General features: G+C 38.4%; 1 protein-coding gene across 4 annotated transcripts; it reads right to left on the reverse strand.

Annotated features, from left to right (window-relative positions):
* Positions 1-33874: 33874 nt before the first annotated feature.
* On the reverse strand, positions 33875-120816 carry OPA1 (OPA1 mitochondrial dynamin like GTPase). 4 transcript variants are annotated; one of them, XM_005903389.3, is made up of 31 exons: positions 120617-120816; positions 115972-116290; positions 115220-115316; positions 113491-113598; positions 112802-112855; positions 112073-112140; positions 103189-103299; positions 98336-98389; positions 95380-95484; positions 93258-93344; positions 92526-92639; positions 91739-91819; positions 91538-91612; positions 91140-91211; positions 90958-91057; positions 90275-90405; positions 87325-87397; positions 87165-87237; positions 85920-86035; positions 84697-84761; positions 83863-83939; positions 75187-75352; positions 73094-73246; positions 71708-71816; positions 71162-71241; positions 67244-67384; positions 65344-65460; positions 63040-63133; positions 62450-62560; positions 39506-39577; positions 33875-37331 (listed from the first exon to the last, which is right to left on the reverse strand). In XM_005903389.3, exons 1-30 carry the CDS (start codon positions 120646-120648, stop codon positions 39513-39515), a joined length of 3048 nt encoding a protein of 1015 aa, XP_005903451.2. In that variant the 5' UTR covers positions 120649-120816; the 3' UTR covers positions 33875-37331; positions 39506-39512. The 4 variants fall into 4 exon arrangements, with proteins under 4 accessions (XP_005903451.2, XP_070227706.1, XP_070227713.1 ...); XM_070371605.1 differs by lacking the exon at positions 112802-112855 and having other exon boundaries at positions 120617-120815; XM_070371612.1 differs by lacking the exon at positions 103189-103299 and having other exon boundaries at positions 120617-120815.
* Between the last annotated feature and the right edge of the window lie 1080 nt (positions 120817-121896).

Consider the following 121896-nt stretch of genomic DNA (forward strand, 5'->3'; position numbering starts at 1 on the left):
CTACATACACTCTATTCGTGTTCACTCCATTCTTGTACTCCTTAGCCCATCTCACTCCATTCCACCTCTGGTCCCACAAAGACCAGGACCCTGTGACCTTATGAGATATTGCATCATAGTCAACCCCACGTTTCCTTTTACAGAAAAAGTAAGTACCTACAAGCCTATGTGGTTTAGAACAATGGTGTGACCTGAATGATTGCCTTAAATAAAGCATTAGGAAAAGTGCCTTTCTCTTAAACCTGGTAAGCTATGTAGTTCTAAGGTAGAGATCAGATTAGAAATACTACAGCTGGAAGACAAGTCACACACCAAACCCACAAACTGTGTTAAAAATTGGAAGTGCAGAAATGAACAGCATATAGATTATTTGATTGAGAGAAGCATACATCACCCAATATATCAGAATCAGAGGACTGTGAAAGGCTGCTGCTGCTAAGTCACTTCAGTCATGTCCAACTCTGTGCGACCCCATAGACGGTAGCCCACCAGGATCCCCTGTCCCTGGGATTCTCCAGGCAAGAACACTGCAGTGGGTTGCCATTTCCTTCTCCAATGCATGAAAGTGAAAAGTGAAAAGGAAGTCGCTCAGTCGTGTCCGACTCTTAGCGACCCCATGGACTGCAGCCTACCAGGCTCCTCCATCCATGGGATTTTCCAGGCAAGAGTACTGGAGTGGGGTGCCATTGCCTTCTCCGTGAAAGGCTAGTGATGTGGAATTAAATTAAAACATTGGAATTGCCACTCTGGGGAATTTGTCTTTAACTCAGTGTTTCTTAATCTGAGCACTTTTACATTTTTGGCAAATAAGTATTTGCTGTCAGAGGCTATCTTGTGCATTGTAGGGTATTTAGCAGGATTCCTGGCCTCTACCCACTGGATGCCAGAAGTACCTTCTCCCAACTTTGACAACCAAAAATGTTTTCAGTGTTGGTACTGGTACCTGTGCGCCAGAGGGAAGGTGAGATTAACCACTGGGATGAGGGAATAAAATATGAGTTTGTCTATATATCTTTATTTGATTATAACATACAGCAGTAAATTCTATTAACATTAATGATATCCTCATTGAAAATATGTCACTGAGATAACAGATAACTTGGACAAGTAGACAGAAAAATCCTCATTTGTTTTGACCCTTTAGGCTTATTACCAGCTGTTGCAGTTCATACGTGCACAATTAAGTGTATTTAGCAATTATTTCGGAGAAGGCAGTGGCACCCCACTCCAGTACTCTTGCCTGGAAAATCCCATGGATGGAGGAGCCTGGTAGGCTGTAGTCCATGGGGTCGCTAAGAGTCGGACACGACTGAGCGACTTCCTTTTCACTTTTCACTTTCATGCATTGGAAAAGGAAATGGCAACCCACTCCAGTATTCTTGCTTGGAGAATCCCAGGGGTGGGGGAGCCTGCTGGGCTTCTATCTATGGGGTCACACAGAGTCGGACATGACTGAAGCGACTTAGCAGCAGCAGCAGCAGCAGCAATTATTTTAAATAGCAGATGGTAATCATAAGACTCCACAGGTTATCTCATGGCAAGAGACTTAAAAATGAGGCATTTTTTTTTTCTCTTACAAAAAGACAAATTATTCCAAATTTGCTGCCTTTTTCTGTGACAGACAGTATGCCAACAGTATGCTGCTAACTGCTAAGTCGCTTCAGTCGTGTCTGACTCTTTGCGACCCCATGGACGGCAGCCCACCAGGCTCCTCCATCCCTGGGATTGTCCAGGCAAGAACACCAGAGTGGGTTGCCATTTCCTTCTCCAATGCATGAAAGTGAAAAGTGAAAGTGAAGTTGCTCAGTCATGTTCGACTCTTAGCGACCCCATGGACTGCAGCCCACCAGGCTCTTTTGTCCATGGGATTTTCCAGGCAAGAGTACTGGAGTGGGGTTCCATTGCCTTCTCCAGACTCATATAACCCATCCTTTTAAAGAAAAAGTGATATTTTACAATGAGTGAAAATATGACTTCTTTTAGAAAGAAACTTGTGCTATGACACTTCTGGCAATAACTTAAGAGCTTGAAATTTTCTCCTGAAATAGAACATATTCTGTATAAAATATACACGCTTTTAGATTCAGAAGTGAGCTGACCTGAAAGTAAGGAAAATCACCAGATTTTCACTGTGGGATGCAGAACCCACAGATACTAATAGCTGAGCAGAGAACTTGAACATCTACAGATTTTGGCATCTGCAGTTGGTGCTGAAATCAATCCTCAGGGGATACTGAGAGTTGACTGTACTCTAAAACAGGCCCAGGCATTTGTGGAAGAAGACTAAATAGAATTCTAAACTCAAGAAAATGTAATTATTATCATTAAAAACTAAATGAGATGAGAAAAAAAGTAGATGGACATTAAGCACGAAATTAGGCACACTGAAGAAAGACATTAGTGAACTGGAAGATAGACTTAAAGGAATATGCAGAATACATTTTGAATCAACAGAAAAATAAAGTGCCAAAAGGAAAATATTGTCAACCAAGAATTGTAAATCCAACTAATATTACTTAAGAAAAAGAACAAAACAAAGACATTTCCAAACAAATAAAAACTGAGAACTTATGTTATAAACAGAATAGTTATTAAAGGAACTTCTCAAAAAGAAGTAATTCAGAGGAAGAGGACAGTCTTTCCAGGAAGTGCTGAGCTTCAGGAAGAAATGATTTTCCATTTGGAACAAGAATTCCTTAATTAGTTCCAATTGTGGAAGATTTATATACAGATTTGTGCTACTTTGACAATTTTAAATGTAGTTCAAGGATATGAAAATAAATGTTAGAAGTTAAAGATTTTATTTTGCCACTTATTCATAGTAAATTTTTAGATTTTTTTTAAAAAGAGGGAAAGGAAGAAAAAAGAAAATAAAAAAGCAAGTGATATCATTTATAAGAAAATGTGTGTTTGAAAATACAAATATATAGATTGGGAAGGAAAGAAAAAAATGGGTCTATTTAACAGCAGTGAACAATCTGAAAATTCAATCACTTTTGCCTTAATTCAATCCCTCATCAGCCACATGTGACTAGTGGCCATTCTCTGGAATATTGCAGACATATAACACTCCTGTCATGTAGAAAGTTCTACTAGACAGCGCCACCCTAGCATGAAACAAGGGCTCTGTCTCCTCACCTCAAAAACTGAGATCGTTTCCATCTCACAGGTTGTTGGTGACTATTAAATACAATGATGTCTGGAACAGAACAGATGTTCAGTAAGTGATGGTATTCTATGGTGGATAAAAAGGACTCAGCAGTCTTGGCTATTGGGATGCCCAGATGGCCCTCAGACTATCACTCACTCTCCATGTTACCTTGGCTAGTTACCTTGGACAGCTCACTTCCCCAGCCTTGGGCCTTAGCACCCTTGTCTGGAAAACACAAGAGTTGGGCCAGATGCTGTTGATCAGTTCTGACATTTGAAGAGCCTATTAATCAAAGGATCTTTCAAAGATAAATGATTAAACATTTTTTTTTTCACTTTATCTCCTGCACAATAGGGCCAAGTCATGCAAAATGTAAAGAAAAGGAACCAGGGGATATACGTGTTTTTTTTTCTCATTTTTATGAAAGGTCCTAGATTTCTTGGTGAAATGTAACAATTAAAAATGATTCGCTCTTTCAACATAATGAAGAAGAAAGAAACAAAAGTCAGGAGGTTGGGGGGAAGGGAAAAAGTATGTAAATTCACAGGTTGACTCAACCTGTTCCAGCTGGCAGCTGGCGTGGTGGGGCTGGGGGACATTTGACCTCCATACGTCTTCTGAACAAAGTGGGAGGGAAGGGCTTCCTGCCATCCATTGTCATCAAGCAGGCCAAGCCTGGCTAATGGGAACTGTCACCTGGGCCTTTCCAGGTCAGAAACGAAGAACAGCAATTAACTCCTCTTGGAGGCTGGCGGCCTTGAGCTGGCCCTGCTAGGCCAGGTAGCTAAATCATTAAAGACACAGTTCTTTTCAGTGATAAATGGTGCAGGCGCGTGAAACCCGCTGTTGGCCATTAATCTGGGCTAATCAGGTTGAAAGTTGGGTTGTTTTATTTAGTAATTAACGGGTTATGTGAAAAACATGATCCATGGCCTGGGGAGTGTCTATAGAGCACTGTCCTGGCAGAGAGAATGGAGGACCGCAGGGATTCTCCGGAGAGCCGCGCAGCCTGATGCAATTACAGCCATTGGCAATCGCTGAAAAATGACCCTGGCTTCGTATTGACACCCAGGAAAGAAACATTCCTACCAATAGCACAGGGGAGTCCTGAAGGCCGATAATTGCCCTCTCTCCCCTACCCCTCACTGCCACCGGCTAAGCCGGATGCCAGGTTTCAGAGATGCGTGGTGATCTTTAGGCACGCGCCACTCCCTGTGACTGTGGACAGTCTGGGTTTAAAAGGGGCTGGATAGAAAGTGCGGCCTTTGCAGAAATGCAGCTCCCAGAAGGAAGTGAGGAAGGGGAGGGTGGGAGAGATGAATAGTTCTGGCTTGACATGTTGGCCTCTGGTGCTCAGAGATGACCAAGAAAGAAAGTCCACTTGGCAACTGGATGGATGGACCTGGAGCTTGGGACTTGTGCAAAAGGTCTGGGCTGGGGCCGTGAGCCCAGAGACACTCACGGTCATCCAGAGAGGCTGCATTGAGAGCAAAGCGCAGAGTCCCAGCTCAGGGCCCAGGATGTGGCCCAGCTAGGGATCAGTGCCCACCTACAGTCCAGTCCCCCTTACATTGTTCCGCTGCCACTCTGCCTCTGGGACTCCCTCCTCCATGCATGCTGCACATCAAGTCTCCAGGGACCAAGTTCTACCACTTCTACCTTCTAAATTCCATCCTGTCTCGTTCCACCCCCAGGCCTGCCCTCTGGGGCAGGGCACCAGTGCCTTTGCTTCAGAGTCCAATGCAGTAGTTACTTTCAAGTCCATTTCTGTTCTTACGTCCTTTGACTCAGTCTCTCCCATGCAATCAGGGTGATCTTTCTTAATTGCTGCTGCTGCTAAGTCGCTTCAGTTGTGTCCGACCCTGTGCGACCCCATAGATGGCAGCCCACCCAGCTCCCCCATCCCTGGGATTCTCCAGGCAAGAACACTGGAGTGGGTTGCCATTTCCTTCTCTAATGTATGAAAGTGAAAAGTGAAAGTGAAGTCGCTCGGTCGTGTCTGACTCTTCAAGACCCCATGGACTGCAGCCTACCAGGCTCCTCCGTCCATGGGATTTTCCAGGCAAGAGTACTGGGGTGGGTTGCCATTTCCTTCTCCAGTTTCTTAATTGAAAGTTGGCCTAAAACCTTTGGGAAGCTACTGAAGGATTTAAAGATAAAATCAAAATCCTTAACCAGGTGGCCAAGTCTGGCATGATGTCAGGGCCTTGCTGCCTGTCCAGCCCCTCTGGCCAGCCCCTCTCCCCTCACCCTCTGTGACCCAGCCACCCTACACTTCACTTCTGCCACACACCTACCTCTCGGATACCTTTTCCCCTTCCCACATCATGTTAGCGCCTACTGGACCTTTGAGTGTCAACTGGAACCTCTCTTCCAGGGTAACTCGCCTGGCCTCTCAAGCTGGGTTTGGAGACCTCCTGTGATTTCAGCCTTGTGCTTTCATGGTGCCCACCACTCTGTGGCCCTTGTCTGCTTCCCTCTGTCTCCCTCCAAGGCCTAAGAAAGCAAGGCCCACACCCATTGTGCTGTTCGCTAGTGCACTTCCAGCAACTAAAATTGTTCCTGACATAGGTGCTCAATAAAATCTGTTGCATGAATTAATACAAAAATTCTTTGAATCAGAAGGCTTCTTGGAAGGCTTAGTGTATAAACAAGGAAACTGACCTCAGAGAAGGCCAGTGGCGTACTGGGTCATGTGGCAAATTAGTGGCAGATCTAAAAGGGATTGAGAGTCTCCTGACCACCCCAGGGGTCTCTCAGGCACTACATTTCAATTCACATCTTCCACAGCTTTTCCTTTGGAAGATTTACTATTTAAAATCCTTTCGGAAGGCCCTTGACCTTGTGATCAACTTCAGCAGTTCCTCCAGATAAGCAGCCTGTAAGTGGGAATGGCTGACATTTGATGTAACATCAATGACCAGAAACATTTAAGGAACACTTCTGAAAGTTCATGCTAACCTCCTAGGATCTTCTGGAGGCAGTTCCATCGACAGGTAAGAGGGAGTGTTTTTGAGCCAGAAATTTAAACTTAGGTTTAAGTTCTGGCTCTGCCTTCATGAGCTGTGTAACAGGGGGCAATTTATTGGATCTTTCTGTGCCTTACCTTTTTGGTCTATAAAATTGGGATATGGGAATTCCCAGTGTTAGGCCTCGGTGCTCTCACTGCTATGCCTGGGGTTCAGTCCCTGGTTGAGGAACTAAAATCCTGCAAGTTGCATGGTAGAGCCAACAAACCAAAATAAAACGGGATAATAACATTAACCTAATAAATTATTGCTAATATCAAGTGCAATGCTAAGAATGGAAGATGGTGTTTCTTAAGGGCTAGATGCTATGCTAAGTCTTCTTTGTATCATATCAATCTCCAGTATATTGGTGTCTTGTCTATCTTCTATCTCAACATCTATATAGAACGACATACTACTCTTATCCTCATTTCATAGATGAAAAAAAAACACAGCACAGAAAGGCTCAGAAATTTGCCCAAGATCACAGAGTCAGAAAGTGGAAAAGCCAGGACCAATTCACTTCTAACCACTGCCCCCAATGTCCTGTGAAGCCCAGTGCCTGAGTCACGTGCTCTAACCATGTTTCCTGCTATGAGTAGAGGCAACACCAGAAGGAACAGTTGAAATTGCATTTTGTCAAGGGCTTGGGTCATAGTAGGTGCTCAATAAATAGTAGCTTGTAGGATTGTTATTAGCCTGAAGAGTCTGTGTGTGGGGATGTGTTTCCTACTGTTTCTACCCTTTCTTTAAAAGGGACCTAGGAGCCCTTGTGAGGAAATCCCATTAGTGAAATAGGTCTCTGCAGAGCTATGGAAGGTATTCTGTTCATGAAAGGGCCAGTCCTCAAAGAGTCAGGAGTTCTGGCTTCCACCCAACTGCTGAGTCAAGATGTGCTAGACTCTGGTTTCATCTCCGTACAGATCTGAGGCTAAGTCTCAGGCACACAGACCTGATGGAGTGCCAGCTCAAAATGCCCAAGGTGCAGCCAATGGAGCCCCTACAGGACTGCAAATATCCATGGGTGTCAACTGCAGAACACACCCTGATGGTCCCCCTGCCCCTCCTGGGCCAGCCACACAACGGCAGACACTCCTACACTCCTACTGTCTCCTCCATCCAGAGGTAGCCTCTCCTCTAAAATGTGCATCTCTTGTTGGCCTTACTGCCTGGCTGAGCAAGGGAAGGGACCAGCCTTGTGGTTGGTCACTCAGTCGTGTCCAGCTCTTTGTGATCCCATGAACTGTAGCTCACCAGGCTCCTCTGTCCATGGAATTTTCCAGGCAAGAATACTGGAGTGGGTTGCCATTCCCTTCTCCAGGGGATCTTCCCGACCCAGGCATTGAACCTGGGTTGCCTGTATTGCTGGCAGATTCTTTACTGGCTGAGCCACCAGGGAAGCTAGTTAGGTCCAATTTCACAGGAACATCCCTGGTGCCATTCTTGGCAAAGTGGGGAGTCACTGAACCCCAGAGATAGAAGGATGCTTGCATGGAGATCTTCTGTAAAGGTAGGTGTTATGGTATTAAGGTTGAGACCCTGGCCTCTGGAGGCATCCTGCCTGGGTTTGAGTCTGGGCTCTGCCATGCATCAGCTCTGTGACCTTAGGAATGTTTCTTCATTTCCCTGTGGCTCCCTGTTCTCATCTGTACTAACAGGAATAATAACAATACCTACTTCCTAGAGTTCTGTGAATACTATGTGCAAGAACCCACCAAAAGCACAGTTGATCGTTGCACAACTGCAGGTTTGAACCGTCTGGGTCCACTTATATGTGGATATTTTTCAATTAGTAAATACAATGGTACTCCACGGTCCATGGTTGGGTGAACCCACAGATGCAGAGGAACTGTGTATGCAGAGGGTGACTGTAAATGACACACAGATTAACACCCACGATTGACTGTTCAAGGGTCCATGGCATTTCGAATAGTTCTTGGAACATAGCGATTACTCAGTAAATGTCAAATTCTTTCCCCCGCACCCAGGGCAGGAATCCTCACTATGACTAATGTACTGATTATGTCCACTTAACCACTTCTAATGATGAGAAGCTCAGGGCTTTCCAAGGTACTTCTACTCTTGCTGGACATCTCTGATTATTGGGTGGCCCTTCCTTCTCTATGCAGCAATTAAAAAGTGCACATAAGAAACCTATATAAAGAAAGATACCCAAGATATATAATTTGGCTTCCTTGATAGCTCAGTTGGTAAATAATCCACCTGCAATGCAGGAGACACTGGTTCAATTCCTGGGTCAGGAAGATCCGCTGGAGAAGGGATAGGCTACCCACTCCAGTATTCTTGGGCTTCCCCTGTGGCTCAGCTGGTAAAGAATTCACCTGCAATGCAGGAGACCTGGGCTTGATTCTTGGGTTGGGAAAATCCCCTGAAGAAGGGAAATGCTACCTACTCCAATATTCTGGCCTGGAGAATTCCATGAACTGTATAGTCCATGGGGTCACAAAGAGTTGGACATGACTGAGCAACTAACTGCTAATAATACTGCTATATATATTCAATGAGAAAGATCAAGTTGCAGAGCAATACATGTATTGGAATAAAACTAGGATTTGCCCTGCTCAGCCCTAAGACAGTTCAGTGACTGATGAGAGACATTGGCCCTTCCCTAAGGGTAATTGCACTGCCTCCCCTCATGGTTTTAGGCAGTAGGGCAGGCTGGTAGGTAATGGAGGAATTTCTTTTAGGGAGGTTCTGCTGATTAAATCTCCTAGCTGCCTGCTAATCCTGTCTCAAAGAGGGTCAGTCCCAGAGTTTGAACAAACAAAACTCATAGGCCACAGGGGTGGTTCAGATCATTTTTAAAATGAAGCTTGGGATCCAGACTGGAATTCTTGGATCTGTCATTTGAAAAATTCCCTAAACTCTTAAGAGTTGGCCAAACATCTCTTGTGAAAAACTTAACGCGTGCTGTTGGTTGTTGTTTAGTTTCTAAGTCATGTCCGACTCTTTTGCAATCCCGTGGACTGTAGCCCTCCAGGCACCTCTGTCCATGGGATCTCCCTTTCAAGAATACTGGAATGGGTTGCCATTTCCTTCTCCAGGGGATCTTCCCAATCCAGGGATCAAACTTGTGTCTCTTGCATTGGCAGGCGGATTCTTTACCACTGAGCCACCTAGGAAGCCCCTTAATGCATTTACATCAGGACAACCCCAAATCATCTTCTCTTTCAGGACACTCCAGGGGTCCCACTGAGAGCCTTCTCTTATCCTCGGGTGATGGCCAAGGCCCATCCACTGCACCTGCTCCCTACCTAACCACAGAGGAATCAGATTTCCTCTGTGCAACCACTACACCTGTGAAGGCTTGAAATGGTTTTATAACCAGTCCATTCTGAAGGAAATCAGCCCTGGGATTTCTTTGGAAGGAATGATGCTAAAGCTGAAACTCCAGTACTTTGGCCACCTCATGTGAAGAGTTGACTCATTGGAAAAGACTCTGAAGCTGGGAGGGATTGGGGGCAGGAGGAGAAGGGGACGACAGAGGATGAGATGGCTGGATGGCATCACTGACTCGATGGACGTGAGTCTGAGTGAACTCCGGGAGTTGGTGATGGATAGGGAGGCCTGGTGTGCTGCGATTCATGGGGTCGCAAAGAGTCGGACACGACTGAGCGACTGATCTGATCTGATCTGAACCACTTCACTGGGGCTTCCTTGGTGGCTCGGTGGGTAAAGAATCTGCCTCTGATGCAGGAGATGCAGGTTCGATCTCTGGGTCAGGAAGATCCCCTGGAGGAGGGCATGGCAAACCACTCCAGTATTCTTGCCTGGGGAATCCCATGGACAGAGCTTGGCGGGCTACAGTCCATAGTATCGCAAAGAGTCGGACACGAATGAAGCGACTATCACAACCACTTCATTAGCAAGGAGAGAAGGCTCATCTTGCCTACTAGCTCCACTTTGTAGGTCAGTGGAAGTTTGCAGACCTGGGCCATATGATTATGCAAACCTCCATCATATTCATCATTCTATTTAGTTTTACAGCAAACCCATATAGGAGGTCTACTTGATCCCCATTTTATAGATGAAGACACTGAGGCAGAGACAGGGAAGATTAATATAAGTGCACAGGCAGGCTTGCAACCAGGTCTCCCAGCTCCTCATTGCATGTTCTTTCTGGTCCCACTGGCCCCTTTGCAGCTTCATCCTTTCCTCCTATTCTTGTTCCTAAACCAATTCCTCTGCCCTCTTCCATCTACCATCTTTTGCTATCATGGAGAAGAGAAGTCTTTTAGGAGAAAGGACGTCAAAAGAAAGTAAGACAGAACAGAAAACTATTGGAAGCTCAGGACACAATAGCAACAAATATAAACATGAGGTTTGTTCATCCTGTGACAGCACCAGATTGTCAAGGCCGATGCTCAGGGTCTGATGGAGAGTAGAGACAAGGTCCTCCTGATGCTATGAACTGGGCACTCTGCTCAAGGCTTAACAGAGGCTGGCTTTTCAGGAGGCTGCTGCTGCTGCCAAGTCGCTTCAGTCGTGTCTGACTCTGTGTGACCCCAGAGACCGCAGCCCACCAGGCTCCCCCGTCCCTGGGATTCTCCAGGCAAGAACACTGGAGTGGGTTGCCATTTCACCACAATGCAATTGAAGCAGAGGTTATGGAGATGGCCAGGCCTGCCCTTGGCCCTCAGTGCTCACCCCGAGGCCACACAGGAGATTTAGAGCCCTTAAGCTGTACTTTGAAGGCTGGCAGGATAGTCACCAGATAAAGGAGGCAAAGCCATGGACCACCACAGCAGCATCTCTCAGCAGCATCATTTATAATAGAGAGAGGACACCAGCCCCCAGGCAGTCCCTGTGCTTACACCTTCCTGCCCCCGGCCCCCCTGCCCAACTCAGGTCTTCCACATCTGTAAGAAAGTGCGATGAGGCTGGTCTGAGCATCACCTCATGGCTAGCTGGGACTGTACTCTGCAGTCTCCACCTTGGGATTGCCCTGGAGGGTGCCTGCTGCCCAAGGTAGACCAGATGACTTACAGGAACTGGCCTCAGCCAGCACCAATGGACCTGGGTAGGGAGGTGCCCCAGAGGGTGCCATCTTACACTGTGGCTGATGGAGACTGCAAATGGGACCTGCATTTTCTCTGGAGCATTTATGCAGCTGAAAGCCCTAGACCAGCCTGAGAACGGGAAAAGTACCTGTTCAGCAGGCTAAACTTCCCAACTTAAAATACCAGCACACTGGGCATCCTAAGGGTGTGAGGTGGGGCTGGAAGCTCTCCCAAACTCCTCCTGGTTGAGAAGGTGAAGGAGGAGAGGTTTCCAGCCTGTCTTCCTTTTCAGCAGGTTTGCCCTTGGGCTTTCATTCTCACATCTGTGGAATGAGGGCCTGAAGGAACTTTCCAGTCTCTCCAGCTCTGCTCATCTATGACTCTAAACCCGACACCCGGACTTCCAAAATGTTGTGTCCGTCCCCAGACACAGTAACCCCAGGTGGACACACATGAGATTTTATCCCAGGGAGAGGCCGCTGCTTATCAAGGGTTTCCCAGCATCAAAAATGAGAAAATACCCTGTTTTTCTGTGACAGCCTAGAATGTGTCCTTATGGCCCCCAATTCAGCTGTACTCAGTTACTGTGTGATTTAATATAATAATTCAGGTTAGAGTTTTTACCTCTTTCCTTTAATTCTGCCAAAACTTTGCCTGGAGCACCTTGTAGATTCTTCCAGGTCTGAGAGCACCCGTTTTAGCTTCTGGTGCCAGGTTTCTTCCTGTTTCCCAGATTCCAGCAGCTGTGTCTTTTTTTTTTTTTTTTTTAAAGGATATTCATAAACTTTCCCCCCCTTTTTTAGAAGTTGAAATATAGTTAATTTGCAGTGTTGTGTTAGTTTCAAGTATATGTCAAAATGATTCAGTTATATATGTGTAATTTAAATTACATATATAATTATATATATACTTTTTCAGATTCTTTTCCATTATAGTTTATTACAAAATATTGAGTATAGTTCCTGTGCTATACAGTAGGCTCTTGTTGTTTTTTTTTTAATCTATTTTATATATAGTAGTATGTGTCTGTTAATTCCAAATTCCTAATTTATGAAAATAAATTAGAATCATCATAAACTTTAAAAAATACATGGGAAGATGCATATGTAAGCAGGTACACGCAACCATACACATCCGTCCAACTAATGTGCTCAGTACGCTCAGCACAGGCCCTGTGCTGGGTGCCAAGCCACAGCCTCATGAGGGACGTGGACAAAACCTGCAAACAGAAACCATAAAGCAATGTCAGGACATGCCCGGTGCCTTGATCCTTGGTGCATTTGGAATCACGTTTGAACCCAGAAGACATAATGCTGAAAGTGGAAAACTCATCTGCCAGTTCACAGGGCTGGGGCAGGTCACGGAACCCTCGCTGGCAGCCGGCAGAGTCTCCCCTCCCACTGACCCGCCTGTCCCCTCGCTCACTGCTCTGATCACGTGCGGCTCCCTGGGGACCCCATTGTCTGCACAGATACGCTGGGGTTCATTTGGGAAACCCGGCTCTGGGAATGGAAAGGGAGACTTCAACCGTGGCGCTGGACTTTTGTGCCAATACAACTGTGTTTTGTTTGGGAGTTTTGTCTTTTTTCAAATAACACTACACAGAGAACCCTAAGAAAGTCCCCAGGCCGCGACAGACAGACGCAGCATTTCCTTTTATCCCATCAGTCAGGGGGAAAAAGTGAGAAAGAGGAAAGAAAGGGAAGAAAGGAGAAAGAAGCCCCCGAGAGCCCTTTCCATGTCCTTCCCATCAGCCACGTGGGTTTGCACAATTAAATCTCAATAGCTCCTTCCAGGGCTTTGTCCCCTGACTGCCCATAAGAACGGTCACTCTGGCACTCAGTGACTCCCCGCTCCACATTGCAGGTCTCTCCCCAGCTTCTCCTTCCAGCTGCACCCAGCAGACTGACTCCGCTGGAGGAGTGTGGGGCACTCCCCACCGCAGGGGAGCCCACACCAGGCACGGAGCAGCCCAGGTTCCAGCTGGGAGAAACTGCCAGGCCCTGGAGAATGCAGAAAGCAGGCCACTGGCGTCTCTGGCCTTTTATGTGGCTGCAAAGAGAGTTCATCCTGAGTGGAGGCTGGTTTATAGCAGAAGTAAGGAAATGATTTGTTTGGGGGTTTTTCCTATTAAGGACCCATCAGGAATCACGTGCATTCACAATCATCTAGCATTTTCTGTTTTAAAAACATCCTAAACTTTCAATTTATCTGATAATAAAATTAAAGTCATGAAACTTAATACAAGATGTTTATTTTAAATCTGAAGCTATGGTTTCAAACAGGCCTTGGCCCTAGTTTGGAAAGAAAGAGAATTCAGCAGAAGGAGTGCAGATAGTTAGAAGGAGATCAAGAAGCTTCTCCGGAATGGATTCCCCACTTCCCCCTCCACTTCCATCCATCCTCTTCCTTTCCTTTGCCCCTTCTCCTCCTTCCTTGACTCTGTGGATCTCTCTCTCAGGATCCCGTGAGTTCCACCGCCTGCACAGAGCATTCCGGGGTTCTGTCCCTACCCCTCCTAGAGCATCTTCAGCATCACCACAGCCCTGGGTACAGTATTGCACTCCATACCCACTGATGCTGCATTATCCCTTCTCTTCTAACAGAGTGGATTTGCCTACATGGCTTAGCCATCGAGGACCAGAACTGCTTGCTTCCTGAAGGCAGGGGTGGGGTCTAAGATCCCCCTATAATCAGTGGCCTGCCGTGTAATAGGTGTCCGGTGTGTCTGAGCAGACCTGCAGGTGAAGGAATGTGATGCTGAGTCTCTAATAGCTTGGCTTGGCTGCTTGCCACCCCAGACTCCACAAGGATATTGGCCGAGCTGGCTGGAAGCTGCTTCTGCCAATTTGTTCAACAAACAGGTATTCATTGCTATTCATTACATAAATACCCCCAATGAAAAATAACTCATTTAACCTTAAAATTCACATGGGGAGGCAGGATGGACATGGAATGTGAGTTCACAGACCTTGAATTTGCTTTCAAACTGACCCACGCCCCTGCTGATACTATTTGCTCATCTGTAGAATGGAGCTAGTAATAGCATCACCCACCCTGCCTTCTTCTCTGTTTGTGAAGGGAATGTCTGTGAAGAGCACTTTGCAAAGAACATTTACCATATAAATGACTGCAAAGCAAGGTTCCCTGTGCTGGGAAATGGCATTCTGTAAGCCATTGTTCTCAGTACTTAGAAATAGATTTGAGAATTAACAAAATTAAAGACTTGTTTTTAAAAAAGAATCTATATATGAAATTATGATCTCTCTGGTGCCAGGGGTGGGGTGGGAGGACATTAGGGAAGGGAACTGGGTGGATATGAATGCGAAATGGTAACCAGTTTTTCTGGAGCCAAGATAATGAGCGGGGTAACTTTGGACATGAAAGTCGAGGCCATAGGGGCCTTGTGTGCATCTTAATGGAGCCCTTGAGGATCTCTGAGCACAGAAGTGGGGTGCTATGAGCTCTGACTGGTCAGTGTGGCAGGACATGTTGGATGGGGAACAGAGACACTGGAGAGGGCTGACTCAGCCCCACACAGCAGGAAGGGGATTCTGATGGTCACTGCCTGGGCTGGGGAGCGGGGGCAGCCGCAGGACACCAAGGCTGGGTTATCTGTCATCCCAGGGCATCCCCATCCATACATGGCATTGAAGCTGCCATGGCTTGTCTGTTTCCCACACTGAGCCGTACGTTCCTTGAAACGGGTGTCAAGCAACATATGTGCCCAGCATCTGGCCAATGGAAGGTGCTAATAAATACATGTGTGGAATGAGAGTGACTTATATTTAGTGAGTTAGTGAAGTTGGGGTTTCTGCTTTGTGAGGGAGCTATATTTTCAATAATGTGGTCCCCTGGACCTTGTCCCCCTCCTCACCCCAGGATGGATAAGGCTCTGGGAATTTTCCAACTGCCTCCCTTCAGACATTGCTTTGGCCCTTCCCAGCTGACATAGGTCCCTTGGGAACACTAGACCAGGCTGGACCACAACCTACTCTTCACTGAGAGCCATCAGGGCCAGATTTGTAGAGTGTCAGCTCTGTGCTAGACCCTGGGTGTATGACACACATCATCTCATTTAATTCCACTTCATCTTTATGGAAACCTTTTAAAAGGGTTAGAACCCCATTAATTAAAGGTAGGAAGTGAGACTCAAAAAGTTCAGTAACTTGCCCAAGACCGTACAATAGACCAGCAGACCCAAATTATCATGCTGTGAACTCCTTAAGGTGGGATTGCCTTCTGTTCTCTCTCTATCCCCTGCACCTTAGCCCATGCGATGCAAGTCTGAATGTCTGTTGAATGAATGACTGAAACAAAGTTCTGACTCCGTAGCTCAAATGTGCTCTGAGCCTTCATTGCCTCACTGGGAAATAACATGAAATGGATGGATTTGGTATGAGGTTAAAATGAGTCCTGGCAATATGTTTGGTAAACAGAGGGGGTATGGAAGCCAAGTGCTTTCCAGAATTCCTCGGATCCCAGACTGTAGACAATGCTCACAGATATCCTTTTGAAAAGGTTTGGCCTTTGGAGCTCAACTCACTTCCCGTTAGGGCATATTTGTGGGTCCGATCTGATTCTCAAAACTGGCACCATCACCTGCCACCAGGCAAAACTTCCAGAAGAAGCTGAACAAACTCCCTTTATTTCCACAGCATCTGAGACCTGCTCACCAGTCCAGTCCACCACCCCGCCCTGACCATACCTCAGGGAGCTCTGAGGAAAGGTTAACTGAAAGGGGGCCGTCTTTGTTGTCAGAACAAACTAGCGGTGGCATTGCCATCTCCACCTCCCTGGCTGAAGTTTCAGCGGCTGCGGCCACACAGAGCAAGCCTTGTTCTTTTGTGAAAGTTCTAGTCCCAGTTTTGCTGCAGTGTTGTGGAGTCTTCAGCGGGCCTTTGTGACCAAAGAATCCCCCCCGAACAATAGGGACACTTCCTCCAAAGAGCCTGCTCCACCCTGGAGGGAGAGCCAAGGCTCCCAGGCTGCCTGGCTGCCCAGCAACTGTGGGTGTGGAAAGTTCCCTGAGGCCTGGGAGAAAAGGAGAGCTAGGCCCCCACAGTGTCAGGCCTTCTCTTAGGCCAAGTCACAACCCAGAGGGAAGGCTGCCTCCAGCCCTCACCAACTGGGGCGAAAATCAGCCGCATCCACGTGGGGACAGAACAGGAGACCTACACTCAGCTGAACTGTTTCTTTAAGAAGCTGGATTTTCCTGCCTGGGGTAGCTGGGTCCCCTCTTGATCTAGAATCCCAAACGCATTCATGACCAAACAGAGAGTTCAACAGGGAAGGTAAGGGCAGAGAAAACGTGAAACTTTATTGAGTGTTTAATGAATGCCAGGTGCTATGGGAAGCACTTAAAAAAAAAAACAGAAAAGAAAGACATAGGGACTTCTTGTTTGGGAATTCGCCTTTCTACAAAGAAGAGAAAAAGATGATCAAGAATAGTTCTGCCATACAGTTTTATACACCAAGTCTTTTTTTCACCTTATTAAATTATCGACTCTATGAAAAAAAAGAAAAGAATTCACCTTCCAATGCAGAGTATGCAGGTTCGATCCCTGGTAGGGGAACTAAGACCCTGCATGACATGGTGCAACTAAGACCGAGTGCTGCAACAAAGAACTGTGCACGCTGCAGTGAAGACCCAGCGCGGCCAAAAATAAATAAATAGACACACCATGCCATTTATTGGAAGGTTGGAAGGCATAACGTAGAAATGAAGTCAAATGATCACAAATTGATAGGTATAATGCATTTTCTATCAAGACATAATAATTAATATTTACTAAGTACTTACTACATCCCAGGTATTCTGTTAAGTAATTTATCAGCAGTATTTCATTCCATGTTTATTTTATAAGGAAGGGACTATTATCATTCGTGTTTTGAAGATAGAATTTGAGGTTCAGAGAGGTTAAGCAACCTGCAGCCTATAAGCAGTGAGCTGGGATTTAAATTCATGTCTGTGCAACAGAAACACCTGTATTCTTTGTTTCTTTATTGAGGTATAACTGACATACAATACAGTGCACATATTTAAAGTCTACAAGTGGTAAGTTTCTGCATTTGTGAAACCATGACCAAAATGAATACAGTGAACTTACTCATGAGTCCAAAAGTCCCCTTGTGCCCTTTACTTTCATCCTGTCCCCAACCACCCTCTGATCTTCTTTATATTAGTTTGCAATTCCTAGAAGGTGGGGTTCCTAGCAATATACAGTATGTCCTCATTTAAAAAAATCTGGCTTCTTTCACTTAGCAGCATCATTCTGAGATTCACCCAGGTTGATGCATGCCCATTCTTTTTACTTGCTGAGTAGTATTCCATTGCATGAATAGACCAGAGTGTGCTTATCCATTTCTCGCTTGGTGGGCATTTGGGCGATGTTCAGTTTCTGGCTGTTAGAAATAAAGCTGCAAAGAACATCTGTGTACAGATTTTTATTTAGACACAGGCTTTCATTTATCTTGGGTAGACACCTAGGAATGGAATGGCTAGGGTATATGGTGGGCTATGTATTTAACTTTCTAAGAAACTCCCAACTGTTTTCCAATGTGGGCTCAAGCAACTCTTCTCCCCTTATGGGACCCAGTTTTCCTATTTGTGAAACCAAGCAGTCCTTCAGGGCCTTCCCAGGGACAGATACCCCATGTCCCCTGCCTCCTGTTTGTTAGAAAGCTTTAGCCTCCTAAGTCTAAATTCCAAGGAATAAATTCAATCAGAAATGAAAAAAAAGCCAAGACAAAGAATGGTCAATCAAGACAGAATAAAACTAGTTTAGTCATAAAACAAAATCAAGGACCTTTAGTTTCACCTCAATGGCTATAGAGAATATCCTTAGCCAGATCCTTGGGATTTTTTTGCAGATACTAAAACCCCAAGTATGTGGAAGAAGTGAACACTATGCTGACCACAAACATGCAGACTCTAGACCAGTTGGAACCAGAAGGTTGATGATATTGTTATTTTAATAACTTCCAAAATACCACACTGTTACCTCACCACCAACCAGTCAGAAAAAAGCCCATGAGCTGATCAGGCACCCTACAACCCTTACCCCTAATGTTGCCTTTAAAAACCCTCCCTGAGAGCTATCAGGGAGATCAGGTATTTTGAGCATGAGCTGCATGTTCTCCTTGCTTGGTGTTTCGCAATAAACACTGTACTTGCCTTCACCACAACCCAGTGTCTATAGATTGGCTTTGCTGCACATTGGGCAGGCAGACCCAAGTTTGTTTCTTTACCTGAGAAGCAGCAGAACCCCTAGCTCTGGCACACTCTCTGTAAGCCTTTCCACTGCCTGCCACCCCAGCCCACCACCACCCCTACATACACACACAGAGGAAGGCTTCAGGAATGTAAAAGGAGTGAGATATCTGTCACACAGCAGAGTGTATTTAGAGGCAAGTTTCCAGCCTCCCTTCTCAGTCTCCCCGGTACAGTTTTCAGATAGGAGAGTGGATCAGGTTCAGGACCAGAACACATCAGGTATACTCCAGTGGTGTAGAGAGAATCCTGAACTGACCTATCTCCTGCTGTTTCTGGATGGTGGTATAGAAGGAGGAGATGCGGAGAGGCACTGGGCAGGGCAGCCATCTCTTTCTTAGAACATGTCTCCAACCTATGCATGGACCCGGGGTCACTGTCAGTTCTCCTGTGCACAGCCCATCTGCCTCTTTAGTGGAGCCACAGACCACACACTGGTATTGGAAGGGCCCCAAGAGACTCAGACCAACTCTGTCCTTTAACAAGGCCAACCCAGATGCCAGAATGCTGAGGGCCTTGCCCAAGCTAGGGTGGAGCTGAGATCTTTGCACGCTGCATTGTAACCACACCCTGCTGGACAAACACATAGACCTTGGCTTCAGATACCAAGGGAAAGTTTCAGAAGCATGAGGTTCAAAACAAGTGAAAGTAGTTTGTGTTAGACTGGGATAGGTCTTCCCAGGTGTCTCAGTGGTAAAGAATCCGCCTGCCAGTGCAGGAGCCGCAGGAGAAGCAGGTTCGATCCCTGGGTTGGGAAGATCCCCTAGAGGAGGAAATAGCAACCTCCTCCAGGATTCTTGCCTGGGAAATCCCAAGAACAGAGAAGCCTGGTGGGGTCTTCTCGGGTCACAAGAGTCAGGCATGACTTAGCGACTGAGCAATCGAGGATAGGATAGGTTAGGCTAGTGGTCACCCTTGCAGGAGGCGATCCCGGGAGGGAGCCCAGGTGGGCTGTGGGTGCCAGAAACGTCCAGGCTCTTGACCTGCTGGGTACAGGATGTAGCCATTCCCATCAAGCTGGACAGGTGACATGGTCCACTACATTTCAATAAAAATGTACTTTTAACAAACGAATGAAAAGAGACAGGAAAGGCAGTATGTGGCCTGAACATTGTCGGGCTGCCCCATGGCACGGAGGGTACTGTGTTTGGCACCCCAGCTGTGCCCCTGGAAAGGGGCTGGAGGGCTGGTCGCCCGCACTTGTTGGCAGAGCAAACACCCAGGCCTCTGAGTGCACTGTCTCCTCTGTGTACACAGGGTGTTAGGCCAGGCTCTGCCGAGCTGCACTTCAGGGTGACAAAGACAACAATGCCACCATCTCGTAACTGTCAACAGCATCACTGTGCTCAAGGCTTTGTTCCAATATTTGCGGAGCTAGAAGGGCCAGGTCGCCTGTATGATATTGACTTAGATGTACCACTAACCAGCAAAAGAGTGCCAGGGCCTGTGGGCTCAAGCCTGGGGCCTCTGGGATGTGCGTGGCCTTAGGGATGGTGCAGGGTCCTGGAAACCCCACCAGTTGGCTGTTGTTACTATTGTTACTGTTACTATTATCTTCCCAGTAAAGCAGGGAGTCATGAGTTTCCAGACTGTTGTGAAGACGCCCTCAAATCCTTTGTAATCCAACCTGCCAGATTTGCAGGGAGAGCTGGAAAGATGAAGCATATCTGGAACTGAAGTTTTTGGAAAATGGCAGTGGAAAGTTTTTCCTAAGAAGTTTTCTTTTTTTATAGGAAAGAGAATTTTTCTTTTTCTCCTTAACGGGATCACACTCTATAAATGCCAAGCTTGTTAGTCTCTAGTCGAGTGTTTTACTGCTCCCAGTCATTTCTGAGTGAGACACTCTACCACTGACAAATACCGAGACTGCTTTGCAGAAACTCGTGTTGCCAGGGGAAGCCCCCGCTCCCCTTTGTGAGCCCCAGGCCTCAGGGCCGGCCGTGACCCGTGACCTCTGGCTCCCAGTCTTGCTGTCAGCGGGAGAAAGCGAGGGGCCAGCCTGCGTCAGCTGGACGAGCCAGGGCCCGGACACACCGCCCTGGGGCTCTGCTCTCCACGAGGTGCTGACCCCTCGCTGCAGGTGCCCTGTCCCCCGGGGGGCCTTGCTGTCCCGTCGGGTGACCAGAGGCTCAGACCTCTCTGCTGTCTGAGAGGGTTTCTCTTCTTCCTGTTTTGTCAGAAGAGCTCTCACTCTGTGCCCTGCCCCTCCCTCTGCCTCCAGGCCCACACTCAGTGAGGCCTTCAGTAACCATTAATTTAGCCAATTTCCTGGGCCCCACCGTTCCCCAGGGACCCCACTTTGGTGGGCAGCAGCGGAACAAGACACCCTGCTGTGTCCCCTTCCCTTTTAATTACACGGGGACAAGCTTCCTTGGGGGGGCTTTGGGAGGCAAGCCCTGGGCCGGCCTGGCTGCCCCCTACGAAACAAAGCACACATGTTCCAGAGAATTCCCTCCTCGCCTAATCCAGGCTGGGAAGAAAAGGGCTTTTCTTCTTGTTGTCAAAGGGGGTCTTCGATGCTAAGATACCATTTTGTGTCTCAAGTCATGTCACGGGACTTCTGCCTGGGCCTTGCGTCTGCTCTTTAGAAATGAAAGACACAGTCCGTGCTTCACCTCAGGACAAGTACCACTCCCCCCCAGGCCCACCCCAAAATACAGGGACTCGGGGGCCAATAGAAGCAGGGAAACCTCCCAACTCCCGCTGTTCCTTTCTTATCCCAGCAATCTCGGCTTTCTGGACTATTTGCCCAAAGGATGAGTACGGAGGGCTGGGCCTCACCTGCTGATCTCAAGGGTCATGAATATTCTTATAATCCCCTGGAAAGAAGGACCCTTTCATTAAAGAAGCAGATTCCCCCTGGTGGCTTGGGGACTTGCCATCCCTTCCTACCAGCAGCCTGCCTCCTCTCTGCTCCATGACCTATGGGTCCCAGCTGGCTTCTTCAGCTTTTCCAGAAGCCTGGCTCTGCCACTTTCCATCGTGAATCCATGTCCCTATTTTACAGGTGAATTGAAGAAAGTAACAGCAAAGATATTACAGACATGCAACCTGACGCCTAGAAAGGAGTTGGGTTCAGGCCCAGAGAAAAAGAAACTTCCTGCATTGCTGATAGTCGCACACACTTAAACGTTTACACTTTACCTTGTTTGGCAAGAGGATTAAAGGTGGGTTTTGGAAATATCCGAGAAAATTCAGATGAAGAACTCAAAGATAAGTGCAGGGGAAGTAGCAAAATTAAATCAAGGCAGAGTGAAGTCAGTTAAGACATGTAAATGCAAAGTTCCATTCGTGAGCAAGGCTCAGCTGAGAATTTAGCTTCCAGCTTCCTAGCAGCCAAAGAAAAGGGAGAGAAATGGTTGACAGAAGGTCAGAGCACATCAGGCACTCAGGGGAAGCACAGGTCTTGAAACTGAGGCCTGACACATATACACTATTGATACTATGTATCAAATAGATAACAAGTGAGAACTACTGTGTAGCACACCGAATTCTTCTAGAGCCTCAGTGGTGACCAGAAGGAAACCCACAAGGCAGGGCATATACATACATGTCTGGAAGGAAACCCACAAGGCAGGGCATATACATACATGTCTGGAAGGAAACCCACAAGGCAGGGCATATACATACATGTCTGGAAGGAAACCCACAAGGCAGGGCATATACGTACATGTCTGGCTGATTCATTTTGCTGGACAGTAGAAAATAACACAAAATTGTGAAGCAACTACACTCAAGTAAAAAAGGATTCTAAATAAATAAAAACAATGTAATGTAAAAAAGAAAAAAACAAAAAACAAAAAAAACACGAAAGAAACTAAGGCCTGAAACTCTTTGCTCCCTACCCCATCCTTGGGAATGGTGAGATGATGAGTCTTCAAACAAAAACACTATGCACTGCATTGAAATGTCATCCCTGGTTTAAGTTTCCTTAACCTGTGCTTTAAAATGGTTGAATGTACAACTCACATAGCAATGATTACTTCACTCACTAGACTTCCTTCTACTCTTGCCATTGTATTTAAAATATATCCTGCATTCAGGCTAAGCAACAAACAGTTCTTATGGGGTCGGCATTGCTGCAGATATTTTAAACAAAGGCTCTGATCCTATTGCTAAGCCTTATAGTACAAAGCAATCATTTTCAAAGTTTTAATCTTTTAAAAAGCACTGTGCATGCCAAAGTTTTTGCTGACATGGGTTTATGTCTATTGATATTTAATATTTGATATTGATATATTAGAAACTGAAACATAAAAAATAAATACTCTAATAAATTAAAAAAAATAAAACGATTCCATGTTTTAACATAAATTATATTTCTTATGAAAAACAAAAGAATGTAGTGACAAGAGTAGGCTTCTAAAAGTCCTTTGCAATCCTTTTGAATATCCAGCTTGATAGGAGATAAATGGATTCTTCTATCTGCTTCTAGATTCAGTCTGTCGCAATATGTTGCTTTGGTTGAAGGCGGTGAAGAAAACTTGGCCTCACACAATAATGAGATGAGAAAAAACAAAGAGAATGGGAATCACCTTTCCAGGTAATCGTGCAGCTTCCTTGATGCGACACCAATACTTGCCAAATCAGTGAACGTATCCTCTGTGACATAAAATCCCTTGGTCCACCCCCTGCTTAGAGAGGAGCTTCCCCCCCATGCCTGTTCTAGATCTGTCACACACTAGCTGATCAGAAAATACTGGTTTCCTTGGTTATGCAGATCTTTCGACTGACACATTTCTTTTGACAATAACCAAAAAATCGCATTCCTGGATACCATCTTCCATCTCATCAGAAAAACACTGAGAAGCTATCAGACTCGTAATGTTTTTCCAAATTCTCATTTTGGCTTAAATGTGTCAGTTTTACCGTTGGTAACCAATACAGCAGAGGTTTTCCTTGAAGCGGCATGTTCCCTCTTCTTTTTGAGAAAATATCTGCCTTATGAGTCAGCTTGAACTACCACAGTCTATTAGTCATTCTTTTAAGCAAAATGATATTCCTTGAAGAAAATGACAGTTTCGGTCCTAAGTCAAATAATTGCACAAGTACCTTTTATCAATATGACCATCATATTCTGGATTGCAAACAGTTTTTTATGTCACACTAATTTGTCACAGACTATTTAAAAAAAGTACTTAAGGGTTGAGATTAAATAAAGCTAAAAATCAAGAAAATACACTGATAACATAGCAATACAAATTAATAAAATGATGTTTACTATTTCATCAAATCACTCTTTAACTGAACTAGCTTATTTTTTCTGTTTTAAACCATGAGTGCATCTTAGTAAAGATGACACACACAGCACCCATTAGGACAGGTCGTGCCATTGTCTTGATTCATGCTGAGCGCTGTTACCCACACCGCTTTCACAGAGCCAGTGAATGTCGACATAGTGAAGAGAAGAACCACAATACCAGTGCTGTTATAACATCATGTTGACCATGTGATTACTGAAAGGGTCTTAAGGACCACCGGGGGCCCGTGGACCACTCTCTCAGCTGCTGATGTAGAGACTTGGCATCTAAGATGGCAGTTACTCTAGAAGAGATTCCAGACAGCAAAAAGGAAGAGGATTTCCCTCTGAAAATGGTTTGTATCTTGAGCATAGCTCTGATAGTTAAAGGAATTAGCAATGTATCCTGTGTTGCAGTGATAAATACTGCAGAAATTTAGTGCTAGAATCAAGTCATTTGATTAAGGTTGGACAAATGCTTAAAATAAGCCAATAACTGAAATGTACTCATTTCATCACAATGACTACCTTATATTTTAAAGATCAAGTGAGATAATAACTCTGAAAGCTATATCCCAATTCAGGGCAGTTTTATTTAGAAGAGGCAGTTTTATATCAAAATAATATCAAAGGTTTTTACAAATGTCAGCATCAGAAGGACCTTTAGTGAACAGCCAATCAAATCCTCATATTTTATCAATGAGGAAATTAATCAAGATGCAAAGGACATTCCAAATTATAGCAAATCCTGGTTTATGGGTGCATAAATGTTTTTTTGCCAACTGAAGTGAAAAGTTAATTATTTATACGAGATAGCAAATGAAAAAACAGAACACATACATGTGATCACAACACATAAATGAGTAAACATACAGATAGCAGTAAATGTTACCATACCTTATACATAACTCAATGTCTACATAATACATGTTTTATAGACATGAAAAGTTCACTCATTTAAATAATTTTTTAATATTTGTCATGTGCCAGATGTTGTGCTAAATGCTAGGGATAAGGAGATCCGTAACACTCGGTGTCTGCCCTTAAATATCCTCCAATCCCATGAAAAAACATGTGGATGAAGTAGCAATCCCAGTGCACTATGCTGTATCAAGACAGATACACAAGTGGGTGCCAACAGGAAAGCAGCCAATTCAGGTGGGAGGCAGGGAGGGGGCACAGAAGTCTCCCAGAGGAAGTGGTGCTAGAGCAGGGTCCCCAAGGATGGGATGAGAGTTATCAGAGCAAGGAGGACATTCCATCCTGAGCAGTGTGTGGGCAGGAAGGCGGGCTGATTGCAGGAAGGTCTGTAGTTCTCCATATGGATGTGGGCTGAGAGGGGTGACTGGAATTGCTGGAGAAATGGGCAGATCCCATCCCCTGAGGAGTTCTGTGCTAAAGATTTTGAACTTTATTTGAAAGTTATCTGGAGACAGATTTAATCAAAAATGGTCATGTTTGCATTTTAGATTCTTCTTTCTGGCAAGAGTGTAAAGGATGCTTAAGAGAAGTGAGAATGAAGGCATGTGGCGGGAATAGAGACGAGCTATGGGGCCATCTGAAGTGTGGAGAGCCAGGAGGAAAGATACTGAGGTCAAAACCGCAGACACTGATGACTAGGTCTGTTGTTTGTATCAGGAACAGGGGAGTCCTGGGTGTTTGTCTTGTCAGCCATCACAGTGCCTGTCACCAAAACAGTGAAATCTGGAGAAGGAACAGGTTTAATGAAGAAAGGGGTGCTTGCACTTTGGACAAGTTGAGTGTAAGACGTCTAGGGTACATGCAAGTAGGGAGTTGGAGCTGGTGTTTGGTATGGAGAGAGAGGAACAGGATGGAACTGGAGAGTTTAGAGTCACAAGCAATGTGGCTGGAAGTTGGGCAGGCGGGAGGAATGGAGGCAGAAGAGGAGAGTTCCAAGGGAGCACTCCGAGAAAGGCCCACCCTTGGGGGGCGGGGTGAACAGTCCTGACAACCAGCAGCCATTCTGTTATAAGATGGAGGACGAGGAGAAAGTGGGGTCACAAAAGGACAGAAGTCAAAGAAATAAGTTGACAGGGAGAGAGAGAGAACAGATGTCACAAAGTATTAACTGGCCTTAATGAGTCAAACAAAATAAGTATAGAAGTGTTTGGGGGGATTAGCATGGAGAAGCAGTGGTGGAGGCAGTGATGGCATGGAGGAGGGAGGCCCAGCTGGCAAAGAAAACGCCAGCTTGGAGTGAGTTAAAGGAGGAATATGGTGGTGATTTCTCTTTCAAGGAGCTTGGCTGAGAATGAAAGAAAGATAGTGTATAGTTTACAGATATATAGGGTTCACGGGAGATGATGATTTATTTCTAGATTCTGGGATTCAAGGACATTTAAAAAGTTAACTTGCTTTATTTCCAGATAACTCTACACAAAGTATTCGGAAGACAGTAAGTTAAAGTGGTGGTATAAAATGGAGGATGAAGTGGAGGTATAAAGTGGTGGTATAAAAGTGGACAATGAAGGAAAACGTGTTCAAGTTAGAAAAACATAAAAATAGCTAACTCAAGCAGGCATACTGAATATGATGCCCCAAATCCAAGTTTGCTTATACTCACATGATAAAGCATGGCCTGTTAGCAGGCCCAGTAGGCAATACTGAGCCAGTCCCTCTGTGCCCCCAGGAACATGAGGATTCATACAGCTCACACTGTGCCCTCCCAGACAGCCAATCCACAGTCTTCAAAGACCTACTGGGCCCTACTTCCCTCCCATGTTCCCGTGCAAATTAAGCTCGTGCCCTTCCCTCTGGCAGGGAAGAGATCTGGACGTGAACTGTCTCCTTGGCAGTCAGGGGATCCCAAGACTGGGCGGCCCGGTTCCCAAGGTCTCCGGTGTGGTGAGGTGCAGCAATGAGTCCTAGAAATAGAAAAATGTTCTGTTTGCAAACATTCCCGAGGGAGCTGGAACTTTTCTTATCTACGACTCTCAAATGCCTGCCTTCTGAACTCACAGCCTCTCAAACTTCTCTGACGCCCTTTTCCAACAGCAGCTTCAGCCTCAGGCTTCCTGCTAAGCGAAGTAGGCCATTTCTAGTGGAGAGGCAGTTTCCAGGGCGGTGGTTAAGTGTACAGACACAAGAAGCCAGATATCCCAGGTGGAAATCCCCACTTTGCCACTGACGAGCCAAGCAAACTCTGACAACTTGAACAACTCAGAGACTCCATTTCTTTTTCTTCCCGTCCTATCTATAAAAGGGGGAAATACCAGAATCTAGCTCTCAGAGCTGTGGAAACCAACAGCGTTCATGGAGGCTAAGGGTTTACAGTAGGACCTGACACATAATCAGCACTTAGCAAACGTTTCTATCATTATTTAGGAGGATTTAGGGAACACCTTGTACCCAGTTTGGAGGCAAATATGATGCTTTCCACTGAAAAGAGAATGTAATCTGGAAAATGTCCTGTCCTGATTTAGCTGGACCAGGAGATATTTTTCTCTGGGTTTGGGAAAACATTTTTAGATGCCAAGTGTAATCAATGGCAGAAGCTCATAGACCATCTGGGCTGGAGGCCTTCGGGAGTATCCAGAGGAGGAAGGGGCTCTGCTAAGGCCACCTGTCACGGGGGCACAGAGCATGATTAGAAGCACAGTTCTCTGGCTGCATGGCCTGTTCTCTGCCTTTGCTCTCCTACATATAACACACAGGTTCCAGACCTGAATGTATGTGCTTGTTGGGGCCTTGCCCTTCTTAGCAGCTGCCTTCTTTCTGGTGGAATTTCTCCAAGTAGAATTCTTTTTCTGGAAACAGTGATGAATTCTTGATTACAAATCCAGGACACACACACACACACTCAGTATTCAATAGACTTTCTTTTATGACAAAGCATGCTTTAATGAGTGAGGTGGTTTTATTCAACCTGTGCCACAAATAATCAATACAAAATACTTATTTAATACCAAGATTCTGGATTACCTCCTCCTTGTGCTCAGTAGTGTCCGACTCTTTGTGACCTGCCAGGCTCCTCTGTCCATGGGATTCTACAGGCAAGAATACTGGAGTGGGTTGCCAGTTCCTCCTCTAGGGGATCTTCCCGACCCAGGAATCGAATCCGGGTCTCCTGCATTGGCAGGCAGATTCTTTACCACTGAGCCACTGCGGAAGCCCAGTACCTACCTCCTCCTCAATAAACCTTAAAAATAATGTGCTCTGCATACTCAGAATTCACTGAAAATATGAAAAACTGGCATGACAAGTGCTATGAGGTTCACCAGTGTGACTTTCAGAATTGAACAGTTTGATGTTTAGAATGAAAAGCTTTTATGTAAATCTGTGCATCTTGTTCAGTTGGGGTTTTCCCTGAGCGCTGACTCGCCCAATCATGCTGGAAGTAGGGCATCCAGTTCTCCTTTTATGAATATACCTGCCTCTTTGCCAGGCTGCTCACAACATGAAAACGAACTGCCATTTCAAAAGAGTCGAGGAGGGGAGGGAAGGGCTGTTTAGCACATGGCCAGCCCTTCCAATACCTGCACTTTGTTCAAGGTTCTGTGCTTAAGCCTACCTGGGATCCCAGAAAGACTTGGCCAACAAGCCGGTCTTAGGACTGCAGGTAGCCTCTCTGAGCCAGAGTTGAACTGCTGGTAACATGCTCCCTTTAGTCCAGCCGCATCATCAGAGAAGCTAGAGCTCTGTGTATCTAAATGAAGCTAAAAACCTATGCATCTCTAAGAATGACTAGAAATCATATTATTTTCAGAAGCCCTAGTAATACTGTCACTCAAATCCATTGAGGCCAGAGGTGAGCATAAAGTTACAGTTTAAATCAGAGATTTCAAACGGTGACCCGGCAGTGTGGGTAGTGCGTTATAGATGTTTCAGTCTGACTCACACAGTAAGATTCTTAAAATCAGCTGCTAACATTTCAATGGAAGCTTTCACAGGACTCTCAGGATCCTCAACTTCTACAAAATGATTGGCTTTGGAGGTACTACATCTGTGTCCCCTGACATAAATCTTCATGGAACAGAAACAATACTTCCCTGGGGAGTCAGGAGGCAAGGGTTTCAGCTAGACCACTAATTGAACAAATTGCTTCTTCTCTCTGGGACTCTTTTTTTATTCTACTTTTTAAAAAAAAAAAAACAAAAAACAAGAGCTATTGTTGTTCTAAAACTATAATTCATTTTCTAGATAAGCAAAGTAAATCTGAGGGTAGAAAAAAAAAAAGATACAATTCCTCTGGAAATCACACCATACTCTGTACAGTCAGCCAGGTGGGTAGGAGGTTTTGAAAATGTTTCAGAATATATATAACTGTTAACACAAAAGATTATCCAAACTATAGGCGCCGGTATATAAGTCATGGTAACTCAGAAAGAGGAAGCTATTTTTAAAGGACGAGGTGCTGGGTCTCATACGCTCGGGAAGATGGAAGCTGCCCGCCACCAGATGCTGAGCATGCAGACTTGCTACATATCCATCTGCCATGGAAATTTCCCTGCTTCCTCATTCTCATCTTGTCGTTCTGAGGTTGAGCATGCCACGCCTCGGCCATGGAGGCTTTCTGCTCTGGTGGCTTCAGACAAAGTTACCATTAACTCCCCAACCTGCAAGAAAATTATTTGACACAAAGGATTCCAAAATGTCCTCCTCTCCCCCTACAAGCCTGCAAACAAATGGTACAGGAATGAGGTCAGAAAGGAATCCCCCGCCTACCAGGCCCCTGAATTCATTTACCTACCTCAGAGCCCATTCAGGGGAAGGGGTGGGACTGGGAACAAGAGCCCCTTGGAGGCCAAGTGGAGTTTGGGGGTCGAGCGCTACATTACAAGATCTGACAGGCCTTTGCCAGCCTTCAGCTTCTTTGTGTCTCTCACATAATAGAGAAACACAAACTGAGCAGCACACGATCTGTGGTTACACCCTTGGACTGAGCACATTCTTTGCAAATGCTAATAGTATTGTAGCATCCTGTCACCCAGGAACACAAAAAAAGGATGTTGATTTTCACATGAACCAGAACACGCCCATTGTACACAAGTTGGTGACCAACTTGTAGTATCTGCACATCAAAAGCCCAGCCAATCACAGGGCACACAGCTGGCGAACTGCACCGATAGCCGCCAGGCCCAGAGAACGAGATCCAAATGCCCTGTCCCCTGCTACAGTGACAAAACACAGAACTTTTGAAGTGAATGGGCCCACAGTTTCAGGATTCTGATTCAGTGGTGACCAGAGCAATTAGTATAATTAGCAAGAATGTCAGTGTCTCAGATATTTAAAAAGAGAAATCTGAATGTATGAAAATGGGAGTGGCCTCATGCTTCTGCTGAGAGTCTTAATACAGCAGAGGCTGCAGAGGGCAGGGATGTTTAGGCATTCCCACTAGTGGTTATCAGAGGGATAGAGAAGCTCGCAAGAATGTTGGCAGGGAAGTATTTATTATCTATTTCTATTCTAATAGTCCTGGGAAACTAGAAAGTCTCAGGGCAAGAAAATTAAAGAGTATATAAGATATTCCTGAAAATAAACTTATTAAAGATGGCAAAGGTTTCTGTTAATAGCTTTCTGAAAGTGTTTAAGGGAGTCAAAATTTGGAAAAATAAAATATTCAATCAAGGTTTTGAAAACAGGTAAAAATAATTCTGTATCTTAATAGTTGGGCTAACTCAAAAAGAGAGGATCTGTAGAGGTAAAATGGGAAAATTAACATGATTAAGATGTTGAGGGAAAACTGCGGGGTATTCATTTCCACTCCTACCACTTCAAGGTCTGGGATAACCCTGAGATTAGAATCCCCTCTGAATCTCAATATCACCTTGCCTCCCAGGGCCCTGTAGGGAACCACATATCTCTGCAGGGCTTTCCATTCTCATGATGCAGCAGAAACCTCATATAGTTAGGGAAAGCCACCCTAGGGCATTTCTGTAAAGTTAGCTCAAATTGCACTTTCTAGGTATATCAGTGCCCTAATATATTCAGAATTTATAAATAAGTTCATTTTCCTAAAAGTATTTTTGAGAGCGAGCGAGCATGCTTTGGACAGTGGCTTGTATGTAACTAGATCTGTTTTCCAGTTTAGACTCTATTCACATGAATGGCATTGGTTACTTAAAACTTTTCCGAGCCTATTTTCTCATTTATAAAATGGAAATAACCCTGCCTGTGACAATGGATGCATAACACAAGACGTACTGGTTCCTTTGCTTTAAAGTTTTTTCTTCAAAATTTAAAAGGAAAGTCAAAGAAGTTTCATGGGATTAATCCTTGGAAAAGACAGAAGAGTGGCCTAAAGGGTTTCAGGGGGTTTCTAGATAGATCCCCAAAAGCTCACAGCCAGTGACAGCTCACGGCCCTGCTGTCCTTTCCATGGACACTAAGAGTCCTTCTGGGAGTCCTTCTCAGGGTGTGTGGCCACCCCTGCAACGCTGTAGACTGAGGTGGCTGCACACCTTTCCTCTGAAACACATCAAGCACCACCTCCTCCCATTAGTGTTGCTGCTGGCAGGGGGAGGCACGTTCTCTGAGAGCCGGTGTGTGCCTGTAGTCCCAGCTACTTGGGATGCTGAGGCGGGAGCATGATCTGAGCCCAGGAGTTCTGGGCTGTAGTGCACTATGCTGATTGTGTGTCTGCACGAAGTTCGGCATCGATATGGTGACCTCCCGGGAGTGGGGGACTACCAAGTTGCCTGAGGAGGGCTGCAACGGCGCAGGTCAGAACTCCTGTGCTGATCAGAAGTGTTGGCTGCATACCACCTGGAGCACCACTGACTGCAAGTGTGAGAACTTTTGACTTAAGCCCTCTAGGCAAATACAGTTCTTAATGGAGAAAGAGTTAAGTACGGCATTTTTGTTAACGACCCATGATTACTTCTGTGTTAAGATGTATGGAAAAGAGAGATTAAAAATAAAAATGGAACACAAACTAAGGAAGCAGAGAAATGAATAGGTTCATTCCTTACGAGATATGTTCATTTCAATATTTCCTGGTAGCTGAGGCAAAAAAACAGGTGAAGTCTTGAGTTCTCTTTGACAGAAATGAAGCAGTGTATATGGGCTTCCCTGGTGGCTCAGACAATAGAGTCTGCCTGCAATGCAGGAGACCTGGGTTTGATTCCTGGGTCGAGAAGATGCCCTGGAGAAGGAAATAGCAACCTACTCCAGTATTCTTGCCTGAAAAAGTGCATGGACAGAGGAGCCTGGCAAGTGACACAGTCCATGGATTCACAGAGTTGGACATGACTGAGTGGTTAACACTTTTAAGCACTATACGCTTTGCTCGGGAGTGGGAAACTTGGCTGGTCCTGAACTATCTAGAAATCCTTAAAGAACCTAAGTGTTAATTGAGACATGTCATTTTAACTTTTGCAAAAGGTGCTGTGTATTTTCTTTAAACAGGTGCATCATAAAATATTTGTGAAAGCAAAGGGCATAATATTAGATAAATTAATAAGTGGGTAAAGTAGTTCAGGCAGTATTGCTTTCTGATTTGGCCTAATTTTCAGATAAACTTTAGCAAAACAAACAAGAAGATGGAGTTAACCTATTTCCTACATACTTTCTCACAAATGTTAGAAGTCTCACAAGCTTTTGGCAAGTGTTAGATCATGTATACCATGACCATAATTTTTCACAAGTGGATAAAATTCTAATTCTTGTGTTGTTGCATGATTTAGTTATTCCAAGAGACAGTTTCAAAATGGACATTCTTCTTTGAACTCTTAAGGAGAGAAACCTATATTCTAACTCAACCATAAGACATGCCTCTGTAGAGGCTGCTGGCGGTTTTCATTGGATCTTCATTGGGGTCTCTGGCCTACAATTTTTTAAATGACTTTTTGCAATTTCTCAAATACTTGGGTAGGAACCATGCTACACATAAGTTAATTGGTTAAAAACAAAACAAATGATACGAATTCTTTACCACACAGAATAAGGAACTGGTTTACAAAAACATTTAAAAGCTGTAGTTACCCCGGTCAGTGACTTGACCCCAAATAAACCTTAACACTGATCCGTAGAATGTGAACAAAACCCACATGAAGGCTTCACAGGGTGATCATATACACATTCTCTGTCAAGCTGGTAACTCAACTCTCATTTCAAGATACACACTTAACCCACTGCCTTATGATGTACATCTTTTCTCAGCTTATTTTATAAAAGTGTCTTTAGGCTAAGTATCACTCACACTTAAACTCTGGACACTACTCTGCTTTTTAATCTCTGACAACTTTTATAGTACCTGTCTTAACTCTTAAGTTTTCTACATCTATCAACTTAGTCTAATATGTGTAGAAATTATTTATGACTTGTTATCACAAGTTGAATATTTTATTGTTTAAATTTAAATAGCAATTATTATTTTAAAACACACTTTGTAACGTAATTAAATACATCTCTATTATTTATAGGCACATGGTAGCTACTTCACTTTGACCAAGATGCTAATTCTTCAGCTGAAAGTATTGGCAGAAAACAGATAAATTACCCTATTAAATCTTCAGGAAGCAAACTCTTCAAACTTTGACGTAGGAAGATCTTGAAGTACACAAAGGATGAATACCACTGATAAGTGAAATAACTGTTAATATGATTGAAATATGTCCTTCCCTCTAAATTTTCTAAAGGAATTTAAAACTGTCTTAACATCTATTCACCAGAAAATATACCACACTCCAGCGACTGTGTGCCGCTTATGGAAGCAATCGTGACTTTACAGACTCTTCCTGGTTTTGGCTTTACCTAACCGTGTGAATCAGGGAGAAGATACATCCACACACTGTCTTATTTTATGTATCTAATGGTCACCAAATCTTAAGGTCAGCTGGTAAAGAATCCACCTGCAAGGCAAGAGACCCCTGTTTGATTCCTGAGTCGGAAAGTTTCCCTGGAAAAGGGATAAGCTACCCACTTCAGTATTCTTGGGCTTTCCTCGTGGCTCAGATGGTAAATAATCTGCCTGCAATGCGGGAGACCTGAGTTCGATCCCTGGGTTGGGAAGATCCCCTAGAGAAGGGCATGGCAACTCACTTCAGTATTCTTGCCTGGAGAAACCCCATGGACAGAAGAGCCTGCTGGGCTATAGCCCATATGGTCGCCAAGAGTCGGACACGACTGAGCAACTAAACACACACATGAGCAAAGTTCTGGGAAAAATTCTATTTAAAAAAAAAAAAAAAAAAGGGAGTTCGTTAATTGGGTGGTGGATGGAATGCAGTGATCTTTAAGGTTCCTTCTGGTTCTAAGACTTAATGATGCCTTCTTAGGCAGCCTCATAAATGACTAAACAGGTTAGCATCATCAATGAAAATGATGGCCATGGTAGCAAAATGCAATTAAAAACATTTAAAAAATATATTTCACCAAAGAAAATACCAAAGTGTATTGACAAATATCAAGACATGAAAAAGCATGGTTAGATCATGAATTACAACTATGCAATGTGAGGCATGTGAAAGTCAAGCATTCCAAGAAGAGCCACATGTTAAGAGGCTTATTAGACCATGAATTTGGTTATACTGTGGAGTCAATTATCATCCTGGGTGCATAAGTTTCTCTCTCTCTCCCCCTCATTATAACAGAGACAACTTAAAAGATGATCTCCAATAACATGATTTCAGTGTCTTTAATTACTCATCTACACCAATGATTTTAGATCAAGCACAGGCAAAATATAAATTGCAGTAACATCTACATATAGTGTGAACGTTTTAAAAAATAATACAAAGTTCATTCATAGTGCACAAGTAAAAACAAGGCTAAGTTTTAAATATTTAAACACAAAGCCATGATTATTCAAAAGGTAAGCATATTTATAAGCACATTTCTATATTGCTGAAGTTCCTGAAACTATAGCATATACCAGCTTAGAGAATCAAAACTGTAAAAAAAAAAAAACAACACAAAACTTTGATCCCCTTTATTGGAAAACTAAAATATATTTCTTTTAGCACATAAATACATCTAAAATAAATAAAAATAAAATTATTGACTAAGGGATTTACCTTTTAAACCTACACTCTGAATCTTAATATCATATGCAAAATTCCCAAATTATAAGGTCAGGAAATACCACTCTCTGCAATGATCCCTATTCATTATTACACTATTCATTTGTATCTGGAGGCTAAATAATTTGTGGGAAGGAGTGTGTCAGAGTCAAGCCTGGAAAGGGGATAATACAGAGAAAAGAGGACATAATTAAGCAGCTAAGAAAGGCTGACTGCTCCACTTGTAACCACAGCTCAGCTGAACTATGGTTCAACCGTGAAGCTGCAGGAACCGCTCGTTTCCCATCATTCACTGCCTACATAGCTTCATTTCTTAAATTGATACCTGGATCGAGTACCTTTTAAATCTATTTACAGTTGTTCAGTCTTCAGTACAGAGCTTTGTTCATTCTATTCCTTGCAAATTCTGTGGTGAAAAACAAAATGATTCCTGGTCTCATTAGAATTTAACTTCTGTACATAGAATTTGTTTCTATTTGTTACATTTTTATACTTTTGCATAGTGATTTGTTTACATTTGAATCATTTGTGATTTCTGAACTACTGACACAACAATTTACTGTTTACTGTTGAGAATCTGAGGGTTTTTTTTTCTTTTAAAACATCCGATTTTAAGAAATAGCTTTTGGGTGGGGAGGGAAGCATGCTTAGTGTGAGATCAGCCATAAAGGAAAACAATATACAATCCATGAAAGAAGTCATATTACTGAGTAGGACAGGGAAATGTCTGGACTCTAAAATGGGATTTTTAATAACATTTTATTATTTATATATTTAAATCACAAATACTGATCTCAAAGAAATGGAAACATCTCCTTTAACCACCCCTTCTTAAATTTATAGAAAGATGCGATAAAAGCACTGACTTAACATCAGCCTTTTGCTTGGGGGAAATCTGTAGAAACACAGCTGAGTGCATTTTTCCCTATCCATAGCTCACAGAAATAAACACGGTCCTTTTCCTTTTTTTTTTTTAGCAATACATTTGTAGTTGTAAAGTTGCTGTGTTTTACAACTGCAAAAATATTAATTACTAACTGAATGATGTCTGCTTCAGTGAGGGTATATACCCACTGGCCAGCACTAGTTGGAGGGAGTTAACCAGTACGGTCACTTCTTAACCTCTGTACAGAACATCAGGGCACTCTGTTCCCTCTCCATTCGCCCACCCACTCACTCACTGTCCCTAGGTCTGAAGGACACAGAAATGTTCTCGATGACTCAGCTCCCAAGTAAAATACATTGCTACTCTCTGCTTAAAACTGCATCTACATCCTATCAAACAGTATACAAAAAATAATTCAATTTTCAATTTCTGAAACATTTTGTGGTATCCTTTAACCTTGCATATTGTGTCAGATCTTGATAGAGATCACAATAAAGAATGTACTGATGTTAAATTTAAAAAAATGTGGGAACTGTTACCAAAATGTAATTCCAAGAAACTTAAAGATTAAGTAAAATAAAAATTGTCACAAATGGACACTTTTGTTAGAATACTAAAGGTGTAACTCTGCAGCAAGAAGCAGAGTTAAATGGCAAAAACACTGAAAGTCAAAAATGGCCTATTTCTTTGCTTTAAAGTCTTGTAGCCATTACAAAATATTAAAAAAAAACATGAAAATGATGTGAGGATATTACCGTAATTGAACTGCAATGAATTAAACTTTATATTTTTCTTTAAACATCCAGAGAAGAAGGGAATGGTCAACATAATTCTAATTGTTGAGATAATTTAAATGAAACGTAATTCCATTTAAAACACAGTTTTATGAAAGAAGGCTTTTCCTGAGGCCTCAATGAAATTTTCGACAATAGTCTAAATGAATTAGTCAATTGATGACTCTTAATCTTCCCCATCACAATCCAACAGCTCAGTCAACAGGTAAAAAAAAAAAAAACAAAACCACTGTCAACAAGAAAGCCTAGCTCAAGTATAAAACATCCAAAATGAATGAATTCAGTACAAAATCATCAACTGAAACAAACAGGTAAGCTGCTACTCTTAGCTTCTAAAGCAACTTCTAAGCTGTCAATGAAGGGCCGAAATCTTTCACTGAATGCACACAGAATTGTAATACAAATTAACCTATTTGAAGAGTTTTTCTGTTAACTCACTTTCTTTCAAGTAAATATAAACTGAGCTATCCTGGTCAAATAGCTTCTGTACACAGAACACTGCAGATACAGACAACAACTCAGCAGGTTACCATCATTTTATATACAATTGATAGCCTTTAGAAAATTGCCGTAAGTTTTATTTCAAAACACCTAACATTCTTTCTCTGCAAAAGAAATTACATTGAGTAATGATGGCTAAAGAGTTAGTTGAACTCGTGCCACTAGAAATGAGACAACAAGCAGGAGTGCAAGTTTCTTATCTTCAAGGACAGCCTAATGGCCACACCACTTAAATTATCCCAATTTGTCACTTAAATACAATAAAACAGAATGTTAATGGCATTTCCACTGTTCTTCCATTCAAAAGGCAGCTGACTGTTAAAGTGCCTCTAACACACATAAATTATTTTTATTCCATGACTTTATTTTATGTTTAGAAAGGCAGAATAGCAGAAGGAAAAAAAAGGCAAGACAAAAGACTTTTGAGTTTTCTTTCTTCAGATGTATGCTGAGGTGATTATATGATGAGTAGGATTCTGTAAAAATAAACAGAATTTTCATTGGTAAATTTAGGTCTGGGGAGACAAATGTAAAATTTCTAAGTAAATTTTACTATTGTATGATCATAAAAATATTGAAGCTTAACTGCCTAATTTGCTAGCTTTAATAAATTTGAAATATCCACCAGAACAATAAAAATTTTATCAAATATGATGTATGAATTAAAAAATATTGGAATTCATCTTCGCCAAGTATCAGTTATTCAAAATGATCAGGCTGAGTAACTACACGCATCTCAAAACTCACTGAGAGGAATACAAATTCCTTAAGATGCCTGGCAACTTTTATTAAATGGTCAAAATGAAGCAAGGCTACAGTTTTGCCAGATTTGTTCTTTTACTTTTTTTTCCTAGCCTCACCCGTGGCATCTGAGATCAGTTTCCCAACCATGGAACCTATAGAACTAGGCTCCCTGCACTGGGAGAACAGTCTTAACCACTGGACCACGAGAGAAGTCCCAGATTTATTCTTTTAAGTGGATGTGCAGGATACAAAATAGATCATCTGTCCAACTCACAGATGAATATAACAGTTCACAGAGCCATGAATCCCAAGGGGTGGCAAGTGCCCTAGAGAGCAGAGACAAGTAGGGAACAAAAAAAGGTGGGACTGTTTTCCGGTACACAACCTGCCTCGTAGGACTGTCTCGGCCTTCACCTGGGACAAACACTTTGGTAGGAAAAGGCATGTTCCTGGCAGCAACAACCACTCCAGATGTCACAGTGACCAGCTTAGGTAAGTGACACTGACCTGGTTGGCTCTGGGCTTCCTTATTTCATTAAAGAGATGGAAATGCACCTGATATTTTTAATTGGGTTTCTGTGAATTCCACCCCCCAAAAAAACCTATATTTGTAAACAAAAGTATCAAGCAAACTCTGATGCTTATGAAGAGAATCTCCAAATCCAGAAGATTCTCAAATGTTTCTAACATTAACTACTGATAGTAAGGAACTACGACAATGAGGAAGACATCATAACATTTCATGGTTTTAAAAGAAAATTCTCGTACACTGAAATTGTATAAAACGTTTATGAGCACAGACACTTAAAAATACTGAATTATTTTTGGCCTGTGTGAAAGATGATTAATATTTAGTTTCTAGACACATTTTTGTATACATCCATATACCTGTCTTAGCTTATGAAAGAGAAACAAAGTAACAAAGCATTATTCTAAAGCTTTCTACTCCTTCCTCTCTCATTCATTGCTGGTGTACCCTTTTATGTGATGCTGGCTCTGAGCTGTGCTTCCTTTTTCTAGCTTGCTTTCTCAAATATATTGCCTCGACAGTACAAGAAAGTAGGCAGTCTGATTTAAGGGCCTTTTCTGAACACAGTGCCGCTAGGGAGAAAAACTTTCACATTTCTACTCCGTTAACTTCTGTGTTGCAAGCTGTTTACAGAGCAAGGACTCACAAATAAAGTAATTAAATATTTTAAATAAGTGATAAGGTCTTAATTATAGCACTTTCCCTTTCTCTTCAATAAAATACTTCCTAATTATATTTTTTCAGCAATAATTAGCAATTAACTCTGCTATTAAGGGAAGTCTTCAAATATAATATTTTATTAGGCACTGCTTATAATGCCACACTACAGAATTAGACAAGAGCCCATACATTCAGAAGAGTCCCAAATTCTATAGCTGTCGAGTTATTTTAAATTGAAAAAGTTTATTCAAATGTTTTTAAATACTGAAAATAAGATTAAGAGCAATTATGAAAATTTTTAGTCAACCCAAAATAAAAAGCTTTGCAAGTGAACATATATGTGATTATTCATTGAATACGAACAATGAGAAAATGAGTGCAACAGTTCAATTCTTTATAAACAGAAAATCTATGAGCCACCAGCATATCATGAAATATTTTAGCTTTGTTCACCTTTTTTTATGTTCAAAATGAGTTCTAGGGGATATTTTTAGTTCAGCCACAAGGCGATCAAGTTATTCAAAGGAACATCATACATAAAAACTGTAGAATCTAGTTTTGGAAATTCCTGCTTTTTAAATTATTTAATTACATTAAGATTATTATTAAGGAGTAAGTAGGATATAGTTAAGTAGAATGGTAAACTGTTAAAGTAAGTTTTAAATATAAATTTTGTGTTTAGTCAGTACCAATGCAGTAAGAGATTTTTTTACTCACTTATAATTTATTTCTCCTGATGAAGAGCTTCAATAAATGCATCAAGTTTTTCTTGGATTTCTCTAACTTTTTCTGTAGAAATAAGAAGATAACAAATTAATTAAAAACAAATTTTATTTCTTGACGGCAATGGTTTGGGATACTTGAACTACTTAGGAAAAGGGGAAAAATTACCTTCACATGACATACCATCTGATATCCAAATAAAGTTCAAAGAGATTATAGCAGTAGCCCTTCTAATAATTTTTTGGAAAGGGGAGGAGTGTAGGGGACAGATCCTTTTGAGAATCTAATAAATGTTGCAGATTCTTACACAGAAAAAGGCAAATATAGATATAGATACACATACAATTATGTGTATAATTTTAAGGAGTTGTTAAGATTCTCTGGGGTCTAACCAAGTACTCACAGTTAGCATTATCTGGAACAGAGGAAAATATAAAATAATGAAACCAAACTTTTTAAAATTAGAAGAGAATACAGGTGAGTATATAACTGGCCTTCAACTAGAAAATGACTTTCTAGGTGTGAAGTAATAGGAAGAGTTACAAAGATCAACCAATATGACCACATTAAAATGTACACTTTACATGTCAAAATGTCCTAACACTGAAGACAAAAAAGAAACTATAGGAAGTACCTTCAACAAAAATGAAAAAGGCAATAACACTTAAAAAATAATAAAAATGTACTTTTCTTTCTGTGAATGAGGAAGGAAAATTTAAAAACACCTGAGCCACTGAAGACAGATTTATTTTATTTGATTTCAGGTTTTCACTTTAGGTGTTCAAATAAAATCTACAAATTCTCCCTGAAACATAAAAATTTCCTTCAAAATGTGTTCACATGGCATGCCAATCTCCTAATATTAAAAGCAGAAAGAGTCATGATTTATTCTACTTCACTACTAACTTAATCAGGTAGCTCCTATTTTAAAACACAGGTTAGGCATGCTATTGAACTGTGGTGCTGGAGAAGACTCCTGAGAGTCCCTTAAACAACAAGGAGATCAAACCAGTCAATCCTAAAGGAAATCAACCATGAATATTCTTTAGAAGGACTGATGGCTGAAGCTGAAGCTCCAATACTTTGGCCACCTGATGTGACTCATTAGCAAAGACCCTGATGCTAGGAAAGATTGAGGGCAAAAGGAGAAGGGGGTGATAGAGGATGAGATGGTTGGATGGCATCACTGACTCAATGGATGTGGGTTTGAGCAAACTCCAGGAGATAGTGAAAGACAGGGAAGCTTGGCGTGCTGCAGTCCATGGTGTCGCAAAGAGTTGGACATGACTTAGTGACTGAACAACAACAGTAAGCATGATAACAAGTACTTTTATCCTGTTAACATAATATGTTAGTGAGTCAATTATCAATTAAAGTGAAATGACTGGTTCAAAGTTGGTGACCTAAAGGCAAAACTGCAAAGCCTTCTACCTTCTATTCTTACTCTTACAGTGTTTATTCTTTTTTTCAGCTTTTCTATTTTTTAAAAACCGAAATATAATTGATTTACAACATTTGCATCTTTTACATTTAAAAATAAATAATCTGTAATCGAAGATATAAGTATCCTTTTTTATCAATGAGACAGCATGTGTGATGAGTAGCCAATAAAAAGAACTGTTCTTTTGGTAAATTTTTGTTAGCACTGCAGGAACTCAGCATAGCCCACCAGAGTTGTATATAAAGAATGGAATGTTTTCATTTTCTTCTTCCAGTAATTTAGAACTTCTAATTCTTGGTATTAGACTGAGATGAATACACACCAAAAAAATCCAGGGCAGAGGGATCCCCTATTATTTTAAACAAAGTATTTACTGAGAAAATATGCTACAGTTAAATGTAAGCAAGAATTCCTTGCTTCTATCTAAAAAAAATCAGATTCCTGGAAATTTAGTTCATACTTTTTGTAGTCTGTTTTTTTTTGTTTTTTTGTTTGTTTGCTTTTTTAACTAGCAGTCAAACCAGTAAACATCCTTCCTTTCACAAAAAAAGGCCATATTTTTATTTTAAAAATTATTTCATATAGTTACTTAGAACAGTTCACCTATCTTCTTCACTGAACATTTACAGAGTTTCAGATACTATAGTTCAGTTGACGACCTTCTTTAGAGGAGGCTGGGAAATAGGGCGAAAAAAGTTTTCTACATCATCTCACAGAATTTTGGAAATGGATGAGGTCTTTAAAAAATCATCTAGCTTAAATAGCACAAAACATGGAAATCTCAAACAAGTGTTCAGAGCCTTAGCAGCTCTCTAAACACTGTACTGAGAACTACTTCTACGTGGGAAAACTGTATTGTATGAAGGAAGTAAATCACAATCTATCTGCTCCATCATCTGAGTACAATCAGGCAGCTGAAGGGCCAGCTCTATCCATCCTTTGCCCCGTCAATGACCTCTATGCTCAGCTGGACAGACTATCTGTGAGTGTGTGGGACAGTAGCATCACTCACAAGACACTGTTCACAGAAAGATCTACTTGTATTGACAGAGACCAAGAGCCACTCTGATGCGTGTGCCTAACACTGGAATCTGAATCAAATTCAAATTCTTCTAAAATTCAAGATAAGTGATGTTCCTCATAAAGTTTTTAAAAAACTAATTATATATGAAAACCACAGAATAAAAAACTACCAATTATCCCTTTAAAAAGTTGTTTTTACAAAATATTTTACCACTGGAACATTAAGACACTATACCTCTGTGCCCTGAAACCTCAAGAATAACACAAAGCACACTAGTAAGTAACTAGGAATTAATGGGAGGAGATGAGAGAGAAGAGGATGGAAGTAAAAGTTAAAAGAAAAAAGAATAACTGTGATAAATGTTTTAATACTAAACTGGAAAACTCATTTCTCCATTTGTTCCTTCACTTATATAATGTACTTACTGAAGTGACATGGGGACATATGATACCCTGCCTTTACGAAGAATTCCTTGCTTACCTTCTACCTCTCTCTAAGTCTGTAAGTGTCTACTATGCTTTGTGTGATTTCAGATCCCACATTTCATTTGGTCCTCATATAACCCCACACGTTTCACTGCCAAAGACGAGGCTTTTAAGCCTGGAGAGTTAGCCTTGTCCACCTTCCTCCAATTCAGAGACACATACCAGATCTACTACCATATGCAGATTCTAAATGGTAACAAAACAAATGCTATTATTGCAAGTGTATTTGTTGCAAGTTTTGCCTTCTGTGAAACAAGATATTTTGATAATAAAAATAGAAAATAAGATAGTTAACTGAGAACGTAAGTAATTCTGTGTCTAGGAGTGTCTAAAAAATGTATATTATGCTATCATAATATGAATATTATGGTAAGATGAGTATTATTATTACTTCTTCCTCTTGAGATTAGATCTATACACATTTGGAGAGACCCTTGGAGAACAATATTAGAGCAGGAAACTGGACCAAAAAAGCTCAGCGTCTTCAGTGTCTACAACAATGTCTGACTTACTATACATGCTCAATAAATATTTGATAAATGAAGTTACCACAAGTATGGCATGGAGAATGATGGCTACAGGTTATCAAGAAGGGGGAAAGAAGCACTTAACATGCTTCCAGGATGTTATGTCAGGATCACAAGAGCTAGAGCAAGTCTGTGAACAAGAGGCAGGGTACATGTTGACAATGAAGATCAAGAAAAGCTGGTAGGCTCCCAACAACACGGAACAGAGAATACTCAGGTCTTAGAATACAATAGCAATTGGTGGGGGAGTGGAGGGAGGACTTAATTATTACACCTTACTTAAGAAGGCTAAAATATGATGACTATATAAGCACACACATGCATGATTTCAAGCTTTGCAAGGAAGTTATATTACAAATAATAAGCAACATTATTTTCCATATTTGAATTAATTTTAAATTCTGATGTAAAGTTCCAACAATGTCTTGTATCTGGCTGCACAGAAAACTGAGTTATGCATAAAAATCAAGTTGGAATGTTAGCAACTAACACTTTCCACTTTCTGATCCTTCAAATTAATGTCTCACTATTACAGTGTTTTCAAATCCCCAAATCTTAACGGTATTTAATTTATCAACATTAGAACTTACTTTCCCACGGAAAAATGTGTATATATTAGCAAGGCTAATTATAGAGCAAACTCCTTTTTCTATTAAATATTTGCATTAAATATTTACATAGCTAGAGAATTCTTATAAATTTGTGATTTACTTGATAAACTAAACCAACTCAGGAAGAGATTAACAAACTGCTATTTCTGTACACTGAAACAGCCAATTCCACATGTAGTGAATACGGAGTCTACTTTCCATTTATCCAATGTTTACTTAAAAGATGAACAATTTCAAACATCAATTCATTGTGCTTCTTGATTGAGTCATGAATATTCCCATAATCCCCAACTCATAAACCATCAGTCTCAGTGAATGAAGTTCCTTCTCTTTTTTCTTTTCTTTAGATGACTTGACACCCATTCATGTTTAGGGTCTCTTTATCTCTACGTGAAATGATACCACTACTCTCATTTTCCTTTTGAGTCTTCTGATAGTTGTTCTAAAAGTCTCAAAACCACACTAATCTGTAATTAGGTTTTGAATACACTGTGAATCCAAAAGGCCAAACCCGGGAGAAGGCTCACTTCAGTGGTTAGTAACAGTTTAGAACAGGAACAAAGAATCACGCACAAAACTCTACACATGAACCGAAATAAACCTTTGACAACTTCTGATGTTTTTAGAGAAAGCGTAGAGAAATGAGCTGCAAACTTACAGATGCAGTGTATTTTATACAAGCACACATCCAAAGACCCAAATGCTCCTTAAGAGAACTGTTTCATAACACGCTGCATGCACATGTTCTACCAAGCTTGGGGACACCTTGTAGGTGAAATTTTGCTATAAAAAGCTGTTCACTACGGGACTGAAAATTAAAGGAACACTTCTTATTATGTTACATATGCTGTTCCTGTACAGGCTTGCTTTTTATTAGACAATTACACTGTAAGTGCTCTTTAGAAATTCAGTGTTTAAAGGAATCATTTAGGGAAATAAGGAAAGAACACCAACCAAAAACAAGTGAATCCAGACCAGATTCAAGATTCTCAAAACTACACTCAAAATCTTAGAGTTAGCACCAGGAAACATGTATACCTTTGACAGCTGAAAGGAAGAGCCAAAGAGATACAAAGATGCACATTTAAATCTAGAGTCCTGGCCCTTAGTTTATTTTTTTCTCTTCCCTACAAGTAGGTATGATTATTTTTAAACATATTCATTAATAAAGACAAACAGTAGACGTGTTTGTTACAGAAGAGGGAGGCGTCATGCCCTGTGTCCTGGGGAAAGATGTTTGAGACTGGGACAGTAATTTCAAAGCTGGGAGGGGTCCAGACTTCCAGGGGTCTGTGAGGCAGAAATAGAGTTCTCTGGGTTATTTCTATTGCTTCAAAAGTTCAAATGGAAATCTTTGTTTGGGCTAGAATTACATCTACTCTTGTAACAATTATCTGTTTGGGCTGATTAAGAGATATATAACTGCAATTCTATGTTTCAAATTAAAAATAAAAGCGTATTATAGACAAATTTTATAAAACATAGACTTCACAAAATGAAGTATACAAAAATGAAACGAGTGTCTGACAAAAAACAGTGTTAGGAATCCCTGGTCAAAGGCTCCTAATAATCAATGGGTTATTTCATATGATTTTTATATAAATGAGACCGTACTGTACTAATAGGCGTATGATAGTATGATCAGAAGAACTAAGTTTCTAGTCCTGGCTTTGCCTTTAACCTTAGTATTGTGGACAAATCACAGTCCTAGTTTCTTTATCTATAAAAGGAGGGAATATGTCTTAAAAAATTCAAAGTCTATATATTATTGTACTTTAAAACTCAGGACTGAAATGTACTATTCTGATGTTATTAATAATTGCACCTTTTAAAACTTATTCGTGGTCTTTTGTTCTTTAGTATCTTTTTATCTGATAACCTCAGATATGCAGATGACACCACCCTTATGGCAGAAAGTGAAGAGGAACTAAAAAGCCTCTTGATGAAAGTGAAAGTGAAGAGTGAAAAGGTTGGCTTAAAGCTCAACGTTCAAAAAACAAAGATCATGGCGTCTGGTCCCATCACTTCATGGGAAATAGATGGGGAAACAGTGGAAACAGTGGCAGACTTTATTTTTTTGGGCTCCAAAATCACTGCAGATGGTGACTGCAGCCATGAAATTAAAAGACGCTTACTCCTTGGAAGGAAAGTTATGACCAACCTAGATAGCATATTCAAAAGCAGAGACATTACTTTGCCAACAAAGGTCTGTCTAGTCAAGGCTATGGTTTTTCTGGTGGTCATGTATGGATGTGAGAGTTGGACTGTGAAGAAGGCTGAGCGCTGAAGAATTGATGCCTTTGAACTGTGGTGTTGGAGAAGACTCTTGAGAGTCCCTTGGACTGCAAGGAGATCCAACCAGTCCATTCTGAAGGAGATCAGCCCTGGGATTTCTTTGGAAGGAATGATGCTAAAGCTGAAACTCCAGTACTTTGGCCACCTCATGCGCAGAGTTGACTCATTGGAAAAGACTCTGATGCTGGGAGGGATTGGGGGCAGGAGGAGAAGGGGACGACAGAGGATGAGATGGCTGGATGGCATCACTGACTCGATGGATTGAGTCTGGGTGAACTCTGGGAGTTGGTGATGGACAGGGAGGCCTGGTGTGCTGTGATTCATGGGGTCACAAAGAGTCGGACACGACTGAGTAACTGAACTGAAGCTACTAGCAAAAACTGCAACCACAAATGATATTATTCTCAAAGGACTGCAGAGTTCATTTTAGAAAGATGCATTTTATATTGTCCCCACCCCGCCCTCCACCCAGGAATAGGACTGCTTATATGAATTATCTACTTACAAAGAAGCCTGTCATTTAAAATCACTCAGCAAGTGCTACACTTGCTATGTAATAGATGCCCATGAATATTCATTCATTGTTCACTCATTTATTGACAGGTGAGTGATCTGACTTAAGCAATACTTAATCTAAACATTAAAGATTATTTTAGGGACTTTCCTGGTGGTCCGGTGGCTAAGACTCCATGCTCCCAATGCAGGGGACCCAGGTTCGATCCCTAGTCAGGGAACTAGATCCCACATGCTGCAACCAAGAGTTCACATGCCACAGCTAGGACCCAGTGCAGCCAATAAATAAATATATTTTTTTTTAAAAGATGATTTTAAAAGTTTATGTCAGACCCCAAAACAATATGATTTAGAAAGAAAGCTGCCATAAGGAAAGTCTGTGAAATAAATTATAATTTATGTTCTGTTTCACTGACTACACTGAAGCCTTTGACTGCAGACCACAACAAACTGTGGAAAATTCTTAAACAGATGGGAGTATCAGACCATCTCACCTGTCTCCCGAGAAACCTGTATGCAGGTCAAGAAGCAACGGTTAGAATCAGACATGGAACAATTAACTAAGTGATTCAAAATTGGGAAAGGAGTATGACAAGGCTGCATGTTGTCACCCTGCTTATGCAACTTACATGCAGAGTACATCATGTGAAATGCTGAGCTGGATGAAGCTCAAGCTGGAAGCAATATTGCTGGGAGAAATATCAACAACTCAGATATGTAAATGATACCACTCTAATGGCATAAAGTGAAGAGGAACTAAAGAGTCTCTTGATGAGGGTGAAAGAGAATGGAAAAAGCTGGCTTAAAACTCAACATTCAGAAAACTAAAATCATGGCATCTAGTCCCATCACTTCATGGCAAACAGAAGGGGAAAAAGTGGAAACAGTGGCAGACAGTGGCAGATTTTATTTTCTTGGGCTCCAAAATCACTGTGGATGATGACTGCAGCCATGAAATTAAAAGATGCTTGCTCCTTGAAGAAAAGTTATAACAGACCTAGACAGCGTATTAAAAACCAGAGACATCACTTTGCCAACAGGTCTGTATAGTCAAAGCTATGGTTTTTCCAGTAGTCACGTATAGATGTGAGAGATGATCCATAAAGAAGATCGAGTAATGAAAAATCGATGCTTTTGAATTGTTAGAGAAGACTCTTGAGAGTCTCCTGTACTGCCAGTTCAAACTGCCAATCCTAAATGAAATCAACCCTGAATATTCATTGGAAGGACTGATGCTGAAGCTCCAACACTTTGGCCACTTAATGTGAAAAACCAACTCCCTGGAAAAGATCCTGATGCCAGGAAAGACAGAAGGCAGGAGGAGAAGGCGGTGGCAGAGGATGAGATGGTTAGACAGCATCAATGACTCAATGAACACGAACCTCAGCAAACTCCAGGAAACAGTGGAGGACAGAGGAGCAGGTGAAGACAGAGGAGCCTGACGTGCTACAGTCATGGGGGTTGAAAAGAGTTGGATATGACTTAGTGACAGAACAACAACAACATTTCTTCACCACAACCCAGTGTCAGTTGATTGGCTTTGCTGTACACAGGGCTAGGGGATCAGAGACCAATTCGTAAACACCAGTAGGAAGCTCAAGACTAAATTGACAGCTTGTTTATAGCAAAGTATGCAGAACCCTCAAGAGCACCAATCACATCCTAAGTTTCACATTATCCCATTGCCTGCATTTTCTCTTCCCTTCCACCCTTATCATTTAAGTATACTTACCTTTTGCACAGGGTAGATCTTTATAAGCTGCGTCAAATTATTTGAGGAATAAGGCAGGGAATTAGTAAACTAACAAGCTAGTTTGTAGAAGATACACCACAGGAAGCTGATTCATGCAATATATTATAATACTCTAAAAATGATCTTTTTATACCAGCAGCGCTTTTAAAATCAGTAATTTAAGAACATTTTTGGGAAACAATATCACATACTGTCACCCTGCTTATTTAACTTTTATGCAGAGTACATCATGAGAAATGCTGGGCTGGAAGAAGCACAAGCTGGAATCAAGACTGCTGGGAGAAATATCAATAACCTCAGATATGCAGATGACACCACCCTTATGGCAGAAAGTGAAGAGGAACTAAAAAGCCTCTTGATGAAAGTGAAAGTGAAGAGTGAAAAGGTTGGCTTAAAGCTCAACATTCAGAAAACGAAGATTATGGCATCTGGTCCCATCACTTCATGGGAAATAGATGGGGAAACAGTGTCAGACTATTTTTTTGGGCTCCAAAATCACTGCAGATGGTGACTGCAGCCATGAAATTAAAAGACGCTTACTCCTTGGAAGGAAAGTTATGAACAACCTAGATAGCATATTCAAAAGCAGAGACATTACTTTGCCAACTAAGGTCCGTCTAGTCAAGGCTATAGTTTTTCCAGTGGTCATGTATGGATGTGAGAGTTGGACTGTGAAGAAGGCTGAGCGCCGAAGAATTGATGCTTTTGAGCTGTGGTGTTGGAGAAGACTCTTGAGAGTCCCTTGGACTGCAAGGAGATCCAACCAGTCCATTCTGAAGGAGATCAGCCCTGGGATTTCTTTGGAAGGAATGATGCTAAAGCTGAAACTCCAGTACTTTGGCCACCTCATGCCAAGAGTTGACTCATTGGAAAAGACTCTGATGCTGGGAGGGATTGGGGGCAGGAGGAGAAGGGGACAACAGAGGATGAGATGGCTGGATGGCATCACTGACTCAGTGGATGTGAGTCTGGGTGAACTCCGGGAGTTGGTGATGGACAGGGAGGCCTGGCGTGCTGCGATTCATGGGGTCGCAAAGAGTCGGACATGACTGAGCGACTGAACTGAACTGAAATGAACAATCTCTATGTGAGAGAAAAAATAAAGTATTTTCATTTCTGCTCAATTCTCAGAAAACTCAAAGATATAAATATCTATACTTAAAGTCATTATTTTCAGCAATAGAAAAAAATCATACATTTCTATACGATTCATGATTATTTTTTTAAAAGTTAGATTCTACCATAAGATTATAATCATCTCCTGTGAGTTATTTAATTCTGTATCCAGTAATAAAATATTTCATATTCATACAACTATCAACTCAAAATTATGATGAAAAAATATTTAGAAGTTATTTTATATGCTAACTCATTAACAATATATTGATTTTTTCCCTCAAAAAAGCTTAAATACAGTATTTCAAAGTAAATAATTTCTTTTCTTTGCCCACAGGAAAGCCTAAAAATCAATACAATTTAACAACTATGATATAGGTAATTAATTGGGAAAGCTGAAAAAGCACTAGCCTTAAGACCAGTAAGATATTCAGGCCCAAATAATTAAGAAAGTATAAAAATAATTCATCATTTCTTTCTTTCCTATTTTCTTCTTATTCTTAAAAGCGTATTTTACTCTGAATTTTGTTTCAATGTTGAAACATTTTAAGAAAAGGAAAACCACCCAGGCAGCTCTTAAAGAGACAGAACATCATTTATCACTTGCAAAGACAGATTTATAAGAAGAGGGCCCCTTCTGTTCCTTTAAGACTGCCAAACAGATGGGAAGTGAATGGACAGTCAATGGGACAAGAAAACACATGGGAGGTGCTGCTCTATGTATGTTCCCAGCATAAGAAAGAGGTCAAGATTGTAACTGCATGACTGGATCCTGGAAAGGGTCTTTCTTCAAGCTGTTACAAAGACAAACGCTGTTCCTCATCCTGCTGTCAAACTGTTATAAATATTGGTTTGTCAAAAGACCTTCAGTTCTGAAGGTTTAAAAGGGAGGAGTAACAGATGAATGAATCATGAGAATGATTCTTAAACAGTCAGCTCATTAATGTAATTTTAAAAGTAAAAGAAAAAAATACAAGAAGGGAGAATGCAATTCTGATTTATGAACCAAACTAAAGTTTGCAGAATGTAAAGTATGGAATTAAAAATTGTAGACTTTAACAAAGTTATGAATTAAGTGAGATGAAAAATAAAAATGAAATATAATTTTATCTCTTAAATAAAATATTGCATTAGAACAAAGTATTATTAATTTTATCACAAGGAGAACTAATAGGCATTCATTTTTTTTTAGGCTGATTTCATAAGCTTTCAGTTATTTCTCACTATAACCCTATAAAGAGGTATCATTACTGATATTGGTTTCATAAGTCAGAATAAAGCTCAAAAACAAAAATAACTTGAGAGTTAATTTCATGCATTCACTAACTTAGAAAATCACCTTTAAATTATAATCATAATTTCTTCTACAGAAAAGGAATAATCATGAAAAAGCAATAAGCATGCATAGATTTATATGCCTGAGTTATTTTTTTTTGAAGAATAAAATCATTACATGTCTTTAGGAGACAAACTTATTGTTCTAGAGTTAGTGATTAGTTTAACTAGAAGAGCAGGGTCGGAAACCAACACATTGAAAAATAATATAAAAAAGGAAGCCAAACTATATGAACTTGGTTATATACAGTCACCCACTAGCATAATCCCAGACCAGAGGAACAGAATCCCAAAACAAATCTAAAAACATACTATCTCTAATACACGTTGTTAGTCCCAGCTTTGCCATAAAGATTTTTGTGTTTGGCTAAACCATTTTCCTCAATGAACATAAATTTTCCCATTTGAACAATGGGGATAATAACTTATAAGCCTTATATGCCTTTACAAGGCAAACGTAAGAAACTGTGTAAAGTGTAAAGCTCTGTACACATTTAAGGGATATATAAAAAGTTCCAAGCAGGATTTGACTGGGATTCCAAAGTACCTAATGATGCAGCTACTCGAGAATACTTTCTTTTCCTAAAGCTTGCCTGGCTCATTGCTTTCTTGATTGTCAGCAGTCTCAGTGAGAATAAAAGGTTACAAAGTTAAGAAGAGAGTGGATGGTTTAAAGTGGAGGTAGCAGCCAAACCCACTCCAGTACTCCTGCCTGGAAAATCCCATGGACGGAGGAGCCTGGAAGGCTGCAGTCCATAGGGTCGCTGAGGGTCGGACACGACTGAGCGACTTCACTTTCACTTTTCACTTTCATGCATTGGAGAAGGAAATGGCAACCCACTCCAGTGTTCTTGCCTGGAGAATCCCAGGGACAGGGGAGCCTGGTGGGCTGCCGTCTATGGGGTCGCACAAAGTTGTACACGACTGAATTGACTTAGCAGCAGCAGTAGCCAAACATTCAAATCCTTTCCTGTTTGAAAGAGAATCATGAATTGACCCCACAGTTTTAAGAAGCAAATACTTCAAGCATCTCTGAAGGAAGGGGAGACATAGTGAAGGCAAAAGCATGTACAGGAAGTGCCAGGGTCCTAAATACAGATGGAGATTAACTTTAAAACAGTAATTTTTAGTATATGTTTTGTTATAAGATAGCCTCTGGAATACCTCATCTATTTGAAGTAATGAGCATCATAGTTTTTATTTTTACTAATGCTCCTTATTCGTCTCAATGAATCTTTCTGAAGTAAGTTTATATGAAGAAAAGAAAAAGAAATTTAGCCTACTCTGATAGATGAGAAACCAGAAATAGGAGCAATGACAACAAACTGAAGACTCAGGGTATAGATGGAAGCTAATCCAAGATCTCTTCATGAAAAGTGTGTTCCAGATTTGTGACACAAATTATAGCCCTAAGATCACATTAAAAACTTTATTAGAATAGAGCTACAGTGGTTATTTCTGGGCAGTGGCAATAGCTTAAAAAGTTCTGCCATCTATATTTTCTAATTTTACACAATGCATATGCACTAGTTCTCTGATTTAAAAAAAGATGAAAACAAAAACACCCAAAATTCTGACAGTTGTACTGGGTGAAAACAGGTACGTATGACTCAGAACTGGTACCATGCGGTGGTGCCATTAAAGAGAGAGACTAACTAACTAATTCCTTGACTCAGCAAAAAAGATCTAACTTACAGCACTAAAACTAAAGGAATAGGCTGAAAGAATTCTAAGAGGAATTAAAACAGACCATTTCCATACACCAGCTAACAAGAAGCAGACAAAATCTGTTATCTTTAATAGGCTGCACAAGCTTAAAAACTTCACTAGTTCAACAAGAAAGGTTTCAATTCATTCACAGATGACAGATCCATGAAGGAAATGAGAAGAATTCAATGTGAATTTCCCACCACAAAGGATGATACATTAATGATCACTTACGTGGGCCCGTGAAATGTCTCTTGGTGTCACAATCACCAAGAGGTTATTTGGGAAGGTATCTTTGGCCACCTCATGCGAAGAGTTGACTCACTGGAAAAGACTCTGATGCTGGGAGGGATTGGGGGCAAGAGGAGAAGGGGACGACAGAGGATGAGATGGCTGGATGGCATCACTGACTCGATGGACGTGAGTCTCAGTGCGCTCCGGGAATTGGTGATGGACAGGGAGGCCTGGCGTGCTGCGATTCATGGGGTCGCAAAGTCGGACACGACTGAGCGACTGATCTGATCTGATCAGTCACTCTTAAGATTTATCATATCACAAACCAGCTTTTATCATTTCTATGAACATGACAGTTAAGAATATGAAATTTCTAAGGTAATTCTGAACTATGCTCATTTGGGCAAAGAAGCAGTTAAGGAATGTATAAAATGGTAAAGAAATTAAAATTCCTTTTGCCCTTAACGCCCTCCCCCAACAACTATTCTGAGAACCGTATTTTATAAAGATTACCAGTATCCATCAATTTGTCCTTCAAGACAATTTTTGAAAAAAATTATTCATTTCTGTTTAATTTTATTTTTTAATATACTGTTACACATGTCAATGGATTGTTTCATAGTCTGATTTAGTTTTCAATGACTAGATTCCATTTTTCTCTCCATCTCAGAATGGACAGAATAGTACAAAAGACATTATTTAAAAATAAAACAAATCAAAGTTTAATCCCAAATATAAAGATATTATTTCATTCTAAACTCTGAGGGAGTGGTAAGCATTAATAACAAGGGGGAGAACAGCCTAATTTCTAGTTTTAAATATGAGCACTGGCTTTTTTATACATATTAATATACACACAAACACATAACACAGTAACACATAAATAGAATCCACTTTAAAATGATAACCAAAATTCAATTCATAAATTACTAAAGAGTCCTTTCCTATCCTTATTCTGACTTTTATCAGTTAAAAATGTGGCTTTTAAGCAAAACGAACACACTTGCTAGTAAAGCATTGAGTACCAGTAGCCTGTTTAAGATTTTAGAGAAGTAAATATCCTTTTAATCTTGTACCAATTTATCAATATCCTTCAATGCTGTCCTTAAAAGACAGACTTAGTGCATGAAAAATGTGCTTGATTCTAAAAGCCCCATTTTGAGTCTAAATTTTCTCATCAATAACCTGGAAAGCACACAATTTGGACTCATCGTGTGGAATCATGCCTGTAAATAACTACTTCTCTTAACACAGAGGACTCTCCCTGAGGATTACTTTATTCTTTGTGTCAGCTCACACACACTCTCTCTTTCCCTTTTTTGGGCTACAACACAAAGGCAGACTCTACTTCATCTCTGCAGACTCAAGGTAAAAATAACTCTTCACTCTCTTTCTTAGCTGCTTTGTCAATTTCATTTTACTAGGAAAAATATTTCACAAAGGCAGAATTTAGAAACTCAACCACTTTTACCCTGAGAAGATGCCTGAAAGACCTCAAACACTGATAACATAACACAGGAAGTAGTTATTTATTCTGCAGTGAAGAAAAAAATTCCAATCTTTTTCAAATATATTCACATCTACTAACCATTCCAAAAAGTACTAAATATCAGAGAGAATAAAAATACTCCAATTGACTTAAGACTTCCTAATAAACACACACAAAAATGAAAACGCTTTGGTGAATTGGGTGGGCCAGTGATTAGACATCACAGGTGACCTAGAAAGCAGGTGTTTTGTTAGGGATGAAAGCTAGATCACAAAATGTGAGCAAAGGAATGTGTGGATACAGAGCTGAATGCAGGACATGTGAGCTGTTCCACAAGAGAAATGAGATGGCAGTTTCCTGGCAACACAGAGGAACGCTTCCTTAGGATGAGAAAGCTTCCTTTTCCCTCTCTTTTAAGTTAAGAGAAGTGGGCTAATGAAGAGTCTGTATTGAAGCAACATGATTCAACATTCAGCAAACATATACAATGTATGATTTACAAAGTAAGGTGAATTTACGAAAGAGGCTTATCACTTGGGCAGAAGAGATCATACATAACAGACATGAAAAGACTCTCTTAAATTGGTTATTTTGGTTGATCTACAGTTGTCTATAGTGGGAAGCCTGCCTTATGCTCAATTAAACAACACTGGCAGTTACCTCAGTAAGGTTTCTAACCACTGAAGGAAGGTAAAAAAGCAGAGAGGAGGAAACACTAGCTCAGGACCAAGAGAGAATAATGACATAGAAAAAGGAACAGTGAGAGATATTAGAAAAAGAGAGACAAAGGAAAAGAATGCTTAGAAGCATGCTAGAAGCCAGCAGAGATGAGAAACCAGTACTGAGGTTCTATAATTATTGGCCAAAACTCACAATAATAGTATTTATATATAAATGATGCCACAAGATTGTCTAGGTACCTAGAATTCTACAACTCAATACTATCCTCTTATCCTTTAAATCAAATCCCTTCAAAATTAATTTTCTTTGGTTATGTTTACAGAAACAAAATGGACATGCTACTACAGATGATGGTTCAAATAACAAATTTTCAGTAGTCACATGATTTATCACACTCTACTAAAAGATACATGAGAATTTCACCCCAGTTGCTAACTTGGCAGATTGTACTGCTGTAAACATGAAGAACTCTCTAGAGTACTGGTTTGAGGGCATGGCATGAATAGCTATTGTGATGCATGGCAAGAATCACCTACGGAGACTTGGCAAAATACACATGCCAGAGCCCTGGCTCTGGGAAAGGTAGTTTAAATATGACTGCCCTTTTCTACAGTTTAAAGTTTCAGATTCTGAGTATAATCTTTCAAGGATAATTTTTAGTCTCACACTGCCGTGTGGCCGCTATTTTCATCCACAAAGGCCCTCAAAGATTCTGTAGGTATGGCAGAAGTTTAGGAATGTGGAGGAACCAATGAAAATTAAATTCAAGAGGTACCTATTTCTTTTTTCTAAATGAAGAACAAAATTATTCTTGCTGAAGCTTTTCTCATCTTTATATTTTCTGACTACTTTTTACCCAAGTTTTAACACGGTGTGAAGAAACTTAACTCTTATAAATTAGAATTATATTTTAGAGATAATGAAGGTACTTCTTAAACTGGAACAGCTAAAGAGCATTTCTCTTCCAATCTTAGCTTTTAAACGTAGCACTGGATCATTCTGCTGTTGCTCCCTTTTTATGTAATTTATAAAATTAAATTATAAAGCCACTAGTATACCAATCATGAAGAACAAAGTTTTCATTAAAAAAAAAATTCGTTACTATCTGATAGCTCACAGAAAAAAAGAAATTTCCATCTGTCATCTATATTTCTAAGTTTTTAGCATCAAAACTGAATCTCCTGCACACTAAGATACAAAACTTGTATCTTTACCCCATTCTAATTATCAAGAGAAAGCACAGAAAGGATAAGAGGAGACTGGGAAAGAGAGGAGATACAAAGACGAGCCCCACCAGCATTGTATACTCCCAAGAGAAACAAACTTTAGGATTTAAGAAACAATTGCTGGCTGTCTGGGAGATGCTCAGGCATCAAACAATAAAGAACAGTCAACAGAGGCAAGCGGCCGAGCATGCTGCTGCGACTGCTACTCTAATCCCCAGGGCTCTAGTAAAAAGGCCAGCTGTTGCCACCTCGCGTAGGGAGTCAGCAGAGCAAATTAACTATGGGAGAGAAAAGCTGCGGATATTGGAAAATTCTAATTTACCAGCCTCTTTAATCTATGCTGTTTTTAACATTAAGGGCATCAAAATTATCATTAAAATAAGCCTGTGCAATGGTAGCCCAAGTAAAAACTGTATGATTGTTTTCATATTTCATTAGTAAATGAGATGTAAATATGAAATATTTGGCTTTGACTGAAGCTTATCTTCTCTTCATGTAAAATACAAGAAATATGAAGAAATATACTGAAGCTTATTATAAAACATCTCAACACTCCCACTCCTAGACAAGCTCAACAAAAAAGTTCAACTAAGAATAACAGCCATTATGCTCAAGTAAAGGTTCTGTATCTGTTACAGTTGGATCTTAAGTCTCTAAGTATAAACACAACAGACTGAAAAGCTGTGTCTAGATTTTGGGCAACTTAGATACTACTTACCTATGGCGGAATCTGATTGAGTGCACTTAGAGACAGGTCTACAAGTCATATAAGGAAAATTAACTTCCTTCAATGTTTACTGGTACTGTTCACACTTTAGTGTTCTTCTACCCAGACTTCCTAATTCTGTGAAAGGTTTCACACTGTTTGAAAGTTTAAGCTGCAATGCTTTTGTGCTACAGGAAGTACGCAGGATGACCATGATCATGATCGTAACTAGTATGTATATCTTTCTGACCCACTCCATAAGGGACTTGTGAACTATGGAAGTTTCCAAATACACAAGACCATTTCATATAATTATATTGCCTAATGCCTTGAGGTTTTTTTCTCCCCTCAAAAAAAATTGTTCAGCACAGTAAAAAACCTGAGCTCAAATCCTGGCTTTACCACGATGTGGGTGTTTTTAGGACTCTATTTCTTTATTATATATAAATGATAAAAAATGACTGTACCTATGAGAATATGAAAATGCGTTTTAAACACATAACCTAATATCTGGCATAGGAAATGTATTTAAATATTAATTCATTTTCACAAGCAGAATCAAGTTCTGATACAAAAATGAAAAGGAATTTATTGTAAAATAAGGAGAGGAAAATCTAAATGACTGCTAATACCCCTTTAATTATTGGGAATCAGTGATTCTTTGATTATTTACACAAAGAATGAAAAGTATAACTCAGACTTTAGTGAATAAGAGTTGAAAAAGAAACCTAAGCTCTAAACTCCTTGCAACTGATATCAAGGTCCAAAAACTCACAATAATCTAGTTAACTGTTGATACAATATTCATAGAGCAAACAACAAAAGAATCCCATGCTGTACTGATGAAACTCAGCTGAGCAACACTACCAGCGGCTGTTACCAGTGCCCAGACACTCAGTTTCTGGGCTGAAGTGGAGAATAAATTCTGAAAAAAAAGTCTACGAGGTTTTTAGCAATATTATTTTATATAATGACAATCATAAAATAGATCTTATAAATCCTAAACAGATTATACAAAAATTTTGAATTGAGCTATATAACATGCTGATTTTTCCCTCTCCAAAGAAGGCACTTTAAAATTGCAGTCTATTTCAATAAATAGATAGGACACATTATTAAAAATTATGCTGGGAATCCAAATGGATTTTATCTAAATTAATGTTGTACTTAAATATCTATAAAAAAGAAATCCTGAGAAAATATTCACTACAAAATCAAAAGAATTTCATCAATGTCACAGCAGATACCAGGCAGTTGTGAATATGAGTAGACATTGCAAAAAAGGGATTAAGGTGGAAAGATCAGTTATGTATTTTATTAAATTATCCATGAGGTGACCCAGTCTTTCAACATCTTCAGAGATGATGTTTTCAAAAGTCTCATTTTCTCTAAATTATTTTCAAATGATCCCTGATCCTGTATCAGGATATATCCTTTTTAATCCTTTTCTCAGACTTAGGAAACAGTTTTAAGAATACCACAAAGAGCATAATTTTCCTGAATCATTTACTGTCATTATGCCTCACAAGCCCCAATTGTATTGTCTGTTAGCTACAAATAAGATTATTTCCCTAAACAATCTCAATCTAACAATCAAACTTTTAAAATTGATAATATTGACATATGACTACCATGTAACCCTCAGATCCCCACCAGCTGTCCCATTAACATCCTTCAGAGCAGAAAGATTCAGTTCAGGATCACATACATTGTATTTTGTTTTCCTGTTCTTGGTCTCCCTCAGCTGGAACAGTTCCTCAGTCTTCCCTTGTCACTCACGATCTTGATACACTTAGAGATTACAGGCCAGCTACTTTGTAGACTGTGCTTTAACTTGGGTTTTTCTGATGCATCTTCATGATTGAATTTAAGTTATACATCTTTGGTAAGAAAATCACAGAAGTGACACTGGGTTCCTCTCACTGAATTCTCTAAGGTATCACATAGTTCTGATCTGACCATTACTGATATTATTTTAACCACTTGATTAAGGTGGCTATTACCAGTCTTTTCCAACATACAGTTACTCTTTTTTCCTTACGCTGTCCTTCTTTACTTTGATGCCCAAATTGTCCTAGTGTTGGCTAGCAGGAGCCTTTGCACGTTGGCTTCTGTATCTTGTTGACATGTCCCTATCATCCTTCAACTACTTCCTTACTTTCTACATCCTCAAGACGCCCCAGGGTCCTCCTGACCTTTCCCTGTTCCACCGATGGAATCCACTGTGCTTCTAGAGTCTGGGTTCCTTGTATGACTCCTCAACCGATGAGCCTTCTAGGACTAGAAGAGGTAAATTCTTCTTTCATCTTTCTAATTCTAGTTTTGTGGCTTCATTTCAATATTGAACATGGTACCTCTTCTTAAAATGAAAGAACATCACAGTATTTTTTATGTAATCATCTTAAAGTATCATCAGTTGCTGAACCTCCAAAGTAAAGCGGTGAAATGATTTGAAAATGGGCAAGCTTAAGAGTGGCAAAATACATGATGCATCCAACTTGTACCAATTTCTATAATATTTCATCCTGTATTCATTTCAAATTGTAAAAAGCAAAACAAAACAGAGCCCTATCTGCTTCCCTTTCTCTAAATTTCATTAACCAATTTAACATATTCTAATTGAATATGTTATACTAGGAACTTTGATCTGTGTAATACAGTAGTAACCATTAAACTCTGAAAGTTTTCTGGCTGAAAGTATCCATGACCATATTCCCAACTGTTAGACTGAAGATAAACAGTACGGAAAAGGTACTCTCAAGATTCTTTTTCAACTAATGGACAAAGTCATGTCTCATCTCCTTTAGTGTGACTGATGAGGCTGAGTCACTGGTCAAACACTTGCTTCCAAGGACATTATCTGGTACAGAAACATGATGATAATTATATATTTATACACACACACAAAAGTGGTAAGTCATTTCAAGGGAGTCATATGAGTACTTTTTCAGGAAAAACAGCAGGAAAACATAAGAATTGGCTTAACAGTACACAAATTTGTGTTAGAAATATGCTTTCTTTAAATAACCAAATTGGGAGTGAAAAGTGATGGGGTTACACAAGACTCTATTAAAGGGACTTCCCTGGTGGTCCATTGGCTAAGACTCCCAGCTCCCAACGCAAGGGGCCTAGGTTACACTGGTCAGGTAACTAGATCCCACGCTCCAACTAAAAGTTCGCATGCCCCAACTAAAGAGCCCACGTGCTGCAACTGAGCCGCAGCACACCCAAGTAAATAAATATTTTTAAAAAGAAGACTATTCTAAAACTTGAGAAAAGACACATCATTTTCTAATCACTTAAAAATGCATCTTCAGGTAAAACACATGGAAGTACTTCACTGTCTGATAACTATTTCTTAAGAGATACGAAAGAAATAGATCTGTATACACTGTGAAACCGATACATCTCTTCCTGAACAGTACTAATTCAGCATAAAATTATGAACCAGGAACTTACAAATGTTTTTTGAACCAATTTCCCTAACAATCCTATAAAAAAAGAACTATTGTAGTACCACTCTTTCACAGGAAGTTAAGGCTGTGGGAGATAGCCTGCCTAAGAAGGGGGAGACAGAGCATGAGATGGTTCGATGGCATCACCATCGAACAATGGAACATCGACTCAATGGACATGAGTTTGAGCAAACTCCAGGAGATAGTGAAGGACAGGGAAGCCTGGCTCGCTGCAGTCCATGGGGTTGCAAAGAATCAGAATACCACTGAGCAACTGAACGATGACAACAAAGTACATGGTAGCTCAGATTTAAGTACACACCTGTGAGTTAGCACAAACTTAACTATACTGCCAAAGTGGCATGAAAAACTGAAAGAAGAGCAACAGGAGATGGAAACAAAAGTTAGAGTGAGGTATGTTTCAAAGAAAGATTACCTAAAGAAAAGAAGGAAAAGGCAAGGAGAAAGAAATAAGAAGCTGAGGTAAGCTGGGAGGAGAGAGGAGAGGACAAACAGTGGAGGAGAACACGCTGCTCTGGCACAGGGTGGAAGACCGGAAAACTGCCTGGTTTTTCTTGGATGTACTTATCAGCTTAAAAACTGTTTTCAGATTTAAGTAACTGCTTTCTGTCGAGCATGTGCTATCTTTTGGACATCAGAAAATTCATAGACAGTAAAGCTAAGTATACATTGAAAGGAAAAACTACTGTTTCGTGAAGCTAAAATAAGGGAAACTTATTATAAGGTTAACGCAAACAGAAGCAATGACCACTAGTATTTTTATTTAATAATATAAATCTTTCATGGATTTCCTTAGATTCAGAAGTATCTAAGTAAATCTTAACATGAAATCCAAACAGCTTAAAGTGAGGGATTCACTAGCACCCAGGAAAGAACCCCCTGACCCCTATACCCTGAAAACAAAGTGACAAAGTGACGAATAAGGCCCAGCGAGATTGAGGGCTGAGGATAGGGAGCCACAGCATTCTGGTATATGTGTTAAAGCCAGACCAAGTTTAAGAGGCCATTCACATTAGGGTGTGGTGACCTGCCCAGTAGTGAGGAGAGGATACATGGAGGAGGGCAGGCAGGCAGTGCAAAGTGCCAAAGCACAGGCAAACAAAAATGGTATCTCTACAACAGCATGGTCAGGATTCAGGTGAGGAAGAGTCCTTGTGTACTTGGATAGGGAGGAGGAGAGACGCCTGGCAGTGTCAGAGCATGAGATCAGTTAAAAGGACTCCCTCAGGAAGGGCATCCTGGCACAGAATGTCACAACTGAGATGAGGTGGAAAGGGTATTAACACAGGGGGAGGAACTGTGGTGATGGCCTGGAGTCAGGTGAAGAGAACCTGAGCTGGGTGAGGACATTTGAACAATGAAGGGGACAGTGACAAGTTTAGTTAAATGTAAGAGGACTGATCAAAATAAGTAAATATATTAAGGACACTAAGAGCCAGATTTCTCATTATCAGAAAAACGAATTATAAATACGGAAAAGGGGAGATTTCTCTGGATGGTCCAGTGGTTAAGAATCTGCCTTCCAAGGCAGGGAATGTGGGTTTGTTCCCTAACTGGGGAACTAAGATCTCATGTGCTGTGGGGCAACTAAGCCTCCATGGCACAACTGCTGAGCCCGCAAGCCAGAGCAAGAGGTCCTGCATGCCCATGTGCCACAACTAAGACCTGATACAGCCAAATCAATAAATATTTTTTAAAATTACAGAAAAATAGAAAATTAGAATGAGCTCAGTATTTGATTAGGAATACAGTTATAAATATGTGTATATGTGCACATACACAAATATGCACACACATGCATATTTGTTCCCTTGCTCCACTGAGCACTTCTGGGAGCAGTGATATTTCAGTAACAATAAATGTATCTAGTTCCCAGCTCTTGATTTCTAAAGGTTGTGCTGTGCTTAGTCGTTCAGTTGTGTCTGGCTCTTTGCGATTTCTAAATATCATTCTACTAAAAAGGGAAGCTGGGTCAGGGAAAATAAAAGATGCATATGGAATATCTTGTGATATGGAAGGACGCTATAAGGACAACAGGTGAAACTTGAATTGAGTCTAAAAATTAGATGTAGTAATTTATCCTTGTTGTTAAAATCTTGATTTTGACGGCTGCTAGGAGAAAATTCTTGTTTCTAAAAAGTACACATTAAAATACTTGGAACTGATGGAACTTTAGGACAGCAACTTTCAAACAGTTCAAGGGAAAAGAGCTTTTTGCATACACTTTTCTGTAAGTTTACAATGAAATGGAGAAATAAATGGACATGGGGAAGGTGAAAGGAAAAGGCAGTGAGATGGAGGGCAGGCAGGATTACTTACTGAGGTCTTCGGCCAGTTGAACTCGTTTGCCAGTAAGCAATTTTACCTTCTTCTCACTGTCTTCAGCAAAATCTTCCAATACCTCTTTAACATTTTTCTCTAATCGCCTGACTGTTTAAAGCAAATAAAGAAGCACCATTTTTATGAACATACAAGAATGACAAAGGTAACAATATATATAGAAAGCAAATTCTTATTTTTCTCACCATGGTAAATCTGTTGTTAAGTTCAGATTTCTCAGTTATAGGGAGAATCTCTACCTGATATACACTACTTTATATATTCTCAGAGATAGTCTTAATCTTAAGCCCTAATATTTTTATGGAAGTACAGATTCCCCCAAATCCTAAATGATGCTTAGCACCCCTTTCATACCAGAGTTTTTGGGTAATAAAGACTCCTGGTATGTTTATTTCCCATAATTCTCAATTATGATTTTATTTTCATTAATATTTTAAAGGCAAATTATGTTTTGTTTGTTTTTTTTTTAATAAATCTAATTTTCAGGAAGTATTTTGGCATCCTTCTATTTAAAATGAACATTACTGTTTTTTGATGTCAAATTAGAAAGCGGTGCCTCTGTGGCTTACCTTCAGTGTTTGTAAGTTGCTGTCTTAAAGTATTTGCGGTGATAGCAAGCATACGCTGTATTCGCCAAAACAGGACAACATCATTGCATTCCAACTGAAATATGAGGTGGTTAAGATTACCAGATGCAATTTAAAAATGAAAACCACAATCATGAACCCATACAACTACTAAAAATATTCAGATTTACCTAATATACATATTCCTCTTATAGAGAGAACCTAGTGATTTTTTTCTGTATAGATCTATGAAGTTCTGCATGATTTGGGTTTTATCCGCTGCACAGCTACATAGTTTTGATTTCAATGACAAAGCAAAGTAAACTTGGGAGGTAGAGCATTTCGTTACATTCTATACAAGTAGAAGTCCACAAAATATATCCTTAATTAGCATTTACTTTCAGCTAACAATCACATTATCTTAAATATGTCCTCAGGCTAACCTCTTTTCTTTGAATGTGCACTCAAGCCATTTTTGAAATTCACATGCATATGAAAATAAATTAGTGATATTTTAAAAAAGAAGCTTATCCTCTGGGTGAGGAGTAAAAGAGGAATAGGGATTAAGAAGTACCAACAACTATGTATAAAATAAGTAAACTACAAGAATATATTGTACAGCACAGGGAAACATAGCAGTATTTTATAACAACTTTAAATGGAACACAATCTATAAAAATACTGAATCCCTATACTGTGTACCTGAAACTAATATAATCTTGTAAAATCAATTATACTTCAAAAAAAAAAAAGCTAGCATGCTGCTTCTCAAAAGAGGGAGACATAAAGCTTATTCTATACAAAGAGGTCTTTCCAACAATTGTGTGTTAGCTGCATGCGTGCTCAGTTGCTCAGTTGTGTCTGACTCTTTGTGGCCCCATGGACTGTAGCCCGCCAAGCTCCTGTCCATGGATTTTCCAGGCAAGAATACTGGAGTGGGCTGTCATTTCCTCCTCTAGGGGATATTCCCAACGCAGGGATCAAACCCGTGTCTCCTGTGTCTCTTGCACTGTAGGCAGATTCCGTACCACTAAGCCACTGGGGAAGCCACATTCCAACAATTAAAATGACAAAAAAAACTTGTCAATTTTTACATTGTCACATTTAAACAAAAATTTTCTTTTAAGCTGCTCAAAAGAAAAACATTTTATGGATCTCAAATAGGACTGCTGATTAGCAGAGCTCTTTCAGTACACTTTGAAAAGCATTTCTGCTTGCATGAAAATGCTCAAATACATTAGCCTACTGCCACCTAGGGGCTACCCTAGGTCTATGGAGTCACAGAGTCATATAACTGAACAACTAACACGCACACTGCCACCTAGGGGTTACTCGGTAAAATGTGACATTAAACTGCGCAATTGTCCATTTTAAGAACTTTATACAGTTCTTTAAAGAATTAGTTAATGCAAAATTTTCATGATATAAAGAAAGAATTATAAAATGGAGAAAAAGCATGATAAAAATGTATTATATTATTATTTCCACTATGAAATGGATGATTATGTTATAAATATACACACATACAACATGTGGTAGCTCAGAGGATAAAGCATCTGCCTGCAATGTGGGAGACCCGGGTTCGATCCCTGGGTTGGGAAGATCCCCTGGAGAAGGAAATGGCAGCCCACTGCAGTATTCTTGCCTGGAGAATGCCATGGACAGAGGAGCCTGGTGGGCTACAGTCCGCAGGGTTGCAAAGAGTTGGACACGACTTAGTGACTTCACCTCACCTCACCAAGGGGATTATAGGCTTCCCTCATAGCTCAGTTGGTAAAGAAACTGCCTGCAATCTGGGAGACCTGGGTTTGATCCCTGGGTTGGGAAGGTCTCCTGGAGAAGGGAAAAGCTACCCACTCTAATACTTTGGCCTGGAGAATTCCATGGACTATACAGTCTGTGGGGTCACAAAAAGTGGGATACAACTGAGCAACTTTCACTTTCAAGGGGATTATAAATTATTGTTTACTTTTGTATGTTTTACATTTACCTATTCCATTTACTTTCCAAAATAGAAAAGTTTATCTTTCTAACATAAAGTTAATCCTTAAAAGTCTTTCAAAAGTAGCATAGTGCCTATTATACACACACAGTTTTACAAGCACTGGAATGATAGCACGTAAAATGCAATTACTACCAAAGTGGCAAATATCTTTGAAAAAAATATGAATTAGGCTATTCTTTCTAAATAATGCATACTTTTTTTCTCAGAAGATCAAAAGACTTTAATGCCAAACCTCAAGGTTACTTTTAAGCACTTAAACAACTATCACTAAAAACATTTCTCCTTGCTTTCGGAAACCTTACCTCAGAATCAACAAAATGCCTCTGGTAATAATAGAAGCCTCTTCGACAAAGGTTACAATGGTTTAGAGCTGTTTTTAAGAAATGTCTTCTATAAACTTGGTGCCAAGTATCCTTAATCTAAAATAAAAACGAAGAAAACCAAGGCCAAAAAGTTACTGTATACCCTCCAGGTTGGTCAAACACATTTTGAAAAGTCATATACAAAGTTTATTTATAAAAAATTAAAAACAACAGCAATGTTGTTATTCTGTCAACTGTTTATATCCATTAAAAATTTTGTTTCAAGATAAAGATTAGATTACTACTAATCTGACTCCTTAACAGTCTTTGTACTTCAAAATTTGTACTGTTTCTAACAAGCATTATTGTTAATAATCCAGTAGAGTAGACAGGGTGGGGATTATTTTCCCCTAGTTAGAATTAAGGTGTCTGAGGCAAATGAGGTTGTGAGCCTTGACTGAGGTCAGGGCTAGACTAGGAAGCTGGTCTTAGACCATGTCCATCAACCCAACAAGATTTCCTTTCTCATTATTAAATTTCATTGTTACCTCAGCAATATGATACCCCATCGTTTTATTACTATATAGTCTGTCAGAGTGTCCAAGGTTCTCTTACACCACTGTCTTTTCTTGAGCACGACAACGATAATGTTGAGAAAGTAAACAAGCGTCACCAACACCATCTGGCGGTTGGGAAGGGGGCTGAGTTTATACCAATTGTTAGAGGCAGTATTACTAGCTAATGGAGTGGAAATGTACCAGAAGTCACATCTCTTGACATCTAGCCCATCTAGATTACAGTACTTTGCTCAGTGAACACAGTTTCTCTTGGGGAAAAAACTGGTGTTTTCTTACTCACAGAAAGTAATTAAGATATATAGCCAATCCACATCCTAAGATATGGACAAAGTCCCTCCTACTGTATTAACCATTTATAAAGTTCAAAAGTACCGAACCAAACACAATTTATTGTTAGTGAGAACTAGGACTAATGTGGATAAATTACATCTATATTCAACTAATAACTGCATGTAATCACTAGCTTTAACTTCATTTTCAATTTATAAACAATGAGATATATAACAGCTTTATCTGTTTCTTTTCATCAGTTTTCTTTTCTTGTTCTGACCTCTGGTTAATTTTTTAAATAAGTATACTCTTTTCTCAAGTGCAGAGACGTAAATAGCAAATACTTTTAAAAAGAATTTACGTGTGGCTTTGAAATTTCTTAATGATTATTTTACCCACTAGAATTACTTTTCTCAATGGAATTCACTTAAGCTAATATTAAAATGAAGTTGATCCTTTACACCCTAACCAGGGAATATAGATCCAGAAACACAATTGCTTCTTAAAGACTTTCTCCAAATAAGCATCATGAAAGTGAAAAAGTACTACTCTAAACTATAATTATATAGCATCATATTTATTTTAAGAAAGGAAAAAGAGATAGAACTCAAAGACATTATCCAATTTACTCATACACATTAAGTATGATTAAGATACATATGACTGAAAAAAATACATATAAATGAACTATATTCAAGCAAAAATTTTATTTTGTAATCTGACCCAGTGTAATGTGGTGTAGAGATCTGAATGTGTTTCATCCCCTTTTGCCAGACCTAACTGCTAAATTTGCCCAGATACTTCCCTTTTCTAGGTCTCAGGTTCCCCATTTACAAACTAAAGCATTACACTTAAAAAAATAATACTGAGAATAAAATTTCAAATTTTTGCACACTCAAAATCACTGAGTTCTTTTTGTCAGCAAAAGCACCCATGATCAAAATCAAATTAAGTACTTAAGTATCTAGGTAATATATTAGAAGTAAAAACATTTTACTACAAGAAACAAAGACTTAGGAAGCAAACTCATGCTTTTCAGCAACGTTTATTACCAAGCTCGGGTCTACTTCTACTCCTCGTGATTCAAGGTTCTTTCGGACTGTCGTTATCTCATCACTCGCAAGGTAAGCTGGGTGCTCCTCATTACACTTCAGCATCTTCTCCAGTTCATTCTTGGTTTCATTGTGAACACACTTTGAAATGTTTAAAAGAGGACTGTGTTTATTAGATAGTTCATGACTTGGCATAATTATAAAAAGAGAGTCCCAATTTTAATAAATATATTACTTTGGCACGACCGGTGACACACGCTCAATCAAACAAACAAGGAAGACCAGAACAGCACGGCTTATGAATGCAAAACAACCTGGACATATGAAGGGCCACAGGGGGAAGGGGATTAGCCCTATTTACTGTATTTTACTTTGGCTGAAATGTTTTACTGTCCAAATTACAGAACCAGACACCTTACTATGCACTTCGTTTCTTGACCTTAGGGTATGAGTTCAATCTAGGAAAAAGTACCCTGTATACATGGGAAGAGATAATGTTCTATGAATGCTTTATATCTAAGAACTGGATGACTATAAGGCCCTGTGCCTGTTGACATAGTCCTTTTCTCATAAATTAAATATGAAAGTCATAGTTTTTTTTTAAGTCTTTTCATTAAAAATCATTATTAGACTGCTTCTGTGAGGTATCTGTCATTCTTAAATTCACTTCAAGTCTCTTCTAAACAATTATATTGCTTATAATCTCTTCACCAAATGAGGAAAACACACACACTAGTGATAACTTTGAAAGCAAAACTAGTGTATGGTGTCAAAGTAACTTTATATTTTCAGTTTTTCATTCTTTCCAAATTGCATGGTACAGGAAACTAGCTTCAAATTCACTGAATTACACGAAACAAGTTATTGCCATAGCATCTTGCCCATAAGAACAACACTTAAACACAAAGAAATGGCTTGTAAATGAAACTATTAAATACTATTCTCTGAAAACATGACACATTAAAAGACATTTAATGAAGAGAAATTTCACTGTTTTCTTAAACTTCTGCTATCTGGTCTGAGAGAGGAAGGAAATCTCTAATCATGACATCCTCCCACTCTTCCTGTCCTGTTTCACTTCCACTTGTCCACCTGTCCCCATCACACTGGGTGTCCAGGAGACCACTACTCTCCTATCTATCCTGACCAAGATTTCCATTAGTTTAGCTCAATGTGAGAATGCTTCAAAGGACTGGATCCCGCACCCCCCCCCACCCCGATTAAGTAAAAATAACAATATAAAAGCAAAAAATAATTTTCAGAACATGGATTTCTCCTCTTCAACACAGGACAAAATTAAGTTTCTTTTCCTAAGTCCTGCCAATTCAAAAAGAAATGAAACTGTTACACAGCTATCTAAATTTGCAGTATGAGACTTTAGGAATATTCTCGATCTCTTCTAGAATCTGTTTCTCAATAAAACATCCAGGTAGGAAGCCTAGACCAGTGGTTTTCAACTGGGAGTGGGAGGGTTAGAAAGATTAGAGAACTTAATTCAATGATTCTGACATGAAGCTTTGTTTTGAAAGAGAAAACAAAACATATCTATACAAACACCTCCCCTGTGATTCTCCTGTCACTCCCCTCTCCAAAGGATGGCCTCCATTCATCTATGGATCTTATGCACGCTGCCCTGAAACCCTAGAAGAAAGTTTCCTCTACAGATCCTTGCTTTGACCTTAAAACTACTGGGTTGGCCAAAAGGTTTGTTCAGGTTTTTCCTGTTGTTGTTTTTTTATGGAAAAACCTGAACAAACTTTTTGGTCAATCCAGTAATTCCCCTGCTTCTCTTTAAGGGATTCTTTTTAAGTTCAAGTTCCTGAGAAAGTAACATACAACCAGGAACCATTTTTCTCTGAGAATGTTTGGCTAAAGCATATTTACAACTAGTTGCTGAATTAAGTTCTGCCATCATTGGTTGTTCTAGACCTAATTAAGCCTAACTAAGCCTTACTCCTTGGAAGAAAAGTTATGACCAACCTAGATAGCATATTGAAAAGCAGAGACATTACTTTGCCAACTAAGGTCCATCTAGTCAAGGCTATGGTTTTTCCAGTGGTCATGTATGGATGTGAGAGTTGGACTGTGAAGAAAGCTGAGCGCCAAAGAATTGATGCTTTTGAACTGTGGTGTTGGAGAAGACTCTTGAGAGTCCCTTGGACTGCAAGGAGATCCAACCAGTCCATTCTGAAGGAGATCAGCCCTGGGATTTCTTTGGAAGGAATGATTTTAAAGCTGAAACTTCAGTACTTTGGCCACCTCATGTGAAGAGTTGACTCACTGGAAAAGACTCTGATGCTGGGAGGGATTGGGGGCAGGAGGAGAAGGGGACAACAGAGGATGAGATGGCTGGATGGCATCACTGACTCGATGGACGTGAGTCTGGGTGAACTCCGGTAGTTGGTGATGGACAGGGAGGCCTGGCGTGCTGCGATTAATGGCGTCGCAAAGAGTCGGACACGACGGAGCAACTGAACTGAACTGAACTGAAGCCTTAAGGGTCAGACACCACTTTCCCTGGAGTTTATCTGCCTTACACCAGTTCTTTCTAATCAATGTCTCTTCCTGTCTCAAAGTCAGAAATATTTGATGGATATCCTTGAAATTCTTTTTTGAAAGACTGCCTCCCCGCAGTCCATCTGGAGAGCAGAGGTAACTAACTGATGTACTCTGAACACAGGCAAGTGAGTGAGTGAGTGAGTGAAGTTGCTCAGTCGTGTCTGACTCTTTGTGACCCCATGGACTGTAGCCAGCCCGGCTACATCCATGGGATATTCCAGGCAAGTATACTGGAGTGGGTTGCCACTTCCTTCTCCAGGGGAACAGAGGCCAGACCCAACCGTAATTCCGTCAACTTCATCAGGTTCTCTTCAGTCTCTTCATGACTCATTTTCCCAAAAAAAATCAAATTAGAAAGAAAGACAGGCGGAAGACTGTCTTTTCACTATTTTAAGACAACTGGGACTCAAGATAGTCAGCTTATGAAATAAGAAATGTGTAAACCAGAAAAAATAATAGGGTGCTGATCATATAATTAATATATATAATTCTTTTTAAAATGAAAACAAAAAATAAAGAAAAAATATGTGATATATCATTTGGTAACCTTTTATTCTCTTTATCTGCTCTTTCAGTATTTCCACATTTGATGGTCTCATTTTGCTAATTATATGGATTCAAGAAAGGAAGAAAGGAAATGAATTGTACGCCACCTTTTTCTTATGCGTTACTTTCTTCATCTATATATTTTGATTCTCTATTCTATTTACAATCTTTATTTAAGGAATTGACATAAGAAAGAGATAGTGGTGTAAGACTCAATGCTAATAGGAAAAGAAACCATAACAAGGAAGGAATAAAAATGGGTAGAGGGAGGATTTTAATGACTACACATTTTCCTATTTATTCACTTATAAAGTTACTTATATGTGCCTTACCATTTTGTTAAAGTGCTCATTAAATGTTTATAAAATGAATGAATTATATAATTCTACTTCCTGTCTGAATTTTTATACTTATTTTGTGAACACAGGAGCAAAAATGCAAAAGAATAAAATAACTTGAATAGACAACAGAAAATTTCAGTGATAACAGAATAAAAAGTTATCATATCTTTTATTCTAATCACATTTATTCTACATCCTCTGAAATCTTTATCATTTTTTTCTTCTGTTTAAACTTGAGTCTTTATTTACCTCAAACACCTCAAATGAACAAAATAATCAATCACTCTTTTTAATAACAGCTACCTCACTTTTCAAAAAACTTTCTTTTGTAGTTTATTGTTTATTCTAAAGATTTATTATATTTTAGAAAGGCTGATATAAAATATTTGAAATTATTAAGTTTGGTCTAGAGGCATTCAGAGATTATATTTTAATGCCTGAATTAAAATGCTAAAGATTTGTTTGTTTTTACCTGTTCTTGAGTTCGATTCTTCCAGTATAACCACCTCTTTTTCCAATCTGGACCTACCATATTTTCAATTGCATTTTCAGCTAGAAAAATTAAAAAAAAAAAAAAAATTTATCATTTACCAGGCACATAAAATGTAACTATCTTGCTTTCTTAACTACTTCAAAACACTGGGTCAATATAGTCAGTTGAAATAAAGAAAAAAATTATATGATTGATATGGTGCATATAGAAGCTAAAGAATTTAATTTTATATGTTTAGAATCTATGAAAACTATAACTGCTTAAGAAGTTTCCATAAGTATAGTAGCAAATACTAAAATAGTCTGAATTACAGCTTTTTAGAATATAATTACACATAAACATGTGTCCACTTTAACATTTTAGTAGTTACAAGCAGCTGACTGAAAAACTGCACAAATAATATTCAACTGGAGTAGTACTGACAAAGATCTTGAGATGTTAAAGTTTTTTTAACCAATGTTCACTAAAGTTAGATGACTTTCCACTGAGAATACTAAGAATTTAATAATCCACATTCCTACTTACTATCCTTGAGACGAGCCTGAAGAGCCTCTTCCATAAAATAAATAGCTGCATCCCATTGCTGTTTATCAGATATGGATCGATCTTCTAAAGCATTGTGTTGAATAACCCTCTGAAATAACAAAGAAAAACAACTACTTTGATTTATGTCTTGTCATCTTAGTAACTTTTTTCTAACCAACAGCTCAGCAAATATCCAAACTAAGAGATGTATCTACAATAACGTAAAAGTATGTCCCTCCCATGCAAATGCAGAGGGTCCCATTATCTGCCTGCGTCAGCATCCTGTATGCTTCAAGCTACACTCTAGAATCCTGGTACTCAGGAGCTAATGGTTCAGATCACATCTACTGCTTCTTTTTGCCGTATGACCTACGTGTTAGCATTTTCAAAAAAAAAAAAAAAAAGGAAAAGAAGAAAGAAAGCAATAAACATTATCTCACTGTTACTAGCAGTGGAAAATGTAATGGAAGGAGGCTTAAAAGGTCTACACAATCTTATAAATGTGAGCTACTTATAAAAAATTGGCTTTCAAATCTTATACTTTTTAAATTACTGAATGAATGAAAATGGCACCATTCTCTCTCAGAAAACCAATCTTATTAAGATGCTTAACAAGAATTAACATGGCTTTCAAATATGAAGACAAACATTTCTTAAAAACAAAAACACCTTATAATTAGGATTAGCCCACAGTGAGATATGCATTTCCAGAAAACAGAGCAATCTTACCAACAGTTTGTCTCATAACTGAGTAGAACTGGTGCTTAACGAAGGTTTGACTATGGTGATGAGAACATTCTACATAACAAAAGATTTATCAGGTGATGAAGGTCAGGAGCCAGACCTTTCTTTATAACTAAGACAGAGTGGGAGTGTGTATCCCAGCTTTGCCAGTGACAATAATAGATATGCTTAAGAATGAAATAAAATGTTTACAAAATACACAGCCGAGCTTCTGGTACCATGTGAGCATCCAACACGTTATGATTTTAGGAGTCTTAACATTTTGACTCAGTTCCACTGAAAACCAATGCATCTAATTCCTTTTGTTATCACTGAGGGTAAAATGAGAAGCAGCTATCAACAGTTCAGGCCCATGCAAATTTTGTGGAAGTTTATAGAAACCTGTTTACTGCAAGGTTTGATTTTTTTTTTTCTGAAATGAAAGCCAAGGAAGAAATAGCAGAGGGTGACTTTAGAAGGGCAGAGAAATGTCAAAAGGCCGATTGCATTCTATAAATCTAGTTCTTCCCTTCATTATTTTCAGTATTTTCAGAACCTAATTTAAATTTAAAACCATATAAAAATAGTCTCCTACAAAAGAATATCAATTTGAGAAATCATACAAAAATATGAGACTGGCACCCTAATATACAAATGACATACCAAGCTGTCCTCTGCAAAATCATTCCACTTGTGACGTTTAATACTTTCTTCCTTAACAGCCTCTTTGAGTTTATCAAATATGTCATCATGTTCTTTTCCTTTTGGTTCTGTCATGAAGCGGGAAAATTCTTCTTGTAGGGTCTCCCAAGCTACCTAGAATGATTTAAAAGAAAAAAGCTGTATTTATATTCATACTTTCATTTAATGTATAACAGGAAAAATAAACACATGAATGTAAACCAGGTAGCTGTGATAAATCAGTCTATCAGAAAATACATTATGAAATCACATTTTTAAAAAAGATAGCAAATATAAACTCGGCCCTAAAGACCTTATACTAATAGCTGGTGGGATAGATTTGGCCTACCGATATGTTTTGAAAGCTACAACACATATATGGCCTCCTAAATTTTAAAAAATGAGTAACCAACATTTAAAAACTGAGAGACTTCATATAAAATCTGTTCCCAGTCTCACTTGAACTGTCTAGCAACACTGGGCCCACGTTCTACACACCTCTGCCCACTGCAGCAGAGAAAGCACGCAGCCCCCATCAGCCACCAGACTCAGTTCACTTACTTATTTCACTCTCTACAACATCTGAGTTTGCCTGCCTCTTTCATACTGTAAAAAGTTTTAAATTTCTTAATGATTTAGTCTTTTTCACATCTTTGCCCTTATGCAAATATATGAAGCAATGTGTCAACACTTTCAAACAAAGGTGAGTACTATTGAGTTTTGTACTACTGCTAACTCCCAATGATCTGAACAGTGAAATGAGAGCACAGTGTCAAAAGCAATTAAGAACTAAACCTATTTAGGACTATGTGGGCTAGTTACTGTTGCACTTAATATTCTGCCCTCTTCATTTTAAACATGAAGAAAGGATGGCATAAAGAAGGTGACTGTCCAAGAATACAGAGTGAGGTATTAAAATCTGTTTCCTGACCTTCAGCAGGTTCACGTCTTTCTACCCCACCTAGGTGTGTGAAGGGAGAAAGTAGCAAAAAAGAGAGTCACTTGCCATTTTTATGACTGCTTCCACTGCTTGAACCTTAGGATATGAAAATACTCTATCATGGGACATGGCCCATGTCAGGGCCATTTGTGAGAAGAGGTGGCAGCAGCTCTCTAATTACTTTAGGGGGAAATGTGTTGAGACCAGGGGTCAGGAACACCTGAAGGCAGAATGACTGCAAGAGTTCTTAGAAAAAGAGACTTGAGGAAATTGAGCAGAGATAAAGAAGCAAAGACTGGCAGGACAGGAGAGGGTAAAATACACTTGAATAAGTGGACACTGACATTTTGTTTCTAGTAAGTATGAAAAACAAAATTATTTTTAACATGGATTCTAATTTTCACACAGAGGCAGAGAACACACTGACTCTGATCTACAATCACTCTTCAGATAACGTGCGTGGCAAGATCAATTTGGATGATGATGGTCATCATTATAAAGCAGTTGGCATTTACTGAGTGATTACCATGGACCATACACTGTCTACGTATTCTACATATGTTAACTCTTGACTCCTTATAACAATGTTTTATGTAGGCCAGGTTTTCACCCTTATTTTAGAGATGAGAAAACAGAAACATTACTAAGCAAATAGCCTGAAAGTGCTAGAACCAAGGTACACCGGTATCAGAAATGCATTCTCTAAGAGGAAAGTGTAACTTTCTTATATTCCTCGTCTAACCTTTTGGCAGGGTCTTAACTAAGGAAACTATTTCATTAAAATTGAACCCTGCAGAAAACAAAGTTAAACCCTTTCCTTGTGGCATATCTAACCACAGAAGAAGTTAAAAATATTTCACACTCAAGCAAATTTTGCTGGTTTTGTTAAATGCCACCTTTGGAAGGAGAACCAATACCCTCACACCAACACCATAGCAATTAGCAAATTTTTTAATAGTGGTAACTGATAGCAGCATTAAGGTTAATCCCAACACAGAGATCAGGAATAAAGAATAAAAGGAGCTTAAGAAGCAAAGGAACTATAGAGGCTGTGATGGGAATAAATCATAAAAGTCACAGCTCCTACTCTCTTCAGATAATGCTTCTTACCCATTTAATTAAATTATATCCTAACCTCGACTGCTTTATTAGGAAGCTGCTTATCAGTCCACTGTTTAAGCTTGATATCCACTGTCGTATTAAAAGTCCCAGAGTTCATGGTCTGTGCAGCTGGAAGATAGATGTTTTCAATCACATGAGTTGATACTCTTTCCCACAAAGACTGCTGAAGGATTTCTTCCCTGAAATTAAAAAAAAAAAAGTTCTAAGAACACCAAATTCAAACATAGTATCAAGTTTTTATAAAGAGCTTCACTGAAGTATCATTAAAGTTATCATTGACTTACAATAAGTTGCATGTATTTAAAGTTTTGACATACATACATGTCTGTGCATCACAGTAAGAGATAACATATTCATCATTTGCAAAAGTTGTAACCACTAGATTTACTTTCTGTCACTACAGATTGTATTTTCCATAGCTTAATGTAAATGCAATCATACATCATATACTCTTATTTTGTCTGTCTTCTTGCATCACCATAATTATTTTGAGATTTATCCATTACATTGCATATATTAGTATTTCATTTCCTTTTTTGCTGAGTAATAGATGGTTAGATGGCATCACTGACTCGATGGACATGGGTTTGGGTGGACTGCGAGAATTGGTGATGGATAGGGAGGCCTGGCGTGCTGTGGTTCATGGGGTCGCAAAGAGTCAGACACGACTGAGCTACTGAACTGAACTGAATACTCCATTACATGAATCTGTTTACTTATTCACCTTCTGATGAACATTTGGGTTGTTACCAGTTGTTGGCTATCACAAATACAAGTTTGTGTATGACACAGACTATTATTTCTCTTGGACAAATAGCTAGGAGTGGAATGTCTGAATCATACAGTAATTATATATTTAACTTTATAAGATACTGTCAAACCATTTTCCAAACTGACTGAACCACTTTACATTCTCAGCAGAGGGGTATGAAAGTTCTAGATACTCTACATCTTGCCAACATTTGGTATCATTAGTCATTTTCATTTTGCATTGTAATAGGTGTACAGTGGTATCTCAGTATGGTTTCAATTTGCATTTCCCTAATGACTTGAACGGTTCTATGAAGACCTACAAGACCTTTTAGAACTAACACCCAAAAAAGATGTCCTTTTCATTATAGGGGACTGGAATGCAGAAGTAGGAAGTCAAGAAACACCTGGAGTAAAAGGCAAATTTGGCCTTGGAATACGGAATGAAGCAGGGCAAAGACTAATAGAGTTTTGCCAAGAAAATGCACTGGTCATAGCAAACACCCTCTTCCAACAACACAAGAGAAGACTCTATACATGGACATCACCAGATGGTCAACACCGAAATCAGATTGATTATATTCTTTGCAGCCAAAGATGGAGAAGCTCTATACAGTCAGCAAAAACAAGACCAGGAGCTGACTGTGGCTCAGATCATGAACTCCTTATTGCCAAATTCAGACTTAAATTGAAGAAAGTAGGGAAAACTACTAGACCATACAGGTATGACGTAAATCAAATCCCTTATGATTACACAGTGGAAGTGAGAAATAGATTTAAGGGCCTAGATCTGATAGATAGAATGCCTGATGAACTATGGACTGAGGTTCGTGACATTGTACAGGAGACAGGGATCAAGACAATCTCCATGGAAAAGAAATGCAAAAAAGCAAAATGGCTGTCTGGGGAGGCCTTACAAATAGCTGTGAAAAGAAGAGAAGCGAAAAGCAAAGGAGAAAAGGAAAGATATAAGCATCTGAATGCAGAGTTCCAAAGAATAGCAAGAAGACATAAGAAAGCCTTCCTCAGCGATCAATGCAAAGAAATAGAGGAAAACAACAGAATGGGAAAGGCTAGAGATCTCTTCAAGAAAATTAGAGATACCAAGGGAACATTTCATGCAAATATGGGCTTAATGAAGGACAGAAATGGTATGGACCTAACAGGAGCAGAAGATATTAAGAAGAGGTGGCAAGAATACACAGAGAACTGTACAAAAAAGATCTTCATGACCCAGATAATTACGATGGTGTGATCACTCACTTAGAGCCAGACATCCTGGAATGTGAAGTCAAGTGGGCCTTAGAAAGCATCACTATGAACAAAGCTAGTGGAGGTGATGGAATTCCAGTTGAGCTATTTCCTGAAAGATGATGCTGTGAAAGTGCTGCACTCAATATGCCAGCAAATTTGGAAAACTCAGCAGTGGCCATAGGACTGGAAAAGGTCCGTTTTCATTTCAATCCCAAAGAAAGGCAATACCAAAGAATGCCCAAACTACCACACAATTGCACTCATCTCACATGCTAGTAAAGTAATGCTCAAAATTCTCCAAGCCAGGCTTCAGCAATACCTGAACCGTGAACTTCCAGATGTTCAAGCTGGTTTTAGAAAAGGCAGAGGAACCAGAGATCAAATTGCCAACATCTGCTGGATCATCGAAAAAGTGAGACAGTTCCAGAAAAACATCTATTTCTGCTTTACTGACTATGCCAAAGCCCTTGACTGTGTGGACCACAATCAACTGTGGAAAATTCTGAAAGAGATGGGAATACCAGACCACCTGACCTACCTCTTGAGAAATCTATATGCAGGTCAGGAAGCAACAGTTAGAACTGGACATGGAACAACAGACTGGTTCTAAACAGGAAAAGGAGTACGTCAAGGCTGTATGTGGTCACCCTGCTTATTTAACTTATATGCAGAGTACATCATGAGAAACGCTGGACTGGAAGAAGCACAAGCTGGAATCAAGATTGCTGGGAGAAATATCGATAACCTCAGATATGCAGATGACACCACCCTTATGGCAGAAAGTGAAGAGGAACTAAAAAGCCTCTTGATGAAAGTCAAAGTGGAGAGTGAAAAAGTTGGCTTAAAGCTCAACATTCAGAAAACGAAGATCATGGCATCTGGTCCCATCACTTCATGGGAAATAGATGGGGAAACAGTGGAAACAGTGTTAGACTTTACTTTTTGGGGCTCCAAAATCACTGCAGATAGTGACTGCAGCCATGAAATTAAAAGACACTTACTCCTTGGAAGGAAAGTTATGACCAACCTAGATAGCATATTCAAAAGCAGAGACATTACTTTGCCAACTAAGGTCCGTCTAGTCAAGGCTATGGATTTTTCAGTGGTCATGTATGGATGTGAGAGTTGGACTGTGAAGAAGACTGAGCGCCGAAGAATTGATGCTTTTGAACTGTGGTGTTGGAGAAGACTCTTGAGAGTCCCTTGGACTGCAAGGAGATCCAACCAGTCCATTCTGAAGGAGATCAGCCCTGGGATTTCTTTGGCGGGAATGATGCTAAAGCTGAAACTCCAGTACTTTGGCCACCTCATGCGAAGAGTTGACTCATTGGAAAAGACTCTGATGCTGGGAGGGATTGGGGGCAGGAGGAGAAGGGGACAACAGAGGATGAGATGGCTGGATGGCATCACTGACTCGATGGATGTGAGTCAGAGTGAACTCTGGGAGTTGGTGTTGGACATGGAGGCCTGGCGTGCTGCAGTTTATGGAGTCATAGAGTTGGACACGATTGAGCGACTGAAATGAACTGAATGACTAGTAATTCTAAGTATCTTTTTACGTACTCATTTGCCTAATATTAATACACACTTTATATGTGTTGACTGTGGAGTCCAAGACTGTACACTTCTTGGTACAATTTTAATAATTTATCAGCACAGAGCACAAAGATGTTATGGAATATTGCTAAGTAAAATTGCTCAACATTTCAAGATAATATAAAGGATGAATAATCAAGCTGAAAATTGTATCTTAAAAGACACCTTACAAGAACACAGTTCTCTAAATAGAAAAAAGAAAATTATTTTAATCAAGAAAAAATGTTATCGCTAGAAAATATTTATTCAAATTCTCCAAAATTAATCTCTACTGTAAAATAGTGCTACAACATACAAAAGCAAACTGCTTATCGAGTGATCAGTTTTAAAAGTAATCTCACTTTTTAGGATACTGTTACAAAGCTCAGGGTAACAGAAACACCCTCTTCTGTCCAAAAGCCAAACTGTACTTTTCTTGGTTGAGGAGAGTCAACACTCCCTACTGTGCAAGTTGACTCATATTCACTCAACATTTTGTGTAACATTAAGTCTATTGGGTCAATGAGCTTAGCTGCTGGTTTTCCTTTGCTAATTTTCAGGTCTTTTTTCCATTACGACCAGAAAACAAAAGTATGCAAGGGAGGCCCAAACAGGTGAAGATGAAAAGGTATATACACATCCAGTTGTAAAATAAGTCACAGGGATATAATATACAGCATGGAGAATATGACCAATAATAATGTAATAACTTTGCATAGGGACAGATGGTTACTAGACTTACAGTGATTGTTCCATTATGTATGCAAATGTCAAATCACTATGTGGTACACTGAAACTAACATAATACTGTACGTCAACTATATTTCAATAAAAACAGAAGGGAGGGAGGAAGGGAGAAAAGAGACAGAGAGAAAGAGTGTGAGGAGAGGATGCACACTGAGGGTTAGAAGGATAAAGTCCATTTAGTCATGGCGATAATGACAGATAACGGGAGAATTTTAACAGCAAGATAGAAGAAAAGAAGCTTATCAGGGTCATCTATTCAGGCAACTTTAAACACAAACTCAAGACTTCTGAAAGATGAACAAAAAATCACGAGTCAGCCTCTGACCACGAAGGCCTTTCGCTGCTCCTGCTGCAGTCTGTGACAAGACTCTACAACCCATATACCTTTTCAAGGAGATCGTAACAAAATTCCAGACCATCAAATTCTGACAAAACTTAGGTAACTTTTTGCAAAGGACCCTCAATGATTATCTTCAAATTCTGCTGCTTGAAGCTCCTCATTAGCTGAACGTGCTTCAGTGTCAGGAAGAGGAAGCTACATTCTCCCAATCCCACAACCTCTCTTCCAAATCATTAGTCCTCAGCTTACATTGGCCAATTCCCCAGTGAATGTTCTAGGTAACTGTAGGCTTCTTCTCTACTCTTAAGTTTTGCAATCATCCAGGGATTTGATTCAGTTTAGTTCAGTCGCTCAGTCGTGTCCAACCCTTTGCAACCCCATGTACCACTAAAACACAAAATACAGTTACCATTATAGTTCTATTTATTACCCTCTTCATCTCCCAAACTTTACCTATATATTCTTTCTTTTAATTAAATTTTTTTTTCTTTCTTCTTTTAAAGCATAGGACTTACTCCATAAAATAATTTAAAATCGATACAGAAAAAGAAGTCCTCCATAATTTCTCTTTCACTGAAAGTAAAAGTGTTAGTCACTCAATCGTGTTTGCCTCTTTGTGACCCCACGGACTGCAGCCCATCAGGCCCTGCTGTCCATGGAGTTCTCCACACAAGAATACTGGAGTGGGTTGCCATGCTCTCCTCCAGGGGATCTTCCCAACCCAGGGATCAAACCCTGGTCTCCTACACTGCAGGCAGATTCTTTACCGTCTAAGCCGCCAGATGATCACTATTCACAGCTTAATTTATCATTTAAAAAAATTTAATGCCTACATTACTATTTGTGTGTTGATGCAGGTGATATTACACATACTGCTTAATTAATACAGTATAAAGCTGTAGAGTACATGGTTTTCCATGTTAACATCCTATATTTTTCAATGGCTGCAGAGCAATCCACTCTACGGATAAATCAAATATTATGTAATTCCAAATAAAAACCTAGTTTTCAATTTTTTTACACTTATACTATCACTTCTATCCTCTAGGTAACCTCTCAAATATCTCAAAAGTGTAATCTCTTCTCCATCTGCACAACTACTATTCAAGTCACTATTCTCTTCTCATCTAGACTATCTCAATAGCCAACTGTCTCCTTGCTCAGTTTTCTCCACCTGTATTCCACTCCTCCTACTACAAAAATCTTTCTAAAATGCAAATCTGACCTAAACTCCTCACTGGCTTTCACTGCTTGTAGGATAAATCCCAACTTTCTGAACATGGTTTCTAAGGCCCTTAATCATCTATATTTTGTTTATACCTACATTTATTTCATCTTCTGCCTCTTGCTTCTTCTATGTTAAAACCATAAGTAACTGCCTTAAGTTACCCGTGTCATTTTTCTTGCTCTTATCTCTTGGCCTCTGAAATATTCTGGTCACTGGCTTACCTAGCACCTATATATTCTTTAAATCTCAGATTATAAGAACATTTTTTGATTATTTACACCTGAGTTAGGGTGCTTAACTGTGCATTCCTATTTTCCTCTCATTCTTTTAACTTCAACAAAATAAACTTCATACTTCTCACCGAAAAATGTATACATTTTACCATGATACCATTTTTTAAGTGTATTTCTATAAATCCAGCCAGTTATCCTTCTAAATAAGGATAATTATCTCCTGCTAGTGTACATAATCAGCTCCTAATGATCAAGTGATGTACACTATGTGAAAATGCTGAGAGTATGCTGCTGCTGCTAAGTCGCTTTAGTCGTGTCCAACTCTGTGCAACCCCACAGATGGCAGCCCACCAGGCTCCTCCATCCCTGGGATTCTCCAGGCAAGAATACTGGAGTGGGTTGCCATTTCCTTCTCCAATGCATAAAAGTGAAAAGTGAAAGCAAAGTGAATCATAAGTCAAATCTAAACTGCCAATAACTTTCTTAAAATATAACTGAAGTACAGTAGACAAAAAACTTGTAAGAGTGCTTCTGGATCACCAAATACAGATCAAATAGTCTTCTGACTCAAATAATAATAAACATTATAAAGGTGTATCCTAAAATGTCACATAAGACATTAAGTAGCAAAAAGATACTACCTAATACAACATAAACTATGTCACAAAAATAAAACATTTTGGGTGCAATGCAGTTGATATCAGTGTGGCACGAACAGCTAAGATTAGGACCTGCTATTTTGATCAATGTTTGTGTTAATCTATAGAGTCTGGGGAAAAAGAGGGGTGGTGATGAAAAGATCCAGCAACTCAAAGAATAAATCTCTAGCAACCAGATGTCCTAGTTTTCTCCTTGCTGGCTCAATAGGCAATCTGACAATATAGTTTTCTTGTGCCTCCACAATTCACTTCGCCACCCATGCGTTTATCTTCTCGGCTCACTTAAGTGTAGGTATACTTTGATTTCAAACTCCTCTGTCCAAACAAAACTAACCATTCCATTTGATGATGCCAGAAATTTACAAAGGCACATTTTTCTCCATAGTATTACAGTTATTATAGTTTTACAAATCACTTTTTTTGGTATATTATCCTCATACAATCTAGTAAGGTCAATAGTATTATTCATTCTGTATGTATATATGTATATGTTTACATGCAGACACACACATATCTATCTCTGGCAAACTTCCAAAGCTGGATGACTTACAGAAAAGCATTGCTGTTTAATTGCTAAGTCGCGTCTGACTTTTTTGCGACCCCGTGGACTATAGCCTGCCAGGCTCTTCTGTCCATGGGATTTCCCAGGTAAGAATACTGGAGTGGGTTGCCATTTCTTCTCTAGGGGATCTTCCCAACCCAAGGATGGAACTCGCATCTCCAATAAAGATAACAAATTTGTTGTGTATGTGTGTGTGTGCACTTTCCTGATGGCTCAGATTAATCAACAAATAGAGGTAAGATCAGAATTCTTTTTTGGATAACAAGATTAAAAATAGGCAAATTTTGATTAAGAGAGAAGAGAGATTTTACTTTAAAACCAAAATCAAATTTTGATTACTTTAAGAGATTACTGAGGAAGAAAGGGCACCAACATCGGGAAACTAGCACAGAATATAAACTTCAGGAACGGATACTACTGTCTGTGTTCAATTTTGATAATCTCCAACTGAGCATATAAAAGTTACAGAAAAAAATATTTATAATAAACGGCAGTAAAGACAGTTCTACTCTGAAGTTAAATTCTTAAAATACTACAGATTTAATTGTGAAGGTAATTTTTATATGTTATTTATTAATTAAAATACAGATTATAAAAACTTAAAGGATATTTATATATAGCTTGCTTGAGATACATTGACCCTAGTTTGGTTACAGTGCCATTCCAACATATTGACATAAAACATAAATTCAAGATGACAGTTGGCCTTAAGAGCAATTTGCATGAGTATTTTTCAAAAGAGTACACTTACTTGCTATTTTAAAAAAATCTCAAATAGGATTCATTTTCAAATGTGATTTGCACAAAACATATTAGACACATTACAAAAGCACCAGTGTTCTTATGTAGATATGAGAATTCTAAAATAATATACTCTTCTCCTTTTACAAATCAATTTTCTCTGTAGTTTTGTTCTTTATGTGTGACCAAACAAGAACAACTAGTTTTTGACAGACTGATAATTAGCTAAAGCATGATTTAACATAACTTTTACCTAAAAGACTTTACAGAAATCAAAATTATGTATTTTTTAAGTATAAGTAAGGAAAAACCTAAGATGAATTAAGATTTCAAAAGAGCAAGGAGAAAGCTATCTTTCAGAATATCTCTTCTCAGAGATATTTAATAAATACCTAATTCATTATAATTAAAATATTTAATTGGTTAGACTAAAATAGTGGTTTTATTTTATAAAAAGACATTTTTATGTTCTTGTCTGTTAGTACTAAGTGCTTGGGGGATGAGCCAAGGCTACAATAAATCACTGCCTTATCAATCTAAATTTTAGTATTCCATTATAATTCACATAGTAAAGTCTTTGAGAAAAGGTCAAATACTCACCAATGTTTTGGGGTAACCTGGCTCAGACTGATAACTTCATCGAGGATTTCATTTTTAGCTTTTTCAAATAGTTCATTCTAGGCAACATAGATACAAGTAAGTAAGATTTTCATAAGACAGTCAATTTGCCCTGCCATGATTTTCAGAGATAACTAAAAGGAAAGCCTGTGACAGGCTCCTGGCTGGGCTTAGGTCTGAAGTATCCATGACCTGCAAGTAATGCTCTTCTCTTCTAGACTCTTTTCAGGAATGCCAATAACCAGATAAGGACACAAAAACGGACACAAATGCCCACCTTATTCACTCAATTCTGAATGTAGCTTTTCATGTAACATTTGTTTAGGTAAGTTTTTCATGTAATGTTATGTGACAGCTGTCAACACATATTAATTTTAATATAGTAGTGACAGTATCTAATGCTATTTTACAACTGATGGCATTTTAAAATAAAGGAAAACCAATACTTAAGTCCTATTAACTTAGAATAGTTTAAAAGGTTAAAAAGCTGATGTATCATTTTTAAAAGTTTATATTATATAAACATGTTAATTTATGACCTTGAAAGAATAGTCTTCAACTTCTTAGAAAAAAATTTTTTAAATACTTGTTTGCATATGCTAGAATCCCTAATTGATTTTTAATATTATGTAATAAATGATTTAAATTATTGTAGAAGTGACAACTGTTCCTCCAAATGTATTCCTGTAACTCTAAAATTAGTAATCATGGTTAAAAACAATTTAGCTTACCAGATTTTACTCATTAACTTAAATTCTGTTAGAGCACAATATTAAATTAGATATACACAAAATCCATAAGGCACACAAACATTACCCGGTCAAGTTCTCGCAGGCGAGGATAGTTATTCTTCCACTCAGTTTCAAGGTTAAAACGTGTTGCTGAGGAAGAAGGAAAGATGCTCAGGTTTGAGGAATCTCCTTCGTTCCAGACACAGTGGTTAAAGGCTATCTCACATATCCGGTATATTAACTGAATTTCTGAATGTGCACTGATAGCTCCTGAGTACTCTGGGCTTTCCATGTCTGCTGCTGCTAAGTTGCTTCAGTTGTGTCCGACTCTGTGCGACCCCACAGATGGCAGCCCACCAGGCTCTTCCATCCCTGGGATTCTCCAGGCAAGAATACTGGAGTGGGTTGCCATTTCCTTCTCCAACGCACATATGCATGCTAAGTTGCTTCAGTCATGTCCAACTCTGTGCGACCCAATGGACAGCAGTCCACCAGGCTCCTCTGTCCATGGGATTCTCTAGGCAAGAATACTGGAGTGGTTTGCCATGTCCTTCTCCATCTCAATATCTCAGAATCTGCATTATTGAAACAGTTTTCCAAAGTAATCCTTTTGACTTTAGTTTTTCCATTTTCAATCCACAGATCACACAGCTGACACAATTTAGTACAGTTGCTAAGAGCACAGGACTCTGAAGTCAAGTCACCAACTCAACTCTGATTTTGAACTCCATTCAAATCCCAGGTCTATTTTCTGTTACTGTGTGATGCTGGGTGCATTATTATTCAGGCAAGTTATTCTCTGCCTCAGTCTGCTCTTTGGTAAAATGAGAATAATACAAGATTGCTGAGGGACTAATGGGCTAAATAGGTAGGATTTCCTACTGAGAAAACGGGAGGGTATACTCTTGCCAAATGAAACTATGGAAGCAAGCAAAACCATGCAAAAGGAAGGCCTGGAGTTCAGGAACCAGTACAATATACCTGAAAGTACACTGGCTGCTCTGCCTCCCAACACATTTCCTCTCATTCCTCTAACAAGGCGGAATCTGAGTTCTCTATAGTTTTCTAGGCTCTTTCTCTCAAACATTACTGCAAGCTTTCTGTTTAAACTCTGTAATGTGCTCCTAGCAATTGTTCCTCTGAAAGGAAAAATCCTGCTCTCATACAACTGAAGATTGGTATTTTTCCATTTCCCATATACTATTATAGTAAATGAACAAAAAGGAAGTCAAGAATCTGATGGATGCCTAAGTCTGTCAGGTAATAAAATACATAAATTTGAGAGCTTATTTTAAAAACCCAACATACCTTTGAAACTATCAGCCTGTTGTTCAACTGACTCTCGTACCATTTTCCAAAAGCAGTCTGATACAGCAAGGCTTAGATTTCTTGTAGTCACCTGGTGTGCCTTTAGCATGCTTGTCCTACAAAACAATAACCAGAGTTAAAGTACATTAAAGTGGCAGAAAGGACAATACTATCATCAAGTTTGAGAATGTGCTTGTTATAACCTAATGAGAACAACCACTTAATTGCTTTATACTAGGGCTGTCCAATGAACTTTCCACGATAAAGTAATCTATATCTGTGCTGTCCAATACAGCAGCTACTAGTCACATGGGTTACTGATGCCTTGAAATGTGTGGCTAGTGTGACTGAGAAACTTCAGTGTTCCTTTAATGTTAATCTGAATTCAAACAAGCACACAGGGTTAGTGACTACTGTAATGAATAGCTTAGTTATTGTTGTTGTTTAGTCACTAAGTAGTGTCCAGCTCTTTGAGACTTCATGTACTGGAGCCCACCAGGCTCCTCTGTCCACTGAATTCTGCAGGCAAGAATACTAGAGTGGGTTGCCATTTCCCTCTCCAGGGATTCTTCCTGACCCAGGGATTGAACCCACATCTCCTGCTTGGCATGCAGAATTCCTCACCACTGAGCCACCAGGCAAGCCCTAGCACAGTTCTACCCACATCCCAAAAGATAATTCTCAAGACTATGGGTGAAAGGTCTGCCTTGACTTACTATACTAATATACAGGAAAACACACTCTTCTAGCTCAAGACTCTCTACATGTTACAATGTTTTAAAATTCAGTTGCTCTTTAGCATTTCCTTTTTGCTTTTCTGTTAGTTTCTTATTTTGTTAACATCTGTCAGTATCTATTTAAGGATATCTCTTTGACACTGCCACCTCTCACTCCCAAGTTTCCCCAATACTCTGAGAAATCTGGATACGTATTTAAAAATAAGTGTTGATTTTTAAAAAATCACCTTGTAAGGGAAACAACTTAAGAGGCACTGGTGTTGTCCCTGGTGCCCATATGCCAAGGGGCAGTTGATTACAACACAATGTTTTGTACTATGTGATAAACTGCTCCCAACTGTGTCCCAGTAGTCTGAGGACTTGCTTACTAGATACAGATGACTGTTTGAGAATTCATCTCTGGAAAGTCAACGTTAAACTGACAGCTATAAGAGAAACTTTTAAATTGGAAACAGCTGAAGTTACTCCCTCACTATCAATTCTTTAAATATTTCAATAAGATACTTACTTTAGGAGTTTTGAATTCTGAAAAAATTCTTCTTCATAGTCTCTTATAGCTTCAATGCTTTCAGAGCTGTTTCCTATGGAAAGATGGTGGTAAAGTTCTCACTAAGTTCATTTTTATTATTTGAAAAAAACCAAAAAACTAATGATCCATCTTTGCATACCTTTTCCTGTTACAACAGCAAAATAACCTAGAGCTTTCATTGGGAAGAGTTTTCCTTCAATTATCTGCTGAATCTATTTTTAAAAGTAGGAAAAAATAAACATGACATGTGAGTTTACATAATTTCAAAGCATAATATGCTATTTAGAAAGCAAATTTAACAATGCTGTATATGTATATGTTTAGGTAAACGTATGTCTGTACAAGTGCTGAAATGTATTTCAAATGCTATTTGAGGGAAAAATAAAACACATTTAATTTTGTTATATTAAAAATGTATTATTAAACATAAGTATCAACATTAGAACTTGGAATGATGTACAGTGGCTTAGAGTCAGGCCTTAGTTTGAATTTCTGCTCTGTCACTAATTAGGTATGTGGCCTTAAGTAAGCTCCTTAACTTTTCATAATGGTAGTTGAAAAGAGTACATGATATTTAACACAGTGCCAGGCATGCAGATGCAATCAGTAAATGGTAGCTACTATTATTATTTCCCCAATATCTAAATTCTAACAAAGTTGGATGGTCTTTTTTAATTAATTCTGAAAAAAAAATTGGATCCATTGGTCCTTAACTCTTTTGGGTCAAATCTCTTTTTCTAAATGTAATAAAAACTGCAGACTCTGTCCCCAGAAAAACAAACATTTGCACAGATCTATCATTCACACATAATATAAAAGAATTCCTACTTTCAGAAACTCATTCAGATAAACATTGAGGTAAGAATCCCTCTTCTAAGTAACATTCTTAAGCTAATGCTAAATCTTTAGTGTAAAAAGAAAAGACTGATAGAAGCTTCAACTGTATTCAAAGGAAATACAAGCTCATTACCCTAAAGAAGAGAAGAAAATGAAAGAAAAGATGGGAAATGGGAAGGAAGCACAGAAGTTTGCTTCTACCTCATTTTCCCTTTTCCATATCAGGACCAATACTGCCATGGCAGGCCTTCTCCTTGAAAACAGGGCAAAGCTAAGGTCATGGAGACTGCAGGAAAGAGTTAACACAGCAGGCTGAGATTGCTGTCCTCAGAAAGGCCTGCTTGTCCTTGGCTGGCATCTGTGAACTTAACCGGTAAACAATCCCCTACATTGTTACAGAACTTTCCCTAAGTAACAGTGGCTTATTGTGCAATCAATGTGGTTTATGAACATCTGCTTTCCTTTGGGCGTCTGGAATTTTGGTATTTGTGGGTGCCTATGTGACCAGCCCTCAATAAAAACCTTAGGTGCTGAGTCTCTAGTTAGTACCTCGTTGGTGGAGGCTTAAGCATTTCTTGTGTGACTCTACTGGGAAAGGACTCCTGGAAAATTGAGCCTGGTTTCCTTCAGACATCATCTCTTGCATCTTCTTCTTAGGTATAAGTATGACTATGTACTGAGTCCTATGAGTCTTTCCAGACAATCAGTGAACCTAGGGGTGGTCTCTCTTGGGAATTCTTACCACAGAGGCATAGTCCCACAAATTTTCAGATTTGTGAGAAAAAGAGAAGTTCTAAACAGAAGCACAAGGGATGGCTATTTATATTTCAAGCTCTTGTTCTATGGGGGATGAGGTTATAATAATAACAATGGATGATAGCCACAATTTACGTAACACTCTCATGCTAAGCTCAACCACTTTACAACAAACATTTAACTCAATAAATCTTCATAACCTATGAGATGTGCTTGTGCTTAGCTGCTCAGGTGTATCAGACTCTCTATGACCCCACAGACTGCAGCCCGCCAGGCTCCTCTGTTCATGGGATTCTCCAGGAAAGAATATTAGAGTGGGTTGCCATTCCCTTCTCCAGGGGATCATCCCAACCCAGGGATGGAACTCAGGTCTCCTGTGCTGCAGAATTTTAGTACCATTAATATTTTCATTTCCAACAGGTGACAAAGCCTAAAGCACTGAAAAAGTGAAATAACTTACCCAGTGTTACATAGCAACAGCAGAGCAGATGGGAAACTAAGGCAATCTGGCTTAGTTTGTGCGCTTTCACCCACTTTTACATTATGCCTTCACAATTAAGAAGAGCGCATGCCCTAGTAAAACTTGCACACAATGGTACCTTGGAACAAAGTTCTTTCCTTGTTAAGGGAGGAGGAGAAAATGGACACGGAACACCATGCACAGATGTCATGTGTGTGTGTTTGTGTGTATGCTCAGGGGCTAAGTCGTCTGACTCTTTGTGACCTCATGGACTGTAGCCTACCAGGCTCCTCTTGTCCATGGAATTTTTCAGGCAAGATCCTTCTTCAGGGGATCTTCGCAACCTAGGAATTGAACCCGTGTCTCCTGCATTGGCAGGTGGATTCTTTTATCACTGAGCCACCAGGGAAGCTCATATAGAAGTCACAAGAATATCAGAAATGAAAATAACCCTAGAGATAAACTAGCCTAATAGACTGGATTGTGCTCTTCCTGGATGCAGAACAAATTAACAAGATTTGCCCAAGGACATGTAGCCAGCTGTTGGTAGAGCATGGATAAGAATGCTGAGCCTAGACACCCCATCCAATGCCTTCTTTATTATGAACATCTGCCACACGCTCTTTAATCAGTTAAGAAAGGTAATGTTTATCTGAATAAAAAATAAAAAAATTTAAAACAAAGTATAACATAAGTAATGTCCAGAAGGAATTTAAACCATCACTAGTTTTACACTAATTTATGAATATTAACTAATGTTAAAAAATACTGCAATGAGGTTAATGACTATGTCAGCCTACAAAATTTAGAGTAAGCAACATTAGTTTTAAGAATTTGAATCAAACTAGTTATAACTGTAGAATTACACTTAAACCTCAATTCTGCACTTACATAATTTACTATAATTTAACAATACTTTGCTTTTTTAATGAAAACCAAGAAAAATCCCATTACTACTTTTATTTCACAAGGAAATCTTTTTCCCCCCATTCAGTTTCTGTCATAACTAAAGCTTGCATAAAGAATTTGCCCTCACCCTGCTTGGACTAGTCACATTTTTCTCTGCCAGGTCTACTTTGGTCAAAACAAATATTGTCCTTCTTCCATGAGGATCCATTTGACTGACCAAGTCTGTAACAATGCTGCGTTCAGCATCCACAGATCCATCTGAAAATAAATTGAAAAATGACACTGTAATGGCTACAAAGTGGGTTTTAAAAACTTCAAGAAGCTACATCTTGTGTCTAACACTATAGTAAAATCATCTTTCTTAATATTTTATCTTAGTTGTGAAAAGAAATTCTAGCCAATAAGAATTTCTATGATGCCTACACAGGGAAATTCATCAAAATATCACCAACCTCAATTCTACTTATAAAATGAACAGGAGGAGAAAATAAAACATTTGTTTTATATGTTTATGTAAAGTGAAGTTGCTCAGTCACGTCCAACTCTTTGTGACCCCATGGACTGTAGCCTACCAGGCTCCTCCATCCATAGGATTTTCCAGGCAAGAGAACTGGAGTGGGTTGCCATTTCCTTCTCCAAGGGATCTTCCTGACCCAGGGATCAAACCCGGGTCTTCCGTGTTATACGCAGACACTTTACCATCTGAGCCACCAGGGAAGCCCATGTTTATGTAACACATATGTAAAACAAACCTTCATTGCTAAATAAGGAAGAATACTAGTGCAATTAAAACCTTTCAATAAGATTTACCTTGAATACATAGTATGATGGCATTAGGGTTCTGCATGTAAGCTTTGCTGATACTGAAAATAGTTTCCTTTGTGTCAGGAGCCATCCCTGATGTCACAGTCTTGAAGAAAAAGGTTTTAAAGGTCATTATAAATGTCTGCCACAACAGAATAAGATAAGATACATGTTTTGTATACACTTACATTAATCACACCTGGTAGGTCAACAAGCACCATCCTCTGTAGTCCAGGACCTTTTACATTTAAGGATATGGTCTGTTCAGGGAAAAAAAAATCCAAAAGCCAAAAAACTAACTGAAAGACAGCTTGTTAGCAATTTTTTTGTTGACACATATCCTGAAAATTCTTTATCTCATTCATTTAGATATGTGGTTCAGAAAAAAAGTTATGCTTTTTCTGATCATGGGAATAATTATTTCATAAAACTTTCCCACAAAATGAAACATTCTTTGGAATATTAAAAAAAAAAAAAGACTATCTTCGAACTGCTTCAATCTAAATATCAATGCTAATATCATGATTTCAAACCATAAAATACTGGATTTCCATAAAACATGGTTGAAATGAATTGCAGGACTTACCTCAGGGCTAACAGTACAGCCTTCTTTCACATTTTTCCGCATTCGGAGTTCTATTTCACGTCTTAATGCGGCAAGCTATCAATGGAAAAACAACAAAATCCTAAGAAAACTGTCAGTTAAATATTCCATTTAGTTGTCTTTTATAAGTTTACACAGATTATAAAAAATTACACATATAAACCTCATACGAAACCTACTTACATCTTCCTCTTTAGTAAGATCAAACTCCCGAGAACTATCTTTAAATAAGGCCACGTGATGAGGGCCTTCACTCAGAGTCACCTGAAATTAACAGAAAATTGAGAAGACTGTATTTACAATTTCTATTAATTCCCACAGTACTTACATGGTTCCATTTCCCAGTCAATGTTGTACAAAGTACCAAGCACAAAACCATCAATCTCAAAACTTGAAAAACTAAAAGGAAATTTTGCATTGCACATCAATAGTAAATTTAGGTAACAATTCATTTCTTTAACATCTATTTACTGAGAGTTAAATGTTTCAGAGGTTGTAGGTGTTCTCCATCTCCACTCACTCCTTAGGTGATCTTATCCATTAGGGAGTTAACTACCACCTTTAGATGTTTGACTATGACTCCTCCATTTCCATCTCTAGTCCAGATCGCCCTCCAAACTTGCACATCCAGCTGCTGCTTTGTTAACATCCCAAAGGCAAGCCCCAAACTCCTGATCTTTGTTCTTGTCTGAAGGATGACTTCTACTAATTTCTACACTAGGAAAAATTTCAAATGCTACATATCAATTCTTTCGTCAAAATTCTTCATTTCAACACAATGGACAAACTTCGTTAAAGTGATTACTTCCCTGAAGAACTTCGTTTGGCCTACCTTTTTCTTTTAACTGAAATATGGTTAACAAACAATATTATGTTAGTTTTGGTGTACAAAACAGTGATTCAACATTTAAATACATTAGACAATGATCACCACAATAAGTCTATTGACCCAGAGGGCCTATTTTCTTACCTTAACTGGAGAACGTGTCATCATCTCCCCAGACCCTCTAGGAAATATTCGTGCCTGAGCAATCATTTCCAACACACTAGTTTTTCCAGCACTTTGATCTCCAACCACAACAACCTTACCACAAAATAAATACCACATATTCAAATTTTTTGATACGAACTTAAATTCAATACATTTGGAATGCTGCTGGGAATTAGTCTTTAAAAACTGTCCAGTTAAATGATTTTAAAATATCCAGAAAAAAAAAATGATAGTTTATACATGGATGTGTACTGAAAATAAACAGTAAAACATCAATTGGATCCATTATTTATAGCCAAATTTTTATTACTAATGCTAAACTACTAGTTTTAAAACCAGATTAACATTACTATTGCATAAATCTCTTCCATAGCTAGTTTACTCTTTATAAAGACATTTTCAATTCTGTGAGGTTATATTTCTCCTATGTACCTAATTTTATCTACCAAGCAGGAATTTTAATATCATAGACATCATGTATATATAATGCCAAATATCTGAAAGCCCTCCTTCATTATGCATAAATACAAGTAAACTAATGCACCAAAACAGTCAAACAACATTCAATGCTTGAGACATCACCTAGAACACATGAATATTATAGAGAAAATTTTGTCTTTGTCTATGTATACACACACACGCAACTTTTTAAAAAACTAATGTGCTTTTCTGCTAATGGGCAATTTCACTGTGTACTAATTTTTCACTTACCCTTGGCAGATGATCTTGTGTATTATAACTGGCATCATAATCAGACAGAACATCAAGAACTTCAGAATACATATCAATCAAAGATTTCTATAAAATTCAAAAAATCAATATTATAAAATACAGAAAACATTTTTAAAAACCCACAGATGTGTCAGGATAAAAAAGCTGGTAAATTCAAAGAGTTCCCATAATTATATTCTGAGTAAATGTAAAACAGTATAGAATAAAATTCCATAGCTTCTTATCCAATTTATTTCAAGAGACACTGATTTAACACAGTATGTTAATTCAGGATTTCCTAATCTTCCAATTAAACACTAAAAGAGGGAGGTTACTGTTTAACATTGAAGAGCTAGGGGCTTCCCTGGTGGTCCGGTGGCTAAGACTCCCAGCGTCCAATGCTAGGTGCCCTGGATGGATCCCAGAGCCGGGAACTAGGTCCCACACGCCTGCAACTAAGAATCTGCACACCACAACTAAATATCCTTCACGCTACAACTTAAGAACAACTAAGGATCCACATGATAAAACTAAGGACCCGGGGCAGACAAATAAATAAATATTAAAAAAAAAAAATACTGAAGAGCTAATATTAAGTGCCCAACAAAGAAAGACCATTAACACTCAATACCAGGTACCAACTGAAAGGAATGTTTGGTGTTTCCCTCTCAGAGAGGGAGAGAGAGACTGAAGAAAAGGTAAAGTAGAGAAAGAATCACCAAAATTATTGTTAAATCAGTAAGGACGAGTAGTGTATACTGATAACTGGGCAGACTAAAACATGAGAGCACCAGGAGCAGACATCCTGTATTGTTCTCTCAGTAAAACCAGGGTCAAACAAGTTTTCTGGAAAATAACAAACTTCAAGTATTTGAGGAATGACTGAACATATAAACAGGCCTGGGAAAAAGGCTACTACCAAGCATTTAATAATTAAAGGTAAGTTTTAATACCAAAGTAGGAACAAAATGAGGGCCTGAAGTTCCTTTCATCTCTAAACACCTACTAGTAATTAAAAGGAAAGCAACTATTATATTATCCCTTGGACCTAAAGATAAACAACAAACTTTTCAAATCTTCATTACTATTTCACTTAATGAGAGAAAATACAACTGCTCAGGTAAATTCTCAATATTTATTTACACTTGGATGTGACTTTTCCAACTGCCACATATTGGCTTATAAATAAAGTCATGATAGTATTATGCAGTTGTAATTTGGAGTCAGAACTACTAATACATGTTGGTTAAACCAGAACTGTATATCCTTGGACCTTGGCCACAAAATGCATGTGTCATGATTTATTGAAGTTTTGCTACATACACATTCTGTTTACTTATATGACATTTAAGTTAAAAAAAAAGAATTACTTCAATTTAATGTAGCACATACAGGTTGTTTAGTGGGGAATAATAATATTTAATTTACTGATAATGGTAATTATCAATGTGCTGATAACAATACCAGCATGTTTATTCAAAAATTCTTTAAAATGCCTAAGGAACCTTCCAGAAGAAAATGTTAACTATTGTAAAACTGAAGAAAATGGGCTCTTCATGCAGTAGCACTACAAGTAAGGCAATAAAGAGGACATATGTAATTTTCTATTAACTTACTGATTTTACAGCTGCAGAAATGAAGTAAGCCTAGAAGTAAAGTGTTAGTCACTCAGTCGTGTCCAGCTCTCTGCAACCCCACGGGCTATAGCCTGCCAGGCTCCTCTCTCCATGGAGTTCTCCAGACAAGAATATTGGAGTGGGTTGTCATTCCCTTCTCCAGGGGATCTTCCCCACCCAGGGATTGAACCCAGGTCTCCTGCATTGCAGGCAGATTCTTTACCACCTGAGCCACTAGGGAAGTTTAATATTTCATAAAAAAATAAATTGATTCACTGATTCACAAGTATGAAGAATTTATGGATCTAATAAAAAAACAAATGTTCGGAGACTATAATCTACAAAGTCTTTAACAAAAGACGAGACCTCCCTTTCCCCCAAGGGCATAAGATTAGAAAGAAAAGGATGATAGAACCCTTTGCAGTTCCTTAAAAACTGGTATTGATGAAGACACAATGTGAAGTGGCAGTTTTGAGAGCTAACAAGTTAAGACACACTTAAAATACCTTAAGCTTTCTATGATGGATGCCTTTGTCATCTTTCTGTAATACTAATTTTCTCAATTCTTTGTTCTCCTTTTCTAGCCGTTCCAAGATTCTCTGGTACTTTAACTGCAACACAGTAATACAAGTAACTTCATAAGAAACCAATCGGTTAAAAAATAACATTAAGTATAAATTAAAATCTTCCTTGATCCTGAAGCACTTAAAATTAATTATTTTATTTAAAAGTTAACTATGAAAATGTTGAACAAAATAATGATGAATATTATCTCAAACAATGAACTTCATAGTTTTCTGTTATAATTGGCATCTTATTGGAAAATTATTTGCTGTTTATGTTGAAGAAATTAATAAAAATACTAAAAATAAAAGGAGTTGAAAAGGCAAGCTCTTAAGTATACTCTATGAAGCACTATTTCCTGCATCAAAATTTTAAATCTTCAGTTAAGGCACATTTGACAAAAATTCAAATTTTGTTTATGCCCCTATATTATTTTATTAAAAAGGTATAAAATAAAAATAGCTAACGGTACCTGACCATGCGTTACATGACAGGCCCTTTACTCAGTGTTTCACCTGTATTAACTCCTTTAAGGCTTCATGTGAGGCCAAGGTTATACAGGTTAGGAATCAGAGGTTAGAGATGCTTAGGAGCCTATCCAAGGTCACATAGTTTTGAATATAGGTCTGAGTTGAGGGCCCAAACTCTTTTAAGTTTTGGTAAGCTTCTATGACCAGAGATTACACATTATAATTTTTAAAATACTGACATAAGAATAATTTAAAAGACTAATATGTTTATACAAGCTTTTTTGTCAAATTAGATGCTTGGCTACACCAATAAATGTGATCCTTTTCTAACTGGTCTGTTTATACTCGATTATTTCTTCTATAAACATTAACCAAGTTCAGAAAATTATTAAGAATTACTCTTTCTTACAACCAACTGGATTTTTTTAAATTTTATTTTCAATTGGAGGACAATTACTTTACAATATTGTGTTGGTTTCTGCCATACGTCAACATGAATCAGTGACTGGTATACACATATCCCCTCCCTCCACAACCTCCCTCCCCATCCCACCAACTGGATGTTTTTGTCCAACTTTACAGTAACATGTCTTTTGTTAATGGAAAGAAAGAAATGGAAAATTTTTCTTGGAAAATATGTTAGGCTGTTACAATCTTCCAAGCACAAAGTAAATAACAAGAGATCATGGCTTTATCCTCAGAGAATGTCCAACTTAAGATAAATTTAAGAAATTATATAGTATGAGACAGGTAGAACTATAGGCTGGTTTATATTATAAATATATTTTTACAGAACTTGTTCATTTATATTCAGTAATAGTACACACAACAAACTTCTGGTAGTTATCTAAGAATTAGACCTATGCTGTCTAATACAGATGGTAGCCACTGGCCACATATGGATAATTAGCACTTGAAATGTGGCAAGTCTGCACTAAGGTGTGTGTTAAGAATAAAATACACATCAGATTTCTATAATTCAGTAAAAATACACAAATACCACATTAATATTTTTATACTAACTAGATCTATAACTATTTTAGATCTACTTTGTTAAATATATTATTAACATTAAAATTTTACCTATTTCTTTTTACCCTTATTTTAATGCAAAAATTTTAAAGTACATATAGCTTGCATTTTATTTCAACTGGACACTATTAATATAGGTAATGTCATTATTATATCATGAATTCTCCATAAAGTACTTTCATCAATGCCTAGCACCTTCCAACAAATAGAAAGATTGATATCAATAGGTATATATAACGGTGGTAGGATTTCTACTGGTTCACTTGGTAAATACTGAATCAAATATGGGGTCTACATTTTCTGGGACTGGAAACACTCTTTAGTATATGTCAATCTGCAGGCTTCCTACAGAGATGTGCTATGGGCCATCATGCAAAATTCTAGGCCAATAATTCTCAAACTTAAGAACTCATCAACATCACTTGAGGGTTTTTAAGAACAAAGACTGCTAAGTTCCACATCCAGAGTTTCTGTTTCAGTGCATTTGGGACTGCATTTCCAACAAGTTCCCAAAGAGTATTACTGATGCTAATTCTCCAGAGATCACATTCTGAGGCCAGTGATTCTTAATCTCTGGCTGCAGACTATAATCACCCAGCTGTGAAGCCATGACAATATTAGGGTTGTTCAGAGCACACTTGATTCTAACATATAGTTGAGTATATGAATCAATACATAGATATTAAGAAAACCTGAGATTCAACATACACTGGTTCCTAATTTCATTTAAATTGCTTTGTCGTACTTTTCTCTAAAAAGAGACCTGATGAGTCTTTTTAATTTAAACGGAATTACCACATATCATTGTATCTATAGAGAATAATTAATGATAGAGTGGATAACGTGGCAATTTTTCAGGAGAATGTTCTCTACTCGATTACATTGCACAGAACAAGTCTTTAAAATAATAATTGTATCATCAACTATAAGAGAATAACTCTTTAGTGTCAGAAATATTAATACCTTTGGAAAGATTATTATCTGATTGGGTTTGGACTTTAGAGAACTGTGATAGATTTCACTCCAATTTCTTTTAACTGTTCCTCTAATTAGCCAATTAATGTAAAAATACAAGCACAGGTTTATACAAGAACAAGTCACTTTCCCCAGTCTTTTCTGCCATAGTCTTCCTCTAAAATTAAAAGCATATGATTCACTCAACAATAGGTTTTACACATAAATGAGTTAATTAAACTTATCAAGTTCCTTCATTATTCCTTATTTCTCAATTAGCTTTTGCATTTGTGGGGGCATCTATTGATAATAATAAGGTTCTATCATTAAATCACTACAAACTTTGCTCAGTTAAAAAGATAAATTCCCACATCACCAAATTTAGAGTATAAGACAAACTCTTTGGTTCTTTTTACCTGACTATGAATTATATTAGTATTACCTGAGTATGCAGAAGCTCTTCTTGAAGTTGGTCAATTTTCTCTTTGTCTGACACCTAAATATTTAAAATAAAAATTTTTTGAGTAGAATTATGTTTATATAGAATATACAGTAAGTTAACTTTTTAAATAAACCATTTTTAACAGTAAAAACTATACACTTTACATGGATATTTAATAAAAGGAAATTTTAAATCAAATGCTTATTTTAAAAAGTAATCTTATTCATCAACAAAAACAGCTCAGGAAAAGTTTATATAAATGAAAACCTTAAAAAGAAATCATCTTCTTATTGCCGTTCTAGTCATTTCTTATGACTGGCTTGTTAGAAAAATAGATCAACACATACATTTACTAGGTCCTTGACAGGTTGTTTTGTACTCAAGCACAGGGACTTGGATGCTTGAGAAATAAGGCACTGAAATCCTCACAATAATGTTTTCAGAAGTCAGACGCGTTATAATGTACAGCTACTGAAAAAATTTATTGGTCATAGTTTATCTTTTAAGCAAACACTTATCCATTTTCATTCCATAAGTAGGAAAGTGTTTAATATATGCAAAGAACAATTGCATTTTCAGAGCTTTAAGTGGAGCCAGATGCTTGCTTTTTAAATTTAGTTCCACTGCAAGATCTTCTAACCCATAATAAAGCGAATGCATCAGAGGCAGTGAAGTTGAGTAAAGCAAACAAAATTGATTTGAAAATAAAACAAAAGTAGGATAAAATCCACAGGTATTAGGGAAACTACTTCTAATTATTAGTAATGCTAATAGTTCTAAGATAAGATATTTAAAATAAAGAACTTTATTCTACGACAAGCTTTAAAGTAATCACAATTCTAAATATAAAACACAATAATCAATTGCAATTAAAATGATGTCATTTATGACAAATCTATATAACTGCTTTGACTCCTTAGTGAGATACCAAAGTTGCCATTCTCAATCTTAAAATAATTATCTAATTTCTGTACTCAAAATTTTTAAACATGATTTTATTCCATAGGAGACAAAAATCAAGTTAAAACTCAGGTAAATCTTTATTCATCCTGATTTCACTGGCTGCTTAAGCAGCCAAGACCTCATGGTAGCAAATACACATGAAAATATTCTAAATGATTTGCTTATTGAAGTGGACATTAATAACTCTTATCCATGCAATAAAATGTTATTTTGAGATTTTAATTCCTGTTTCCAAATGCTTTCTCAAAATTCCCCTCAAACTTCTTTTAAATAAAAATGACAATACTTGCTAGAAATGATAGGTACATAATCCACAATTGCTTTTTCCTAAAAAGCCTATGTCTAAAAATTTCAAATTTTATTTTGCAAATGAGAAAAATGCAACATAAAACAAACTTTGTATTACTGCTTCTCACTCCAGTACAGCAAGCAGCAACTTGTGGATAGAAGCATTTTTCATGTGACTATGTGTTTGTGTAAAATGGACAAGAATTATTAATCATCTCCTAAAATGTGACAAAACAAGCATGTTGAGGAGCCCACAACCCAAAGAACAAAATCCTGAAGGCCAATGAAGAAATTAATTCCATATTTTGATCATATGGCATGACATCACACTGTAATAATGTGATCACAAAAATTGTTATGCAGATTATAATCCCAATTCATCTGGAAAGTTACTCTGATTTACTGTTCCATTAAATATTCATCCAACTGAAGTTAAAGTAGTATGAAATATATAAACAGCATTAGTATAGGATGTGAATACTTAATGATATCATGCAATATAATCTAAGTTACAGTAGAAAATCCAACATATCTCTACAACTGGGGCAATAATTAAGAAAGCAATATAATTACACAAAACAGAATGTTTATACAAGCCAAGGACTATAAAGGACTAACCTTGACAATTTGGTAAAATAAAAAAGATATATAAAGAATTAAAATGATATAAGGTTATTAAAATATTACAAACACAATTTTTATGCTAATATTAGTATTTAGTAACAACTTTTTAGGAGTATTTAAATTTATCATGTGCCCTTCTGGTGTGACTGTTAGGAATAACTCATGCATAGTTTCAACAATACACTTCCTATCTGCTTAACATTAAATTAAAAGGTTAATACTATATTATATAAAAGACAAGTTGATGATGAGTCAAGAATTAGATCTAAGATTTTACAGGAAACAAGATTAAAACCTTTAGGTTCACAAAATAAATCTTAAAGATTAGTGATAAGATACTTTGACATATTTTGAGAGAATAATACATGCTATTGTTAGTCTATCACTTATTTGAAGTCTTAACTAGCAACCTGGGATATATTTTATTTTGATGCACTTTACTAGTAAAATTCAGCTACTTACAGTAAGTCCTTGTCCTATTGTTTAATATATTTAGTTTTTATTATGAAATTAGTTCAAAACTCACCCTGACAGAAATGGGTATCAATAGTCTTGAAACCAGAGCTTTCCTACAATTCCAGGGCTGTAAAACTGATGGAGAAAGAGCGGAACCCTCTGCAGAAACAAGCTAAAGCTGAAAAAGAAAAACCTTTACTAGCTCCTAACAAAACCAAGCCTGATTTTTAAATTTTAAGCATTTCTTCCTACTAAGCAATTGTAGCCATTCTGAAATATGGAGTATAAGACTCACAAAAGTTTCTATGTATGCGTACATACATTCATAGGAGGCAAATCTACCAATGGCAGTTTTAATCTACTATCTCTGCATGAGCTGCTCTGCTTGGATGATACAGGGAAAATCTACTAGCTGCTACCAATAAGATATAAATAGGGACTTCCCTGGAGGTCCAGCAGTTATGATCCTTGGAGAGGGTGCGGGTTTGATCCCTGGTCAGGGAGCTAAGATCTCACATGCTGTACAGTATTACAAAAAAAAAAAAAGCATTAAAAAAAAAAAGAAGGCCTACTAATATTTACAATATGTAGTAGGAAAGAAGCATCAAAAAATGACAAAAAGTAGCTGCGGTTTTGTACCTCAAGTAAACCTCAAATGCCTGGAAAGATAGAAGTCTCATCAAATTAGCACTTTGGTCATTATGACAATGTAAGGCTGAAGTCACCAGTGTAACTATAAGGGGAAAGGAGGGAAGATACAGTAAGGAAATCATCTTTAAGGACAGTGAAAGAATGATACTATTATAGAGGTGCACAAATTGTTTTTCGTCTCATTAACTTTCACACAAGGTAAGTGGGCAGGAACAAGCCCTGTTTTGTGCCCTTCTAAGTACATCTTAATAAACAAAACAGACAGAGGTACAGCCCTGTCAGTAGCTCTTTCACAAACATGGAGAGTGAGGAATAAAAGGGTTATATATGGATAATCCAATGACTATTAGGAAGAGGAAGGATAACTCTAGGTCTGAAAAAAGGCCCCAAATGAACACTAACCCTTGGCAGTGTAGAAAATAACAGTATTCACTATTGCTTTCATTTAAATTGTCAGATTCAATAGGATATTTATAATCTTAAACTGTATCTTAGAATCTTAAAATAGCAGATCTATGGGGCTCACTGTAAATTATTTTACCATTAAGAAAAAAACAAGATCTACTGGTCTTGAAAACAAGAGCTATATTCATATTTCTAACTAACACACCAAAACATAACAGTTTCTTTCCCTCTTTTTTGTAATGAAGTTAAGGACAGAAGCTTAGCCTGAGCATCCAACTTGTTAGTATATTTAAGTGGTACTCTGAACAGCATGAGGAACAGAGAATGCTAAAGCACCATTTACACTAAGTCCTCCTGTGATTTAACACAAGTAGGAAAATAATTTGTTTTCTATTTCCACCTATATTATTCATTTACTGAAAGCTAAATGACATATAGCAGTTGATTTCACAGCCATGGAATTGAGAAAAGCCAGGAAGCGACTCTGAAAAAATAAACTATGATTAGTACTGTACTAACCACCACCGAACGACAGGGTTAGCCAGCAGGATCATTTCACTAATTATCTGTAGTATTGGTTGATTTCAATATCAGAATGTACAGGAAACTAATTATATGACTGGATCATTTTTCTTAAGATTTGTACCTAACTGTAAAACTTTTCTAATATATGTAACTAGCTGATGTCAAGATTTTACAATAAAATTTTAAAAATCATTTTAAACACTTCATTTGACTCTAGTCTCTTTAGGACATTAAACTGTGGATCTACATTATAGGATCATCTAAAGCCAAAAGCATTACTTTTAAGGATTTCTTGGTGATAAGCAAATATTTGTACAGTGTTACACTGAGTTTTATTAGAATCTGTCCTTTAGTGACTAGAATTATATCAAATTTCCAATGTTCAATTTTTCAGTGGACAAGGTGAAAATCTGTGCTGACTTTGTTAATAAATGTCAAAAGTCTTATTACAAGTTAATAAAAGTATTTAAGAATAACTGTCCGAAAGTTAAGTCAAAATAGTTTTCTTTTGTAGGAAAAAGAATTCTCTGCTGAATCATTTTAACTAAAACAAAACCCTTTCATTCTTTAATTTAACATGGTCATTCACAGGAACCCTTTTCATTTTAGAAGTGAAAACTTAAGAGAATAGACAAGTTGGCCACAGATTTAGGGTAACTCAATAACTGGGCCAAGTAAACCACAATTCACAATTATCTAAGTACAAGTCCATGAACCCTCACAGATAATCTAGTTTTCAGAAAATAAACTACTATGTTTAATATTTTGGGTTTGTTTGCATACTCCAGAAAGTTGCATATCTGTATTATCTTTCATATTTTTATCTTGTCAAAACTAATTTCTCATAATTCTAGTCCATGAATGGATTAAGGTGACATGATATTGGCAGAAATGGCTGATTAGTGTAAACAAATCAGTAGCCCCCTTAAACCATCCATCACCTTGCGCTTCTGTTGGGCATAGCTCGTGCTATACTGGCCAGCAGCTCTGCGTGCTTCCTCTTCATGCTCTTGAATTTGCTGTTGTAAGAGAATGAGCTCACCAAGCAGACCCTGCCATGAGTTTACAGCCAGGAGAAGAGGAAAATTGGGGAGGAGAACAATGTTAAACCAAAGGGTACAAAAAAGGAACAGATGTAAGTTAGAGAGGAATGGATAGCTTGTAACAAAAATGGAAACTCAGTTATGTACCTTTAGAGCCACTATATAACTGGGCTCTGTACCACATTTCCACTTTTCCCCTCAGTAAAATTATGTCTCAAATATAAAACACCATAGTCTAAAAAGTGAAAAGGAAAATGCAGTAAGTGACTGTTTGGTGAATAAAATGAGCCAGATATAATACCAACATACAGTAAAACCTAGACTAACTGGAATGCTCAAGGAAGGTGGCACTACAGTTAACTAAATGAGTACCAGGAACACTGAGAAAACAGATACTGTGACCCGTATTTTTGAACTGCCAATATGAACCAGTGTTATGTTCCCGACTTGATACATAGGGGGCAAAAAAAACCCAAACTGATTTTTCAAGCGTTGATATGCGGTCCTGAATCTAATTCTCAACTGTTAAAGTTTCTTAAGACTAAATGGAGAATATATAATAGCTTAATTACGTATTAAATCATTATTTTTAAGTAAGTATTTTTCCTTGATATCTAATGTCTTCAAGTAAAGATCCCTTAAGGAACTTCCCTGGTGGTCTAGTGGTTAAGACTCTGCCTGCTTCTATTGCAGGGGGCGTGGGTTCAATCCCTGGTCCAGGAACTAAGATTTCTGCAAGCCATGTGGCATGGCCAAAAAGTAAATAAATCAATAAATATCCCTGAAAACTTAGTTTTGAGCATCAAGTTAATCAAGGTTTTACATTAATTCAAAATTTTACATGCCTAAACACATAATCTTATTTGATTAAAATTTAAGAGTTTTTTTAATTAAAAAATGTTTGAGGTATTGTTTTAGTTTTATACAACAACAAATTAAGAAGTGTGACTGAATTTTCACTTTTTATGAGCTGTTCTAACATTAAGTAAAAACAGCCTCTGAGAATATAACCAAGGGTACATTAATTACTAAAGCACAAGTTCCATTAAAGAACATAATTAAAATATGGAGATAATACAGTTGCTGCAAAAACAAAAAAGAAAAAAAACTCAGTTTGGACCTATGTACAAAGTAATCACTATTTCTATGCTAAAATCTCATTCCATTTATAATAATGAAATGTTCATCTAATGCAGTGCATTCACTTGTGGAATGAAACTAAAATACATGTCATTTTCTATACAGTGTTTTTAATTGCTGGTCTATTAGATAATCAACCTCAAGAAATGTAGGAGAAGTAACAACTGGGAATTGACAATGCTATGAACCTTGTATTTTCTCAATTAGAAACCCTTAAAAGGTAAAGTTGCAATGAAGTCACCCTTTAATCTTCATAAGAATAGTTTACCTGGGAGAACAATGGGCTCAATTTTTACCAAGTCATAAAAATTAAAAGTTAGGAAAATTAACACTCATTAAAATAATCTAAGTTAGGAGTTTCAAACAGCCTCAGAGCTTTATAAACAACTGCCAAAAATATTTTATTTTCTTTAATATAATCATAAAGCTTCTTAAAATGAAATACTAATTAATGTTACATTTACATTTTAATTAGCAGACTCACCCGGAAGCTTAATAAGTTAGTTTATATAATCCAAACATTTATATAAATAAAAAAGTTTAGCAGAAAAGAAATAAATACAAAAAGAAAAGCTGTATTATAGTACAGCACTTTAAGGGAAATATTAAACAATTAGGGGAATTTTTACCTTGATTCTTAGGTTTAATACATTAAGATGTACCAATATAATGAAACTGGTTGACTTACTATAAATCAAAGGATGAAACTAGTTGATATTTCTGCATGACAAGTAAGAGAACGTCAAAGTGGCAAGTAACATAACTGAAATTTCGACATCTGTTTCCAAATTCAATAGTATAAAATATACTTATAAAAAACTGCAGTTCTCTTTTAGATATATTCTTTTTTTTTTTGATATATTCTTTAAATAAATATTTTTATGGTCATTGATAAATCTAAAAGAAATGCAACGTCAACTCACTAGCCTCATCATTTGCATAACTTTTTATGTCCTTTTCTTTCATTTCATGTATCCCTGCCTTTCATCAGGCAGAAAGAAATTACCCAGCTCATTTTTATTCAGTCATTTATCATAATAGCTTCTACTCATCTAAGTGTTTAGATTTCTCAAAATAGTTGTCTTTTAAAGAAGGCATCCCATGTTGGCTTACACATTAATGTGCCTGTGCTTTAATGAACATAATCCCCATTATTATAGTTTATAAAATGCCAAAGCAGTATGAAAGTATTCCACACTTCTAAACTGTGCTGGTCTCTCACGCACAGGTTTCTTATTTACTGATAACTTAAACACCCCTCTCTAATCCATTGCTTACATGTATATACAAACTGTACGGTAAATACTCTAACAGCTATTTAAGTATAAGAAAAACATCCTCCTCCTAGTGACACCTCACTTTCCTTCCAAGTCTGTTACTGAAGCACTGTTATGTGAAGGTAGTTGAAATTAACTGTTACCTCCTGGAAAAAGTAGGAAGAAAACAAGAATTAGACACAGAAAAAAACTACTTACACTATACTATACAACTATAAATGGTTACTTTTATTTTAGGCATCACATCTCACTTATCTAAGCACTGCTAGGCTAGCTTTTAAAGCCAAGGCCATGTTGAATAAGGAGGAAGAAAAATGTGTGTGCCTCCTGTGTAAGATACATCCTTATATGAACAAAACATTTAATAAATATTTTCCCAAGGTCAGACATTTTAATCTCAAGAAACAGCACATAATTTTTAAATGATATATATTAAAAATGCAGTAATTGTGGTCTATAAAAATAGTTATTGTAAACAACCACATGTGATACACTCTCAAAACATCTCTTGGTTACTATCAGTTTGACACTGCTGCTCTCATGGTCCCATTTTGTATGTACAATGTTTTCGGGTTTTTAAAAAAGTATAGTGTCAGACCAAGAAAATCAACTCCAAAAACCAAGACACAAACTGAAAGTGCTAAAAGACCTCTAAATGTTGATGGTTATTTTTTAAAACCTTGAAATTGTGACTCATTTTTATGTGAATACATTTAAAATACTGCATTTTGGTAATTCCCTGGCTGTCCAGTAGTTAGGACTTGGAGCTGTCACTGCTAAGGCCTAGGTTTGATCCTTGATGGTCAGAGAGCTAAGATCCTGTAAGCCACAAGGCATGGCCAAAAAAATAAAAATACTTATCTTTAACAGTATTCTAAATATTAATAGCAGAGCAGGGTCTATACCTTGTTTGTTTTTATACCTAGCACATAGAATAAGGTCTTGACACTTCAGGTGTGTTATGGCCAGCACATAGGTTAGGGCTTGGCACATGTTTGTTGCAAAAATACACAAAGTTTATAGCATAAAATCCAAATTGGGTTTCCTAAAAATTGCTTACTCTCTAAATAAGCTAAACATCAACCCTACAATCCATTTTTCCCACTTATCACAATTCCCAGAACACACTCAACAGGAAATAAGAAAAGAAGAAGAAATTAATCAAATAACATTAATATGCTGTTAACTTATGCAACAATTCAAAGTATAAGATAATAATATCATCATATAAATATTTATTGAGTTTTATTATGTGCCAGATCTTGTGCTGAAGGGCTTTACGAAATGCCCACACTAACCATTATCAGGTAGCATGCCCCCTATTACTGAAGAGGAAACCAAAAACTTGGAGAAACTAAGGAACTTATCCAAGGTCATACACCTCAGAAAACTGGAAGGGCAGGGTCTGAACACAGGCAGTGTGACCCCAACGCCTGCACCAGATAGCATCCTGTGAGCTCTACAGTCTCACTGGTTTCAGTGTCTTTGACCCTTCAGGTTCAATCCACACATAAATAAGGAAAATGGTAAAACTACAACACTTCAGAGGACACATGTAAATTACTCTTTAGAGAAGGAGCTAGCAAACTATAGTGGGCTGGCTGAGCCCATAGGGCTTGCAAACCTAAAATATTTCCAACCTGGACCTCTAAGAAAAAGCTTGCCAAATTCTGTTTTATTAGTTTGGGGTCCAGAAAACAACTTTGTGAAAGTAAAAACTTCTTTTCCGTTCCACTTAAAAAATATTTCTAGGCACTAATCTACTTTTCAAAGTTTGAATAATTCTGCTATTAGCTATAAAGATCTATTTTCCTATTTTTCTCCCTCCTGCTGCTGCTAAGTTGCTTCAGTTGTGCCCAACTCTGTGCGGGTCCGGCAGCCCACCAGGCTCCCCCGTCCCTGGGATCCTCCAGGCAAGAACACTGGAGTGGGTTGCCATTTCCTTCTCCAGAGCATGAAAGTGAAAAATGAAAGTGAAGTCTCTCAGTTGTGTCCGACTCTTGGCAACCCCAAGGACTGCAGCCCACCAGGCTCCTCCGCCCATGGAATTTTTCAGGCGAGAGTACTGGAGTGGGGCGCCATTGCCTTCTCCTTTCTCCCTCCTAGTAATATATAATTCTTCTCAAGATATTCAGAGCCAATCACAATATGTTTAATATTGGATATCAGAAGAAAATAAGTCTTTCAACTTGAATTATTTAACTTGCCCCAATCAGAAATACCATGTCCTATTTCACTATTTGGACAATTTCTACAAATGATAATTTTAGAAGATGGACAAATCAGTCTATTACCAATAGTTTTTATCAAAATTACTATTTCTACCAAATCCCCTTTGTTCTAAATTATTACACCTAAAGACAGTGTTATGTACACAGTATATATTTAATGTAAAAAAAACATAAAAATGCAATATGCTTATTATTAAGGAATAAAATAAGTGTCTAATCATGTACAGTTGCTAGCCGTTAGCTGCTCAGAAAACTTAAGCTTCCTGAATCTGTTGCTTCTTGATGGTGCTGGTTCTGAGAATTTCATTTTGCAAGTTTACATCATTTGTTGCATGAGGATTTCCAGAAATGTAAATCCCACTTAAGCAATACTGATTTGTTACAATTCAGAAATCCAAGTACATGTGCTCCTTCACATTCTTACTCTCCTCAATAGTTGTTCAAATATTGAAGGTCAAGAGAAATTCACAGGTAATCAGAGCAAAAACACACATTACATAAAAATCTGGGCCCACTTTTGTTAGCATTAGCCAAATTTACTTACTTTAAATTAGCCTTTTACCGAGTTAAATCAATTGACAGATTTTTTTTTTAAGAGTTCAGCAATATCCTACATGCTTTGAGAACAGAGATTTTGCGACAGAAACAGCCCCTTAAATACTAAGAATGGAACCCAAAGTAAATAGTGTTTCATCTGTCTAACGCCTTAAATGTTAAGAGTATAATTATTGGGACTAAAATGGTTATACAAGGCTTCATGAAGCTGGACTTTGAGGACGAGGGAAAATTAGGCACAGAAAAGGGAATAGAGAAGTGGGGGGGTACAAAATAAGTAAAGCCACACAAATAAGAATTACAGTAACATGTGGGAAGGAAGAACATTACTATTTAATGATTATTTTTAAAATGGTAACAACACTTTATGATTTGGACTTCAAATATTTTCTATAAATTATAAATGTACTTATAACCCTCAGAATAATATTCCCTACTTCTGTGAGATGTTTATGACCAATCAGAAACATGATAGAATAAAAGCACAGATAATGTCTCATTTAACAAATTTTCACTAGAATACAACAATGTTACTGAATCTAAAAAGAGGAGATACACTATGTGGTCCCGTTACTATGCATATTATGACTGAATACAGAAATCTGGGGATTTACAAACCAGGCGAGTCCGTTAACACTAAAGAAGGCTTGCCACTCCAATTCTGAATTTGCCTTCAGATATCCAGGTCTCAAAAACATTATTAAGTTCACACTAAGGGCTCTTTCCAGTATTTTTCTATAGTGGACACAAGTTTAAAATATTCTGATTAAAAGCATTTACTAAAATGTAGTTTCAGTACTTTTCCATTTTTTATTTATCAAAAATACATAAAGAACTTTTGATTGACATAACTACTGCCCACAAACTGAATAGATATAAACCCAGGCAAAGTCAAAGAAATTTGATTGATGTTTAGTTAGCCTGTGCAGCATTATGTGGAAATATACGCTTTTTGACTTTCTGAAGACCTCAATTACAATTTTTCAGAACACCTAAAGTCTAACAACTCCAGACTGGGAACCACAGGTAATCTATTTTGTTTTCATTCTGTTGACTCAAGTCAATCAACCTCTGTGTTCCTGCAACTCCCTGTCACTTTCACTTAAGCTGACTTACAAAGGCTCCTAACTATCCTTCTACTCACCAGTATTTTTCCAGATGTGTTCTCTTATTAAAAAGAACAAGTTTTTCTTTTTAGTTCTATTCATAGAAATGTTTTTTTATTACATTAAAAAAAATCCAATTCACATTTACATTTCTAAGATAAGTCTAGCTAGAAACTTTGGTATAAACCAGTCGATCATTATGCTAAGTCATGACTTCGCTTTTAAATCTTGGGGCTCTCAGACACTAGACTAAACCAATCAAAAAGGCACCACCTGAACTCTGGCTACCATCCTGCTGCTGCTAAGTCGCTTCAGTCCTGTCCGACTCTGTGCAACCCCATAGACGGCAGCCCAACAGGCTCCCCCGTCCCTGGGATTCTCCAGGCAAGAACACTGGAGTGGGTTGCCTGGCTTCCATCCTATCACCTCTGATTATTGCCCAAATTTTCAAATTTGATATTTTAGAGTAATTTCAAAGAGGTTTCTGCTAAGGTCTCCCTGTCCATGCTTACATTCAACCATCCATTTACAGACAAGTTTCTTACAATCCATGTATCTGCATCTTGTCTGAATAGTTCATTATTTTCAAACATCACAGGTACACAGTTAAGCCTTGAAAAAATGCTGCATATTAATAAAATTCAAAACCACCAGTTGATGCTGACAATACTTTCTCTATATAGTAAATATTTATACTACATTTAATACTATCTGATTTAACCTATGAAAATGGATTAACTAGAACTCGATGTAGTATTTATAACAAATAGTGGGAAACAACTGATGAGTTTTTAATGGAAAGATAATCACCATAAACTATGGAAAAGTTTAAAAGAAATAGTCTACAGCAGTATTTATCTTCAAGCAAAGTGAATTATAAAATAAAGCAATAAATTTGCTCTCATGTCTACTGTATAAAATAAAATCTGTAAATATAAATTTTCAGAGATTAGTTCTCTTGTTTCTTCTATACTGCGGAGCTCCTGACCATTTATCAATTACTACTACTCATTTATCACTTTAGCAGGATTATAAGGGAATTATCTGTCAGGTCCAAAACAGGCAGGATTCTCATGAACCAAAACAATCATAGGCCATGTCAGAAAAGAACAGAGATGCAGGCCTCACCTAACTGATTTAGGCAACAAGAAATCTTGTCACTTGAAAATCATACTACCACCTCTGTTAACAGAGGTTCCTTCTCCCCAGATACATTCATTTCTCTGCACATTAAATCTACCTGCATCAAGGGTCAAGCCTTTGGCTCAAAAAAAAGTCGATCATCAAAGGCTAATTTCTATTCAGATTTTTCTTCCCAGTAGCATGCATAGTCAAGGGTGTCCCTGGTCAAAATAACACCAAGGATAAAGGAAAAGGAAATGGAAAAGGATATAAAAAATGATCAAGTTAAAAAAATACACACACACATATATAAACACATCTTGAAAAATGTTTTCTCCAAAAGATCAAGTTAAAAGACAAAAAAAAAAATCTTTTGAAATATAATTGACACGTGGAATATCATGTAAAAAGTTCAAAGCTGAAGGATAGGAAACCAGATGGAAATCTACACAAAGGAATTATTTTCTTCCTGCTTCCCCCAAAAGCCGTGAAATTATTTACCTCAATGCATTAAAACCACAATAACCTTCATTATTTAATTGTTAAATGTTTGCACTTAATGTTTTAAATGTTCATAGAGTATTTTCCAGATATCTATTTATCTAGGTATTATTTTGAAAAAAGCTTTCAAGGAATCACTTATATTACAATTTTGAAAAGATAAAAAAAGTGAAGATTAAGACAATATCAGGCTAACATGAATATAAATACATAACAATGCATGTTATTCTATATCAGCAAATCTCCTAAAACTTTATATGGATTTTAAAGCATGTATGGAAATTAGCATATCCTAAATAACTCCATACATTAATTTTGTTGACTACCAATGTAATAGAAATCTATATCCCCCAGTAACAAACCTGTTATTTCCTTAAGATTTCCCTTAAGTATATATCATGAAACATTGGTATCTAGAAGATATTTCATGGAAAAAAGGGTTTTGTTGGTAAATATATTTAGAAAACTCTGCATATTTTGACGAATCTCTTATAGCTTCACAATGCACATGCATATATCAAAGTCTGAGAAATCCCAGAGAAAAGAAGCCTGCTTGTTTTATTTATACGTTTCCCGTCACACATATTTAACAACAAAACCCTTTGTTGCAGAAACCCTGGAAACTAATATTTCTCAAATATATTTGAGGGAAACTGGATTATCCAATTATATTTCCAGAACTGTTGCATAAATGCCTTGCATTTTGTACCAAGAATAATAACAATACCTCCACTGAATAATTTTATGGTTGCTTCTCATATGTTACCATTTTAAAATCTTCCAGGGTAGGTAAAAACTTAAAAAAAATCTTTCAAGACTACCTATGTGAAGAGTGCTCCTTTATACTTACCTTTCTATAACGCTTGTCACTTTCAGATCCGGGATCTGTCGCTCTAAAGGCCGTTTCTCCAGGTGAACCTTAAAGATAAATATTCAGTCTTATAAATTCTCCAGTGAAGCCAAAAGTCTAAATTAAATTCCATATTATATTTAGTCAGTTGAAAGGTAAGTGGATTTTTAGAGCAAAAATCATTTTAAGAAACAAAGTGGTAACCTAAGAAAAAAATTTTTCAAAACCATTATAGGACCTGTTTAACTGATTTTTAAAAATGTCACTGAAAAGTACAATTAAAAAATAAGAATCTTTGATAAGATTATTTTACATGAGAGTACTTACAGTTTGGCCATACACTACTGCCATAAGAGACCACATACAGTAAAAAAAAGTAAAAATGTCAACTGTGACCAGACAGATGAGACAAACTAAAGTGACTTCATTTCAATTATAAGAAACAACCAGATCTGGTTCAAGAAAATAGTTTGATTAAGCAAACTTTCTTTTTAACAGTTTTAACCTTATAATATAGATACATACTTAGGAATTTTAGTTTTATCACAAAATAATTATTTTATTATTTCCACCTAAATTTAGGATAATGAATTTGCCCAATATAATTCTGACATTTTAAAATTCAGCACAAGCAGCATTATAAATTTGGTCTGCAATTTTATTTGCAACTAGTTTATTAGAAGCATTTAAAAGACATGTTAAGATCAGCAAAAATATCTGTTTACACACCTAACAAGAGAAGTAGGTCAGAAGCTTCTATGACTTCACTAACCAATTTGTGACCTGTGAAAAATCAGCAAAAGGGGAAATAGAAATGTAAAATTTAACAGAAATGAGCAAACAAAGATGTCTGAGACCTCAGATTTATATTATGGTAGGGCAGAATTGGGCAAATACACCAGGATTGACCTTAGCAAATTCTACTCATAATGGTCCATTATAATTAAATGTTTTAAAATCGGCTCTAATCAATTACGAAAAGCAAACACACAGGAAGTCTCATCTGCTTGTCAAGAACAAGTGACTTACTTTCCCCTCACTGACTAAATCCAAGATGTTTAAGTTCTTGAAAACCTTCATTTTGCTGGGCCAAACAAAAATTAAAACCACGGGAACTTCCCTGGTGGTCCAGTGATAAGACTTTGTTTCCACTGCAGGGGGCGTGGGTTCAATCCCTGGTCAGGGAACTAAGATCCCACATGCTGTGCAATGTGGCCAAAAAATAAAAATAAATAAATTAAAAAAAATTAAAACTATGGAGCAACAAAATTTTGTTTTATCTTTCTAATAAAAAAACCTGGCTTTTATTTGTACTAAACATTTTCATTTAAAAGATGGAAAATATGAATGTATCTTAAGTATCTTTCCTCTGTGTTTCCTGATATTTTAAATGAGATCGAACACAGGTCTTTCCTTACCTGTGGTGAAAAAGTCCTTTAGTAAGCTGAGGCTTTCAGCAATCTTGTCAAAGTCAGGTGCCAATTTTGCAAGGTCCTCTGAATTAGGAAGGGCTTTTCTAATTTTCTCTGAAGAAAAGAAAAGGATAGTCTCCAAATTAAAATGTGACTACTGAACCATTTATACAATTTAAATAATCATATACAAACTTAAATAGTTTTCCATTTTTCTCTCTATTCCAACTATAACTGCTACATGTATCTGAAACAATGTGTTATTCTGATGACATTCTATAAGCCATGAAAAATTTTTAAAAAGACTCAGACATATGGCTTAGATATTTTTGATTCATAAGTTAAATGCCTTGAGACAGAAACAAGGTATAAATGTTAACACTGGATTGGAATCAGAAGTACTTTAAAAATCTTTTGTAGCACCTGGCCCAAATTCTAAAAAAGTAATGTCAGTTTAAACTCAAGAACAGAATTTCATTACTTCTCTTTCTCCTTTTATGTTACCATTTCGAAAAACCTGTGTATGAACCCAAGACAAGCCTTTATTTTTGCTAGCCTTATTTATAAAGTGACCAAGTATTTATTTTTGTTTACAAATACTCAACAATTCTGTCCAAGTTTGGTACAGCTTTACAGTGTCTTCTGATTCAAGAAGGGCTTTTCTAACTTTCTCTGGAGAAGATAAAACACAAAGTTTCTCAAAATAAAAATATGTATTAGGTCTTATTCTAAATGCAATAAAAGCATTAACTTGTTCCATCTTCGTGGAAATGCTACAAAACAGTTCTCATCAGCCCCATTTTACGGATAAGGAATGGAACACAGAGATGTAACAGGACCTGTGCACCCAGCAAAGTGAGGCAGTCAGGTTTAAGCCTAGGTAGCGTAGCTTCAGAACCGAGGCTCATAGCCATTACTGTGTGCTGAATTTATCAAGTTAAAAAGCTCTCCTCATATATGTTAGAAAAATAATTTGAAGGCGCGCTTTTCCTGTATATATCTTTATCAGTGCAACAATCTTTAATAAAGTGTTGTGAATAGTGCATGCAGAGATTAAATCCATCCCTGCAAACACCTAAGCTAAAGTCTAAAAAAAGTCTACACAAAGTCTATAAAGAGAGACCTGAGGAAAATAATTTCATCAGACAATTTTTTTTTTCCCCTAAAGATCACCATGACTTACTGGCAATCACAACTATCAAATATACCTGTTTCTCATCTACTACTAGAAAAAGGGAACAACGGCAGACTAACAGGAGAAATTACTCTGGCCACTAGCAGGCTTTTAAGGAACTTGGTAATAAAAAGTAGAGGTAACCAAGGTACTCAAGGAGAGTTAGTTAGGTGAAGCTGTTCTGAGTAACATACAACACTGAAAACGATGTTCAAGAAGGCTGCTTGGCAGCGTAGAAAATGCTGACAAATGTGTTAGCTAACAAAAGACAAGATAGCAAAGTGTTTGTTCACTATGACTATACCTTTTTTAAAAAGGAAAGTAAAACATTAACCACATACACAAAATAGGTACAATTAAAAGAAACTACGCTGGCAGCTGTATTAAAGTGATGAACCAGTGGATTATTTTTGTTTCTTACCAATTTTTCCTCTGCTAGTCTATCACTTTCATTATGAAAATAAAACTGCTGCAACCTTAGAGTTAAGGAGCTATCTCAATACAACTATTTTTCTTTCCTAAAGAGACAACCAAGAAAAGTATTCTGATGTTGATACAAACCCAAATCGATATACTCATCAATCTCCCACACAATGTCAGGCACAATCCATTTATAATCACTAAGGTCAGGTATCATGTCTTTCCACTGATCAAAAGTCTAAAAGATAAGAAAGTATGCCAGTCAAATGATCTGAATGCCATATAAAATATAAAGAAAAACTAGCTAAATTTATTTTGTTAAAACTTGCTAAGCTGCTAAGAGTAATGTATTATGTTCACAATTTTGAGAAACAAAGTGGCCTTTGCTCTTCTAAAAATTAACAGACAAGTGTATAAAGCATGTAAATGTTTCTCTGCTAAATACAAAAAATGGAAAAATTCAAAATACACTTTTATTTCAAATAGGTTTCATGATTTGACTTTAAACATGATTTGAAGAACAGAGGGAAAACAAACCAGGCATCAGGAGACCCTGCCTGGTCCCACAGTTGCCACGAAGTGGTTGCAGGAGCATGCCACCTAACTTCCCTTCCTGGGCTACTAAATGGCAGAGCTGCAAATCAAACCAAGGTATTCTCACTCCCAGGTCAGTGCTCCTTCCATTAGGCCATTCTCACCTCTTATAATAACTAAGATTCTGAGAGCATTTTCCTATTAGCACCATTAAAACAGTTTAGCACATGACAGAGACACACGATAAATGTTTAAACATCTCATTATATTCTACTGCACTAAAGAAAAATGACATATGCTATGAAACTTTAAAATATTTGCTGGAATAGCTGGAAAAGCAGTAGCAAAGTGAAACTCACCTTTTTGGCTGTATAGCCACCCCCAACAGCAGATCCGAGTATGAGATACCGGAGTTTCAAGAGTCTTGCTGCTAATCTGGCTGGCCAAAAATTCCTGTGGGGCTGGTAGCCATATTTAACTGGAGAAAGTTTCAGTTTACGTAAAGGAAGGCTAGTTAGAGAGGAGAACTGCTGCAATGACATCCTCAATTGAGGTCTCTGAAGCTTTAAGGTAGGATGATGTGTATGATAAATACTTCGTGAAACCAGATGTAGTTTTTGTAGTGGTAAACTTCCTTTTGTTCCAGAGCTGTGTTTCACTAAGGACTGGCAGACCTCACTGAAAGAAAAGTAGGTGTGGGAGAAAGATCAGACAGGGAAACAATGTAAAGAAATGATATTAACAAAACAATATGCAAAAGGGAAAATACACAGGGCACACCTGACCAATTACACCCTGTCTCACGATAGCATACGGGCACTAACCATTTACTGTGTGCCAGACGCTGCTGCAATGGGAGCTAACTCAGCTAATCTTGCTGATAATCCTATGATAAAAGTATAAGGATCATCCCCATTTTATCAACAAGGAAAAGGCAGACAGATATAAATAAGTTACTAAGGTCCCCACTGATGTAAGAAGTAATGGAGGGACTCAAACCTAGACAGAGGGACTCCAGAGCCTGTCCCTCGATTTACTATATGTGGGTAATGATCATGGCCCAAAAAATCCAAACTAAAGGAAAAAAGAGACTTATTTTATTAGCTGTTGACATCTACTTGCTGTCAATAAATTTGAAAACAAAATATCTTTATTTAGTGACATATCCGACCTAGACTTCACCGCTGTGATCATTTTGAAATGGTACAGAAATACCAAATCACTATGCTGTGCAATAGGACCCAATGCAGCATTGTAGGTCAATTATACTTCAAAACCAAACACTCACACTTAGAAAAGAGATCAGATTTGTGGTTATTACAGGCATGGTGGTAGAAGGGGGAAATGGATGAAGGCAGTCAAAAGGCACAAATTTATAGTTCTAAGGTAGAAAGTGAAGAAATAAAGAGCCTCTTGATGAAAGTGAAAGAGAAGAGTGAAAAAATGTTGGCTTAAAGCTCAACATTCAGAAAATTAAGATCATGGCATCTGGTCCCATCACTTAATGGGAAATAGATGGGGAAACAATGGAAACAGTGGCTGACTTTATTTTTCTGGGCTCCAAAATCACTGCAGATGGTGACTGCAGCCATGAAATTAAAAGACGCTTACTCCTTGGAAGGAAAGTTATGACCAACCTAGACAGCATATTAAAAAGCAGAGACATTACTTTGGCAACAAAGGTCCATCTAGTCAAGGCTATGGTTTTTCCAGTGGTCATGTATGGATGTGAGAGTTGGACTGTGAAGAAAGCTGAGTGCCGAAGAACTGATGCTTTTGAACTGTGGTGTTGGAGAAGACTCTTGAGAGTCCCTTGGACTGCAAGGAGATCCAACCAGTCCATCCTAAAGGAGATCAGTCCTGGGTGTTCATTAGAAAGACGGATGCTAAAGCTGAAACTCCAATACTTTGGCCACCTGATGCGAAGAGCTAACTCATTTGAAAAGACCCTGATGCTGGGAAAGATTGAGGGCAGGAGGAGAAGGGGATGACGAAGGATGAGATGGTTGGATGGCATCATCGACTCGATGGACATGGGTTTGCCTGGACTCTGGGAGTTGGTGATGGGTAGGGAGGCCTGGTGTACTGTGGTTCATGGGGTCGCAAAGAGTTGGACACGACTGAGCGACTGAACTGAACTGAAGATAAATACTAAGACTGTAGTGTACAACATGATAAATATAATCAGCACAGCTGATGTGCTATATATGAAAGTTGACAGTAAATCCTAAGAATTGTCATCACAAAAATGTTTTTTCTATTTTGAGTCTATATGAGACTATAGCTGTTCACTAAATTTATTTCATAATCACTTCATGATGTATTTAAGTTAAATCACTATGCTGCTCACCTTAAACTTATACAGTGACGTATGTCAATTATATCTCAATAAAACTGGAAAAAAAGATGTGTTAAAATAGCAAAAAATAATGTTGCCACGAACCCACCTGCATATACAGGAGACATGTGTTCAATCCCTGGTCTGGAAAGATCACACATGTTGGGGGACAACTAAGTCCAGCGCTACAACTACTGAGCCCATGTGCCCTAGGGCCCTGACTCTAGAGTAGACCCCACTCACTGCAGCTACAGGAAGTCCTGTGAGGCAACAAAGACCCAGCACAGACATAAATACAATGACTAACATTTTCTTTAAACAGAAAGAAAATAAACGTGAATTATGGATGCACTTATACAAAAAGGGGCACATAAACTTTTACTTTTAATCACAAAAGTTTCAGTAGCTTACAACATCTATTCTTTGCCTTCTCATGTCTCACAATCCAGAGATGGTTCAGGGATGGAAATTAAGAAAAAATTAACACCTCAGGTACCAGGCTCCCCAGAAACAGAAAGAGAACAAAAAACACCCCAAAGAGAAAAGGATCTAAATGCACATGTTGCTATCTGAGCTCTTCCCTCTTGTTCTTCCTGGTAGAGAATGAAAGTCTCCTACCAACAAACACACACTTGATTATCTTATTCAATACACAGTCATAGTGCTTACTACGGGCCAGGCCCCGCTCTAAAGAATTAAAATATTTCATTTAATTACATGGGACTAGAAATATCTTAAGAAAAAGGAATCGAGGAACACTGAAATTATGTTGTGAAGAAGGACAGTCACGGGAAAGGGGTATGTAACTGACAGGCATTATGGCAGATGTTTGCACAAACGCTACTGTTAACTCTCAGAAAAACCTGGTAAGGATCCTTATTTTTCCAATTTGCTTTTTTAAACTGTGTCTCACCTAAGGTAGAATGACTAGTGACAGTGGAAAAGAATTTGAATATATACTTCTATATTTAGGATGAACTAAAAATCAAATGTGATGCAAAACAAGGCTCCCTGACCTTCACTCCAGAAACCATCTATTCTCATTTATCCATCTTCCTTTAACCTAAGCACTGTTTCCTAGCATGTAATTATTTTTTCAAAATTTTATGCAAATACTTATTGCACCTAAATAAATATTGGTCATTAGTCTTCTTACATGTCTTTGAGTATGTACTTAGATATACATGTCAAAGAATGTTTGTTTAAAGAGTAAGAACCTAAACTCCAGAACATGGGGCATCTGACCTTCCTCATCTCTACTTGGGCAGGCAGCTCAACAGTGCAGTCAACGTAAGATATCTTAAACCATGACTATGGAGTCATTAGTAACTTTAGAAACAATTTAGCTGACAGAATCCAACTGAATCAATAATTATCAGTTGATATCTAGTTTCTAAACTCAATTTTTAAAGCATTCCCTAAATATCTTAATCAATTCAACAAAGTGTGCTATTTTCTGAAAAGTCTTTCCTGTTCTTATTTAAAGAAAACTAAATATATTTCCCCAGTAAATACTGAGAAGTAGAAATAAAAAGGTTGTAAATAACTTAGTTTAGTACCAAAGGCTGTGGATATACTCAGAAATTAAAATTCCATGAGGTCAGAAGTAACTTATCCAAGTATTCTATTTGACTAAAACTACACCTATTGTATGTTTTTCAGTTTTAAATTTAGACTCAAGGTTAATCTATATAAAGCAAATGGATTCCATCGCTTACAAACACTATAAATTACACCACTTAAAACACTCCTAAAAAAATCTTTAGGACAGGTGTTTAGAGACTGAGTTAACTCAGGAAATCAGGTTTTTCCAACTTTGCTTGATACATGTTACTTCTCATCAAATGCCTGTCAACAGTGAGTTAAATCTGAAGGTATTTAAGAACATTAGAACACAACTACGTGTAAAAATTAGAGCCAAATTTAATTTCATTAAAATGCACATAGTAACCCACAGAAATGTAAATACTTCTATCATTTTCGGTTTAGGATTAAGTCAGACCAGGTCAACAATAACACGGTGATTAGAAAAGTGGCGCTACATTCACCACCTCACATCCAAAAAGCAACTCTCCCTCCATGAACACTGAAAAGAAAGCTGTTATTAAGAAAATATCTCTAATCACCATCTCTGATACTGTATGTGTCACTGCTCCAAATCTGACTCCATTCATGTTCTTCAGCGGACTAAGGAAAGAGACAGAGTCCTCTTTATCCGAACAGAACAGCTCAGGTACCTGCAAAGGCAATGTAAACCTAGCGTGGAGGTAGAAGAAAAAGACGCGGAAAAGGTGACACATGGATAGCAAGCACCATAGAGCCCAGAGAGAGAGGGGACAGAAACCAGGGGCGACCAGAAACAGAGATAACAGCGAGGACAGACGGGTGAAGGGGCAGGCACAAAAGGACAACAGAAACAGGCCAAGACTGAAATGGGCCCAGAATTTTCCGAGAGGAATAGGGACAGGGGCCAGTACTGGGGCAAGCATCTCAGGTAAACCCAGTCAGGGCTCTTGCGACTCTGGGACCTCTAAAATATCCCGGAACCATCTAACTGCCCTCCGCCTGGCCTGAGAGTTATCTGCACACTCTGGAGGTAGTGATGGGGCAGCCCCGTTTTCTGGACGCCCCAGAAATAACGGAGCCAGGTCGGAGCCCGGACTTACCAGGCCACGGCAGCCCGGCGTACTCGCCACATTCCGCCGGCAAGGAGGTCACACAGGCGCCGAGGCGGCCAGCGGGGAGCCCGGGTGTCAGCCCCAGTCCAGCTGCTGCTCCGGGAATGACCCAGGAAGAGGCCCGCAGCAACAAGGGCACAGAGCAGCCTCTGCGGCCCTCCCAATGGCGAATGGACTTCCGTAAGAGCCTGCTCAGCACCCGTACTTGGTCCGTCGGCCAAACCTCCACCCCGCTCTTCCAGGAGGGCAGCAAAAACGGTCCGGCGGAGGACTCGCTCATGCACTCAAAGCCTCTGTAGGAACCACTTTATTTCCCCCTCCCCTCTCCCCTCTCCGCCCTCTGTTTCCGGGGTGGAACTGGGAGCTTGTGCCTCCAGGGTGGAACTGGGAACTTGTGCTTCTCAAGTTAAATAAATGAGGAGCGGACGGGTGAAGGTGTAGGGTAGGGAATGAAAGGCGTGAAATACAGGTGATAAATTCTCACTGGGTGGCTACCAATTTAAGAAAATTTAATATTGCTTGAGCATAGAGGAGGCTAGGGAATACGGGATGAGTTAATACAGGGATAGAGCAATAGAATAATGAAAACCCACTGCTGCCTCTTTGCCCTGCTCCTTTGTATGACGTCTTTGTTTAGGAAGAACTTTCATAAGTTTAGAGCAATCTCGGGAGGCTGAGAGGAGTATTGGACAGGTTAAATGCTTTAGAATCTGAAGGAGATCCAAGAGAAGCTCATGAATTAGGCGAGCTGAAGGCTTGATACATGCATGTGCAGTTTATAAAGGCATCAAAAATAATTTTATTCATTCACTCCTTAACTGGCAGTCATCTGGCTTTTAATCTCACTAATTTGTTGATATTGCTGTTGTCAAAAGTCACCAACAATTCCATATTGCCAGTGATTACTGGACTGCTCCACGTTCAGCTCAGAATAATGGATACTCAGCACTCTCCTGGGTTTCAGGACCCACATTAACTTTTTTCTCCAGGACCTGCTACTCCTCAGTCTCCTTTGTTGTTTCCTCCTCCCAGCATTTCAATGAAGGGTTCCAGATCTCAAGAAATCCTGGACCCCATCTCTATCTTCATTATCTCTGCCAGTAGTCTAAGGCAGTTCTATAACTTTAAATATCTTTTTTCCCCTTACAGCTCTTACCATTCTATGTTTTATGTGGAAACAGGCCCATACGAGGGACATGGCCTGTAAAAGGTAGTGAAGTCAACTAGTGGTATAGCCAGAACCAAAATCAAAGGGCTGGGTTTAAAAC

Source organism: Bos mutus, chromosome 1, assembly GCF_027580195.1.
Source record: "Bos mutus isolate GX-2022 chromosome 1, NWIPB_WYAK_1.1, whole genome shotgun sequence".
Classification (NCBI taxonomy): domain Eukaryota; kingdom Metazoa; phylum Chordata; class Mammalia; order Artiodactyla; family Bovidae; genus Bos; species Bos mutus.

Bases quoted from the DNA above. Each gene is read 5' to 3' on its own strand.
- OPA1 (XM_005903389.3), bottom strand. From the start codon at position 120,648: ATGTGGCGAGTACGCCGGGCTGCCGTGGCCTG. The intron at 98,390-103,188 runs GTGATGGATGGT...TTAAATATTTAG, and splicing joins ATGCCCAACAGAAGCGCAAG to GTGTCAGACAAAGAGAAAAT. The intron at 62,561-63,039 runs GTAAGCCACAGA...TGCTTTAAACAG, and splicing joins GCAACTTACAAACACTGAAG to TCAGGCGATTAGAGAAAAAT.